Source organism: Heptranchias perlo, chromosome 1 (genome assembly GCF_035084215.1).
Source record: "Heptranchias perlo isolate sHepPer1 chromosome 1, sHepPer1.hap1, whole genome shotgun sequence".
NCBI lineage: Eukaryota > Metazoa > Chordata > Chondrichthyes > Hexanchiformes > Hexanchidae > Heptranchias > Heptranchias perlo.
The window spans coordinates 184,760,677-184,882,790 of NC_090325.1; the positions used below are offsets into that span (position 1 = coordinate 184,760,677).

At 43.9% G+C, this 122,114-nt stretch overlaps 1 protein-coding gene across 1 annotated transcript; it reads left to right on the top strand.

Annotated features, from left to right (window-relative positions):
• The first annotated feature begins 14,428 nt into the window (after positions 1-14,428).
• On the top strand, positions 14,429-121,406 carry LOC137329115 (chondroitin sulfate N-acetylgalactosaminyltransferase 1-like). The gene is made up of 9 exons (XM_067994392.1): positions 14,429-14,560; positions 36,330-36,396; positions 57,174-57,961; positions 84,242-84,458; positions 104,778-104,879; positions 107,557-107,735; positions 112,819-112,913; positions 113,731-113,812; positions 115,862-121,406. Exons 3-9 carry the CDS (start codon positions 57,319-57,321, stop codon positions 116,149-116,151), a joined length of 1,608 nt encoding a protein of 535 aa, XP_067850493.1. The 5' UTR covers positions 14,429-14,560; positions 36,330-36,396; positions 57,174-57,318; the 3' UTR covers positions 116,152-121,406.
• The last annotated feature ends 708 nt before the right edge of the window (positions 121,407-122,114 follow it).

The following is a 122,114-nucleotide window of genomic DNA, read 5'->3' on the forward strand; positions in this document are numbered from 1 at the left end:
TCAAACTGTAATTACACCAGTTTGCCAGTGGTAATGCTGCAGTGCCTCCACTGGCAGGAGGATGCTATTACAGTGTGATGAGTTTACATAGGCAGTTCCCATTATAAATGCAGACATAGGAAGTTATAATGACAGGAAGTGGATGCAGATGTAAGATATATTATTTTTAATATTTTTGTCTGATTATGCCTCTGTGAAGTTCTACATTAGCAGTCTATAAATGCAAATCATTGTTGTTGGCAGAATTTCCAATATAATTCCTGATCCAGGAAGACGTCAGATGGGGGCTAAGGTATCAAGTGCGCATCTGGTTGGTGGCTTGTGATGAGTGATTCAAACAAAGGAGGGACTGTAGATATTTTAGTTCCTCTGAATTAAAGGGAGAGTAAGAGCACCGTGGGAGCCCCGAGCACTGGACCACTAATATTTAGCCGCATGAAGGTTTAATTGGCTGCTGTGCCCCAGGGAGAGCCTGACCATAAGGTCCTGGTCATAGAACCCGACCAATCCCGTTCTCCCAGCCAGCTTCCAGGAATGCAAGGAACCACTCAAGCTGCTGGCCACCCAATTTCCTGTCTGCCCTTCCTTATATCTGCTTGCTACACTCATAGACGGGTAGTAGTGAATTATAAAACAGTTACATCATGTTTCAGCTCATGTCCCCACAAGATTATACAATTTTCTCGTAAATAATCTTTAAACACCTTATTATGCTTTGTAAACTTTTTAATCTGCATCACCCTCAGTGTTATGACTGAAAAAAATTAAAATACCCACCCAAGTAATTGTTCCAATCATTTCTCAAGGCTGAGAATCTGGGGCTGCAGAATCTATTGTGAATGCAAAACGCAGGTCCATAGTATTACAGGCAAACTCGTGATCTCGTGATACGAAAGATCACGGGGTCCAAGGTTCTTCTACTTTATGGCGAGATTCAGATTATTCTTGTGCCTGTTCGTATACCCTGGTTGAAAGAGCTTATAAATCATTCAGATCTTCAAACAACAAACCTACTGTTGTTACTAAGAAGTTGATTGGGAGAGTCTGTTGGCAGGCAAAGGGACGTCTGGTAAGTGGGAGGCCTTCAAAAGCGTGTTAACCAGGGTTCAGGGTAAGCACATTCCTTATAAAGTGCAAGGCTGGTAGAAGTAGGGAACCTTGGATGACTCGGGAGATTGAGGCACTAGTCAGAAAGAAGAAGGAGGCATATGACATGCATAGGCAGCTGGGATCAAGCGGATCCCTTGAAGAGTATAGTGATTGCCGGAGTAGAGTTAAGAGAGAAATCAGGAGGGCAAAAAGGGGACATGAGATTGCTTTGGCAGATAAGGCAAAGGTGAATCCAAAGAGCTTCTACAAATACATAAAGGGCAAAAGAGTAACTAGGGAGAGAGTAGGGCCTCTTAAGGATCAACAAGGTCATCTATGTGCGGAACCACAAGAGATGGGTGAGATCCTAAATTAATATTTCGCATCGGTATTTACGGTTGAGAAAGGCATGGATGTTAGGGAACTTGGGGAAATAAATAGTGATGTCTTGAGGAGTGTACATCTTACAGAGAGGGTGGTGCTGGAAGTCTTAACGCGCATCAAGGTAGATAAATCTCCGGGACCTGATGAAATGTATCCCAGGACGTTATGGGAGGTTAGGGAGGAAATTGCGGGTCCCCTAGCAGAGATATTTGAATCATCGACAGCTACAGGTGAGGTGCCTGAAGATTGGAGGGTAGCAAATGTTGTGCCTTTGTTTAAGAAGGGCGGCAGGGAAAAGCCTGGGAACTACAGACCGGTGAGCCTGACATCTGTAGTGGGTAAGTTGTTAGAGGGTATTCTGAGAGACAGGATCTACGGGCATTTGGAGAGGCAGGGACTGATTAGGAACAGTCAGCATGGTTTTGTGAGAGGAAAATCATGTCTCACAAATTTGATTGAGTTTTTTGAAGGGGTAACCAAGAAGATAGATGAGGGCTGTGCAGTAGACGTGGTCTACATGGACTTTAGCAAAGCCTTTGACAAGGTACCGCATGGTAGGTTGTTACATAAGGTTAGATCTCACGGGATCCAAGGTGAGGTAGCCAATTGGATACAAAATTGGATTGACGACAGAAGACAGGGTGGTTGTAGAGGGTTGTTTTTCAAATTGGAGGCCTGTGACCAGCGGTGTGACTCAGGGATCGGTGCTGGGTCCGCTGTTATTTGTTATTCATATTAATGATTTGGATGAGAATTTAGGAGGCATGGTTAATAAGTTTGCAGATGACACCAAGATTGGTGGCATTGTGGACAGTGAAGAAGGTTATCTAGGATTGCAACGGGATCTTGATAAATTGGGCCAGTGGGCCGATGAATGGCAGATGGAGTTTAATTTAGATAAATGTGAGGTGATGCATTTTGGTAGATCGAATCGGGCCAGGACCTACTCCGTTAATGGTAGGGCGTTGGGGAGAGTTATAGAACAAAGAGATCTAGGAGTACAGGTTCATAGCTCCTTGAAAGTGGAGTCACCGGTGGATAGGGTGGTGAAGAAGGCATTCAGCTTGCTTGGTTTCATTGGTCAGAACATTGAATACAGGAGTTGGGATGTCTTGTTGAAGTTGTACAAGACATTAGTTAGGCCACACTTGGAATACTGTGTACAGTTCTGGTCACCCTATTATAGAAAGGATATTATTAAACTAGAAAGAGTGCAGAAAAGATTTACTAGGATGCTACCGGGACTTGATGGTTTGACTTATAGGGAGAGGTTGGATAGACTGAGACTTTTTTCCCTGGAGAGTAGGAGGTTTAGGGGTGATCTTATAGAAGTCTATAAAATAATGAGGGGCATAGATAAGGTAGATAGTCATAATCTTTTCCCAAAGGTAGGGGAGTCTATAACGAGGGGGCATAGATTTAAGGTGAGAGGGGAGAGATACAAAAGGGTCCAGAGGGGCAATTTTTTCACTCAAAGGGTGGTGAGTATCTGGAACGAGCTGCCAGAGGCAATAGTAGAGGCGGGTGCAATTTTGTCTTTTAAAAAGCATTTGGACAGTTACATGGGTAAGATGGGTATAGAGGGATATGTGCCAAGTGCAGGCAACTGGGACTAGCTTAGTGGTATAAACTGGGCGACATGGACATGTTGGGCCGAAGGGCCTGTTTCCATGTTGTAAAAAGAAGAAAAAAAAAGAACTAAGGAGAAAGCTGATTTGCCTAGCGAAATGTAAGTGAATCTTTCAAGTTTTTGCTCTTCAGCGTTTCCTTGTTAGTAAGTATCTACTGGCGATGTCCCCCCCACTCCCCGATCAGATGGCCTCTTGCTGTCTGCACTCACTCCTGAACAATGACCACTTGGCTGAGATCCAAGATGGTTGTTGGCAGTAATAAAACTGTACCCAGCACAAATCAGTTCCTTCAGGGGAGGAGACCATTGGAAAAAAAAAGAGAAAAAATGGATGTGACTGGTTGAAAAGAGAGACTTTGGGAGGAATAAGGTAGTGAGAATGGAGAGATGGTGGATGAGCTGTGGTTTGAAGCAGGTGTTTGCATACAAAACCATGTGGAATCTTTCAATTACCTCTCACTTTCTGTCATGCAAATTCCTCAACAGACGGGACAAAACAAGTCTACAACTGGTAGCGGGTATGTGTGATGTTTAAGGTAGTGCCAGCGCAAAAATTCGACTGTGAAATGAGCTCCAGAGTTCAGAGCAATCAGTTAACGTCCCTTGAAACTATAAGCATGATCCTTTATCTATACAGTGTGAGGGCTTTTTAACTTGCGGAACCTGAGTGAAGGGCTAAGACCCACCATGTAGGACAACGCCAGGAATGAAAGGAGAGGCCCCTCAATGCATCATATTTTCAATGGGCTCTGGACAGCAGTTCTGGGGGAAAATGTCTGAAAAAGGGATGGCAGTTTTAGAGTATTCTGAAGCACGTTTGAAGGCTGCCCTTCCAAGTAATGTCTGCTGTAAATGTACAGGTCCACGTTATGTCATGGTGTCATTCCTAATGTAACAAGACACTGAGAAAATGACAAGCTATTTCTCAGAGTTCAAGGAAGTCATCTAGGAGAGAGCTCTTTTATATCAATTAGCTTAATACACGTACTCAGTCGCTGCCATTTAAAAAAAATAGTCTGATTCAATAAGACCTATAATATATATGGTAGCAATATATAAAGTCTATGCTGAGAGAATCTTTATGCATACTTTTCAAAAATCGCACAGAGGATATTCCTATAATTTATAACCTGAACCAAGAGTTTTGTATATTTTGAAGGGGCATTTCAATTTTAGTAATGGTTCTGTTGATCATTGATGTGCATTCTCTTACATGAGTCAAAAACACTGCGTACAGAACATTTTGATAACTGTGATAGGACTCCGAGTTAGAGGAATGTCTCACCATTGGAATTTTGGAACATAGGAACAGGAGTAAGCCATTCAGCCCCTCGAGCCTGTTCTGCCATTCAATTAGATCATGGCTGATCTGCATCTTAACTCTATCTACCCACCTTGGTTCCATATCCCTTAATACACTTACCTAACAAAAATCTATCAATCTCAATTTTGAAAATTTTCAATTGACCCCAGCCTCAACAGCTTTTTGGGAGAGAGAGCTCCAGATTTCCACTACCCTTTGTGTGAAGAAGTGCTTCCTGACATCACCCCTGAACTGCCCAGCTCTAATTTTAAGGTTATGGCCCCCTTGCTCTAGACTTCCCCAGTTGGGCAACTTTAATGGAGGTTCGCAGTCGTGTGAGAATTCTAGTTGTGGAATTTAGAGTGAGTTTGGGTCTGCTGAGTTTACCATCAAATCTTGTTTTTTTCCCTGAAAATTAATGGGCCGGAAAGCATAAATAAAAATTTAACATACCTTATTATAAAAAGCTAAGGAAATGGTTTAATTTACTGAAACTTACAGAAGTTAAAAGTAAAAAAAAAATTTAAATATTTTTTAATTAAAAATGTTTTTTTAATGATGAAAAAATAATTCAGATAAGAGTAATTTGACATTCCACATTTTTAAAATTTAATTTTTTGTTCTTTCGCAGTCATTAACAGTCACTGCGCTTTCAGAAAGTAATGTAGGGCTGGTATTTTCCAGGGTACGTGTAACATAGGTAATTGTAGCGTAGGTGGCCTTATAAGTCGTAACTGTCAAACCGCCGGCAAACCTATGCGAGCAAGTTCGCCATTTTGGGATTTTACTGCGCATTCGCGAACTCACACCATTGATTCGCCGGCTGTTAGAGATGACGCTGTTGCAACACGGCTTCCTCGGGTGAGTAATTTGTGGCCCCATTTTTTGTCGTAAGTGGAGGCTGGAGCAAGACACAGGTACGACCAGGAGTTAGAATTGTTTGGCAACTTCTTAATGAACAAAAATGCCAGATACCTGAGTCATATCAAGAGTATCTCACAAATATCCACACTCAGTAATGAGTTCACTTACTGCTATTTTTGCAGCTAATTTCCTTAAGTACCTATCAGGAAGGAAAAGCTACCAGTACCATTAACAAACCAGCCACCCACACAAATCCAACCAAACAAATTGCCCACATTTATAAAACGCTATCAATCACGAACTAGCAACTAGCATAAAACTAAACAAGTTGCTTTTTTTAAGAAACTACTTTAGATTGCCATTTTCCTCCTTTACACAGGTCAGTGTTAAAAACAACAATATTCCTTTCCTTGACAGTATTTCATAGCTAATTCATCTGATAGAATTAAGCCAGTGTCTCCCACGCTCTGCTGTTTAGGCTACTCTCAGTAGCACTTTTGTAAAATATATAACACATTTCCAAATTTGACTTTGGAGTTTAGCACGTTATGTTGTAGTATTTATATTTGCCTTATTAGAGCACTAACCAATTGTGAAGTCAGCCATACAGGTGATGACAGTCAGCGGTACTTGGAGGTGAGGCAGTGCAGTGTGTTGGTGCTGCTGTTTTAAAGAAATATTTGTTCTTGGGATGTGGGATGTGGGATGTGGCAAGGTCGGCATTCATTGCTCACCTCTAGTTGCCCTGAGAAGGACCTTCTCCATGAACCACTACAGTCACTGTGGTGATGGTGCTCCCACAGTGCTGTTAGCTAGGGAGTTCCAGGATATTAACCCAGTGATGATGAGGGATGGTGTATATATGTCCAAGTCCAGACAGTGTGCAACTTGGAGGGGAGTTTGGAGCTGACAGTGTTCGTATGATGTTGCTTCTCGTCTTACTTGGCAGTCGAGGTTGCAGGGGAGAGAGGTGCTGTCAAAGTAACTTGGTGAGTTGCTGCAGTGCATCCTGTAGATGTGCCACAGAGAAATCTGTTAGTTCTCACCTGTGATTTCCCACCTGATGACTTTCTGATCCCAATCTCGTAATCAGGAGACATGCCAAGCAGAGGCTGAGTTATGCTGTTGAAGTGCTTGGAAGTCATGATGTGGAGATGCCGGTGATGGACTGGGGTTGACAATTGTAAACAATTTTACAACACCAAGTTATAGTCCAGCAATTTTATTTTAAATTCACAAGCTTTCGGAGGCTTCCTCCTTCGTCAGGTAAACATTTACCTGACGAAGGAGGAAGCCTCCGAAAGCTTGTGAATTTAAAATAAAATTGCTGGACTATAACTTGGTGTTGTAAAATTGTTTACAGAAGTGCTTGGAGTAAGTTGTCTTTTAGGGAGGTAATCAGGCATGGTGCGGGGAGAGCAGAAATTCATTGTTTTTAATTGCTAGATTGCAGAAATGATATTCCACCATTTCATTCATGATGTGGATTCAGAACAGCTTTAAGAAATGGGTTTAGTGTGAGCAGCTGTTACATTAGGTCCTGACCTGACCAGTTCTGTGAATAAAGGTCAGTGTTTTACATGATGCAGGAAACCACCCTGGCTAACTTCAACACAAATGCATTTGGCTTCTGAAGGAAATCATTTCATCAATTCACTTCTGAGTTGGCTTATTAATCTTTCCTGATAGAAACAAGGTTGAGCAATTGGAAAGAACATGCATTGATACAGCACACTTTACATCCCCAGCATATCTCATAGCACTTCACTACCAATGAAGTACTTTGATGTGTAGTCGCTGTTGTAATGTAGGGAAACACGGAATCCAATTTGCCACACAGAGCAATTAAATCCAGATGATCTGTTTTAGTCATCGTTGGTTGAAGTTTAAATGTTGGCCAGGACACTGGCAGAATTCCCCAGCTCTTTTCAAATGGTGCTGTGGGGTTTTTTTACATCCACCTGGGCTTCGGTTTAAAGTATGATCCAAAAGACGGCACCTCTGACAGTGCAGCACTCCCTCAGTACTGTACTAGAGTATCAGACTAGATTAAGTGCTCAACCAATGGAGTGGGAAAGTGCTACCATTGAGCCAACTGACATCATTCCTTAGCATTTCCTTTGAGGAGCCTTTTTTCGTTATTATCAGTGATTAACCATACTGCTCGTGTTCCTCAGCCCTTCTTATCTCCAAGCCTGCATGAACAAAGTCATCTTCCAGACCATGTTAAGCGTGTGCTCTTTGGTTATTTTCAAACTGTACAACGACTGAAGGTCTGATAGTGCAGTAAAGTTTACAATAAATTTGCTATTTCACTGCACAGTGTCTAGTGGGTATTAATGGGCAGCTGCAACTGCGTCTTCAGACCCAAACAGGAACTGCGTATCCACAGTTGGAACAGTTTGGTTATTGCTGCAACTACCTTAGTAAATGTTACCATTAAATTGTAAATGAAAATCTCCATGGGGAGTTTTTAACTTCCTAAGACATTGCATGCCCATCTATCAACAGCTGTGTGTGAGAACTGAAGCTGTTTTGACAGCAGTGGGAATTCATCACCTGGTTCTGGTATATACTCACCAAAAACCTACAATTGTTTTGAGGGGGGGCAGGAAACAAAGTCCTTAATGTCACCTGGTACTGTCATGACTTTAAAAAAGATATGTATTACTTTTAAATTATTTTGCAAACATCATGCAAGAAATATTTCCCTTTACTGATGAGATAATTCCCCTTCTCCCTCCGTCCTTTGATGTATGCAAATCCAATCAGCCAAATTAAGACCAAACGCAAGGTCACAAACCGCTGGAAAGACTGCTGGCTCCATTGCCCTATGTGCTCAGGTTCTAAAAATCCTATCGGAGGAGAGAGCTGCTGTCCTAATTCCAACTGTCCCAGTCGACCAGTATTGTCCCTCTGCGTGAAAAGCAACAATGCAGCTATCCACAAGAAAGGATCCAGGTCCAACCCTGAAACTGCAGACTAACGCTGCTTCTGTAACTTGTGACTCAAGGGGCTCGATTTTTAAAATGGTGGTGGGATGGCAGTGGTGGTTGTGGGGGGGGGTCAATGGGCGCGCGGCAAACCCGGATAATAAAATCTTACCTTTCCCCATGCGATCACGAGGTAATTGATGCTCATTAATCTTGTTTCCGGGTTTCGCGCCCAGCAGCCAACCTGATTGACAGGCTGGCCGCCGACAGCAGCTGCATCGCTGAGGGGGATGGGGAGAAAGAGAGAGAGGGAGAGAGACGTCATCCAGTGCTGGAACAGAGTGTGTGGGGCACAAAGCTCGGGGGGAGGGACAAAGATTGGAGGGAGGGATAAAGATGAGGGGACACAAAGATGGGGGGGGCACATCGGACATCATCAAAGGTGGGGGGAGACATCAGGTGGTGAGACATCGGGGGGTGAGACACTGGTGAAGAGATACCGGGGGGTGAGATATCGGAGAGGGAGACAGCGGGAGGTGAGACATCGGGGGGGGGGGAGACATTGGAGAAGAGACATGGGTGGGGGGGAGCATCGGAGAAGAGACATCGGTGGGGGGGAACATCGGAGAAGAGACATCGAGGGGGGAGACATCGGATGCTGGAGCGGGGGTGGGGGTATGCAGGTGAGATCGTTTGAAAGGTAGGTTTATTTATTTTTTTAACTTTGTGAAATGTTATTTTAAATTTATTTAGTTTATTTTTGCCTGATCCGGTCCTTCACCACTGCTTTCACCAGGCGTGAATCGGAAGCTGGCTTTAATTGCTGGCGGGACTTCCGGATTCCAGAACCTCGGGCGCACACAGGTGCGGCTGTGTGAGACGCGGAAGTCGGCGGGTTGGAGCCGGGTTCCTTACCCGCTCTGGATTTTACCGATTTTCGCTGCCTCCCCCGCCCTGCCCCCAACGCACCCTGAGTTTCATTGGAAAATCGAGCCCATGAAAACCACAGTGAATAGAAACTGTTATAATATTTCAATTACTCTCTGGTCAACAAGTTGCTTCAGGGCAAGTTGATTCACTTGTGATGCTTTCAGTCTCATGGTCCAAAAATAGAATGGTTCTCTGAATCAATGGTTCTTCAGCATGAAACCAGAGCAGTAGTCTTTGATGTTCCTAGGCCTTGCTTTAGGGCAATTGATTTGTCATTGCTCAGATCTGTTTAGAAAGCAGCATTCTCATTGCCTGGCTATGGAAAATCGCATTTCTCAGGCGATGAATCACGCTACATGTGGCATGTGTAGAAATTTTGTGGAACTTTTCCTGGGGTGTTTTGCAGTGTCAAATCATTTGCTCCAAGTATGGTATTTCCAGCCTCAGTGAGAAGATGGATTGTCGTAGCACAGCTGACCAGCTGCTAAACTGGATACTTGACTTTATCAGAGAATACAAGCATCAGATCATGATCACCTCCTCATTGGAACGTCGATGCAGTTGTCACCCCTGCTGCACACCATCAGGATGAGTGATCACTAATGTGCTTTCAACTGTCCCCTGGATGCTCTGAATGCATCGGACCAGGTTGGATGCAAAACTGAGCTGGTTCTGGTAGGGAAACCAGTATCTGCCCAAAGTTGTATTTGCATCACTGTTAATTGCATGCAGGTACACTTTTGGATTCCGCGGAGCGATAATAGATGATGCTTGGAAGCACCTAACCAAGCGAATGGTGCATATCCAGGTTATCATTGATAAATGATTTACTGATGATGAGTTAGCTGCTCATATCCATATAGGTGTTCAGTCAATGCTAGTTTAACAGATGTTGAGCAGCTCTTTGGACAACCTGGCTCTTTGCTTTGGTTGTCATATCTGATTTATGTCAAAGCAAACAAGTGGCAAAAATGACTGAGATAGCTGGTTAGAAGGTAAGAATTCTGCCCCTAATGGCCATCATAGTGTTGGCAGGCTGAAGAGTAAATTCATCTCTGCTCCTTGGTTCGGTGCATTGCAAAGCCTTGCAGACCAGAAGACTCAATGAGGCTGGTCTACACCGTGCTGGAAACCCTGTGCAGCACCGGGGAGATGTGCTGGGAAGTCCGTCCTCCACAAGATTATGACTGGATCAATCCGGAAGAATTGCTGGTGCTTAATCCAGGCGTCCATTTTTGCCAGGAACTGACGGTCTCTGTCGATGTACCTCAATATTCTGCACAGGTCCAGAAACTCTCCTGGCTGTGGACTCTTCTGGACAATGGTAAATCAATGGCCATTTGGTACCCCAGTACAATTTCTCCTCACTGCTTCCAGCCAGTATCGGGCTGCTCATTGCAGTAGTTTCCATCTGGGACTTAACATACAAAAAAAAAATCCAGTTTTGGATCATCCAGTGCAATGCAAAGTCAGGCAACTAATAGCATGATGTGTGCTAATGATATTACTTCTGAAGCATTATGTGTGATATTACTTCTGAATCATCTGGACAATTCTTACCCTTGCCTCCCTCCCCCTCACTGCAAGTGTATGACCAAACTGTTATAGCCATTTATGGGGGAGCAGTGGACATAGAGAAAACTATGAAGGCACCATTAAAATATCATTAGTACTTGTGCACTAAAGATACTGAATGTAGCCGTACAAAAAAACATGAATTCTAAGATGGTGCAACATGACGCGCTGTGAAAAGGTGAGATACAGGTTCATCTCTGGAGTCTGCCACTCCACTGGGTTGCTGATCTCCATTGTGTTGAGCTCAGGTAGCATCGAGCAGAGGCTTTTTGTTTGCTCGTAGTGTGAGGAAAAATTAGAGGTTGGATTCTTGCTGCGGTACATTCTTACAAATCCTGCTGGCCAGCTCAAGAGCAATGTTGGCAGAGAACTCGGAGCAAGTGACCTGCCTGCTCTCTTGGCCACAGTTAGTCAATGCCCAGGGATCTGAGTTAGTGCAGGGAGAGGGTAACTGGAAGAAATATATAAAGAAGTATCAGTGATTTTAAAAAAAAGTGGTGACCAGACAAAGTGAGAAAATGAGAAGTTAAAGCAGTCACTATTTTTCAGTGTCGATGAGAAATGGACTGTTTTTTAGGGTTTATTTTTGAGTTGAACCCGCAGTACCAAAGTAACTTTAGTTCTTTTAAGATGTGTTTTATATTCGGTGTTTTAAAAAGGTTTTAGCTTCTCTAACTTTACACCTAAAATAAATGTTGTTGCCTTTAATAACAGTTTATTGTTTTGAGTTGTCGAAGCCAATCTCAGGAAATGTGAATACCTTTGATGTCAGCAGCTTTACTTCTGGGAAAGGCCAATAGCCAGACATCTGGTCGATGCATCTGTGATGACAGTACATGGGCCAATGGACCACATGTTACTTTAGTGTGCAGTTGTGGCAGTAAGAAAGAACAAACTTGCATTTATCTAGCGTCTTTCACGTTCTCGGGATGTCTTTACGGCCAATTAATTATTTTTGAATTGTAGCCACTGCTGTTAAGTAGGGAAATGCGGAGCAAGATCTCACAAGCAGCAAATGAAATGAAAGACCAATTGATCTGTTTTTGTTGATGGTTGAAGGAGAAATTTTTGCCAGGACACTGGGAGAACCTCCCTGCTCTTCTTTGAATTGTGCCATAGGATCTTATACATCCATCTGAGTAGTCAGACAGGACCTCAGTTTAAAGGCAGCACCTTTGACAGTGCAGCACTCCCTCAGTTCTGCACCAAAGTATCAACCCTTCTCCCAGAACCTTTTCTCTGTGGGCTCGCCTCTGGCTCAGGTACTGTTAACCCAGTTTGGCTTAGAATAAACATTTTCAGCTTCAACAAATAAAGGGAAGTGCACAGATATAGCTGTTTTATTTACATGGGTGGGCCAGGTGTAGCTCTTCTGAATCTCAGGACAACGTGCCATCTTTGTCCAGCTGTGCCAAATCATGTACACGACATGCCTCTTCATTCACATCACCTCAGGCACAGGATGTGAATGTCAGTGGGTGTGTATGGTTCTACCCCATATAATGCCTCCTTCTGAACAATAACTTGCATTTATATAGTGCCTTTAACGTAGTAAAACGTCACAAGGTGCTGCTCTATAGAGTCACTTGCCTTTATTGGACATCCTGTGCTTTTCTTACAATATGAATATACAATAACAGCCAGGTTGCTATGTGGGGTGGGTGGTTGCATTATATGTAGGCCGTATGTCACATTAATTTTGACTTGCCACACTATATTTGCATCATTTTGTGAACATTTTACTCAAGTTCAGTGCCACTGACTACTCCTACCTGTGGACCTTGTGTTCCTTATGCCTTTGCCTGCCTAATATAGGATAGCCAGACCCAGAGATCAGATAGAGCATCCGTCACAATGTGCACCGACTTACTTGAATGTCCCCATGTGATTCTCTCCATGTGTGGTATGCAGATTAAATATACACTCCATCAGACCAAGATTCAGGCTACGAGCCAATAGGTTATTTAACACACAACAGATAAATGAACAGAAATCAGTATATTTACAGCAAGCACACAATGCCATAATATACTAAAACTAGTGAGTGGTCTCAAGATGCTAATGATATTGCACCTGTAGGTGGTGCCGGAAGTGAAACATCTGATGACCAATTACAATAGAGTTCAGACGTAACGTTACATGACAGCTGCCCCGCAAACTCACAGGAATTACAGCCTTCAGTCTCCAGTGAAAATGATACCCCCACCACACCCACCTCCCCCCCTTCTACTGAGCAAGACTTTGGCCCACAATCCTCCCCCCCTCCCCCCAAGCAAGGCATCAGCCCTCAACACACCTCCCCATTGAGGAAGATTTTACCCCATCCTCACTGATCATGCTTTTTGGCTCTCCTCCCCCTCCCACTGAGGAATTTTTCAGATCTCAATTCCCCCCCTCCCCACTGAACAAGTTTGTGGCCTTCAACTCCCAACACAGAGCAGGTTTTTAGGCCCTCACTCCACCCCCCCCCCCCACATCCCTGGATGAACAAGATTTTTGCCCTCTTCCTGCTGATGAGCAAGATTTCAAAATCTCTCCCCTCACCCCCACCCCCTCTTGCTTGCTGCACATCCCGCTCCAAACCAGCCACTAGCGGCCAATTTCCTTCCCCCCCCCAACCCTCCAACCCTCCAATGTTCGCAGTTGTGCCTCACAGACAACCCCTACTCCACTTCAATTCCCCTTTTACATTAAACCCTCTCCCCTCGATTGTATTTCTCATCCACAGCAACCCCCCCTCCCCCAATTGTATTGCTCCTCTCCCGAAGGCTGGCTGTTCAATACCCCAATTCCCCTGATCTGAATTCCCCTTCCTCAACACTCTCCCCCTCCCTCCTTCTTCCTCTTGCCGTTTCCCTCACCCTTCCTCTCCCCTTCCCCCTCCTCTCCCACTGTTTTCTCTCTTCCCTCTTTTCCCCCCCTTCCTCTACCCCTCCCCTCCCCACTCCTTTCCCCCTCTACCCTTGTTCTTGGAAAAGCTGATATTTTCTCGGTGAGAATCATTCAGCAAATTATGCAACGGTCAATGAGTCTGGAATAACGAGTTTCTAATTGTTTTCCTTGGCTAAAAAGTTTAGCGAAACAGCACACGGGTAAGGAGTCAATCTGTTCTTAGTGGGTGTTTCTGCCAACATCACTAGTGAAGGAGTAATGGGAGAATGTTTATCAGATGTTTTGTTGATTGTTGTTCGGTCAGAATTACCAACCTAAAATCTTTAAGTTGTCCATTGAAGTGCAGATGCTGACATTTTTGTGTTTGATTTTTAGCCCTGGAAGGGACACGAGGTATCATTCAGTATACAGAAATAATCATTCTGCGTTTGTCCCCAGTGATGAGGGCTACAGAATGTGCCAAGTCGCAGCCAATTAGTTGAGTGACTCTGAAGCAAGCCTCTTGCTGCCTTTTGTTGGTTTTATCTCCCGTTCAACATCCGTCCTCTTCCTCACCAATTGACATATTAACAGCTCTTCAAAGCTGGGAAATGAGCTACTGTTTTAAACTGGTGACACTTTCAGTAGAGCTGCTTCACATTTCTTTAGTGATTTGTTTGTGTGTGTGTGTATTTCAGATGGGTAGAGTTTAAGGATAAATAATTTTTATAAGCTCCTGGAAGAGACTGAACTCGGGCTCTCCCATTGTGGGTGGGTCAATGCTGACGAAAGCTCTCATTGCGCTACCTCATGTAATAGGAAGCGCCCTCCTTTCAAACAGCAGCGACTAGAGAGGCTGCTCTAATATTCCGGCAGGCGATGTTAATGCTCTCTGGATTCTGTCGCACATTGTACGGGGGTTTTATTCAGTGTTTGCAAGATTCACACGGGGGGTTTATTTTTGAATAATTGCTCTACCAGGTAAGTGATCATTTTTTTTTACATAAAATATTACTATCTATAAAATGTTAATGATTTCAGGACTGCAGTAGAAATTTAACATCAAAAATATAACCAGGCTATTGTTAATTAGGAATGTTTATGGTTTAAGACATTTCCTATACATTTCCTTTGGTTCTCTTTAAACAATATTTGTGACTGAATAGCCACAATTTTTTTTTGCTGATTTGTGCCGCAACATGTTAGTGTGTCTGGAAAGGGGGAAGTGATTAACAAGACAATACCTTATTCCGTACATGTGTTGTACAGTAATTCACAGTAACGAGGCACCGTCTGATAACGCTGCTTGAATTCGCTGTACGTTTCAGTGTGAATGTTATTTGTACAACTCCGAGAAAGAGCAGAGTCTGATTTCAGTAGTTGGATATCAGACTTCTATCCACATTATTAAGGAACTCGCAACTTTCTGGTATGGCTCGAGGTTCTGTATTTTATAGGTTGACAGCACTCAGTCCGATATAGGTGTGTGTATGTGTACCGAGGAAAATATCAGGAAGTGCATTAAAGGTTAATAATTGGTTAAATGCACATACTGGTGATAACCGAACCTTTACACATGTTGAATAGAACTTAGACCACGACATAAACAGTGTGGTTAATTTAAGAGTCTGTATAAATGCAAATGAGTGCTGTTTTTTTTTTGGAAAGCGGGGAGGATATGAAATAGCGTCGTGTAGCATTTTAACGCACGATATTGTAGAATGGAGCCACACAGGACCACGCCAGGAACTCTGGTCGCTTAACTTAGAAGCTGAAGTCACAATGTGAACTGCGCGTCAAAAAACATCTTGCATCTTTGTATCTGTTTCATTACTGAGGAGGGTGGGGATGAATTATTTTTTTTTGGTTTTATACTGTTCTGTAACTGTTTTGCTATCACCTCTCCCCACATAGCTCCAGGCAACAGGGGCATGGGAGTGTGATGGACGTCTCATTGCCTTGCCATCTTTGCAATGCATCGTCCTATTTCTAACCTTCCGAGGTCTGCAGTGGTGTAAATGCTACAGACGCCGGTGTGAGCCGGGCTGTGTCACCACGTCTACACCTAGAAACGGACAAGGTGCCTAAACACGGAGGACACCAGAAGACGCTGGAAATACTCAGCAAGTTAGGCAGTTTCTATGGAGAAAGAAACAGAGTTAACGTTTCAGGTCGATGATCTTTCGTCAGAACTTCGTCGTTCTGACGCAGGGTCATCGACCTGAAACGTTAACTCTGTTTCTTTCTCCTCAGATGCTGCCTAACTTGCTGAGTATTTCCATCATTTTCTGTTTTTATTTCAGATTTCCAGCATCTGCAGTATTTTTATTTTGTTTCATCCTGTATGGCCAACTGATATAAGGTCCAGTCGAGACGTCGTACCTGGGATTTTCACCCTGTCTGGTACCAGTTCTAAGCCAGTGGTGCAAAAGTCCCACCCACTGGCTCCCAGGTTGTAATAGCCCTGCAAAATAGTATGGCTTGTATTCCAGAATTTACTGGAAGTCTGAGCTTGACCAATGCAAGATATAATCAACAATTAAAAAAGTGACTCTCTTCATTATTAGGTACTCAGTCATAACTATAATTTACATTGCAGGACGTGCTCAGTTTTACACAGTACTGGCTGCTTTCTCCGTAAAAATGAGTCAACTCTTTGAGTGGGCAGCACAAAAGCTTTTAATAACCTGCTTGCACAGAGCTGAACTAAGTGACCCAGGACATTGAATGCTGTAGTATTATCGTCACAAACAAAAACCTTCCACCAAAGTATTCTGAACCATTTCTTGAGTTGTAGGGAAATCCAACTGGTAAAGTTACACAAGAGCAATGCCACTAATAATAATCTTATGTCTGCATGCACTTCATCTCATCTGTATCCATTACAAATTCCTATGTCCACATTTATAATAGGAACTGCCTATGTAAACTTGTCACATTGTAATTACACCCTCTCTCAGTGGAGGTGGTGCAGCACCACCACTGGCAGGAAGGTGTAATTACAGTGTGGCAAGTTTACACAGGCAGTTCCCATTATAAATGTGTACATAAGGATTTATAATTGGAATCTAAAAAAAAGAACAGAACAAATGGCTTTAAAATGGGGACTAAATTATGTCTGCATGCCCTGGTGCAATTAGCTCCCTCCCTCTCTCCTTGCTTCACTTGAAGACTACATTAGGTCTCTACTCATTATATGCAACACCATGCGCAATCGACTTACAACAAAATAAAAAGCTAGGCTGAGAAAAACCCATTCCTTTTCTTTCATTTAGTCTAGGTGATGGTACAGAGGGACATCGCGACTGTATGTAGTTATGTATTTTGCTCAAAATCTATATTGGGTACATTTTCCCAAGATCCCACTCCCAGTGCACAGTCTTGCTCAACAGGAGCACGGATTGGATAATAGTGTGTGGAAGTCAGTGCAGCTGATTCATGGCACTCCAGTTTTCCAGTCCTTAATTGATTCTTGCTGGGTTATGGCTCCGGCAACCCTCTGGCACCTTGTAAGCTTATGCAGTGTGTCAGCAGACTATTCGATCATAGGGGAAATCATAGCGAAGCCGCATCCTGTTCTCATTTATCCAGATGTGCAGTTTCCAGCAGGGGTCACTGGATAGCAATTATGAACATCAACCCTTGCTGATCCCTCTCCCCCACCCATCCACCCCTAATCTTAAAACACTGAAGTCCATTGTATCATCTCTACTGATGCCCTGGAGGTAATTAGCAACTCAACACAGATAAGAGATTGACACTTGGTGCATTTACTCACTGAACCACTAGGGGGCACAATTTTCACTATTTGCAATACTTAACTGAATACTTAACTTTCCATAAATTAAATTCCTCTGACTTTCAAGGTCTCTAAATATTTACATTCACTTTTTGCCGTTTTCCCAGGCCCTTCGACGCTTCCCCCAAAGTACTTGTCTTGTTCTCTGATGGTTTGTTTAATGTTCTAGGAGAAGATTCTCTCCTTGATTTTTTCCAGATGGGAAGTCAGCAGCAAAGTTTTATCCCATCAACATTTAAATTGAGAAATATATTGTGGCTAAACACATTGGCCATTCACTCACGTGGGCCATTTCTATTGGTAAATAAGTTCCCTTGCAGCATTATCCAGAGTATCACAAGATAAGCTCATATGAGCAGGGTCATTCAGCCCATTTTAGCTTGTCCATCCAGAATAAAAATACTTCTCCCCCATCACATCATCAACCTCTCTCTTGAATTAATTTAAGGTTTTCACCTCCACTACCCTAAAGATCTTCCCAAGTATTCGCTTTTTGCATGAAGAAATTCTTCTCGATATCTGTCTCAAATTGTCTCTTACTCGATGCTGTTGTTCTAGTACACTGAGGTACCTTGATGTAGTGATCTGGATTTACCATTTAATACCTGGTGTCCCCTCTCAATCATCTCCTTTCCAGTTTCTCCAGGCTTTCCATGTCTTTAATGCTGGGGATCAGGCTTGTGGCCATGACCATAGATTGGAAGTTCTGTTTATGTCAGAGTGTCAGCTTGACTCGGTCAGTCCCATGCTCACCCCTGAGTGAGAAGGTTGTGGGTTCAAGCCCCACTCCAGTAACTTGAGCACAAACTCTGGGCTGATACTTCAGTGCAATACTGAGGTGAGGGAGTGCTGAACTGTCTGAGGTATCATTCTTTTGATGAGACATTAAGCCGAGGTCCTGTCTGCTGGCCGGGTGGATGTAAAAGATCCCATGACACTATTCGAAGAGCAGGGGAGTTGTCGTGCCCATGAAGAATAAAAACATTAACTGGCCATTGGTCTCATTGCTCTTTGTGGGAGCTTGCTGTGTGCAAATTGGGTGGCATTTTGCCTACAAAACCACAGAAGTATTTCATTAGCTGTGATGCGCTTTGGGATGTCCTGAGGATGTGAAAGGTGCTATATAAATGCAAGTTTGTTTTTCGTGTTTGGTGACTAAAGCTGAACACACATAGGAATTGCTGGACGGAAAAAACCCAAGGTCCATCTAGTTTGCCGCTACCATCCCAGTAGTTGCTCAGTAGTCAAGCTGCGGACTGTCGAACATCCACTGAGATGGAAGCAAATAGATGGAAACCCTGAAAGCCAGAAATATTTCACAAGTAGAATATTATGAACTTTATCAAAATGGTCTCCATTAAATTAATGTTGGACTTGAACAAAGTTTTAAGAAAAATTTTGCTGAATTCAGTAAAATGAGTACAATTTCTAAGGTTATGGTATATGACCAGTTCTGTTACATGGCACTTGTGTATATGTAGATTGAGGATCTTGTATAGATTTGTACTGTTTGATAGCTTGGTGCACTGAGGGTTGACATGGCTGGAAATTCTGTGGCTGTGGAGGTTGAGTCAGTCAGGGGAGCTTCATTGGGCACCACTGGATGTGGGTGAGGTTGATGGGGCCAGCTGTGCTCTCCCGGATTATCTGTTGATTCTCGGGTCTCAAATTGTTGTGGAAAATTATGGAGCACAACTACAGTCTATACAATAATCATAACATTGCTGCGAATCGTCTAAAAAATAAAACAAGGGGAGTGTATAAATTATTTTTTTAAGTCTGCTGATTTTGCGTCATCTAAACTGTTTCTCGACACTGCATGTGTCGAGCTACTGCAGTAAGCAGTTGGAAATTGGCCAAAAAAAATCAAGAAAAGAATGATTATATACACTAACCCGGGACAGAGATTGACAGTTTCCAGAAATAGTGCTGTAGCTGTCATACCTGTTAGAGTTGGCACCATTTGGTACTTGAAACATTTGTGTGTATGGGTTAAAGATATTTCTGAAACATCAGTGACAAAACCTTTGCTCTGGCAGAGGTCTGGGCGATGAGGTTAACCACTTGGAAGCTAGGTTTTCTGGTGCTTTTAGCTCACACTTCTCCAAAGAGGGCACATCGCAGATTCACTGGATTAATACTGGGGCTTAAAGGGTTAAATTATGAGGTCAGGTTGCATAAATGTGGCATGTATTCCCCTGAGTCTAGAAGGTTGATGTGTGATCTAATTTAGGTGTTTAAAATGATGAAGGGATTTGTAGTGGGGGGAGAGAGTTCCAGATTTCCATTACCCCTTTTGTGTGAAGAAGTGCTTCCTGATTTCCCACCCGAATGGCCTGGCTTAGCTTGCTCGTGGCTGGAGCAAGATGTTAGCAAGTGGAGGCGGTCGGCATTTCCACTGAAGGCATTTTGCCCTGGAACCAGGGAACGTAACACTCTGTGAGCTGCTGTCCTCTGCCTCTGGAGGTACATTCACCTCCTGGGTTTGATTACAGCACAGCTCCTGGTGATGTAGAAAACAAGCTGATCACTCTGCTTGTCACCGATTGTGGTACTGGTGGTGCATTCCACTCTCTGTTTACTTTCCTTAACTCCCTGAATGGCTCACCTGCTCCATCCTTCCTGCCCTGCTGATGCAAAACTATTTGCTTAGGCTCCATCATGCTCATCACTGTTTTAAATAGAATGCTCCCTTTTATGCGGGTCACTTGAGAACAAGATACTCCTTGTTCATTGCACAGGGTTAAGCCTGCTTTAGATTATTGCTATCTGTGGCCATTTAAAGTTGTGCTGGTTCCGGGGGAAAAAAAAATCCCTGCTCATGTTCGTTCCATTTTAAAATTCAGAATTAAAGTACATTATGCACTAGAAATTATCTTTGTCACACATTTATTTGACAGCTGACTAGTTTACCCAAGATTAATAGTTCCCACAAAAGCCTGTGTTTATACATTAGAAGCAGCAATCAGATTTGCCTGCCGGGGATAAGTCCTTTTCAGAAGTGATGTTTGGAATTAACTTCCTTTACTCAGATTACATAAGCACCTATCCTGTATTTTTTTCTCCCACTGTTTCCCGGATGAATGTCATCTGCATGTCTTTAGAAATCGTTATATCCTTAAACATTTGCCCTCCATACTGATTCCCACCTGCTTTTTTTTTTGCAAATCTGTTCAGAGTTTGGATTCCTGCTATACAGGACTCTCCACTTATTTATTTCCTCTGGTGGAGAAGTCCAGAACAAGGGGGCATAACCTTAAAATTAGAGCTAGGCCGTTCAGGGGTGATGTCAGGAATCACTTCTTCACATAAAGGGTAGTGGAAATCTGGAACTCTCTTCCCCCCCAAAAAAAATGTTGAGGCTGGGGGTCAATTGAAAATTTCAAAACTCAGATTGATAGATTTTTGTTAGGCAAGGGTATTAAGGGATATGGAACCAAGGGGGGTAAATAGAATTAAGATACAGATCAGTTATGACCTAATAGAACGGCGGAACAGGCTCGAGGAGCTGAATGACCTACTACTGTTCCTATGATCTTATGGGTGAGCAGCAGGATGATTATTACTGTTTTGTATTATTTTTCCAATTCAAATCTTAAATTTTGAGGTTGGGTGATTTATGTTCTTTTACTCTGTAGTTGGTGGGATCCCCCTGGTGCCAGGTACCGTTACCTAGCTGTGAGAGTGAACGGGTGACCCGCCCCCAGAATCTCCAGCTGGCCAGCAGCAAATCTGGGGTGAGCTCACTCTCTGACTCTCCTCCCTCCCCTAGTCTTGGCACGTCGCCTAAGTTTGGGCCGATAAACACTCACTCACTTCACTGTAAACCCTGCCCTGGGTTTTGCAGAGAAATGCAGCAAAGGGACCTTGAATTTTAACATCTTAAAAATTGTATTAACCTCAATTCCTGGGAGTGCCTTGCCATATACTGTAACCGACTCACATTAACCTCATTTCACGGACTGCGGCAGCTGGATAGTAGGACTTACTGTACGATGCAGGAAGCTCCACAGAAAGCAAAGGGATGGGGGAGATAAATGGAGTTACAACAAACATATGCTTCCTGCCACCACACTAACTGTTTGTTTCTTTAATGTTCTTTGCAAGTTGCCCAAATATAGAATGGTTGTAGCTCGTACAAAAGGGGCTGTGATATGAACCTGATTTCATTGGATTTAATTGTGCAGAGGTCTGGTCCCGGTGTTGGGTAATTCAGGTGGGTGTGCTGCTAAAGTGTTGACAGCAGATTTTTACCTTCAGCTGGATTATTCTCATATGAAGAAGGAAAATAAACTGCGGGATAATGCTGTTTTTTCTTAAGACAGCAACATTTCATTTCTAATCAGGAAGGGAAATTAATGGTGTACGGTCAAAGGCAGGCCCCTTAAAGGAGCCTCAGTGAAATCCCCAGTTCTGACTGTAATTTGAACTCAGTTCTCTTCAGTGGGCAGGTTTGGCTTCCTTTCAACCAAGGCATTATATGCAGTGCTTCTCCAAAGTGTTGTTCTCTGCCGTGCTGATGGGCTAATAGTCGTGGAAATGATAGCGACTGCGAACACTTCTGCAGTCTTGGTTGTACCAATCAGCCACAGGCACCGCCTCCTCCTGGCTGAAGTAGGGAACTTTGATGCAGTGTGGGTCAAAAAGGGTTAAAAGTACGCAGAAGAACTGAAGCAGAAGTTTGTTCTAACTCAATTTCTTGTCCCCTCCCACAACTAGCACCACCACTGGTTTTGGTAGAGTTGCTTCCATTATACATTAACTCACTCCATATGACAGCTGCAGTCCATGAAATGAGGTTGATATGAATTGCTTATATTATGTTATACGCTAAGTCATGCCCCACTCGTGCCACATTGCAGGCATTGTATCGTTTTACCAGCAGGGCATGAATTGACGTTATTACAAACTCTAATCCAGTTTGAGCTTTGAATTTTTAGGATTGTGCAGTGAAACCCAAGGCAGGGTTTGCAGAGAGTGATCATTGGCCCTGACTTTGGCAGGAGAGGAATGCTCAGCCTGTATTGGCACCAGCACACTGGAAGCCTTTGGTTGGCTGGCTCTTTTATTTTCCACAGCATTTGATTAGATCTGACAATGAGGTGAGAATTAATGGAAATATTGGGTGCCGTTGAGTTGGGGGAGGATGTAAAATTCTCTTCAGCTGACGCATATGGATACAGTTACAGGCCAATAAACTGCATTATAACTACATCGTGTTATTATTCATTAGGCTCCTGAAATGGAACGTGCCCCTAATTGCATACGCGTGTTTAAGGAAGAGGAAGAGTTCTGTGTGAGAGTATTGTACATTCAAACATTGTGCCAATTTTAGCACAGACTTAACAGTGAAGGCAGCCAGGGCAACTGAGTCTACATTTACTTTCAAACAAGTAAAACATTAACAGAAAATAGGAGGAGGGAAGCTGAAGAGGAAGCTTATCTGCATAGAATCATAAAATGTTACAGCCCAGAAACAGACCATTCGGCCCATCAAGTCTGCACTAGTAATTTTCTCCAAGAGCCATCTAGTCTAATCCCACTCTCCTGCTCATTTTCCATACCCTTTAATATCCCACCTATTACAATCCAACTTCTCTACCCATTAAAATTCCTCTTTTTTTGGCAGCTATCTAAATTGACACTGATGGTTCTATAATCTCAATATCCACCTCCTCTTGGCTTATGGTATCACTCTCACCTCTGTCAGAAGGTGCTGGGTTTAAAATCCCAGTACAAGACTGGAGCACATAGCCTCTGCTTAGGGACTGCTATATTGTCAGAGGTGCTGTCTTTTGGACAAGGGATTAAACCAGGACCCCATTTGCCTGTTCAGATGAGCACAAAAGATCCCATGGCACTATGGGAAGACAAACAGGGAGGTTTGTTCCATTGCATTCCTCCCTTAACTGACACCACCAAAACAGGTGCTGTTTGTGGGATCTTGCTTTGTGTAATTTGGTTGCTACTTTTGTTTTGAAAAAAAATTCAAAGTCATTTATTGGCTGTAAAGTGTTTTGAGATGTTCTAATGATATGAAAGTTGATATAAAAATGCAAATTATTTTTCTTTCTGTGAAGATTAAGTTCCTGTTCAATGTATTAGCCATTTTCTCATTCTCTACACAAGCTTGCCTCCTTCATCACTTAGCAATCCTACCCAATCTTTCACTATCCTCTTGCTACTATTGTGCCCATAGAAAGACTTTTTATTCCCATCCCTTTTGTCTTTTGCTAATTTCCACTCATACTTCCTGATTTTCCATTTTGTAGTTTGTGTCTTCTTTATATTTCTCCTGTCTTCATTACTTTTCCTGCAAGTGTTAATTTTTTTTTTAAAAAAGTGTGAAATTTGATCTCTTCTCCCTGTTCAAATATGGAACTCTAGCCTTTGATTCTGTCTGTCTGTCTCTCTCGCTCTCCCCTTACTGGAACATACTTAATTTTCAGCTATTCCACCTCCTGTTGAAATATTGGCCATTGCTGAGCCATGGTTCTATTTGCCAATTTTTCCTTCCACTTAATCTGGCTCAGGTCCCTTTTTAATCTCACTATAATTTGCTTCTCCCCTTCCTTGTCAAGTACCCTTGCCTCAAATTTTCTTTTTCCCTTTTCTATCTTTTGTAGTGGACCTAATTATACAGTGGTGACTGCTTCCTTACTTGTACTTGTCATTGCCCAGAGCTATTGCAAGTAGCACCTACCCCCACCAGAATCCTCTTCCCCCACCTCTGTTATTGCCCCCACTTTGCTGTCTCTGCCTCACCATTCCTCTTTAGCTGTGGAATGACCAGCTCCCTGCAACATGACCTCTACAGACCCTTCCTCCACCCACATAGTGCAGAATGCCTCTAATTCCACCCTCAAACTCAGTAACTTTGAGCAAGTCACCTGCAGATGCTTCTTTACACCTGTGGGTCTACTGGACACTCAAAGCTTCCAGAAACTCTAACAGAAGGGCTCCCCTATCCTGCTATAAATAAGTGGACTTAAATGGGTCAAAGTCAAATAATTGAAAGTACTTTCAAGCCAGCGACACTTCACTGCCAAACTCAGCTGCTTCCTCACTGTGCCTCTTGTCTCCACTTGTACAATCTACTTAAAGCCTCTCAAAATAATACTGTCAGCACAAACAAACAAACATCTAATTCGAGCCACTTTGAAAACAGCCAATCAATTTAAAATCACACCCAGCCACCAGTACTTTCACATCTAATTAATGGCAGGCTTGTCAATCAAACCAGTCGGTGTTTGCAAAAGAAAACCCCAGTTAACAGCTAACTAGTCCAAATTTGTGATGTAATACCTTCCACCTGGTCAAGCTCAGGCCAAACTCCTTATCCTCACTCAGCTGCCTCCCTACTCCACTGGTCTCTCGCTGTGTAATCTAATTTTTCCCCATTCTTTTGTCCTGTTACAATGATAAATAGCAGCAACTTGCATTTATTTAGTGCCTTTAATGTAGTAAAATGTCCCAAGGCACTTCACAGTATCGTCATCAGACAAAAATTGACCATGAACCACATAGGTGACCATAAAGCATAGTCAAAGAGGTAGGTTTTAAGGAGCATCTTAAAGGAGGAGGGAGAGGTCTAGGGAGGGAATTCCAGAGCTTAGAGCCTAGGCAGCTGAAGGCACGGCCGCTAATGGTCTAGCGATTAAAATCAGGGATGCGCAAGAGGCCTTAATTGGAGAAGCGCAGAGATCTTGTAGGGTTGGAGGAGATTATGGATAGGGAGGGGCGAAGCCATGGAGGGATTTGAAAACAAGGATGAGAATTTGAAAATGGAGGCATTGCTGGACCTAAACTTTATGAATAACATAAAGGAAGTGTTACTTTGTGCAGCAACAGTACAGTTGGAAGAGTTTCACCTTTAGCCCATTACTGGGTGGCATTGATTTTAATTTGTTGCCAGAGTGCTGGTACCTTGTATAAGGATGTGGACCAGATAGTGACTGTCTGCCTCAAGGGCGGAGGGAGCTATGAGCAGGATCTCTTTGGGATCAATTTGTCTCAAAGTGATTTTCCTGGCAATGGGATATTTGAAGCACCTTGGGATGTTTTTCTAGGCAGTATATAAATGCAAGTTGTTGTTGTTGAATCAATCCTCTGTGGCAGACTATAAGCAGGTCTCCAGAGCATTGTCAATGATAGACTAGCTAGCCTGATTTATTGATAGCACCTGTTTCTAGCAGTGAGAGTACTTCCCTTCAAGACAATGATCTAATTGGAAGAGTGGATGCGGCTGGATAATCAGTGGGAAGCTTATGAGCGCTGTGCTGCTTTAGCTGGCGTTTTCATTTGTTTTCGGGTTGTGTCGAAGACTGCATTTGTTGCCCATCCCTGATTACCTGAGAACGTGGTCGTCGGCCTTCTTGAACCGCTGAAGTCCTTGTGGTGATGGTGTTCCCTCATTGGTGTTAGGTCAGGAATTCCAGGATTCTGAGCCAGCGACGATGAAGGAAAGGCAATATATGTCCAAGCCAGGATAGCGTGTGACTTGGAGGTGATGGTGTCCTCATAACCGTGGGACATTTTTCTACGTTAATTGTGTTATATAAATGCAAGTTGTAATTGTTGCTGTATACACTGTTTCTGCGAAAAGAAAATGGAGATTGGGAACAGTATGTAAGAACTTGCATTTATATCGCATTTTCACATCCTCAGGTCATCCTAAAGCACTTCACAGCCAAGGAAATAATTTTGAAGTGTGGTCACTGTTGTTTTGCGGGCAAATGTGGCAGCCATTTTGTGCACAGCAAGGTCCAATAAGCAGCAATGAGATGAACGACCAGTTAATCTGTTTCTAGTGATGTTGGCCGAGAGATAAATGTTGACCAGGACACTGAGCGAATTCCCCCACTCCTCTTCAAACGGTGCCATTGGATCTTTTACGTCCACCTGAGGGGGCAGAAAGGGCCTCAGTTTCATCACTCTCCTCTGAACGGTGGCACCTCTGACAGTGCAGCACTCCCTCAGTACTGCAGCCTAGATTGTCTGCTCAGATCCTGGAGTGGGGCTTGAACCTACAATCTTCTGACCCAGAGGCGAGAGTCCTATCATTGAGCCAAGGCTCGCGCCTTAATTAAAGAAGGAGGATGAATTTCTCTATGACTAACTGTTTGCTTAGATTTTACAAAAATAAAATTAAAAATATAACAGGTGTGTTATATGTGTAACTCCAATATCTTCATTAAAGGTTGGTTTGAATCCCAAAGAGCTCTTGATCCTTAGCTCTCTGCTCTCAGAGGTACGTTCTAGTGATTTCTATATGGGAGGAGAGAATCATTAGCAGATGTCAGGCTGCAAAAAGAACTCTTAAAAATTTCTGAAAACCATTAAAACAGCTTTTAAGTGCTTAAAAACTCTGATTGGCAGGAAGTTAATTTTCTACTTTTTCTAAGAGCAGAGAAAGTGCCAGATGACATCCCTTAATGCAACGAGACCCTGGTCAGTCCTTTGCCTTCTAAAGGTTTACAGTAAAATAGAGTATCGTAAAACTGAAAAACTATGTCTGTTTGGCTCTGTTGTTGCTGCGGTCACCTCTCGGCCCGAAGCATGTGGGATCAAGTCCTCCTTCAGCACTTGAGTGCACAATCTTCACTGACCATGCAGTACTGGGGAGTGCAGTTTGCGAGAACTTGCTGTGTAGAAATTGGCTGCAGGTTTTCCTTCATTAAAAAATAATGGTGACTTCAAAATAATTAATCGCATGTGAAGTGCATTGAGACGGCTGAGAGATGTAACAAGGTGCTGTATAAATGCAAGTTTCTTCGTTCCTTTTCTGTACCTTGGACCGTGTGTGTTGGCAGCTACTTGCCTTTGTAAGTAACTGACCTGTTCCTTTTATTATTGAGGGACATTAATTATTGATGGTTTGTTGATTGATTTACAATGACTTATGCAGAATGCGCAGTAGCAACTTAGATTCGAGCACTGATCCTAATGACAGTGGAGCTGCCATTCAACTTAAATTGCAGCCATGGATACAAGGTGAAGTTCACTGGAGTTCAAGGTTGTCGAGTCAGGACACAGTTACTGACGTCCCACTTTGAAACATTTTCTGAAATCTATCCGCTGCCTGTAGCCATTGGCGCAGCTTTTTGCTGAAGATCCATCCTTTACAACTCACCAATACCAAACGTGGAGTCTAACTCTGTTGGGGGTAGAGTTTCCGCTTTGGCTGTGAGCTGAAAGCTTTCATTTTTTCCTGGGACTAGTCCACAAATTACCACATTTATTGAATTCAGTTTGGTGGGATTTGAACTCGTAACCTCTGGGTTACATCGAATTACGTAGAATCTACAGCACAGAAATAGGCTATTTGGCCCAACCTGTCTATACCAGTGTTTATACTCCACATGAACTTCCTCCCGCTCTAAATACCTCTTCTCACCCTGTCCCCGTATCCCTTTATTCCCTTCTCCCTCATATATGCATTAAGCTTCCCCTTAAATGCATCCATGATATCTGCTTCAACCGCTCCATGTGGCAACGAGTTCCACATTCTCACCACTATCTGTGTAAAGAAATTTCACTTAAATTCTTTATTTGATCTGTTAGTGGCTATCTTATATTCATGCCCCCTTGTTCTGAACTCGCCCACAAGTGGAAACAATTTCTCCACATCCGCCTTATCGCACCCCTTCATAATTTGAAAGACCTCTATCAGGTTTCCTCTTAGTCTTCTCTTTTCCAGATAAAAGAGTTCCAGCCTGCTCAATCTTTCCTGTTGGTTGCAGCCTCTCAGTTCTGATAACATCCTTGTGAATGCTTTCTGCACTTTCTCCAGTGTTTCAATATCTTTTTTTGTAGTATGGAGACCAGAACTGCACACAGTACTCCAAGTGTGGTCTAACTAAGGCTCTATACAGATTGAACATTACCTCCCTGCTTTTGTATTATTTTCCTCTAGAAATAAACCCTGGTACTTTATTTGCACTCTTTAGGGCCCTATCAACTTGTGTTGCTGCTTTTACCGAAATATGTATTCTATTTTCAGATCTCTCTCTTCCTCTACCCCGTTTAGTTTCTTATCTTTCAAGGAATCTGTGGCCTCTAACTGGGTTTGCTAGTCCAGTACCATAACCACCAGGCTACCATACCATTCTGTATTTTACACTATGTTTCTGAAAACTTAAAGTAAAATTGCTGTTTCATGCCGGATGTCTTTGCTAATAGCAACTGTCAATAGCTGGTTTTAAAAAAAAAAGGAAATTGGACTGCCTTTTGACAGCAGCGCTGGAAGAAATGACAAGGCAGTAGTGTCAGTGTGTAGATGTGGGAGGCAGTTAAGAGGATCCATTATAAAAACATCTCCTGCAGCATGTCAAATGAAGCAGACCTGGAAATGATCCAAGACTCTCGAATAACAGGGATGGGCGCTGAAGGGAACAACATGACAATGAAACCCTGCAAGCGACCTCATGCAGGGCAGGTCTTTTAAATTATGCAGCGTAATCTCCAAATGCAGCATTTAAAACCCTCGGCTGAGCTATTCAGTTGTTAGTTATAACCCTTTGGGTGCTGTTAATTTTCCACGTTGTTTCAAATGGTTTTCATTCCTTTTGTTGGTTTAATATGCTGGAGCATGTTACGTTCTTTGTATTACAGTCCTGCCTTCGACAGCAGGGTAGTAATATAAATGAGACAGTGCTTGTACCTTTTTGTCCTTGAACAGTTGGAGTTACAAGGCAGCAAAAACAGGGATCCCAATAACGTTGTTTTATATTCGCAACCTTGCCTCCAGGGGCCCCTCGGTGACCCACCAAAGAGCTTGTAGAGACGAAGGATAACCTGCAGCAACAAAACTGGTGCTCTTGGCAGTGCTTAATGCTATGTTGCAGTTTTGTTATATCTGTAGAAGTGATGGGATCCAACAATGTAAAAAAAACCATTGGAGAAGATGGGTGCCAGAAACACACAGTCATAAAAGTGACTTCTGAGCTGCTGTGTTTGAACAATCTTCACACGTACCAAGCCGGGCGTTGCTTTCGGTGCTCTGAATTTTCCCTGCAATGAGAACAGGGCAAGCTTAGAGGTCCAGCAGCCTTAACATATGTGGACTCGCACCCAATGGAAGGAGTCACATAGTGATAATGCACCATAAGCTGCTTCTTTGGAAGCTGTCACTGAAGACCTACAGCACTGGTAAATGCAGAGTGTATGTGCACACCACTAAAGGGCAACTTAATAATGTCAAGCAACAAAAAATGTGTTTGATCTGCACTTCGTAAGAGAAACCGATTTTGCCACATCACGATCTTGGACCTGGAGCGAACTTTTATCTTAGTGGTAGCATTCCCCCCTCTAAGCCAGAAGGTACAGGGTTCTAAACCCCACTCCAGATAGTCCCAGCAAGTGGGGACTGGCACTCTGGCTCTGAATTCTGGGTTGACATACCAGCTGATAGGGTGGTTAGTCCTATACAGTGGGAGGGTTTATGGGCTGTCACAACCTATACAGTGACCCCCCCCCCAATCACCCTATGCGTTGTGAGAGCCATTTAAACCCTCTCGCCATATAGGACTAACCACCCAATCAGTTGGTATAAAGATGGTTACGGCCATGTTATAGTACATGTTTACCTTTAGGTCTGGAGATCCACTGTCTTTTATACACCGTGCCCTCCTTTTATGTTGTGGAGATGCCGGTGATGGATTGGGGTGGACAAATGTAAGGAGTCTTACAACACCAGGTTATAGTCCAACAGCTTTATTTGAAATCACAAGCTTTCGGAGGCTTCCTCCTTCGTCAGGTGAGTGTGAGTGACTATATATGCTGTACTTTTATGGAATCCCACACTCACCTGACGAAGGAGGAAGCCTCCGAAAGCTTGTGATTTCAAATAAAGCTGTTGGACTATAACCTGGTGTTGTAAGACTCCTTACATTTCTCCTTTTATGTGACAATTTTGCCTTTAAAGCTAAGAGCAATGGGGTTTGGAACACAGTGGAAACTGCTTTCTGCAGTGCATTCACTCTCTCATCATGACATACGTACTGTACGCTACCTGCCGCACTCTTGCTGATATTCCTCTATCTCAGATGTTTTGCTTAAATCTTTTATGACTGTAACTTTACCTCATGCCCATATCTGACCTCTCTTCCCCAGTAAGATTCAAACCGTACCTTTGGACGTCTCTTTAAATTAAGTGCATTCTTTCAGATTTCCTGCTAGGTCTGCTTAACAGTCAGCTGTGGTTTGGTGGTAGCACTCTCGCCTCTCAGTCAGATGGCCATGGGTTCACGTCCCACTCCAGAGACTTGAGCACATAATCCAGGTTGACACTTCAGTGCAATACTGAGAGAGTGCTGCACTGTCGGAGGTGCCAGCTATAGGATGCGACGTTAAACTGAGGCCCTGTCTGCTCTCTCAGGTGGACGTAAATTATCTCACAGCAACATTGCTGTTTGTGGGATCTTGCTGTGCGCAAGTTGGCTGCGGTGGTTCCTACATTACAACAGTGACTGCACTTCAAAAGAACTTCATTGGTTGTAAAGTGCTTGGGACGTCCTGAGGTTGTGAAAGGCGCTATATAAATGCAAGGTCTTTCTTTTAATGGGCTTGTTTGATTGATGCGTAGACTGGACCAATACAGCTGTAGTTAGTCATCCAAGTACTCACACAGGCATCCAAGTGCAAGAAACATCAACCTGTAAGGAATAAGTACACTGAAAGCACATGTCTGTACAGTAGCCGCCATGTTTGTGATTGCGTCCTCAACCAGCGGCGAGTAATCTGCTCTTAGGTATTTGATAGAGCCATTCTTGAAGCAGCTGTCGATGTGTCGATTACAGGAAATGGGCAAAATGTCACACCATCTGCGCCACTGAGGTGCCTGGAATTGTTTATAAGCCACATGTTCCACTGACCATTTGTAAATAAGTCTATTAATATTCAGTAATGAGGATAATGCTCTGTTAAGTGTACAGTTATAGTCCGCACCCGTTCCTCAATATTAAAAAAAAGATTTGCAAGGCTGGTACCAGGACTGAGAGGTTATACCTATCAGGAAAGATTGCACATGCTTGGGACTCTTTTCTCTAGAAAAGAGAAGGCTGAGGGGTGACCTGATAGAGGTCTTTAAGACTATGAAAGGGTTTGATAGGGTAGACGTAGAGAAGATGTTTCCACTTGGGGGGGGTGGGGGGGGAGTCCAAAACTAGGGGCCATAAATATAAGATTGTAATTAATTAATTCAATAGGGAATTCAGGAGAAACTTCTTTACTCAGAGAGTGCTTAGAATGTGGAACTCACTACCACAAGGAGTAATTGAGATAAACAGCATAGATGCCTTTAAGGGGAAGCTAGATAAACACATGAGGGAGAAAGGAATAGAAGGATATGCTGATAGGGTTAGATGAAGAGGGGTGGGAGGAGGTTCTTGTGGGGCATTAACACTGGCATGGACCTGGTGGGTCGAATGGCCTGTTTCTGTGCTGCACCTTTTATGTAATTCTATGTAATACTCATCTGTTCATTGTTCATCCAAGTGTGCAATATCTCACTGGTACAAATGACACCTCCTCGTCTGTGAGGAATGCTGCAGATTCATCTCACTTTCTCGTCTTTCCCCATTCTGTTCCTCCTCACCTCCACTGCACATCTTTCCGCGCAGCCGATCTTGTGCCCCTCGACTTTTAATACTTACCTGGACGAACAATGGGCAGGCGAGTATTTTTTTTAATGTTACGAAACAAGTGTCTGAGCTACAAAATGTGCACGTGACAAGTTATTATTACTGAACATCAGCGGGCTGCCATACAGGTGGGTAGGAGTGAGTGCGGCTTTTAAACAATTATATGCAGTTAAGTGGCGTCGCTGCGTGTGAAATCCTGTTCTTTTGTTTGTTGGCTTTTATATTCAAAGCATTTTGAAAAGCAGTAGTCCTTCTCCCATGCATTGTTCTACAAGAGACTCATGAATTCACTTTAATTTTAATAGAAATGCTCACCTTGTATTATTAGTAAATTTAAGTTTAACACATAACAGATGCATATTAAAGATGTTTCACAATTTTCAACATTTCTTCTCACAAGTGTACAAATGGGACATTGAGGATGAGGGTGTGAGAGCGGCACACACTTATCAAACAGGGAAGTGCCAATATTTAGGGCTGTGGTACTAGTCTCCTATCAATTCGGTTTTTGTTTTAGTTACATTTTTCGGCTGATCAAGGCTATGGATGTTAATGCTGCGGAATCGTGTGATTACCACACAAGCTGCACTTCCCACACCCGCTACTCTGCGGTTTTCCTGAGTGAGATTAGGGATAGTTTTGTGTTGTGGTCCCATTTTCACTGAAAACTGGGTTAAGAGTGCCCACACGAGGTTCTTGCATCAGAGAGAAGAGGTCTTCGACCCACCATCCTGGGCTTCATTCCAAGCATGGCTTCGAGGTATCATAGTATCACAGTAGGTACAGCACAGGAGGAGGCCATTTGGTCCATCGTACCTGTGCCGGCTCTTTGGTAGAGCTATCCAATTAGTCCCACTCTCCTGCTGTTTCCCCATAGCCCTGTAAATTTTTCCCTTCAAGTATTTATCCAATTTCCTTTTGAAAGTTACTATTGAATCTGTTTTCAGGGAGTGCATTCCTGATCATTATAACTCGCTGCATATAAAAATGTTTCCTTTTGTTGCCTCTGGCCCTTTTGAAAGGACCCACTGTGCCATCTACTCTCCAATATCCTTACAATTTGTTTTTTACATTCTCCTTTGCCCCCAGTCTTTTATTTTAAATAAAAGGAGAATATTTTATTCTCTTCCCACCTGAACCCACTTTGAGGTGGCGACAGGTGACTGCACCTCGGTCCCTACCACTGCCGGTCTAGAGCCAGCAACCCATGGTTAGAAATAAATAGAATGGGTTGACTCACTAGCTCAGTTTCTATCCTTTCCCAATTTCCCAGCTGAGCCCTGGAATAGAAGGGGCCATAATCTGCTTCCATGTAGCTGAGTGTTGTAGGGTATGTGTTATGGCCTGTCCGAATTAGATTTCCTAATCAATGCCAATGTGCACTGAATTGAGAGCTGTTTAGTGTTCTGCTTGCACACCCATTGGGAACTGGATCAAAACTGTTCAAACTAATTTCACACGCAATGCTTCACAACTGGCAGAGAACTTTCATCCCATCAATCTGGGCTGAATTTAAATCCAGCAATGAAAAGACAATTTATTATTCCTTCTTATCTCCACCAGTGTTTTACTGTCCTGCTGTTTACAGGCTTGAGGGGCTGAATGGGCCACTCCTGTTCCTACTCCTCTCCTGAAGATGTTGACTACTTGCTGGGGCCCCTGACACTTTCTGCTGCCTCACCCAGAGACCATTCCTCATGTGTGAACCTAAGACAGTCAAGTGTCAGCCGGCTATTTGAGTGAGGGGGGCTGGGGGAACTAGTGCTCCTGATCCTGTTCCCACCCTACATCCACACACTCGTACCTTTAAGAGGGATCACTGGACAGTGATGAGGATCGGGGCCCCCGGCTGATTTCTTCTCTCTCCTCCCCCAGCCCAGGGATGCTGTGGCCAGTTGTATTGCCCTCTCACCTTCCTGACTGAGATTAGCTAACTCAACACACATCCACGTTCAATTTGGGGCCTTACTGCCTTTGTGGCTCAGCTACCCATTGCCAAAACACGCTGAGCCATTGGGGAAGATTAGCAGGTGATGTGCTTCTAAACCATTGCTGTTGCCCTCCTGCATTAGAGCAACACAAGCTATAACTAAAGAATAACAACCTGTTAATGCTATTGTAGAAGATAGCTGTACACTAATATGTGTGCTCTACTGATCTGAAGTACTTCTAATTGTAATAAAATTCAAACACCAAATGATCAATAAAGGAATGTTATGGGAGCTTTTTCTGGTCCTGTGCCCGAGTGCGCTGGCTCGCTTGGGTGGGTTCTGACCTGCCCGTTTTTCCGATGCTCACTTCACCCAGGCGATCCAGTGCAATCAGGCACAGACCCAAGAAAGTCTCCCCAATAGAGTGCCAATAGAACTTGGGCACTGAGGGCCAAATTTCAGAAACCACTTGTGACTGCAATTTGGACGCCCCTCGTCATTGCTTTCCAAAAGAAAGTGGTTTATAAATCAGTTCCAATACATATCACCAATGTGCTGCTCGCTGATCAGAACCATTTCTACATAAAAGTTCTTTGATTTCCTGCACGATATTCCTGAACAGGCCTGTTATTTATGTGGACTTCCAGAAGGCATTCGATAAGGTTCCACATAAGAGACTGCTTACAAAAATGAAAGCACATGGAATTAGAGGCAACCTATTGACATGGGTAGAGAAATGGTTAGGAGGTAAGAGACCGAGAGTGGGGATAATGTATTCCTATTGGCAGAGTGTGACTAGTGGATTCCCCCAGGGACCTGTACTGGGGTCTCAGCTTTTTGCTATATTTATAAATGACTTAGATGAAGGAATAGAGAGCCATATATCCAAGTTTGCTGACGACACCAAGTTAGGTGGCACAGTAAATAGTGTAGATGAGAGCAGAACGTTACAAAGGGACATTGATAGATTAAGTGAGTAGGCAAAACTGTGGCAGATGGAATTCAATGTGGGGAAATGTGAGGTCGTCCACTTTGGACCTCAGAAAGATAAATTAGAGTATTTTCTAAATGCCGAGAAGCTAGGAACTATGGAGGAGCAGAGAGATTTAGGGGTCCTAGTACAGAAATCGCTAAAAGCTAGTGGACAGGTACAAAAAAATAATGGCCTTTATCTCAAGGGGGCTGGAATACAATGGGGTGGAAGTAATGTTACAATTATATAAAGCTCTGGTTAGACCCCATTTAGAGTACTGCATTCACTTTGGGTACCACACCACACCTCACCTCAAGAAGGATATATTAGCCTTGGAGGGGGTGCAGCGCAGATTCACCAGACTGATACCGGAGCTAAAAGGGTTAAATTATGAGGACATTGCATGAACTAAGCTTGTAGTTTCTTGAGTATAGAAGATTAAGGGGTGACTTAATTGAGATGTTTGATGACTAAAGGAGTTGATAGGGTAGATAGACTCTGGGAGTCCAGAACAAGGGACATCTAGACACGAGGGGCATCAAGAGGTATGGGGAGAGAGCGGGAATATTGTATTGAGATAGCGAATCAGCCATGATCATATTGAATGGCAGAGCAGGCTCGAAGGGCCGAATGGCCTACTCCTGCTCCTAATTTCTATGTTTCTAACAAGGGGGCATAACCTTAAAATTAGAGCTGGGCTGTTCAAGGGTGATGTCAGGAAGCACTTCTTCACTCAAAGGGGAGTGGAAATCTGGAACTCTCTCCCCCCAAAAAGCTGTTGAGGCTGGGGGTCAATTGAAAATTTCAAAACTGAAATTGATAGATTTTTGTTAGGCAAGGTTATTAAGGATTACGGAAGCAAGGCGGGTAGATGGAGTTAAGATATAGATCAGCCATGATCTAATTGAATGGTTGAACGGGCACGAGGGGTCGAATGGCCTACTCCTGTTCCTATGTTTCTAACAGAGCATCTTGTATTTTTCTCCATCTGTGTCGCATGGGCTGTGATGGCAATGCAGCTCAGATCATCTGAGAGAGATGTCCAGCGGACTAACTGTGTAATTGAGACACACTGCGGCTTTTAGCAGGTCACTGTGCTGTGCTTCAGACAGGTGGCATGGGAGTTTCAAGGTGGTGGGCTGAATATCTGGGTTGAATGCTGGGCCAGAAACGGTGGTGGTTTGCGTACATACATAGAATAAGTTCCCTATTCCGTGAGTTACAAGTTCATGGAGCCCTTTTCCCTGGCCACATGTTTTGTGTAATGCAGACTTCTTCACAGTCTGCAGTTAGTTCATGGGACATGTGATGCAGGCTCTGTTCCAGATGTTTTAATGTATTACTTCATGCACATCATATGTGGTGGTTTTTTTTGTGCTTTATTATTTGGTCTTTCTGCTTTCAGTGTAGCTACCTGCCTTGAAGGGAATATCGCCAAGATTTGCACAAGTATTATTGTCCCTGGATTGCACGTAAGTACCATGAAATATGAAAGAGGTGTTGCTGAGGGAGTTGAAAGGTTGTTATGTTTTTCTGAATAGGTGCAAATCTGTTCTGTGGAAGGATGAATAATTCAGAGCCCCCGAAAGGTTGAGGTTCTGCTGTGTGCCTTGGAGTGCTCTGCAAATAGCAGTGTTAGGAAATCAAATTCATCTGCCTCAATTTCTGATAATATTTTGAAGGAGTGGGGAGAAGACTTGTTTGAACAAATTGTCGTTATCACAGTGCTGAGAAAGGAACTATTAAATCTCTCATTAATGAAATATCTTCATGCGTTTCCAAGGAGTGGTCAAACCTCCTGCCTCTCTTGTGATCCGCATTAGGAGAGAGAAAATTGAATAGCCACAGAATTCAGAACTCATCTCGGTGAAAATTGGATTGCTGTGCTGGGATTTCCCATGTTGGGGAAGGAGAGTGTGACAAATTCAAGAGAGACACCACAGACTCACAGGCAATGAATGTCTGGCTTCTGTTCAGTGAGAGCCACGGAATGTGGGAATCGCACCGTTGGACATCTGGGAAGAACAAGAACAAGGCACGATTGGTTGGATCTCTGAAGCTAGCTCGTAATTAGATACCAATTATAAATGTCGTTCTCACATTGCTGTTGGCTTGCGTTCATTTTCGCCCAATTAATTAACAGAAAGCAGCTTGAGAGCAGCTGCCATTTAGGAGCAGCTCATCGCTAAGTCCTAGTTTGGGTATCAAATGGTAGAAGGAGTAAGGCAGAACAGTCTGATTACAGATGGGGCTTGGGTTGGAGAATCCTACAAACATGGTGAACCTCATGACCTTCTGCATAATGCGACCTGCAAAAGGGAAGACCTCAGGGAAACTAGAACTGGGGCTGCGCGTTGAGCTCTGATGGAGTTTCCTGAGAGCTCGTGGAACACCGACCGTGCTCACAGCGAGCAAAGTGCAACCATTTATTGTACCATCATTTTTTTAAAAAAAACAACACTCATTCTGTTGAAGTCAATGAATGAGACAGTTTTCGGGGTTGTCGAGTGCACCGTGAGCAGAAAATTAAAATGACAAACTCCTTGGGCACTTCCACCATCCCCAGGCACCAGTGGGCTGAAATTGGGCCATGCATATTGGTGACAATTTGTATGAAATTGCTGAGCTGTTTTAACACAGCTGTTAACCTACTTAAAATAAAACGCTTAACATAGCAGACAAGAGAAGGCACAGAAACACACTAAGGCATTTGTTACTGACGTTGCACAGTGCGATGTCAATATTGTTTTCCCTCATCTTCATAAAAGTGGAAGTAATGCAATATTGTTATACACTCTCATTTATAAATTAGCCAACGCTGCTAACAGTCAGTTGGCGGATATACTATTTTATAATCACAGGACCGTTGTATTATGTAACACACAATGTGTTATATTATAACTGATCTCTTGGGATGATGCTCAGATTAAAAAAATGAAATCTTTAACTTTCCAACAGGGGCATTGGATTGTAATCATAATGTCCCCTCCCCAGCCCGGACATACTGCTGCCAAACTGAGATTGGCTAACTCGGCAGAGGTCAGGGACAAACCTGGGATCTTGAAGTTAATTGTAGCACCTCAAATGAGTGTCTGCTAACCCGGCAAAGACTGGGAGTTTAACGTGGAACTTCCTGGCCTAATACTACACTGGGCAGTGCCTTTATCTAATAGGCCAGCAGGGGAGCTTGAAATGCATTTGAACACATAACCAGGACTTCCACCGTGTCCAAGTGGGGGTCAGGTCACTGAAATTCCACAGGGGCTCTGCCAGCTTCCCACCGTAACCCTCAGGGAAACGACAGTTTCTCTGGGGGTCCTGTTGATCTTCCGCTGGAAGTTTGGCTGCAAGACCGGAGAAGCCCCAGCGTAATTGCAGCTCCAAATTCTTTAACAACCAATTACTCTGCCCATGTAAAGGTTGCCCTTATCACTGTTGTCTCAGTAAACCTAGGATGTGAACACAGACCAGTTATGCTGCTACCCTGTTCTTCTATTTCACCCTTACTTGATTCATTATAAGTCAGCACCAACTTTGCCTCCAGCTAGCACAAGAAAGTAGTTAGGGGGAAAAACTCGATAGGGCCTATTATTGGGCGTAGGTAGCATCATCCGCTATTAACCCGGGCCCAATGGCCCCTGCGTAGGCAGGGCGATAACTTCGTCTGGCCTCAGCACTCACTGTCAAACTGCGTTGAAATCCAGGCCTTTAACGTCAATTCAATGCAATTCACACTTTCCATCAGCAGGGGGAGCTCCACTCTCTTAAAGGGAGGCTGTCTCCTCAAATCTCTTAAAGTTAGCCAGTACCTGTTATTTGCTAAACATAACAGTCTGCTGTCTGCAAAGAGACTGAACGGCGATCAGACATCGCACACGTAAAACACAGATGCAGGTCCCGTCCCTATGTTTACACACTGATGAGTTATGTTAAACCATTGAATAAAGTTTGCGCACTACTAAATCCCACATCCTCCAATCTGCATGCCAGACCTCATTAATCTGCCAATCTGAGTTGGTGCCAGGCCTGAGAGAGTGCGGGCACCAAGGTTCTCTGATGATGCGACCTTGGTGCAAGAGGTGGACAGAAGGAGGGACATCCTATCTCCGCGATGGGGGGGAGGGGGCCAAGAGGCCCTCCAGACATATGGCCAAGAGGCAGTGGGGGACAAAGTCACTGCCAGGTGCAGAGCACCACGAACATGGATACAGGATGCAGGAAGAAGTTCAGTGCTTTGACACGAGTGGTGAAGGTGAGTGAGGTCAACTGTCAAGTGGCGTCTCCTACCAACTGCACCACTGCTCCTCGCACTACACCTCCATCACCCACATACCAACAAACTCTTTCCATCAGTACTCAACTCTTCCAATCAGATGCTTCCTCTTACACATTACCACAGTTGCAAGCTGCCCACCCACAACTCACAGGTCACACACAGGCAGCTATTCAACCATGACAGGCACATTACCCAGACACACGCCCTGCTTTCTTGTAGGAGAAGGTGGAAAATAACAGGAGGCAGCAAGTGGCAGTGGCATTTAGCCCCTCGAGCCTGTTCCGCCATTCAATGAAATCATGCTGGACCTGTGACCTAACCACATATACCCACCTTAACCCCATATCCCTTAGTACCCTTGGTTCACAGAAATCTATCGACCTCAGATTTAGAATTCACAATTGAGCTAGCATCAACTGGCGTTTGCAGAAGAGCATTTCAAACTTCTACCACCCTTTGCGTGTAGAAGCATTTCCTAACTTAACTCCTGTACGTCCTGGCTCTAAATGTTAGGCTATGTTCCCATGTCCTAGTATTCAAGTATAGGAGACCTCCAAAAACAGTTACAAATATATCGGCAGCCAGAAACAATAATCCAGCCACTAACCTGTAAATCCTGCATGGTCCCTTTAAATAGCACTGGTGGGGGTCCTCTAGACACTCAAGACACTCTAAAACAAATTCAGATGGTCATGGTTAAGACTTTTTTTATATTCGTTCATGGGATGTGGGCGTCGCTGGCGAGGCCGGCATTTATTGCCCATCCCTAATTGCCCTTGAGAAGGTGGTGGTGAGCCGCCTTCTTGAACCGCTGCAGTCTGTGTGGTGAAGGTTCTCCCACAGTGCTGTTAGGAAGGGAGTTCCAGGATTTTGACCCAGCGATGATGAAGGAACGGCAATATATTTCCAAGTCGGGATGGTGTGTGACTTGGAGGGGAACGTGCAGGTGGTGTTGTTCCCTTGTACCTGCTGCTCTTGTCCTTCTAGGTGGTAGAGGTCGTGGGTTTGGGAGGTGCTGTTGAAGAATCCTTGGCGAGTTGCTGCAGTGCATCCTGTGGATGGTACACACTGCAGCCACTGTGCTCCGGTGGTGAAGGGAATGAATGTTTAGGGTGGTGGATGGGGTGCCAATCAAGCGGGCTGCTTTGTCCTGGATGGTATCGAGCTTCTTGAGTGTTGTTGGAGCTGCACTCATTCAGGCAAGTGGAGAGTATTCCATCACACTCCTGACTTGTGCCTGGTAGATGGTGGAAAGTCGTTGGGGAGTCAGGAGGTGAGTCACTCGCCGCAGAATACCCAGCCTCTGACCTGCTCTTGTAGCTACAGTATTTATATGGCTGGTGCAGTTAAGTTTCTGGTCAATGGGTTGAGTGTTAAGTGCCAAAATGGTGTCTATCACTTTAAATCAGCGTTGCACACTGGTTGTATCCATTTTCTCCTTAATTTACAAGCTTCCGGCGTTCGGTATTTGCGCACGCGCTAACTCCTATACCAAGATGGTGTCCGGCACGTCATGCTGGAAACATGCGTGCGCAGCCAAGACGCCATCTTGGATGTTCAAGAGGCCGCGTAGTGCCGTGACAACAGGCGCTACACGGCCCAATTTAGCGCCCACTATCTTCTGATGACAGCAATCCTCTTTATTTTAAACATTCTGTGAATTAGGAAACATTTTTAAATTACTCTGCTTTTCTTCAGCTGTCAGCCTTGGCTCAGTTGGTAGCACGCTCACCTCTGAACCAGAAGGTCATAGGTTCATAGCCCCATTCCAGAGACTTAACCACATAATCTAGGCTGACACTTCAGTGCAGTACTGAGGGAGTGCCGCACTGTCAGAGGTATTGTCTTTCAGATGAGATGTTAAACTGAAGCCCATCTACCCTCTCAGGTGGATATAAAATATCCCATGGCACAATTTTAAGAAGAGCAGGGAAGTTTTCCCCCGTGTCCTGGCCAATATTTATCACTGAACCAGAAGATCTGGTTATTATCTCATTGCTGTTTGTGGAACCTTGCTGTGTCTAATTGGCTGCCGCATTTCCCTATGTTACAACAGTGACTACACTTCAAAAGTACTTTGGCTGCAAAATTCTTTGGGACGTCCTAAGGTTGTGAAAGCTACTATAATAATGCAAGTTCTTTCTTTCACTAGTTTTCAGAAATTTGCAGTATATCTGTTCTTAATATCTTTCGGCCTAAAAGTTGAAAATATTTTGGTCCCAAAGGACATGATTTCCCTCTCTTGAATTCCTCTTTCTGTTGCTCAAATGTGATTTTCCGGACCACTCCCATGCTCATCCAACCTATGAAAGTAGATGCCGTTAAACGTCTGGGAATGTTGTGATCTGAGCCTTTCTGGTTAACAGTCCAAGGCTGGACTACAAGAGCTAAAAAGGCCACAGGAATGTACTATTTAAACCATCCAGAAAATCAGAGAGGTTTACTGTTGGAGTGAAAGGCTTGTGGGCAGACATTAAGCTTTCCTTTCATTTGCTTGATATTGGTAACTGTCTCAGTAGTTGAAAATGAATTTTGTTTGTTTTGGCGACAGTTTTACAAGAAGTTGCAGGTTCCACATGTGAGCAGCTTGCAAGGGTTGCTGGGAGTTATTTCAATTAGGTGCCTATATATAAAAAAAAACCCTGAAAAGTTTTCTTTTGTTTTAAAATAAGACGCTGTGGTTCACATTCTATCGAAGGTTGCCTTCCATTTTTAAGTCTGTTTGTTCTGTGAGCTGCCCCTCACCTGAAGCAGTGCAAACTTCCGATGAAAATAACTTTTCCCAATCTGAACGGTTCACTCATGCTTTAAACGGAGAGCAAGGGCCTAATTTATTTGAAATGAGGTTGGCCCTTGATGCTGAGGCGATGAACACCTCATCAGCCACAACCCTTAACGGGCCTCACCATCAGCACTCGATTTCTCTGAGTGGGTCTGATGGGATGATCTCTATCTCTCATTGTCCCTGTTCAAAGAAAATAAATCCCATGGTAGTAAGACTACATTGCTGGCAAATTGGTTTCACATTAAGATTGTGAGGTAATTAATTTAGCAGCGTATGGTAGTGGAGAATGTGATATCCAGTTGTACCGACACTGTATATCTGGGCATTGTAAAATAATACAATTGAGTAGAGGCCAGGTTCAGGTGTACGTGCAGTCCAGCAATCTACTAAACGTGAACAGAGGGAGAAAAGTATCCTTCTCTTTAGAGCAGAGATGGTTAATAGAAGTGTTCAAAATTGTGAGGGGGTTTGATAGAGTAGATAGGGAGAAATTGTTTCCACTGGCAGGAGGGTCGGTAACCAAAAGACACAGATTTTAAATAATTGGCAAAAAAGTCAAAAAGGGAGATGAGAAATTTTTTTTACTTCGTGAGTTGTTATGATCTGGAATGCACTGCCTGAAAGGGTGGTGGAAGTTGATTCAACAGTCATTTTCAAAAGGGAATTGGACCTCTACTTATAAAGGAAACATTTGCAGGGCTATGGGGAAAGAACAGGCCAATTGGTAGCTCTGTCAGAGGGCCGGCATTGGCACATTGGGCCCGATGGCCTCCTTCTGTTGCTGGAATGTTCTATGATCCTATGAAATAAATCACGGAAAATAAAATCATGTCCCCCATCGCTGGGAAGTAACTAACTCACCCACAAACTTTTTGCGCTCTTCTGGGTGCCAACTTTCTTTCAGGGAGAGCTGTAAGAAGGGCAGCGATCGATCCCGGGGCTTCTCTGAGCTGTGAGAGCGGGGAAAGGATCTCTCTGTCCCCTCCACCAATCAGCTTGAAGCAAGCCATGCTGCGAGAGCCAGGAAGTGAAGCTCATTCACAAATCGCGCAGACTAAGAACCAGGAAGTGCCAGACAAGATTAGTAAATGTACTATAACACCAGATAGAGAAAGCGAATTAAAGAGAGGGTAAGATTAAAAGACTGGGATAAAAGAGACAGAAAGAAAAAGTTAAAATTTTTTTATTAATATTTTTTTTTAAGAAGTCCAAAAACTATTAAAATCAGGAGGAATGAGACCCCACGTTTGATACCCGGCTCTCAAACTTTTTAAACAACTCTCTGATGGCTAAGAAGCTCCTGCCAGCTGAATCCTGTTTTCATTTATTATGCGCGAGATTAACATGGCGGCAGGACAGGTTCCTAGCGCCAGATCAGAGCAGCCCTCAATTTTTCAGTCTATTTTAGCAAGTTCATGCTCCTCCGTTGATTACAATGGAGAGCCAGCTGGCGAGCCTTCAATCCACGGAGCATGTGTGGTCGCTGGAACTTGCTCTTCAATTTGCTCATTAATGACGGTGAGCACTGTTAGGCTCACTGTTATTTTACCAGCAATTTCCAGCCCAATATGGCCCCTCACAAGTTGAGATCTGAGTGTAGAGTTCAGTTCTGCCCAGTAGAATAAGCTAATCTTAGAAAGGAGCCATAATATTATTCTGCTTTGTTGTAGAGATAGTAACACTGAGAATGTGTTTGGGTGTTGTGACTGGAAGATAATCATGTTTCCCTCAATCTGCAGCGTTCTGAAGCTTACAGTTCAGCTCAAAAACTATTTTATTCTATTCTATTTCTGCTTTTACTTTCATTGCTCCATTATCAAATCCTTCCTCTTCGCGCTCCCCCTTTCTCTTCCCCAGATATCTTTGCAAAGAAGTTTGGGGACCTAATTGGTTCGTGGAACAATTCAAAAATGGGTGACAAAAGATATTTATTTTAATGCTTTAGAGATTACTTTTTATCTATACTTGGGATTTGGGCAATTCTGCCCTCTGTTCTAAATCTCTTACATTTAATCGTGTATCTATGGCCCCTCATTCTAGACCCCTCAACAAGTGGAAACAGTCTGATTTTATCTACCCTGTCCCACCCTTTCATAATTTTAAACACTTCTATCATATCGCCCTGTAATCTGTGTTGTTCTAACGAAAAAAGCCCAAAATCTTCAAGGTTTCAATGAAGAAAGCCCAAATTCTTCCTCATACCAGGCAGCATCCTAGTGAATCTACGCTGTACCCTCTCTAAAACCTCAGCATCCTTCCTAAAATGTGGAGCCCAATACAGTACTCTAACTGAGATCTTAAGATTTAATATAAATTTATCATTGCCTTTAGGCTTTTATATTCTATACCTGTTGTGATAAAACTTCCATTAGGTTTTAACAGCCTTATCAACTTGAGGTGCTGACTCCTGTTGGAGGGCTCCTGATGAGTGGTAATAACTCAGTCTCAGCTGTCACACAACAGACCTTGGTGCCTGCAGAACAAAACGTTCTTCACAAGGTCTGCTAATGGAGATAGCTCTTCATTCACCCCCAAGATTATTGAAGCAGTCTTTGCAACGGGATATTGTAGCACAAGGTGGTTTTGAAGAGTGATTGCTTTCCTGCTTTTAGCCCTGTCTTAGAAAGAGCTGGTATCATTGATGGACTGGAATTGAAGCTTAGAACATTGGAATCGCTGGGTGGGGAGAGTAGACAAACCCATTTGGAAAGCATTTTGTTCTAAGGTAATAAATTGCTCTGGTGGGAAAGGAAAAGCTGATTTTGTGAAGTTAATATCTGGCACCAAATAATTGGCATTGAATTTAAATTTTCAAAGCTCACTACAATTTATAAAAAGGACACCACGAGTTTAAGATGTGATATATTTAAACACTTGGTGGAACTGATTGCATAACACAGAGGGGTTAAAGTCATGAATAAAAAATGCTGGAAATATGCAACATCTGTGAAGGAAAAAGACAGTTAATGTTTCAGACTGAGACCCTTTGACAGAAATGATAAAGTCGCGAGTGAGTTATGTCTAGCCCAAGCCATGAATGGTATAAAGCATCGTTCCGTGAGCTGTGTGGTGTGTGGAATTTTTTCATCTTCAGTAGCTTTCTGTTTCTGAGCAGCACTTGTCCCACAGGTGCCCAAATAAGGGGGGAAGCAGTTCCTGTCTCTCTGTTGGTCAATTCTCCCCCGTGTTCTGACCAGGTGCAAATTTGGGTTTTGGATGGAAATCTGGATCCTGGTCAATACCCAATCTGGATTCTGGTTCAGCGCTCAATCTAGATATCAATGCCCAGTCTGATTTCTGGTTCAGTGCCCAGTCTGATTTCTGGTTCACTGCCCAGTCTGATTTCTGGTTCAGTGCCCAGTCCGATTTCTGGTTCAGTGCCCAGTCTGGATTCTGGTTCAAAGACCAATCTGGATTCTAGTCAACACATAATCTGGATTCTGGTCAGTGCTCAATCTGGATTCTGGTCAATGACCAGTCTGGATTCTGGTTTAATGTCCAATCTGGTGAATGATCACATTTTTATAACATTCACCTTATGTTAAACTGGGGCAGAAAAGCTTTTCTGCAATGTGTCAACTGCCAACGAAGCTAATCATTATGAACGCAACCAGTCCACTTTAGAATCAGTATTTCTGCACGTGTGGAATTTGAAAATAATGTAATATTGTTCTAAACATTGTGACGGTCTGAGTTCTTCCCATTGTTGAAGGTGTCATTGTTTCAAATAACTAGAATCATTGTTCTCACTGAGGAGAAGCATGGTGTTCAACCTGTCTATGGGTGGGGTAGTAGGACTTGGAGAAGAATGAGTTTAACCACATTTTCAGGTGGAAAAGGATGCAGGCCAAGAGTGAATTATCTTGCCTCATCTGGAGAGCAGGGTGTAAGGAGGTGTAGAGTCAACAGAGTGGGTATCTAGGAGATTGATGGCCTGTCTGCTGCGGATCTGCACATTTTTTGGAGGTGAAAAGGCCATTGTGATCAGAAGAAACTCTCTATATTCTCTATTTTTCACTCTTTGGCCTGTGACTTGTTTGACTGGCTGATAGCTATCCCATTGATGCACTGCCATTCTTTTTTTGGAAGACTTCACTGATGAGATCCAATCTCCATTCCCCTGATCAGGTGTCTGTGCAGCATGGGATCTGCAATGGATTTGCCCCATTATACAATCTCAACTGGTCGTGCTAATTCCTCTGTGCCTTGTGTGCAGAAGACAAATGATCACTGTTTGGTGAGTCAGGCACATTCATCGACGTGCTGGTCATTGCAATTTGATATGTTTGTGCAGAAGCATTCAGTGGTGTTGAGGATGCTCAATTTTGACGAGTGACAGCTTGGTTAAGTTAGTAATAAGTCAGAAGGTTGTGGGTTCAAGTCTCATTCCAGAGACTTGAGTACATAATCTAGACCAACACCTTAGTGCAGTACTGAGGGATGCTGCATCGTCAGAGGTGCTATCTTTTTGGATGACCCATGTCCACCAACATAAAAGGAGAATATGGATCATGGCCACATTAAATTGCGGCTTTATCTGCCCGTTCAAGTGGATGTAAAAGATCTCATGACACAACTTGAAGAGCAGGCAGTTCTTCCAGTGTCCTGGGCAATATTCGTCCTTCACCCAATGCTATCAAAAACATTGTATAGTCATTTAACTCCTTTACTATTTGTAGGATTTTGCTGTGTACAATTTAATACATCATAACAATTACTGCGCTGCAAAAGTCATTCACTGGATGTCTTGAGGATGCGATGAGGTACTGTATAAGTGCTAGTTATCTCCTTTAGTGGATATGACGGATATTCCAGCTACATATGTGTAGAGAAAAAATATGGCCGAGGAGGAAATTTGTCCAGCTGCACAATCTTACCATCCTCACAGACATACACACTTATACACAATAAATAATAGTTTAGATTAAACAATATCTCTCTTGATTGTATTGTGTTCTTTGCAAATGTTGTGACTCAGTGTTCTTAATAGAGAAACTGAAGATGATAAAATTATCTGAATCTGTTGCAGTATCCACCCGTGGAACTCTACCGGTCCACCTCCTATATCACCTCCTTATAAAGTCAGCTTTAACTTTACAACCTTCTTAACGCCTTTGAACCAGTGAAACAGCTACATGTGACCTACCAGGCTTGCTAGTTGTGCAAACTGCATTTGATGTATATGTGCCTGCAATGAATCTCTTCTGCATTTGGGATTTGAGGGTTGTCATTGTTCACAAATGGATCACTTTGGCTGTGATCTCCTCAGCTAACAGTCATTTCTCTGTTCATGAAATAAAATGCTGGAAACATATAACGGGTCTGTCAGCAGCTGAAAGAGAAAAATATACGTGAACATTTTGGGTGAAATCCGTCAATCGGAAAGAGCTGCTGTGTATTTTCAGCATCTCATAATTTTATGTCAGACTTCCAGCTTTCACGGATATTTTGTTTGTTTCTCCTCCTCTGTATACTTGGGTCTTCAGCCAGATTTCAATATTTTACACACAGCCTTTTGTGTAGAAATTTCACATCAGTGATCGCCAGGCAGCGATTTTCCCTTGCGCTGGACGGGTATCGAAGGCTGGGGAGCACGGAAGTGGAACGTCTACCCTGGAATTTCCAGACGGGCCTTCCTTGGGGTCAAATGAGTCATGTTTGCCTGGTTAACAGCAGCTAATGTGCCTTCTTCTGATTGCACATTTTTGGCCTTATGGCAGAAAACTTCTGCAATTAGATATTTTGGTGTTGTGCTGGATGATCTAGAGTTCCTCCCTCTGAGACCTGTGCATCTACCCCACCTATGAGATGGAAGATTCTGGCCTAAATGTTGGCAGAATATTTATTTGAAGAATGCAATAGAAACAAAATCACCATAAAATGCAATTTGAAGCTGTAGGTTAGAGTTCGTACAGTCCAGCACAAACTATGGGGGGATAAAAAAATCACTTGACAATTGACTCAGCTGGAGGTGTCATTCACTCCTGTAGGATGGAGTGGAAGGCAAGATCCAAGTGGGAGAAATGAGCTTGCAATAAAGTGTGCACCTCATTTCATAGTAAAACTTTTTAATTTTGGGAGATGACTCAAAGCCAATTGGTCTTGCTTGCATTTCTTTCAGGATTCGATCCCAATCCCTTCTCAGTGAATTTTCCTGGTACATTTTGCTGCTGCAAATAAAATGTCTGGAGCCCTTGTGAATTGAGGAAACCGTGAAAACCAGCTGAGCATTTTAAAGCACTAACTCAGAAAGTTAGCCATGGCAGTGACCAAAATGATGGCGGACTTTTTCATTGCACCATTCATTTGTTTGTTGTAGGAGCCCTTTTTGATGCGGAGCTGGCAATTCTATCTCCATTCTATCAAGTAGCAGTTATTAATACTGACATCTGGATTTATTGTACTGATGCAAGGACCACCAAGGTGTGGGTTTGAGTCCACAGTTCCCCACATGTTGTGAATCTGTCACTCCAGGCTGGCCTCATGCACACCCCAGTGGCTTGGTGCTCACTGACCCTACAAGAGGCCTAGCAGCCGATTCACTTCTTGCCCTCTCCAGTGTACGATACAAGGGGAGTTAAAGAAGGATGTGAGTCGGAGCTCACATTAACTTCTAATTTAGAGTGAAGATATAACTATAAATCAAACCTTTATTGGGTTATTTGATTCACCTCCATTGAGAATCTTACAACAAAACCAGTATCGTTTAATTACGGTTTACACGACTTTTTTAAAAATATAATTCACAAATCGTAAAGACACTGGGGGAAGAAATTGGATAAGGGCTGTTTTTGGGCATGGGTAGTGTGATGCGCTTTTACCCCACGCCCAATGACCCCTGCGCAGGCAGGACGCACCTGCAATCAGCGTTCCCTTCCAGACCTTGCACGTGGAATCAATGCAATTCGCACTTTCCACCACCATGGGGAGCTGAATCTCTTAAAGGGAGGATGTTTCTTAGAAATCTCTTAAAGGGAGCTGGTACCTGTTATTTGCTGAAAATAACAGTTTACTGTCTGAATGGAGATCAGACATCGCACACGTAGAACACAGATGCAGGTCCCATCCTATGTTTACACACTGATGAGTCATGTTAAAACATTGAATAAAGGTTGCGCACTACTAAATCCCACATCCTCCAATCTGCACGCCAGCCCTCACCAATCTGCTGATCTGAGTTGGTACCAGGCCTGCGAGAGTGCATGCATCAAAGTTCTCTGCTGATGCTGAGAGACCTTGGTGTAAGAGGTGCACAGAAGGAGGGACATCCTATATCTGCAGGAGTGGGGTGGGGGGCAGTGGGAGGCAGCGGGGGACAAAGTCAATGCCAGGCGCACAGCATCATGAATATGGATGCAGTGCAGGAAGAAGTTCAATGCTTTGACATGAGTAGTCAAGGTGAGTGAGTTCAACTGTCAAGTGGCGTCTCCTACCAACTGCACCACACACTACACCCCCCATCACCCACATACCAACAAACTCTTTTCATCAGTACTCAACTCTTCCAACCTTACGCTCCCTATCACCCTTACACATTATTACTGTTGCAAGCCGCCCAACCACAACTCACAGGCCACACAAACCTGGCAGCTATTCAACCACGACAGGCACATCACCCAGACACACATCCCGCTTTCTTGCAGGAAAAGGTGGTGCATATCAGGGGGCAGCAAGTGGCAGTGGCATTTAGCCCCTCGAGCCTGTTCCGCCGTTCAATGAGATCATGGTGGACCTGTGACCTAACTCCATATACCCGTCCTAGCCCCATATCCCTTAATACCCTTGGTTCACAGAAATATATCAATCTCAGATTTAACATTCACAAGTGAGCTAGCATCAACTGCCATCTGCAGAAAGTGTTCCAAACGTCTCCCACCCTTTGCGTGTAGAAGCATTTCCTAACTTCATTCCTGCACGTCCTAGCTCTAAATGTTAGGCTGTGTCCACTAGTCCTAGTATTCAAGTCTAAATGGTTCTAAACGTCTCAGCAGCCAGAAGTAATAATCTAGCCACTAACCTGTAAATTCTGCATGGTCCCTTTAAATAGCGCTGGTGAGGGGTCCTCCAGGCACTCTAAGACACGTTCAGGTGGTCGGGGTTAAGACTGTGCGTTGAGTTGAGCGTTAAGTCCCAAAATGGTGTCTATCACTTTAAATTAGCATTGCACACTGATTGAAGCCATTTTCTCCCTACTTTACATGATTCCAGTGTTCGTTATCTGCACCTGCGCTAACTCCTATACCAAGATGGCATCCGGCATTCGTCACGCTGGAAACATGCGTGCGCATCCAAGACACCGTCTTGGATGTCAGAGAGGCCGTGTAGCGCCGAAACAATTGGGCACTACACGGCCCAATTTAGCGCCCACTGTGTATGGAGCATTGTTTAGAAAACGTTTATAGGCTTTTCCCCATTTTTAATGAGGCTCTGAAAGCTAATCAATGGGATTTAGTTTCTCTATTACCTTGGACTTTGGTTGAGTAATGGTTTTAAAGTGTCTCACGGGCAGTTACAATCTGTGGCTCAGAAAGAAGTCTTGTCTTGTTATAGACGGCAATACCCACATTTTCCATTTTCTTTGACAACAGAATAGGTAATTATAGATTTTTATTGTTCTCTAGGAATTGTAGAACCTCGTTAGATTATTGGTCTTGGTAACTATATCAGTGCATATTTATGATAATGCTCCTACACTTTCCCTTATTTAATAGTCTCTTTGCAAAATACACCATCCCCAGCCAAGAAAGCACACATACCCAGAACTCAAGCCTGTCCTATTCTATGACTGGGAATGAGAAGCTATGCCTTACCAGCCTGGGTGAGTCCCCCATTTTCCTTCTCTCCCCATTGGGAAATGCAGGCCCTCCATTAGTTGCTTTCACATGATATGAATAAGATCTTGAATTTGACATGGAGAGTCGTGAGTATGGCCCCACGTTCTACCAACCTGTAGCTCAGCATGTTGGAGTTCCAGTGTCCTGTATCACCATGCCTCCATTCTCCGTTTCTCTTTTTTTTGAAAATCCTCCTTTCCAATCTTAAGTTTGTCTGCCTTATGTAGATACCTCAAATATTGGCAACCTAAAGCAATTCAATCATTTAGTGGCCGTGGAGGTAGAGGTTTATGTTATTACTGCAAACAATGCTTTAGTTTAATTTTTCCAAGTAATTTTGGGATACGAGGACCTTCCACTTTGTGCAAATGACTGTTGCCCTTTGTTCTAACCTGTATTCTTTGACCCAAGAAACTACCGAGATAAATATTGCCAATCGAGAGCTGCTGTTATATACTGTTGTAAAAGTTACTGAGTGGCTGTCAGCAGTCTAGAAAGACCCAGGGGGATTGTGTTTTATGAAATAAATAATCAGTACTGTTTTGCTTTGCATCTGGTATTCAGATTTCCACTGGGGCAGACTCGAACGTGACTGGCATCGCAATGTTAGAGCTTTAATTTAAAACACTGACTGAAACAACAATGACCAAGCTGATAATGGTTTTGGTCTTCAGTACATGCTCAAAAGATTTTGCATTCACAATATTTATCAGGAAAAGTGGCGCTCCTCCATACATTGTATGAGACACGATCTGTGCACTGCATTGAGTGATGCATTATGATTGTAGTTTCCTGATGCAGAGGTTATATTTTGCAATAAGATATAAGGAAATGATAATACCAGTGGCGGACCTCCCCAAAGCAGTACACAGCCAAGGAAGTACTTTTGAATTGTTGTAATGTAAGGAAACATGGCAGCCAATTTGCGCACAGCAAGGTCCCACAAACAACAAAGAGGTAAATGACAGATAATCTGTTTTAGTAATGTTGTTTGCGGGATAAATGTTTGCCAGGATACCGGGGAGAACTCCCTGCTCTTCTTCAAATAGTACAGTGGGATCTTTTGCGTCCACCTGAGAGGGCAGATGGGGCTTCGGTTTAAAGCCTCATCTGAAAGACGGCCCCTCTGATAGTGCAGCACTCCTTCAGTACTGCACTGAAGAGTCAGCCTAGATTATGTGCTCAAGTTTCTTGAGTGGGACTTGGAACCACACACCTTCTGACTCAGAGGCGAGAATGCTACCCACTGAGCCAAAGCTGACACTAATATTTCATGTTAACTTTTTAAAAAAACTTTTTTATGCACGTATTTATGGAGACGTTTGTTAGTTGCTTCACTGATTCTGAGATGTGCCCGTTCTGTTCATGTTTAGTCTGGAATTAACTAATGTACAGAAATATTGTGGAGGAGATGTTGTTATAGAAATTATAGTGGGGCTGAGGAGATATATATTAGGAAGAAGAAAGGTTTCACTTGAGGCACTATTTTCCTTTTGTTACCTAATGAAGGTACAGACCAGGGAGCAGAGCGAATGTGCTTGCATGTGGTGTTCTGTAATTGCTATGATAGGCACAGTAGGTGCTCGTGAGAAGTAGTGCAGCTGAAAAATAAATCCACATGTGGTTGATAGTGAGGAGGAAAGCTGTAGACTGCAGGAAGATATCAATGGACTGGTCAGATGGACAGAAAAGTGGCAAATGGAATTCAATCCGGAGAAGTGTGAGGTAATGCATTTGGGGAGGGCAAACAAGGCAAGGGAATACATAATAATAATAAAGGGAATACATAATAAATGGGAGGATGCTGAGAAGTGCAGAGGAACAGAGGAACCTTGGAGTGCATGTCCACAGTTCCCTGAAGGTAGCAAGACAGGTAGATAAGGTGGTTAAGGAGGCTTACGGGATACTTTCCTTTATTAGCCGAGTCATAGAATATAAGATCTGTATAAAACACTAGTTAGGTCACAGCTGGAGTACTGCGTACAGTTCTGGTCACCACATTACAGGAAAGATATGATTGCACTGGAGAGGGTACAGAGGAGATTTATGAGGATGTTGCCAGGACTGGAGAATTTTAGCTATGAGGAAAGATTGGATAGGCTGGGGTTGTTTTCTTTGGAGCAGAGGAGGCTGAGGGGAGATTTAATTGAGGTGTATAAAATTATAAGGGGCCTAAGATAGAGTGGATAGGAAGGACCTATTTCCCTTAGCAGAGAGGTCAATAACCAGAGGGCATAGATTTAAATTAATTAGTAGAAGGATTAGAGGGGATTTGAGGAGAAATTTTTTCACCCAGAGGGTGTTGGGGGTCTGGAACTCTGCCTAAAAGGATGGTAGAGGCAGAAACCCTCATCGCATTTAAGAAGTACTTGGATATGCACTTGAAGTGCCGTAACCTACAAGGCTATGGACCAAGAGCTGGAAAGTGGGATTAGGCTGGATAGCTTTTTTTCGGCTGGCACAGACACAATGGGCTGAATGGCCTCCAGTGCCGTAAATTTCTATGATTCCAAGTGGGTCACTTATAATAAGTCTATTCTTAGTTCAGAGTTTTTTATTTGAAATTATTGGATAGTTCAATTTTCTTAGCGCAAAAAATAAATGAGAAGTGAGTAAACTGTATCGAAAGTCTACGATTTGGCATGCAAGTGTCGGACTTCCTGTAAATTTTGCACTTCCCATAAATGTAGCACTTTCTGTAAGTGTCGAACTTGCAATGTCACACTTCAGGTGTCACCTCCCAGTTTAGCATGTCCTCTAACACACCATGAGTAACCTCACAAGAGATCGGCTAGTATGTTATAACAAATATCATGCCTTGTGCATATTATAAATAATTGCTGCTTTGTGCATGTTCCATTACAAATAATTCCTGAAGGAAGGAAGATAATGAAATGAAACAATTACAGAACAACACAGTGCGTAGGTGTATAATTTAAATAACTGCGGACATCAATGTAAGTGGATGAGAAAATAGCTGCTGCTGTTAATTTTTTGAAATTGTCTCATGTAATGAAAATTTTTAATTGTGGGACTTTAATATTTTTGAATACACATTGGTCTGTTTTTCCAATATGTTTTGATCATTTGCTTATTGCTGAGAATTTTGAGTTATTTATCATTTTCTTTTAAAATTCTTGAGTTGCCCGATGCAGTGACAAAGGCTCCTTAAATCACAATGGCCCCGATGTTTACGGGGAGGATGTGTGGGAGGCCAAAAATGGCTGAAGAAACCCAGCAAGGCTGGGGATGCAGAGGTCCTGCTGAATTTAATGGCAGGACGTCATTAACATTTTTTTGTTCCATTTCCCGCCTAGCTGCCGGCCAAATGGACAGAAGGGAACATCAGCGGCAGGAGGCCGCAGCCGAGACCCTTGGGGACGGTCCACGACAATCGGGAGGGGGAAGAGAGGTCATGATCGGGAAGGGGAGAGAGGCGGCCAAGTGGGAGGGGGGAGAGAGGCGACAATCGGGGGTGGGGGGGAGAGAGGCAGTAATCAGGAGGGAGTAGAGAAGCTGGCAGTTGGGAATTGGGGAAGAGAGACGGCAAACGGGAGGGGAGAGAGGGGTTGGCAATCAGGAGGGGGGAGAGGGGCAGCAATCGGGAATGGGAGAAGAGAGGCGGCAATCAGGAGGGGAGAGAGAAGTTGGCAATCGGGAGGGCTGCTGAGGTGGGGGGGGGAAGCTGTCAATTAGGGCTGGAGGAGGCCGAAGGCTTCCTTGAGGGGCCTGGGGGGGAGCACTCCTGCTCCTCCTGGCATGCTAGGAGTATTGAAAAGGGTGCTTGCCTCCTCCCTTTCACTGCCAAGTTTCCCGACCCCTGGGAAATTCGTGTAGCAAGTCAATTTTAAATCAGGCTCCCAATTGCACTGTGGGAGTCCGATTTAAATATGTTAATTAACCGTTCCGCCTCTCCACAGCGGGACACTCGGACATCCTGATATCTGCCGCTGTAAAAAAGAAAGGCGGCGGACATGTGCACGGCATGTTAGGGGCTTATTCCCCGTATTTAACTCTTTAATTCCCCCCCCCCTCCCGACCCTCTCTTGCCACTCGTGGGGTAGGGTTAATATCGTGGTCAGTGTTGCTGACGAATTTTGAAAACTTTTTGCCAAACAGTGCATGATGATTTATCACTAAAGAATGGCCCTCTCTGTACATGACTGAAAACAACTGCGAACTTAGTCCTAAATTCTCCCTCAGATTTTCTCCCTTATTCCGTTGTCCAGTGGAAGTGTGGAAGGGTTCCAAAAGACCACTTCTGAACCTGAAAACAAACATTGGTCAGCCATTCTGCAATGGGGGACAGTCACAGTCAAGACAAATTCCCATATGAAGATAGGTCCTCTATCAGCCAGGGGTATGGAGCAGGGGCCTTGTCCAATTTCCCAATATCTCCCTCTCCCAGTTCTAGGCTGCAGAAACTGAGGTCAGTTATAGTGGCCCAGGAAATGTGATGGGCCTTCTGGAACCTCGTTCTGCCCCTAATGTGGTTCCCCCCGTGTCAGAGGAGGCATGACTGGGGGTGGGGGAGGGGCAGGGATTTTGGGCTGAGCTGTGGTTGGATACGAGCTGCATCAGAGATACGTATATCATGCAAATGGATCCCTTGTCGGATTTGCCTGCTCTGCCCTCATCTCGTCCAAAGGAAATGTGTGCAGATCCTCTGACATTAGGAAGGAGTCTTCACACAAAGGGTAGTGGAAATCAGGAACTCGCTCTCCCAAAGGCGATGGATGCTGGGGATCAATTAAAATTTTCAAACATGAGACCGATAGATTTTTATTAGGTAAGGGCATCGAGGGATATGGAATATGGCCAGGTAAATGGAATCAAAATACAGATCAGCCACAATCTAATTGAATGGTGGAACAGGTTTGAGGGGCCGAATGGCCTACTCCTAAAATCTGCACATTTTATTCATTACAACTTTTGCCAAGATTAGAAACCCAAATTTTGAGGGAAACAACAGGAGCCATTACTTGGATCAGCCTGTAGCAGTTCACTGCTGCGTCACTGACCTTTGGCCTCTCAACACCATGGATGTTTAGACCAGCCTGATGGTTCTTTGCAGCTTCAGCCAGGGTGAATTGGCAGAATAATTCTAGGATGTTGCATACTGCACAGTATCCTCCAATGAAATAAGCATACATGTGCTTGCCAAAGAACAACTGCAAGAAAACAGGCCCCAGGAAGAGGATGGGGGAGAGGGAGAGGTGGGGAGGGGGGACATGATAGCCCTGCAACATATCAACCAGTGCTTGGTGGCACAGGTGCAATGAACGCTCAATGGCGACCTGTTCACAGTGACCCAAATGCTGGGTCATTTAATGTTGACAGAGTCACCAGGTCAGTCAGCTCCTTTTGACATTAAAAACTTTAAAAAAAAATCTCAGACCATTAGGTTTCCTTAGAACGTTTTAAAATTTGCCCTTGCAAATATTTGGAGTTATACTGCAGCCGGTATGAAGCTGGGAGTGGTGTCAGGATAGTTCCTCCTGGTGCTATTGAGGTGTGGAATGAGCGGACTAACTGGCTAAAGAGAAAATAGAACTACCTGTACAAAGGTTTGCAGAGGAAAATACACTCGTTTTTGTTGATAGGTGGTTCCTAAGTACTGCAGGCAACACTTCTCAACATGTCTGAAGGTTACAAAATCAGAACCTGAGCACAGTGTCGCCCACACTGAGGACATTTCAGTCCCGTTCATCTTAATCCTCTATAGCTGTTCCCACATCCATTACCCAGATAAACGCATTAGAAAGATCAAACCGAGAAAAGTACCTGACATGAAGGCTTTAAAAAAAACCCTCAGCAATCATTTACACAACTTTAATACACAGCTTTAACCTTGTCTCTTCAGGCCTGCTGTATGTATGGGAAGCTTTATCTTGGTTATATTACTCCTCTTTCTTAATGATTAGCTATTATATATTATAACACTTTGAGCTCCATGTGACATCCAGCGCAGATTCACCAGAATGATACCGGGGCATGAATTATGAGGACAGCTTGCATAAACTTGGTTTGCGTTCCTCTGAGTTTCGAAGGTTGAGGGGTGAACTAATCGAGGTGTTTAAAATGATAAAGGGATTTGATAGGGTAGATACAGAGAAACTATTTCCTTTGCTGGGGGAATGGGGTGGAGTTTATAAAGTAGGAGGATTTCAAAATCAATTATTCTGGGGCACAATGAGCCAGTAAGAAGTTAGTACTCGTTAAAGTTCTGGTGGATATATGATGTAAAAAATGCACTGTTTTTTAGAGAAGAGAATAGAATGCATTGTTTTCTAATGGAGGAAATGTTTGATTTGTGCTGTAGGTGCTGATTAGTTTCTGTGTTTGTCCTTCCAGCTTGTCATCCGGTGCCTGTCAGAAGACAACCCCAATCTGAAATGAGAAGATTTACAAGGTCGGAACCATTTGGTTCAGAGACTGATGGTGTTGCTGGCGAATCATTCTGGACTGATTAACTGGAGTGGAACTCCAGAAAGACCAGATGTGGGTAAGAATGATGCGAAGAGGAATGCCAACCTGGATTTGGCGGCTAGCTATGGTATTGGTCCTCCTGTGCTGCATAGTTTCCTTGTTGTACATGTTGGCATGCACTCCGAAAGTGGAAGATGGCCAGCCCATATTGCCTCGGGTCAATGGCCCAACTGGAAAGGACAACTTTCAAGTATTACTCGAGGAGCGTGAGGAGCAACACCGTAATTATATCAACAGTTTAAAGAAACAAATTGCACAACTGAAGGAGGAACTGCAGGAGAGGAGTGAGCAGCTCAAAGCTGTACAGGATCGTTATGGTGACTCACTGGGAGCTAATTTTGACCGGAGCAGTCCGGAGAAAACTCAAGCAGATCTGCTAGAATTTCTGCACTCTCAGATAGACAAAGCAGAGGTCCATTCTGCCGTCAAATTGCCAACGGAATATGCAGTGATACCATTCGAGAGCTTCACTCTGCAAAAGGTGTACCAGCTGGAAATGGGCCTGACGCGGCACCCTGAGGAGAAACCAGTCCGAAAGGACAAACGGGATGAATTGGTGGAAGCTATTGAGTTTGCATTAGAAATTTTGAACACCCCTGAAGATGAAGGAGCAACAAACCATCGCATGCATGCTGCTGCTGACTTTGTTGAAGGTCAGTTTGTAATACTTGAAATTCTACCAAACAGTTGATTTTCTCTTTAAGATTGCAGGGTCCAAGGGACTCTGAGGTACAATGGGATATATAGCGCATTGTCCTTCCAACTCATGGACCTGGGTTCGAATCCACCCAGACGGATGGGATGAAAATCTCCTCTTTCTGTTGGTTTTAAGGATCCTTTGTGATATGAATTTAGGTAGTCTTGATCTAGTTCTTAGTGGTTTGTTGGCCCACAGCATAAAACTGCTCGTAATTTGGTATTAAACTGGAAATCTCCATCATAAAAGACTTCAATAATTTCGGAAATGGAGATGTCACTTTTATGTAGTAATAGATGCTTTTCTGAAGTTGAGACATTTTTGGGTAGAGTAGAGGGAGCTTTATTATGTGTTTGACTTGAGAGTGCTTGATGCTGAATTAGGAAAATATTTCATATCATAACAGTAACATAACTTGTTAACACATTAAAAACACAGTATCCATTTCTGTAGAGTCTTTTACAGGCTTGTACTGTGTATAAGTGTTTCACTTGCTTCCAGTCATGCATCGGCCATCATACTTAGGATGCCACACTTTGGCGCATGGCGCATTATTATATATGCTGCACGACAGCATCACCATTGGTGAGAGAGTGTAATTACAGTGTGACAAATTTACATAGGGAGTTACCATTATAAATGCAGACATGGGAATTTATGATGGGAATAAATAAAAATAAGGACAAAATGTATGACTTTAAAAAGGTGACTGAATTACATCTGTATATCCTGGTCAAATTATTCCTAGCTCTCTAACCCTGCTTTACCTGAAGAATACACTTTATCTTGATTACCCATATGCAACACCTTGAGAAATATATGTGTGTGTTCTGGTTTGCATCTAATGCACTTGTTGCACGTAAATATTTCTGTGTCACTCTTAAATTGACTCAAATTTCACGTTCATAAATCCCAACTAAACAAGTAGGAAATGTATTAATCAAAAGTGGTGCAAAATGGGAATTAAAACTACCAATCAAGCATTGCTAAGGACATATGAAAACTACCAATTACAATCAGGAGCAGGTAAACGCTACCCATAACACAACAGCAAGGAGAAAAACCAAAACCAATCAAATATATTTTTTGAAAATCCGTTCAGGTGCCATCTTGTTTTCTCGGTAAAAGTTGCTGCCTTTGTCCTCGAAATAAGGTTTCTAAATTAATAAAGTTTTATAAATCTTCGGTCTTATTAAAAAATAAGGAGATTTAGCAGCTACAATAAAGCAACAGAGATTTAGGGTGGATTCTTCTATTTGTTTTAGGAGCTGGGACTGTCTGAGAATTCTCCGAAGAGGCGCTATTGCCCTTTGAAGTAATTTAAATTCATTGTTCCCTTTGGCACTTAATAATTTACTCCTTTATTTTAGTGGATAAATGAGCTGTAATTTTTATCTGCCAATTAGTACATTTTGGAATGAGAAAAAAACACACTACTGAAAATGTTCATCTTAACAGCACTTACTTAAAGGTTATGCCCAGTAAGATAGCATCAGCTGCGTTGTACATTACCAATTGCTAATTCAAAGGTCAATGCAGCAAATCTTTTCCAAAGAGACTCTTACTGCCTTAATATATTCGCTGATGAATTACGCTCCAAATTAGAGTACACTTCTGTCACTCTTGAGTGCTTTTTCAATATTGGAAATAGCCCCGAGATTGGCCAGAAGATGGATGGAGATTGGATACAGAGCCCTTCCCTTTACCTTGGCTAATCATAAATGTTTTCAGTTTAGGATAACGAGCAAGATGGGTTAATGTTCAATATTTCAGGCCCCTTCAGATAAAATGCCGGCAAACAAGATGTACAAAAAAAATAGGAAAAGGATTACAGTAGTTGATAGTCTCTGGAGTGAACATGTAGGGTTCTAACATACTGAGCAGATGAGATAGCACCGTAATCCACAGGAGTGAAACTGAAATGGTGCAGCTACATCATCCCAAACCTCGAGAGGATTTCCTGCTTTACAGCACACTCCAGAGTATGTTCTGTATAATCAATCTACAGCTATCTCTATAATATATTAAAAGTATTTCATATGGCACACACATTTTGTAAATGTAGCCTTTACTTCCTGCAAGATTATTCTGTCCCACCTTGTAACCCTTCTGTCGCTCTTAATCATAGTCAAATTTATTATAATCAGCCCAAGTTTATTCTAACTAGGCAAATTTGTTCTGCCATATCTGATTGTGTCATTCTCCCCGTGTGATTGACTCCTTGCCCTTCTCCTCCCAACTCTGACCTTTACATTCCAAGAGTTGCAGCAGACCTTGGAGAAGTTCAAATAATCTAAAAGAATGAAGCAGCTCTGAGCCAGGTATAAATGTTGAAACTTCTTAAATAATGGATTCTTCCAATTAGGATTATTTACACTTTGTATGAACTGCACTCGCTCTTTCTTATAGATTCAAAACATTATTAAAATGCTGCATGTTCCAGCTTCTTTTCTTCAAGAACATATTGGTTACATGATGTCTCCCAGCAACTTAATCGACCTGTCAATCAAACAGGGCCAGGTTAAAATCATACAATGTTACAGGATAGAAGGTGCCCATTGTGCCTGTACCCAGCTATACAATTAGTGCCACTGCCCTGGGGTCTTGCCCTGTAGCCCTGCAGTTTTTTTCCTTTTCAAGTGCTGCAAGGTTCTCATCTGCAAACAAAGATTGATATCTAAGTGGACCCATCATTCATTTCAAGAATGCAGAGGAATTGCATTTTCTGGTGTTCGAGAACACCATCCTACCTTCTATTGTTTGGATACAATATCCTTTTCTTGTACAAACTCTCTGACTTACAGCGAGCAGCACAATGCGAGATTCACTAGCAATAATATTAAATATGGTATGTAGTTTTGTCACATTTCATGTGTCACATTTCCACTGTCACACCTTGTGTACAAATTTTGTATTTTTGTATATCCAAATTTCTAGTTGGCTGGTTGATACGTAAACTTGTTCCAGTGTAATGCACATTATTTCTAGCTGATTGTCTGTTATGCAGCGCCAAACTAGGCATAAATGTGGGAAAGTTGGTCCTTTTTGTTAACGTTTATTTTAACTTTGTTACTGTCTGCTTCAACTTTTGACCTGTGGTATCAGGGCTGAGGAGTTGAGCCGGGGTCAGTCACATGGCAAAGAATGACCCCATCAGATATGGCAGAATAAATTTGGGCCTATGCAAATTTATTAATTGTGACATGATTTTACTAATTGTAATTTGGTCATATACTTCACGTGTAGCAAGGAGAGGGCGAGCCAAACAATTCATTCAAAAAAAACCTTTAATGAGAAAAATTGTCTCGGCCATTTTTGACTCTCTGCCTGGCAAATACTAATGACATAAGGCCAGATTTTAACCCTGCCCATCCGATAAGAATGGGGCGGGTGGTTAAAATGGCGGCTATGCACTTTCCAGAGCGTTCCCGACACGCTCCTGTCCGCCGCCATTTTAACTGGGTGGTTTTTGGGTTCAGGAAAGGCGCCCGCCACAGGCAGGTGGGGGGAGGGGGCCACATGAATATATTAAAGTCAGGATCCTTTGACGCAATTAGGACCAAGACACGATTTGAACTGGAGATCGCACGGATCACGCATAGAGCAGGACCCGCCAGTGAAACCTGGCAGCATACAGGAGCGGGGTCACAAAAGACCATGGAAGATCAGTCATTTTAATATTTTTTTTCTGGTTTACTTGTTGGCCGGGAGGGTTAGTGGAGGGAGTGGACAGATTGTTTGCTCAACTGGTCCTAAAAAAAAAAGGCAAAATGCATCTAAAAGGAGGGAAGAAGGCAGCAGTGACAGCCTGGGAATTTCTATCAAATGACTGCTCGAGAGTGGCCTTGGAGCCATAGTTAGTGGTTGGAGGAAGAATTGAGGAGAATAGAAATGGCAGGACCAGTTTTCACTACAAAAGGGCATCTGTGCCCTTTTCATGTCCAGAGTAGTATTGGTAACAGCTGTGGAGAATGTTTTTGGTCCAGGTATCAGTGCCTTCCTCTGGTGGGAGGGTCCAGAACAAGGCGGCATAACCTTAAAATTAGAGCTAGGCCATTCGGGGGGTGATGTCAGAAAGCACTTACTTCACACAAAGGGTAGTGGAAATCTGGAACTCTCTCCCCCAAGTAGCTGTTAAGGCTGCGAGTCAATCGAAAATTTCACTACTGAGATTGATAAATTTTTGTTAGGCAAGGGTATTAAGGGTTATGGAACCAAGGCGGGTAGATGGAGTTAAGATACAGATAAGCCATGATCTAATTGAATGGCAGAACAGGCTCGAGGGGCTGAATGGCCTACTCCTGTTCCTATGTTCCTGGTTACAAAAGCAGCAATTTAGATCTAAAAAAGAAGTGGAGCTCCCGACTCCCCCCAAATCCTCCTTTGCTTTGCAGTGCCCTAGAAGAATAAGCATTCTCTGGCCAAATGTGGGGACTAGCAGCCTCCAACCCTCGGCCAACGCTGCTCTTGAATCAGCCGACAGGAAGTTCATGACATCTGCTCACTATCTCCCTCTGATGGCACCACTAAGTCCAAGAACCAACCATGTGAGAAAATCGCAGGTATATGAAGCCGGTTCCTACCAGCTCATGGCACAGTGCCACCACACCAGCAGAATGAAGCCATTTCACTTGAGTGTCTATTTTTGTTCTACTTAGCACAGACACTTCAGTTAGAAGTCAAAGCTTCATAACAGCTAGGCTGTATGTAGGGCACTGACTGAATGCTTTTACTTGAATAACTCATTGTGCAGCCTGTGCCAATATTCTCTTCAGCTGATATTGATCGACAAAGATTAAAGCTAGGGAGAACTTATGCATCGTTCAATAAACTAACTGTTTTGCCAGTACTGCCCAGAGGTTTTAGGTTCTGCTCTCCCACTGATATTTAACAAACACTCTTATAATCATAGCATCTTACAGCACAGAAGGAGGCCATTCAGCCCAACGTGCCTGTGCCCGCTGTTTGAAAGAGGTATCCAACTAGTCCTATTCCCCTGCTCTTTCCCCATAGTCCTGCAAATTCTTCTTTTTCAAGTGACTATGCAATTCCCTTTTGAAAGTTACTATTGAATTTGAAATGGTTCTGTAAAAGAGGGGATATTAATGAGAAGACTTCCTCTTAAGCTGATCATTTTTATAATCCAATTGCTGCTATTGAGCAAACACTGTTAAGGGAAATAAATTGTTCTCTTTTAGCCGTGTTACACGATTGGAGTTAAGGATAAAGGTCGTATTATCTACTTCAAGAGCGATGTGGAGAATGTGATGATAGGATGATTGTAAACAATTTTACAACACCAAGTTATAGTCCAGCAATTTTATTTTAAATTCACAAGCTTTCGGAGATTTTCTCCTTCCTCAGGCAAATGTTTCAAGAGCTCCTTGAAGCCTACGCATTTATACATATTGAACAATACATGGTGTTTACAGATTGCCCCTGCAACTGCCCGTTGCCAAGGCAATCACCGTGTTCAGACAGAGAGGTGTCACCTGCAGAACCCCCTCTCTGTCTGAACACGGTGATTGCCTTGGCAACGGGCAGTTGCAGGGGCAATCTGTAAACACCATGTATTGTTCAATATGTATAAATGCGTAGGCTTCAAGGAGCTCTTGAAACATTTGCCTGAGGAAGGAGAAAATCTCCGAAAGCTTGTGAATTTAAAATAAAATTGCTGGACTATAACTTGGTGTTGTAAAATTGTTTACAATTGTCAACCCCAGTCCATCACCGGCATCTCCACATGATGATAGGATGGGCATAGATGCACCATTGATATATTGATAACATCATTGTAATGTAAATGTACCTGGAGAGAGTGCAGTCATTTATTACATTACCACACTCTCTTCAGGTGCAGACACCAGAACAGCCTTGAGGAAATTTGGGTGCAGTGCTGTTCAGGAGCAGAATGGGAGAAAAGGATTTGTGCCAATTTTGCCTCATGTCATCAGGCGTTTGGGAGCTGGGCTGAAGAAAATTGACCCCACGCAGAGTTATGTAATGGCAGAAAACTGTGTGCAATTATGTGAGTCTAGACAGTGAGCATGGGTGTAGACTATTCAACCACAGAAGGGTAGAGGAGAGACTGGACATCACAAGCCAAGCCTGGCCATGACCTTACCTAATGTCCACAGATATGCACTTCCAGCAGGGGTTAGCAGGAGCAGGAACCCTAGACGCTCCCTAAGAAGTGCCACTACTGCTCCCCCAGCTGAGATCAGTTCACAAGTTTAATGAAAATGGCACGGTTTCCTTTCCCATCAAGTATGCTGTATAAAAAGTGCCTTTTTTTATTACATTCCTCTCCCTATGAGAAACCTTTTGTACTGTTCCCAAAGACAGCCTTCGAGACTGAGAGCGTCTCGTGTAGTTGGACCTGGTGTGAACCTTTCTCTCTATTTTCATTGGCAGTGCTTGTATTTCTAGGACAGGCTGTTGAACACTGAGAGTTTCAGGAATCCACCAAATACGTCTCAAGTTATGTTAATTGACACGATTTGAACAGTAATCACTCCCTCCCCTCCACCCACCCCCTCTCCTTTTGAGGTAATTGACTCTTTTAGAGATTTTTTAAAATCAGCTTCCTTGGTTCCAAGACCGTTCAGTGAGCTTACCGCAGTTCGCACATTCCTGCCAATGTCTTTCAAGTGAAAACGCCCGAAAAGGATGACGTTTCTCATGTTCATTTTAGTAAAAAGGTCAGGATGAATGCAAAATGGGGTTTCACCCCAGCATGTCTAATGATTCGTTATGAAGACAGAAGCCCCCGCGGTTGCTGGAGACGATCCAAAGCCACCTTGGGGACTATTACGAAAGCTGTTTAAAGACATCCTACAGAGAAGGAGCTTACACTGTTCCTATTCAATGTTTGGGGGATAGGGTCCGGATTTCACGACCGACCAGAAGCCATGTTAGCAGGTGATCCACTCGACTTGGAGCTAGCCTGGGGCTGAATCCTGCCCTTGTTCTGCTTCACCACAGCAAAGCTGTAGGAATCCAGAAGACAAATACCTGCTTCAATCCATTTATGCAGCCACAGCAGACGAATGAAGAATGTCCATATTATCTATGTGTCATATTGCTTCAAATACACAGGCAACATATTTGCAATTATCACTCCTTATTTTAAAAGTATTACCTTGCACAGATGCACCATACTCCCTAAAATATTAGAGGTCAGTATTGTGGATGGTAAGTCTCTCGTGATATTGACAGAATTTTACATACATACTGACTGGACCAGAAAACTCTCTCATGTACTCTACAATTGGATTAGTTCTGTGATCTCTTCCCCACATCCCTCCCCTCCGCCTTAATCAAGGGTGACAGCATGAATGGTGCTTCGAACAAGGTCAAAGCTTTCACCTTGATGATTTGATAATGGCCAGTTAACCGTTTCCTCTGTGACCTAACAGACAGCCCTCTTTCTAGATGAAGCCTTAGGAAAACTCATTCTATCTTCCCAGAGTATCTGTCCATTGCGTTTGGCATAGAGGTTCTTATTCAGATGGTCCAAGTGAACTGACAGTCATTTTTCTGGGAGTTCCATGGAGCTGGTCACAACGCAAGCATGGCTCTAAACTTAGGACCTAAGCTCTGGAATCCTTCCCTAAACCTCTTTGACTCTGCACACCTCTCTCTCCTCCTTTAAGACACCCCTTAAAACCTGCTGCTTCGACCAAGCTTTTGGTCACCTGTCCTAACATCTTTGGTTTGGTGTCAATTTATGTCTGATTACGCTCCTATGAAGTGCCTTGGGACGTTTTACTACTTTGGAGGCGCTATTTAAATGCAAATTGTTGTTGACCAGACTGAGCGAACTATTTCCTTATAGCCCACTGCACGTGTGCAGACTGTTCCTTGCAATATATTTGTAATTCATCATGAAATACAAATCCAATGCTATTTTTAAAAATTAAACTCACACAGTGCAATATTTTATGCACAAATGGTTGGGTTGTACACCTGAATAGGGTGCATCCTGTCTGTGTATCAAGGTTTGAAAACCCCTCAAGCCCCCACTGAGCCATGCTCTACCTTAAAACATCCTGCTCCAAGAAAATGTTGCAAGGTTTTATCAGAGCCAAGATATTTTTTTAAACAAGTGTTTCTGTCTACGAATTCCATGTGCCGTAAATGTCTGGCGAAAAGTGCGGAGGATCTGGTGAATTCCCAGATCTTGCCCAACCTCCTTCTAAGATGTGCATGAGACTGACAGCATGAGTCACCCCATTCTCTCATTTTCCCTCACATCCATTTATCACCTGAAAGGAAGAAAGACTCACATCGCCTTTCACGGCCTCAGGATGTACCAAAGCACTTTACAGCCACTGAAATACTTTTCGAAGTGTAGTCAATGTCGTAATGTAGGAAACGTGGCAGCCAAGTTCCGCACAGCAAGGTCCCACAAACAGCAATGAGATAATGACCACATAATCTGTTTTAGTGATGTTAGTTGAGGGATAAATATTGGCCAGGACATCGGGGAGAACTCCCCTGCTCTTCTTCGAAATAATGCCATGGGATCGTTCATGTCCACCTCAGAGGGCAGACTGCGCCTCGGTTTAACGTCTCATCTGCAGGATGGCACCTCCAACAGTGCAGCACTCCCTCAGTACTGCATTGGAGTGTCAGCCTAGATTTTATGCTTAGGTCTCTGGAGTGATTATGTTACTGGACTTCCTGGAAGTCTAGTGTACTGTTCATGTGAAAAAATTCTTCCTGACCTCAAGTCCTAAATCGAAGTTTCACAGTTTGAACTTTCTAGAATCCAGGCTTACTTTGAAGTAACGCCGCAGATTCACTTTAGAGTATTTAATATATTGGGCACTTCTATAAAGTCCCTCTTGGCCACCTTCTATCAAGTCCAAACATCTCTAGTTTCAGTATTCTTCGCTCGCTTTTCTGTCCTCAGACACTGGGACTTTCACCAAACCAGTTGTGAAATATAATCTTGATTTTATCGTGATGATTCGTGGCCAGAAACAAAAAAAAAGAGGAATTTGTTGAAAGTATTGTACAGCTTTTTAAATCCTATCTAATTTTAACAATTTTTTTTTAAACGGGCCTTTTAAATGTGAATACAAGGACCTGTTGTCCCTTAGTTTTGGGCCAGATTATTTCAGCTCCAGCAAAAGAAGGAGCTGAACCATGTCTGGTTTTGATGAGATCTTATGCGAAGGAAATGTCAACCAAATAATGTTAATCTGCTAAATATTGGTTGGCTTTTCCTTCCCAAGTTGCTGAGCATTAAATTCCCAGTGGCCACGTGTCTGGAGATGACAGATTGGGTACACATGGACAGTTTCATTTGCCTCATTCTATTTGGCACCTCTAAAACTGCAAAGCTGAAACTTTCAGGATGATGAAGCTGTGCGCACAGATTGCAACTAAGAGCGGAGGGCTCAGTCGGTGAACGCAAAACCCTGCTGCTTCTGGGCAGGTTTCTCAATAGTTTTCTAAGCGAACCTATTTTTTTTTGAGTTGGAAACTCACCCGCTGTTACAGAAATGAGGGCCCCGGGCTATTTTAACTCCCAGGCCTCGTTAACATGCGGCCGGTCCACGGTCGAGAAGCAGAGGAACGTCGCGGGGCCTGGAGGCCGCCCGTCGACATAAGGTAAGCGGCGAGATCGGGTTCCTGCTCCTCCTGGCCCTGCAAAGGAGAGAGAAAAACGTTATCTTTTTTGGCCTCTTTGGGGACTGGTCCTCTTCCGACCAGGTTACGGTGGCGGGAAAGCGGCTTCCCCGCCCAGGCCTGAGTTAAAATTGCAGTCGGGTCCCGATGACATCATGGGGACTTGACAAACAGATGTAAAGAAGGACCCTGCCGTTTTTGGGCAGGTGTCTGTGCCGCCTGCTCATCTGTGCAGGTTAAAATTGCGGAGGGCAGTGATCCTGGCAGCTTTCCGGCGGGTAAGTGACCTGGCCAATTTGAACCGCCCACCCGCCCGGTTTCCATGGGAACGGTAGGGTTAAAATCGCCCCCAATTGTATTAGTTCAAAAATAGCAATTTGGAGACAGTTTACAAAGGGCTTAACAGACAAGCTAGTCAGATGAGAAACCCTTAAAAAAAAACAAATACTTTTCAGAGAGAAATGAGAGATGAGTCCACCATGGCGAACTAACAGAAATCAAAAGCTGCAGGATTTATGTTGACTCTATCGTAGGGCGGGAGCAGGCTTGTGTGGAGCATAAACACCGGCATAGACCAGTTGGGCCGAGTGGCCTGTTTCTGTGCTGCAATTTCTATGTAATTCTATGTACCTAGAGTTGCTCTCTGCCTTCACGTCTCATTGTCAGACCAACACTAAACTCAGGAAAAAGCAGCACGCCTATAACATTTAGCCCCAGGATTCTCCTTTGATCTAAAAGCAGGTTCCTTACAGGTAATTCTCAGCAGTGTATGGTTTGAGGTTTACACCAATCCAACAGGGTAATGAGCTGGCAGTCTATGGCAGGAACCAATCATTCAAATAGTAACAACTGGTAGGACTAGTGTCAGTCATAGACTAGTGATCTAATGGAGGTATATAAAATTGTTAAGGGTGTGGAGAAAATTAATCCAGAATACTACTTTGAAGTAAACTGCAGGAGTTGAACATGGGGACACAGGTTCAAACTAGAAGCCTTAAACTCTCCAGTCCTCTGATTCTGGCTGCTTATGCTTAACCCCTTCCCTTCGCTCCACCATTGGTGGCCATATCTTCACCTATCTAGATCCCTCTGGAATACCCTCCCTAAACTCCACTATCCCTCCACTTCCCTCCTCTTCTTCTACGACACTTCTTTAAAACCCACTTCTTTTCCCTCCAATCTCTTCTTTGGCTCGGCGTCCATTATTTTTGCCCTACGCCTCTGTGACGTGCTTTGGGATTTTTTCTCTGTTCAGTGTACTATATAAATGCAAGTTGTTGTGTCTATGGGCTGGACCCCATGCTCGTTAGTTAATTAGCGTTAATTTGATGGTGGAGCCGAGGAATAAGTAGCTGTTGTGCCATTCTGCCTGGAATTGTACTTCGAGGTGATGCGTGAACGCTGAAACAATGTCAGCATTTTTCAAATGACGCTTCTCAGGAAGATTAGCTTCTTTATAATACTGCTGCAGCAGTATGTTTCAAACCACTCCATCCAAGGACAGGAACTAATTTCAAAGCCGCTGTTGTAATTTCACTGCATAAATTTACTAAGAATACCCTGAACTTTGTGACTCAAATAATATGTAGAAAGGATCAGTGCACAGAGTTGACTTTTGCAGAACATTTGAGCAAGCAGCAACTCGTAATCTCTTTTAAAACCTTTCTGAATTTGTAAAGCAACTGCATTGTGGACGCAAATCAAATCAATGCGAATTTCTCTCCTACGCTCCCTTCTGTACACAGCAACACATTAAACAGGATTGAAGTTAACCACTGACGCAAATTGGCTGACTTCTCAGCAGTGAGGGGTCAACCCGAGTCAATTCAACTACCTCTTACCACTTTAATGCTGTTCCGTCTCCAGCTTCGTGTGAAGCCCTGCTTGTTTTTGTCAGCTCTCTGCCCCCCCCCCCGTATCCATGGAATGGCAGGACGATTTGTGCTTGTGATTCCTCACACGACGCTTTCTGCATCGCGGGCCACGGCAGCGGCGATGGAAATTCATCACGTGCCTCTCCTTGAAACCAACTAAAGAATGACATTGGCCAGCTTCTCACCTGGAGGATGGGCAGATGGATCTAAAGAGGAAAAGTAGCAAGCGGGGGGCAATACATTTAAAAAAAAACACATTCTTGGGATTATGGGCATTGCTGGCAAGGCCGTTATTTATTGCCCATCTCTAGTTGCTCTGAGAAGATAATGCTGGGTTTGTTAGGCCACTTCAGAGGGCTATATTAAGAGTCAACCATATTGGTGTGGGAGACTCTGAGTCGTATATAGGCCAGACTGGGTAAAGGTGGCAGGTTTCTTTCCCTAAGGGACATTAGAGATCCAGTTGGGTTAATTTAATAATAACGCAGCTTCATGGTCACTTTTACTGATAGCGGCTTTTTAATTTCCAGATTTTTAAAAATTGAATTCAAATTGGGATTTGAACTCTAGATTACTAGTCCAGTAACATAACCACGACACTACCATACTCCTATATTGTAAATGAAGCAAGACACAATTCTGAAAATTATAAGTAGTTAGAATATAATGCAAAGGGAAAGTTAAATTTTTCATTAATTTTTGAAGGCTTCTGATTTGAAATTTTTGATCTAGGACCAAAACGCTGAAAAAAACAAACAGCAACCAAGTTCCCATTTAGGTAGCACTGATCGAACGAGTCTTGTTGTAAATATCTAACCTATTTTATCATAGAAATTCTACCATTTTTAAATAGTATATGTGTTTTGTGTGTGCTTTGCGTGTGCGCTGTGTTTGTGCACGTGTGTGCACATGTGTTTGTGTCGGTGTGCGCGTGTAAGTGTGTTATGTGTTTGTGTGCATTGGAATAAAAGCCCTCCCTCCCATATCTTGGAAATGTTAAAAAAAACAAAATTCCTGTGTTGTAAGAGATATTTGTAGTTTTCACATCAAAGGATAGAATTCCCTTTTGTTGGGGTAGTGGGTAAGGGGGGTGGGTGGGGGCAGGATAGTGGTGCAATTCCATCGGATGGAGCCTTAATTTGGGGCAGGACCCAGATCGGCCCGTTTTCTACTCCCTGCAACTTCTCCAAGCAAATTACCCTCTGACGGGGCAGGGCTGGTCTTAGGCCCAACCCATTACATCGCAGACTAGCTTTGGGGTGTGTCTGGTAGCATTGCGCTCAGCTCCGCCCCTGAATATCCCAAATCCCAAGGATGGGCTATTAGGACAGTCCTGTCCGAACGCACTTTTGCCCCCCTGCTGAGACCCAGCACTTTCATAGAATCATAGAAAATAGGAGCAAGAGTAGGCCATTCGGCCCTTCGGACCCGCTCTGCCATTCAAAATGATCATGGCTGATCGTCTAACTCAGTACCCTGTTCCCGCTTTTTCCCCATATCCCTTAAGAAATATATCTATCTCCTTCTTGAATATATTTAATGACTTGGCCTCCACTGCCTTCTGTGGTAGAGAATTCCACAGGTTCACCACCCTCTGAGTGAAGAAATTTCTCCTCATCTTGGTTCTAAATGGCATACCCCGTATCCTGAGACTGTGACCCCTGGTTATAGATTCCCCATCCATCGGGAACATCCTCCCTGCATCTAGTCTGTCTAGTCCTGTTAGAATTTTATATGTTTCAATGAGATCACCTCTCATTCTTCTAAACTCTAGTGAATATAGGCCTAGTCGATCCAATCTCTCCTCATACGTCAGTCCTGCCATCCCAGGAATCAGTCTGGTAAACCTTCGTTGCACTCCCTCCATGGCAAGGACATCCCTCCTCAGATAAGGAGACCAAAACTGCACACAATACTCCAGATGTGGTCTCACCAAGGCCCTGTACAACTGCAGTAAGACATCCCTGCTCCTGTACTCAAATCCTCTTGCAATGAACGCCAACATACCATTCGCCTTCCTAACTGCTGCAACTGAATGCTCGCTTTCAGCGACTGGTGTACAAGGACACCCAGGTCTCGTTGAGTCTCCTCCTCAGCTGACGTTAACCGTGGGGGCGTCAGTATGGACAACGACCTAAGTAATATGTTAGAGGATTAACGCTGCCTTGTTAATGGGATTGCAGAGCATCCTTGGAGCTCTGTATAGTTTACCTTCAGCAGTACTGTCTTAATGAAGGCTGCCTAATTCAGATGGATATTTTCACACACACAGGAGGGTTTGCAAAGATCATGCCTTGCGGCTCCATGTAATTAACTACCTTTGTGCTGTCCTGTAATTTCTAGGGCCTAATTGCATCATCTATCCTCCACCTCTAATAAAACTTCTTTCAGTAACTGCAGTGCAGCTAATGGATAACAAAATCAGCCCCTACAGCTCCAGCTATATTGTCCACAGTGCGACTGATGGGAGATTGACGTATGAGACGTCTCAGGCAATTGCCTTATTAATAATAGTCTATTGATCGGCTCTTCCAACCTCTGCCAACAACTGGCAGTCGCAACTAATGAGATTAGTTCAGATTTTTAAGTTGGTGAATTCTGCGAGTCTGGATGGTTCTAATGCACATTGGAGATATTCTGTTTCTCGGTAGATTAAACCAAACTCGACGTACGATCGAGATGCAGATGGTGAGTGGGGGTGGGGGGAGGAGACATAGAATTCAGCTGCAAACGTCAAGCTGCCATTGCAAGTGCTGGGGTATAATATCAGGCAACATGTACAACGGTGTTTTAAAGCTGCTTCAGAGCTGCTTTTGTGAAACCGCGCAGGAGTTGTACCAGCGACAGAATAGAAATTGAATTAAAGAGAAAAGAAAGACGTGCATTTATATAGCGCCTTTCACGACCTCAGAGCGTTCCACAGCGCTTTACAACCAATGAAGTATTTTTGAAGTGTAGTCACTGTTGTAATGTAGGAAACGCGGCAGCTAATTTGTGCGCAGCAAGATCCCACAAATAGCAATGAGATAATGACCGGATCATTTGGGGTTTTTTTAAGTGATGTTGATTGAGGGCTAAATATTGGCCAGGATCCTGGGGAGAACTCCTCTGCTATTCTTCGAAATAGTGCCTTTGGATCTTTTAGGTCCACCTGAGAGGGCAGACAGGGCCTCAGTTTAACGTCTTATCTGAAAGGCAGCACCTACGGACGCCTACCGAGGGGACTTCGACCCCTAAATCCCTCTGCTCCTCCACAGTTCCAAGTTTCTCACCATTTAGAAAATACTCTGATCTTTCTCAAGTCCAAAGTAGATGACCTCACATTTCCCCACACTGCACTCCATCTGAAGCAGTTTTACCCACTCACTTAATCTATCAATGTCCCTTTGCAACTTTCTGCTCCCATTTACACAATTTTCTGTGCCATCTAACTTAGTGTCATGAGAAAACTTGGATATACAGCTCTGTATTCCTTCATCCAAGTCATTGAAAAATATAAAGTGGGTGATTTTAGGACGTGAATGCGGGTGCGTTGGGGGTCCGAAAATCACGCAAATCCTGTTCGGGTTTGGAAGCCGGCTCCAACCCGCCGGCTTCTGAGTTTCCCAGGGACCCACCTGTGTGCGCGCGGGCGACCCGAAACCGGAAGTCCCGCCGGCAATTAAAGCCGGCGGGATGACGGTTAAAGAGCCAAATGTACCTCATTGAGGTACTTAAGGCATGTTACCTGTGACAGATTAAGGGATCAGAAAGATTTTTAATTCCCTGGGCGGCTTGCCCACCATTTCTGATTCACGCCTTTGAAACCTGTTCCGATGTCCGACATCTCCCGCTCCGATGTCCCCCTCTTCACCCTCCCGATGTCCCCCTCTTCACCCTCCCGATGTCCCCCTCTTCACCCTCCCGATGTCCCCCTCTTCACCCTCCAGATGTCCCCCCAATCTTCCCCCTCTCCCCTCCCCCCCCCTCGATAGAATCATAGAAAATTTACGGCACAGAAGGAGGCCATTCATTCCATCGTGTCCGCACCGGCTGAGAAACGAGCCACCCAGCCTAATCCTACTTTCCCGCTTTTGGTCCGTAGCCCGTAGGTCACGGCTCTTCAGGTGCACATCCAGGTATTTTTTAAATGAGTTGAGGGTTTCTGCCTCTACCACCCTCTCAGACAGTGAGTTCCAGATCCCCACCATCCTCTGGGTGAAAACATTTTTCCTCATTTCCGCTCTAATCCTTCTACCAATCACTTTAAATCTATGCCCCCCTGGTTATTGACCCCTCCGCTAAGGGAAATAGGTCCTTCCTATCCACTCTATCTAGGCCCCTCATAATTTTGTACACCTCAATTAAATCACCCCTCAGCCTCCTCTGTTCCAAGGAAAACAACCCCAGCCTATCCAATCTGTCATCACAGCTAAAATTCTCCGGAACGGAAGACCGGGGTGGGGTGGGGTGGGGGAGGGAATGGAAGATCCGGCACTGGACTGGAAGATCGGAGTGGGGGGGGGGGTGGGGGAGAGGGGAAGATCGGGGGGGTGGGGGTGGTGGGAGAGGGGAACCTATCATTCAGGCTAGCTGCCGGGAGTGAAACCCTGAGAGGACGTTAACCACTATCGATCAACGTGCGATCGCGTCGGAAACGGTAAGTTTGGTTCATGCGGGTTTACCATGCACCCAATCGCCCCGCTCCCCCCACTGCCATCCCGCCTCCCCGCTAATATCGGGGCCAAAGAATCAGGCTGTTTCCCCTGACTGGATAGTCTAGAACCAGAGGTCATTGTCTCAAGGTAAGGGGTCTTTGGAATTCTCTACCCCAAAGGGCTGTGGATGCTCAGTCATTGAGTATATTCAAGACTGAGATCGATGGATATTTGGACACTAAGGCAGTCAAGGGATCTGGGGATAGGTTGAGAAAGAAGATCAGCCAAGATCTTATTGAATGGCGGAGCAGGCTCGAGGGGCCGTATGGCCTACTCCTGCTCCTATTTCTTATGTTCTTATAATGAAAAGCTGAAGCTCCAGTACAGATCCCCGGAGTCGCCACTAGTCACATCCTGCCATTATTATTAGTCCAGGCCTCTGAATTCCATTCATTAACATAACCATTATATTATCCTACCCCCACTGTGATTGCATGTAAGGGTCTCATAATGGGATAAAACACTAATGTATCCTTATCAGTTGTTCCCCATGTGTTTTATACAAATTAAAACAGTCACTCTTCTGAAACAATGTATGAAAAATTGTTCTGTAGCCAGTAGTTTCTATTTGAGATTTACGCACTAGACAGCTTGATTTATCAAACGATATAGTTAGTGGAACAATTTATGCTGCTTATCTGCAGCAAAAGGGATCATTAGCATTTGTTCAGGAGACAGCTAGATCTGTTAACTAAGTAATGTTACAGTGCAGCAATAGTTCACTCCCCCTTTGACAATTATTGCTGCTGGGTAATCGGGATAACTGTCATGCTGATTCTCTCTTTCCTCTAGTTTTTTTACCTTTACTTTTCCCTCAACGGAGGGAGCACTTTATGCTTTGCCACCATTCCACAGCAGCAGGTCTTTGACACCTCATCATTGCAGTGGCCATTCTTGGACAGTGAGCATCAGTGTGCCCCCTCAACGTCCTCGTCTCCTGTCCTCAAACACACACTTCCCGAAGGGCTTGCTATATAGATATCAAGAACGCTGACTGGACTTCTTTTTCCAACCCTACTCCAGTTGTAAAAAGAAAGAACTTGAACATCTACACCACCTTCCATGACACCCCAAAGAGCTTTACAGCCAATGGAATATTTTTGAAGTGTAGCCACTCTTGTATGTGGGAAACGCAGCAGCCAAATTGCACACAGCAAGGTCCCCCAAACAGCAATGAGATAATGACCAGTTAATCTGTTTTTAGTGATGTTGGTTGAGGGATAAATGTTGCCCAGGGTGAACTCACCTGCTCTCCTTCAAACAATAGCATGGGATCTTTTACATCCACCTGAAAGGACAGGCCCGCCTCGCTTTAACTTCCCATCCGAAAGACGGCATCTCTGACAGTGCAACACTCCCTCAGTGCTGCACTGAAGTGTCAGCCTAGATTATGTGCTCAAGTCTCTGGAGTGGAGCTTGAACCTGCAACTATTCTGACTCTGAAGTGAGAGTGCTACCACTGAGCCATGGCTAACAGTTGTACTGCCCTCAATGTCAGTGGAATTAGCTGGAACAGCTCCAGTGTACTGTACTGTTTTGATTGTAAATTTTAAAGGACAGAAAAAAATCCTCCATCTGTTTATTAAGGTCAAAATCTGCTGGGGTTACATTGGTAGAGGGTGAAATGATCTAAAAGTGTTTTACATTGATCTTCAGCCACTGATTTCTGGGGCCCGGGTATCCGACAGCCAGTAACCAGGAAAAAGTCAAACTGCCAGAATCTGTTAGTCCGGTGGCCAGGAAGACTCATTTTCCACTTGGTCTGAGTGCCCAGTGCCAGACCTAACTCTGGCCACTCAAAGTGGCTGCAATGTGATTTTAGAATGCCCCCAGCTGATGGAATCATAGACCACCATATTCATGGCATTGTGATCTTACTCATTTCATTCCACTAGGTATTTTGTGCATCCTCGTCTGTCATGAGACTACAATTGCTTTTGTGACGTGTGTTGATCATTCCATAATGTAGTTTTGTTGCATAAGCGCAGTGGCCAATTTGTCACGGCTGGTCTGGTTCAGTAGGAGACTGGCAGCATGAGTCCAGTATTCCTTCACTGTGCAGCCTCGATCCTGGAATCCGGCCCCTCATATAGTGTGGCCTAAATAAGTGGACTGGCCAGAAAGCATACGGCAAGTTCACAATAATTCCTGAAGTCCAGCTGTTTTTCCAGCTGCTGTGGGATCCACCTCACCATGTTCAGGGGGCAGTTTCCCGAAGATTGGCACTCTGAGGCATTATTGGAGAACTGCATCTTGAAGTGTCATAAATCAGGGCAGAGCAAAGAAATTGCATTTAATCTGCTGTTCATGTTAAGAGTGCAAACTAGGTTTTACTGTCAGTGGTGCAGAACACCGGGAACACTTGCATACAAGAGGCAAACGTGTATACACACAGGACATTGTGAATGCTTGTAAACAAGAGGAAAACATATATACACACACAGGACATTGGAAAATCTTATACACAAGAGGGATCAATGTACACACATGGGACATTGGGAAATATACACAAGAGGAAAAAATATATACACAAAGGACATTGGGAAACCTTGTATACAAGATGAAAAAATATATACACCCATTGGGAATGCTTATATAAAAGAGGAAAACATATACACAGGACATTGAGAAATCCTGTAAACAAGCGGAAAAATATATACATACAGTCAGGCTTCCAGATCCTGATTACTGTTTTCCAAAATCCTCTCATATGTTCCTGTGTTGTTTTAAACAGTTTCCTGTATACTTTTCCAATATACTGTCAAAAACTAAATGTGGATTAAAAAAAGATGGAAGCATTGGGCTATTTGCTAAATAGTAAATAGTTATTGTTACAATTCATTTATAATGGGAAAAACACCAGGCCACTGGATCATGCGCAAACCTTTGCTACTGAGCTGGAGTGCTTGTGACTGCTGTGGGGGGATGTCAGGACCTAGATAGCTCTCATATCTGGGAGTCCTGTATTATTAGGTGCTGATAGCATGCTTTGGGATACGAACATATTAATGTCTGAAATTCCTCCTTCTGCTATTTTAGCAGAGATGTTAACCATTTAAAACGAATGGGTTAATGATTCAATCAAATTAGCGAGGAGAGGAATTTCAAATAAATGCATTAAACATTCAGAAGTTGGAATCCCACGACATAATGTCACAACAATGGTGTAGAGGTGTATCTTTGTACAATGTCCGGGCGATAGTTTAGGGGTGTATCTTTGTACAATGTCAGGGCGATGGTGTAAGAGGTGTATCTTTGTACAGTCAAGGTGATAGTGTAGAGGTGTAGCTTTGTACAGTCAGGGCGATAGTGTAGAGGTATATCTTTGTACAGTCAAGGCGATAGTGTAGAGGTATATCTTTGTACAGTCAAGGCGATAGTGTAGAGGTATATCTTTGTACAGTCAAGGCGATAGTGTAGAGGTATATCTTTGTACAGTCAAGGCGATAGTGTAGAGGTATATCTGTACAGTCAGGGCGATAGTGTAGAGGTATATCTTTGTACAGTCAGGGCGATAGTGTGGAGGTATATCTTTGTACAGTCAAGGCGATAGTGTAGAGGTGTAGCTTTGTACAGTCAAGGCGATAGTGTAGAGATGTATTGTTGTACAGTGCATGTTCTCCATGGTTTTGATATGTGTTGTTGAAGTCTGATTATGTTAGCACAGTAATCAGACAACAGATTAAATCATTAGTAGTCATCAACATTGACAATAAGAACTCCAACATAAAACTTAAAGCTGCATCGCAGGTCAAGAATTCTTGTGAGATAGGAAAGCTTTTTTAAAATATTGGCTTTAATTACTTTGTAGAGCATTAGCAGCAGGCTGAGAGATTTTAGAGCCCCACTCACGAGCTGCTGTGAATAGTGGTCATATTGCCACATTAAGATCTTTCATCTTTATGATTTATTACTGCCTTTGGCAGCAGTTATCCAACAGTATCTTTGATGCCAGTTTTGCAATTTGTTCTAATATTGGCTGCAGGGTGCACTTAAAAAAAAAAATTAACTGAGTGTGGGGAAAGCATCTTAATAGACCTTTTGGCATCAAGGAAACCTCAATCTATAAAAATATAGAGCAGTCCTTCTCCGATATTATTTACTTTCCATTCAAACCTTAATCCAGAACCTGCATGGTGCCAAATTTTAGACAGTTGGGGATTTTCAAAAAAGGTGTGTTTATTTTGCATCAACATTATGTAAAATACAAAACTGAAAAGCAGGATCTTGCCTTTCTGCCCCACACTTGAAAGCAGTGTACGTGTCTGGGATTTACGATGGGATACGTCAGTCTTGTGGAATTTTCAGCAAACTCCTACACCAGGCACTTCGATGCTCTCTAAACGACTGGTTTGCTTTCACATCCATCTCTTGAGTTGAAGGTGCTTTATCTTCGATTGCTGTCTCATTTTTGTTCTCTCTCCTTTGATTATATTTTGCCCGCAGAAACTTGTGTGCCTGGGAGTTGGCTGCCTGCAATGATTCGATTTGATCTATAATTTTGCCGGTGAATAAGCTTATTTCAGTGGAGATTAAATTTAAGTGTAGCTGTTGAAAAAACCCAGCCCACCCACCTTCCCTTAAACTTACCACTATTTCTCAGTGGTTAAGTATTTGGAAAATCGAGCACTGGGACATTTTTCTTAGTATGTTTTGTTTATAATCTATACTTCCGCACTACAACAGGTTTTTTTTAGTGAAGCTACAATCGAAAGCCAAAAATGGCCACTCGACCCCTCGGGAGCTGATTTGCTGTGGGTGGTCCGGAAGAGGTGATGTGCAGAATGTTCCTTCATCTGGATTCCTCTGCTCTTCTCAGCCACATCCAGTGAATGAAATGAAAGGAGAAATAGCTGAAAGACATGGTTCCTGCCAGAACCAGAGGTCCAGGGGGTTAGAAACAGAGCCTCAAAGGTAGAAATCCAGTATTAGTATTAGTACTGCCCGATCGATGTTTGTAAGGCAGAAAACAAAGGGTAGAAGTAAATGGAAGCATCTCAGGCTGGAAAGATGTGGTGGGTTGTGTTCCACAAGGGTCTGTGTTGGAGCCGCCCTTATGGCTATGATACACATAAATGATCTGGACTTAAGAATTGAGGGAACAAGATTGAAATTTACCGATAACACCAAATTAGGGACATAACAAATTGTGACCACTGCAGGAGGACCTGGATATACTTGCAGGATGGGCAGAGAGCTGGCAGGTGCTGTTCAATATAGAAAAACATGAAGTAATACTGTATGGAAGTAAGAATAGGCGAAGGAAATATACTTTAAACTTTAAAGTTTTAAATGGATTAAAGGAGCAGAGGGCCTTTTGGCGATTCTTCCTCCATCTTTCTTGCCCTGATATCCCAGTACAGACTGGCTAGACTCTAAGTTCTGCCTACATCCAAGCCTCAGTGAGGAGTGGGATGTGAACATGGGCCTCCTACTCACCCCGTTACTAACGGTCTTTGTGATTTCTTAACTCGTACAAAATGCTGTAACTGTAACTTGCAACTTTCGAGAACCGTAAGGCCTACGTTGCTGTGCTGTTGATATGAGCCACATAATGACCGCACACACAAACATTCAGCAGACTGAAATCACGACCCTTTGCAAATTTGCTACACACGTTTTTTTTCTGGGATATCCTGCTTCCTTTTGTCTCTGAAACATCTGCCGGACATACGCAGGTTCTGAAATTCTCCAGTTCTTTTAGTGCGGTGAATTCCTTGATTGTTTTACCTCAGAACCAAGAAAATCCAATTGTTTTCCTTGGATCTTCTCCACTTGCGAGCTCAGACATCAGTGTTCCTTCCGTCATCTTTGACTCCCATCCACCAGTTCCTAGTTTCAACAAACGTGGTTACACAAAGGGGTTAGTTACTGTTTTAAGAACTGGCAAATACATTACGCCACAGGATGAAAACGGGCCAGCACAGATTTTTGTGGCTTAGAGGGAGAATTTTGGTAGACACCCCTCTCCCCCCTTACCCGATCTTAAATTAAAAAAAAAATTACTGGCAAATCTTTCCCAATATTGGTCAAACGTTGTCTTTAGTCTGGAGCATAGTTGTCATGTTTACCTGCTACTCTGGTTTGTCTCTTTAGGGCTACGGCTCTGGCTGGACAAATCCAGGTAATTGGAACTACTTGCAAATTGCTGAGGTCAATTAGAGGGGTAGTTGTGTCTGCTTGCAAATTTCAGGCTCCAGGTCAAGGGTCGAGGACGTCTCTTTTTTTTGATATCTATAAGAAAGTGTGTTATCTGGTATGTGACAGACACCTGCGAGACACCAGACTTTTATTTATTTACTTCACTCCTGTGCCATTGCTCTCGATAAGTTGGAGGATATGGTTTTTCTCGTCTGTCTCTGTCAAATTAGTGTTGCTGTTTATCTATATGCATTTCTCCTGCTGTCTCTCCCTATCTCTTTGTCTCTCCTCTTGTCTTTTCTGCTCATCTCTGCATTTCTCTTTTTTTCTGCTTTTCCCTTCTTTCTTTCCATTCAGCTGGAAGATGCTGTGGGTGTGGTGGGGAAAAGCAGCTGCCATGGAATACAAGCTGCATTTTGTGGTGGCTGGTGCAGGGTCAATATGGTAGTTCCCATCCTATCTGCTTTACTTCTTCGCCCCACATTATTGCCCCCTCCCCCTATTCCTTCCCCTTTGCACTAATCTCTTGTCCTGTATCCTCCCTTTCCTCCCGCTCACCCCTTTTTCTCCCCTCCTCCATTTCCACCTCTCACCCCTTCCTGTCCCCTCAGCGACATTCGCCTCCCTCTCACTACCTTTCTCCTCATCATCCTTCCCTTTACCTCCTCACCCTCCTACTCCCTCCTTGCCTCCCAGTCCGACCCCAAATCCAGTTGCCGAGCACCAAATGGGGAAACCAGCAATTTGTTTTTTTTTATATAGCTCTATAATGCTGGGAAACCAGAGAAGAGGACAAAGCTGGGTGGGGATGCAAGATTAGCCAAGGATGGGCTGAAGGACGGTGAGTGGGTGGGTGATCATCACCAGCAGGCAGATTGCTAGAAACTCGCAGCATTCAGTAACTGGCTTTGCTTCTTTTGTTTTTAATTGTTTTGCATGTGTAACAAAGTGTAATGTCCAAGGTTAGCTGACATATTATTAATATATATTTATCTCTAATGCATTAAAAACTTTATATCGGCATGTACTTCCTGTCTACAAAACCTTATTTCCTGTTATGTTTTTGTACACACTTTTCTGTCAACTTTTTCCTATTATGAATTCCTGTGCCCACATTTATAGTATCACAAAATAATATTGGCATCAAAATAGTATCAGCACCAAAATGGCAGCAGAGTCCGAATGACATCATAGGACCCCAGTTGTCTGCGTGTGTCTGTGTGTGTAATGAGACACTTTCAGTAAAAGTGTCTGTCTGCGTGTGTGTGTCCGTGTATGTGTTGGGATACTTTCAATAAAAGTGTGTCTATCCTTGGTCCCCTCCTATTTCTCCCTTGGTGACAGCATCCGAAAACACAACGTCAGGTTCCATAGGTACGCTGACGATACCCAACATCTCTCTCGAGCCCTCTACTGTCTCTCATTTGTCACACTGCTTGTCCGTCATCCAGTACTGGATGAGCAAAAGTTTCCTCCAACTAAATATTGGGAGGACTGAAGCCGTTGTCTTCGGTCCCCGCCACAAACTCTGTTCCCTAGACACGGACTCCATCCCTCTCAGGGTCAAATAGGTCACCAAGGTTGCGCACTGCCTGAGACTGAACCAGACCGTTCGCAACCTTGGTGACCTATTTGACCCTGAGATGAGCTCCCGACCATATCACCAAGACCGCCTACTTCCACCTCCATAACATCGCCCGTCTCCACCCCTGCCTCAGCTCATCTGCTGCTAAACCCTCTTCCATGCCTTTGTTACCTCTAAACCCGACTATTCTAATGCTATCCTGGCCGGCCTCCCTTCTTCCACCCTCCATAAACTTGAGCTCATCCAAAACTCTGATGCCCGTATCCTAACTCGCACTAAGTCCCGTTCACCCATCACCCCTGTGCTTGCTGACCTACATTGGGTCCCAGTCCGGGAACATCTCGATTTTAAAATTCTCATCCTTGTTTTCAAATCCCTCCATGGCCTCCCCCTTCCCTATCTCTGTAACCTCCTTCAGCCCTACAACTTTCCGCGATCTCTACACTTCTCCAATTCTTGCCTCTTGCGCATTCCCGACATTAATCGTTCCACCATTGGTGGCCGTGCCTTCAGCTGCCTAGGCCCTAAGCTCTGGAATTCCCTCCCTTAACCTCTCCGCCTCTCTACCTCTTTCTCATCCTTTTAAGACACTCCTTAAAAGCTACCTAGGGTGGTAGAAGTTTGGAACTCTCTTCCGCAGAAGGCAGTTGATGCTAGCTCAATTGTTAATTTTAAATCTGAGATTGAAAGATTTCTGTTAACCAAGGGTATTAAGGGATATGGGGCTAAGGCGGGTATATGGAGTTAGGTCACAGATCAGCCATGATCTCATTGAATGGCGGAACAGGCTCGAGGGGCTAAATGGCCCACTACTGTTCCTATGTTACCTCTTTGACCAAGCTTTTCATCACCTGTCTTAATATCTCCTTATGTGGCTTGGTGTCAAATTTTGTTTGAAGCGCCTTGGGATATTTTACTACGTTAAAGGCGCTATATAAATGCAAGTTGTTGTTGTTGTGTACACCATCATTTTGTAGCCATTATTCTGGTTTGTAAGAGGCTGCTGTCTGTAACTAGAGTGCGTAGACGACAAAAAAAAACAAATAGAGGTCGTGGTGCAGTGGGAGGGGATCCAATGCCTGAAGGATCAGAATGTAGTGTAGGTCCTCCAGTCCCGTGCTGCTGGGAGCACACGTCAGGTGCAGTGATACAACACTTGCGCCCATTCTCCAATCTGTGCTCCCTTCACGCACAGCTCCCTGCTCAGACCAGGGGATCAGTGAATTTATTCTTAGATATCGATTCATATTGCATTAGAACCTTGTTACGCTCCTGACGCTCGTGACTGATCCCCTGGTCCCCTGATGTGATTTCCTGGTGTTTTCCGGTATTAAGATGGAAGCTGATATTCGTGTTTCCAAACTGCAGACAGAGACTTTCTTACTAGCCTTTGGAAATTGCGAATTGGATTTTAGTTTCTGAAACGTTGCAGATACCCAACTTTGACCAATATAAGACCTGGGGCGGGGGGGGGGAGAGTTTCTGCTTCCCGAGATTTCACCATTTGTCCTTGAAACCGATTGCATTCTGATGTGGTTCAACTCATGATTAGTACTGCACAGGGACCTGTCACTTCCATTACTTCCGACCAAAGGGAAACAGCCACTGGAATCATTCTTTCCATCCAGATGTCTTGTCAAGCATTCAGCAATTGTGCTGCAAACTTGGCATGTCGTATCAGAGGGGCTGACTCATCTGTCACGCAGAATGATAACGTGTCGCACAGTGGTGTTTTTAGCACTTCTAATTTACTGACGTCTCTTCGCTTTAAAGCAGTTTACAACAGGGTCTGTGTTTGTCACTTTGTATGCTGCACAGTGCAGTGCTGTGGAACGTAGGAACAGGATTGGGCCATTCAGCCTGCTGAGCCTTTTCCGCCATTCAATTTGATCATGGCCGATCTGTATCTTCACTCCATCTACCCACCTTGGTTCCATAACCCTTAATATCCTTGCCTAACAAAAATCTATCAATCTCAGTTTTCAATTGACTCCCAGCCTCAACAGCTTTTTGGGGGAGAGACGTCCAGATTTCCACTACCCTTTGTGTGAAGAAGTGCTTCCTGACATCCCCCCCTGAATGGCCTAGCTCTAATTTTAACATTTTGCCTCCTTGTTCTGGACTCCCCCACCAGAGGAAATCGCGCCAGAGGTTCGCAACTCATCGCACTGCTCGTGATCATTGCAGCTGAAAATCTCAGGGAGTGTTTTCTGCGGGGCTGCAGTGCACTTTTCTCTGTCGAGTCCCATTGCTGTCGTGCCTTGGTATCAATTGTTTTCAATTTGCTGTCGTTTCTGCAGGTATTTACCGCACAGAGAAGGATAAAGGCACTTTATACGAGCTGACTTTCAAAGGGGACCGAGCCCGTGAGTTCAAACGCCTAGTTTTATTTCGTCCCTTTGGCCCCATCATGAAAGTGAAGAAGGAAAAAGTGGACACGTCCAATATGCTGATTAATATCATAATGCCTCTGGCAAAGAGAGCTGATAAATTCCGACAATTTATGCACAATTTCAGGTAAATTATTGTTTGTCTTTTCAATTTGAAGAACTATTTTAGTTAAAATCTATTCAAATAATATATGTGGTTTGCTCATCTCACCTCCAAAATGCATGACTAATGAAAAGGGGCTAACGTCCACTATTGTTAGTTCACTGGTTAATGTGTTGCCTTTCTGCCAGAACCATTTTAATATGGTTGCTAACCTAGTTAAAATAAGCTGGTTAATGACTTCATGAAAATAGCTATGGTAGGGATGTCAACTGGTTCACTAGGAATAGCTAACAGTGGGAGTTAAATCCCAATGTGTTCAGACTTACACCTGTGTTTCTGTTTTTGGTTTTGGTTCTTAAACTGGCTGTGGATTGAAGGACGTACACTTAAAGGAACAGATCATTTTAGCAAGCAAACATCACAATCCTGCCCACAGTTCCCCAAATAGAGGGAGAGAGCCTTGGAGCAGCCTCCTCTCTCTTCAGTCAGCCTCAGACTTACCTTCTGAAGGTTTCAGTCTCAAGTCTTCTTTCTGATCTCCGGGTTGTTTCTGCCCCTTTAAAGCCCTTTGCTGCCTCTTCTGATGCTGCAGCACTGTCGTCTGCCCTCTCAGGTTGACATAAAAGATCCCATGGCACTATTTCAAAGAAGAGCAGGAGAGTTTTCCCCGGTGCCCTCAAACAAGTTCACTAAAAAAACAGATTACCTGGTCATTATCACATTGCTGTTTGTAGGATCTTGCTGTGTGCAAATTGGCTGGTGCGTTTCCTACAATACAACAGCGACTACACTTCAAAAATTACTTCATTGGCTGTGAAGTGCTTTGGGACGTCCTGAGGTTGTGAAAGGCAATATATAAATACGACTTTTTCTTTCTGTCGGGATTCTGCTCTTTGCATTGGCGGGCTCCCTCTTGATGGGAGGGGAATGGGTCTGGGTTAGGATGGACACTAAGGGGAGAGCAAAAGTATCAGACACTGAAACTCTACCCTGAAGAGGAGAATTCCTCCTCTCTCCCCCCTCCCCCCGGATGGCCCAATTCATTTGAGAACAGCAGGATATATTTCTTAGCGACCCCCACCCAGGGGGCAAAGGACAAAGGGGACAAATAGCCAAAGGCAGATTTGAGAAGATACATTGAATGAGATGGACTGAGAGCGAGCATGACCTCCGTAAGATTGAATCGGTCAGGATCAGTGGAGCTCGTGACCAGAAAAGTGTTATTTAACCCGCAGACATGGACAGTGTGGCAAATTTTTAATTATTGTCATTGTTACGAAAAGGGACACTGAATGAAGTCAAAGTACAGTGAGATTTACTGCTCATTCACCTAACAACTGTAAAATAAACCAGCTTATTGATTTACACTTGGGCCCCGTCTCACTCTAGCATGAATTAGTGCACTTTTGGGAAGATTGAAGCAATGCGTGCGCGATTCCTGTATCCACTTCATGTATCAGGGACTTTCACTGTTACGCTTCCCTGGTTCACGCTATCTATCGTATGACTAGATACTGGTAAAGGTCAAGTCCTGCTCCTAAGGAGACTGGGATCTGCTTGCGGGAGACGGGGGGGGACACTGATCCCGAGGGAATATCTCGAGTAGATCCAAAATTTGTAACCGTAACTTTACGGGAAAGTAGAATGGATTGTAATTGGAGGGCACGGTCGCTTTGTGGTTATGGCACTGGACTAGAGGTCCACCAGACCTGGAGGTCGTGAGTTTAAATCCCATCATGGCAAGTTGTGAAATTGAACTTGAAAAATGTGGTGATTGGTGGGCTGGCAATGAAATAAAAACCCACCTGGTTCACTAATATCCTTTAGGGAAGGGAACCTGCCACCATTACCTGCTCTGGCCTACATGTGACTCCAGTCCCACAATACGTGATTGTCATTTAATGCCCTCAGGGCATCTAAGGAGCGATACAGATGCCAACATCTCAAGATTTAATTTTTTTTTTTTTAGGTAGCTCTAAATGTATCCCGAGCCGCCCAATATTTCATATCCACTATAGTACATATATTTACAGGGCTGTTTGTACGGCCCTGTACACACGTTCTGATTCAGCAGCTAAACAGCAGAACAGATGGAACTATGGTACCATAAACCAAAGGGGTCTTGCTGGAGTCCCTCTGCTCCCTGACGCCTGTGTCAGTGCCATTGTCTGATTTTAGAACCCTTTACAAGCCTGTGCCTGATTTCCTTCTGCATCCACTGAGTTTCGCAAAAACTTGGCAGAAAGAGAAGAAAGCAAAATGAATCCAGCCTGCTGTTTTTTTTCTCTTGCCCATGTGAAAATGGTCATTTATTGCCCATCTTTAATTACCCTGGGAAGGCAATGGTGGGCCACCTTCTTCAACCGCTGCTGTCCGTAATTCTTTGTAGCGGTTTGGTACAACTGAGTGGCTTGCTAGGCCACTTCAGAGAGCAATTATGAGTCAACCATGTTGGTGTGGGGCTGGAGTCACATATAGGCCAAACCGGGTAAGGACGTTAGTGAATCAGTTGGGTTTTTACAACAATCTAATAGCTTCATGATCATTTTTACTGATACTAACTTTTTATTTTAAATTCTAAAATTCATGGTGGAATTTGAACTCGCATTCTTCTGGATTACTAGTCCAGTAACATAACCACTACACTACCGTACTCAAGGCTATAATGTTAGTGTTCAACCCTTTACTCAATTAAATAAATACAGCAACTGTTAGCAAACACTTAGCAGGTTAGGCAGCATCTGTGGAGAGAGAAATAGAGTTAACGTTTCAGGTCGATGACCTTTCATCAGGACCTTTACTCAAAGAGTTAGATCTGACTTAAAGCAGAATCCTGCAGAAGACTTAAGTTTTTTCTTCAAACTGTCTCTATAAAACACAAATGTAAGGAATCTTACAACACCAGGTTATAGTCCAACTGTTTTATTTGAAAATCACAAGCTTTCGGAGGCTTTCTCCTTCGTCAGGTGAGTGTGGGATTCGGATTCCATGGAAGGTTGCCGCCATGGAAGGCGGCAACCTTCCATGGAATCCAAATCCCACACTCACCTGACGAAGGTGAAAGCCTCCGAAAGCTTGTGATTTTCAAATAAAACATTTGGACTATAACCTGGTGTTGTAAGATTCCTTACATTTGTCAACCCCAGTCCATCACCGGCATCTCCACATCATAAAACACATAGCATTGCATCAACGAGGTGGGATCTGGTAAATGAGGCACAGATCAAACAAGTCTCTTGGACCCTCCGATTGTCTTACACGCCTGCGATACTCGCCGGTTTAAATGTTCTACACAGTTCTGTGCTTGTTTTGGGTTGAGTTTGAGGCACTTCCACGGATGGCACTGCCGAGTATAAATGAAGAGGCATTGGTTGCACTGCAGGAAACAAGTCACTTCTGTGTTTGGTGAATGTAAATGGCCGGAGGCAGCAGCACAGCCTGTACTTTGTAGGGCCTGCAACCGAGAAACTTAATGTGAAGATTGTGATATTAAACAAATTAAAGGGTTAAATTACGAGGTCAGGTTGCATAAACTTGGTTTCTTATCCCTTGAGTTTAGAAGGCTGAGCGGGTGATCTAATCGAAGTGTTTAAAATGATAAAGGGATTCGATAGGGTAGATGGAGAGAAATTATTTCCTCTGGTGGGGAATCCAGAACAATGGGTCACAATCTTAAAATTAGATGTGGAGATGCCGGTGATGGACTGAGGTGGACAAATGTAAGGAATCTTACAACACCAGGTTATAGTCCAACAATTTTATTTTAAAATCACAAGCTTTCGGAGATTATCTCCTTCGTCAGGCGAGGAGGAGATAATCTCCTGACGAAGGAGATAATCTCCGAAAGCTTGTGATTTTAAAATAAAATTGTTGGACTATAACCTGGTGTTGTAAGATTCCTTACATTAAAATTAGAGCTAAGCCAATTAGGAGTGAAATCAGGAAGCATTTTTTCACACATAGGGTAGTGGAAATCTGGAATTCTCTTCCCCCAAAAAGCTGTAGATGCTAGGACAATTGAAATTTTCAAGACTGTGGTTAACAGATTTTGTTAGGTTAGGGTATCCAGGGATATGGAGCAAAGATGGCTAAATGGAGTTGAGGTGCAGATCAGCCATGATCCGATTGAATGGCGGAAAAGGCTCGAGTGGCTGAATGGTCTACTCCTGTTCCTGTGTTCCAACTGAGCGGGCACAACCTTGCCCACAGTCAGTTGTTTCTTAGTTGCCCTTCAGTGCTCTGAATTCTGTCTAAATGGGACAGATTCCAGAGCGCAAGGAGCCAACATTATAGAACTGCTTCAAGTAACTGCAGTTCTGCAATGTAAGTGGCTTGCTTCCTGGTTGTTCTCATGTTACGTTTGGCTTTGCTGAGCGTTAGTTTATTTAATTGTCACTACAAGGAGCAAGCCAACTCCCAGCACTTTCCATGATCAGCTCGCTCAGATTTTTGGTCTAATTGTTTGGGAGCAATATTTTTATGCTCTAGCCTGGACGTTTTATTACACTATTTACAGGCATTAAACACTCAATGAATTATGTCTCTTATCTATTAATCAATGCCAAGATTTACTTATTTTAGTCATTTTTTTTTCTGCTGTGAGTCAAAGTTTACAAGCTGTTTACAAGATTTTATAGAAAATAACCAAGATGTCACTGATACCTAAAAAAAATATTTTAAGTTTATTTTTACATCAGTAAACAATGAGACTTTTTCCTGCTTGAAAGCACTGTGACTAAGGATTATAATTTCTTTGTGTTTTCTCTACTAAATGAAAAATAAAGTGTATGCAATAGAGCCAAGTCATAAATAAAGCCTGTAAATAATTTATAAGAAATATTTAATTCTCCCAGGCTGGGTTTTGCTAGAGGTAGGTTTTATTCTCCTATGGGCCGATAATTAATCCTGACTGAAATTAGTTTCTGGAGCTTGGCTGTGATCAGGTTGTTTTGCTGAGAATGTCGCACTCTGCAGAACGATAGGATGGTTCCCCGCACCTCCCTCAGTCTCCCCCCTCCCCGCCTCAGTCTCTCACTGAAATAGTGATGCCAGCCATGCCAGGCTGTGCCATGTTTGATGCAGAGAATCTTGTTCTGTAGGGGACTGCAGGCTGAGCTGATGACAGATGGTTCCCATGTGGACTGTTAGCCTTATTGCAAGCGGATGCTTCATGAAGCCTCATGTACAATGACTGGAAGGGAAATGAGAGAAAGCCCAGCGTGTCACCTGCACACAGAGAGCAGCTTCATTGTCAGGGAGCTGGAGCCGACATATGGGTGTTTTGGAGGACAGTGTTCAATTTGTTGCATGTTGTGACCTGCAGATGTTCATTTGGTTTGTTTCCAGTGTCTGGAGATTATGTGTCATTTTCTTTTTGTTTAAAAGAATTAAAGAAAGACTTGCATTGATATAGTGCCTTTCATGACCTCAGGACATCCCAAAGCATTTCACAACCAATTAAGTACTTTTGAAGTGAAGTCACTGTTGAAATGTTGGAAACGGTGCAGCCAATTTGCACACAGCAAGATCCCACAAACAGCAATGACCAGATAATCTATTTTAGTGATATTGGTTGAGGGAGAAGTGGAGAACTCTGCTGCTTTTCTTCAAAATAGCGTCATGAAATCTTTTATGTCCACCTGAGAGGGAAGGCAGGGCCTCGGTTTAACATCTCATCCAAAAGGCAGTGCAGCACCAGCCTGGATTATGTGTTTTGGAGTGGGATTCGAACCCACAACTGTTCTGATGTAGCAGCAAGAGTGCTACCAACTGAGCCATGGCTGCAATTACGAGTTCTTGGCTCTTTTGTCTATGAATCATGCTGACACATTTTCTGGCATCAAGGTTTGCTATGAACAGCTTGTACTCCTTTTGAAAGCAGGAGCTGCTCTCCGTTTCAGGGGATCTGATAGGGGTCAGTAGTTGCTGTAACGGCCTGTAAAGTGGGAGGTGTGCCCCGTGACGTTGCGATGGAGAAGTTCTGCTGAGCCCATCATGTTGGGTACAGTCTTGGTGTGTCCATAAATTCTCAATTGTGTGCAAAATTCTCCCAGGCTCCTCCCAGGAAGGGAGAGGTTTCATACAGCAGAGCAGGGAGGACGTAACTGCAAACTGTTGGTGTGATGCTCAGTTGACTTTTGAGTTTCCACACATGTTCCTGACATTTTCTTCTTTGAAACAAAAATAAAGAGCCCCCTTCACCTTGTGCTGGTGGAAAGGTCGTTGTGTGTCTGGTTTGTGACTAGTTGAAAGGATGCCATATCTTCATTACGTAAAGGTGAAGAGTTTGAGTCGGAACATGAAGTCAATGTTGAAGGCGACAACACTGCAGCTTTGTTTCTTGTTAGTTTTCTCTTTATCTTTAAACTTTGCCCTCCTCCCTCCCCCTCACAGCATTAAGTTACTGACAGAATCGATGACTCAGAAACTTGAATCAGTTTTAAAACTGGATCAGGCGCTCTCAATTTTGGATGAGGTCAAAGTTGCGACTGGCCTGGGTTGCAGTCGTAAGAATAAGTACAGATGAGAGAGGCCACTCAGCCCATCTAAATCATCCCTCCATAGAAACCCATAGGCCTAGAAATTCAGGCCCACCCATTCTTGGGGGCAGAAGGAGCTATCTCTGTGCCTAAATGGTGAGGTCCAAGGTGTCCCTAGGGCCTCATTTCCGTTGAGCCGACGAGCTGTGGAGAGCAACAGGCAGGGATTGGAGATCGGGGGGGGAGCGGGGAATGGCAGCAATCTAAGTGGGGGAGCGATGGCCGGCAGTGGCCCACTTTCTTTGAATGTGGGGTCGGGAGGGGCACTCCGGCTTCTCCTGGCTCCATGTTCAGGTAAGTATATTTTAAAAACTTACCTTGTTGGTTGCCGTGTGCAGCGGTCCCTTTAAGAATCACCTGTTAGGCCGCATGTAGACCTGGTTTTCCTGAGTGCTGCCTCGGAGCAAACCAATCTTGCAGTGGGGGCCTCAAACAGGCGTTAGGCCCCTTAGTTGCATCAGCAAAGTGTCTCATGCTTGATTCAGGTGTGGGCACGGCACGCCGATTATTTGGCCTTTATCAATATGGTGGGTGCCACACTTCTGTCTCGTGATAAGCACGCGCTTCCTGCCCGCCATGTTGGAAGCTGAGGAGGCCGGTTAGCGCCCGAAAAACACTCGTTGCGTGGCCGAATTTCTAGGCCATGATCTCCCCCATCACAGCATCCATCCAGCTCTCCAGAGCTTTTGACTCCACTACCTGCCGAGAGTTCCAGCTATTAAGCACGCACTACTCCCGGACTGCTTGCTGACATCGATCCTGAATTGGCCTCTGTTCATCTGACTGACAGATGAGAAATGAGTTCCAACTCTTCAGTGTGCTTTAACTCCACAGTTGACTTTTTTTCGAGTGAGGCCTGAAATGACTCATCGGGCAGCTGTTCCGTTAGTCTGTTCATCCCTGTTTATAAGTGAAGAATTCGCTTAGAGCTCTTTCCTCAGTCTAGCTCATTTCTCTTGTTATTTGAACGCGATTTATAAAGAGGAACAAAGTTTAGAATATTATGTAAATAGTAATAGACTGGAGGGCAGGTGTGAGGTTACAAGTGGGACAACATGAGTGTCATTATGGTGACATAAGGACCGTACATTACAGGTAAGGAGCCCAGAGACACAAAAACAGAAAAGCTAAAGGGAAAACAGTGATAAATTCTGAGAGGGCAATAACAAAAAAATTGGGAGAGTGAGGGATTGGAGACTGAGGGACTGGAGAGTGAGGGGGGAGTGAAAGAAAGAAAGAGTATGGGGAGAGGGGACAGAGGAAGAGAGGGCAGGGAGAGAAGAGAACAGAGAGAGAGAAAGTGAAAGATACAGAAAGAGAGAGGTATGGGAGAGAGAAAGAGATGGCATGGAGAGAAGAGAACAGAGAGAAAGTGAAAGATACAGAAATAGAGAGATGGGTGAGAAAAAGAAAGAGGAGAGAGAGAAAGAGATGGCAGGGAGAGACGAGAACAAAGAGAAAGTGAAAGATACAGAAAGAGAGAGATGGGTGAGAAAAAGAAAGAGGGGAGAGAGAAAGAGATGGCAGGGAGAGACGAGAACAAAGTGAAAGATGAAGTGAAAGAGAGACAGAAAGAGAGAAAAGAGTCAAAGAGAAAGAGAAGTTGGAGAGATGGAAACCGGCACTGTGTGGTAGTGCTGAGTGCCAGCGCAGTAATGTTTAGAGCTGTATTGTGGGGATGAACACACATTGGAACTTTCCTCCACTCAGTCCCCAACCTTAGCCAGACTGAGCAGAGAGATGTTGAGGGGGAGGCTGCAGCCCCCTCATGCAAAAGGGAGGAAAGAGCAGAAGGGGTGGGTTATACCTGGGAGCACTCGTGTGTCTTCTGGGATCAGGTCTGATGATCTGGGAGCAGTCTGGCTGCACAGCTTGGGGACAGAGTCACCTGGGCCAGGCAGACTGGGATAAATTATTTTTAAAAAATATGTAAACAGAAAGTATCAAAAAAAACCAGAACAGGATAAAAGTTTTAAAAAAGGAAATGATTGGAGAGAGACATGACAGTGGGAAGGATAAATAATGAGAAATTGAGTCAAAGAAAGGGAAAGGTAAGAGAACAAGTGAGCTGCAGGAAGGAACACTGAGGACAAAGATTATGATAAATTAACTTTTTTTTGGTCATTACGAGCTCGCCGGCTCGATGGAAATGAAGCCCAAGGCCCAATATCAGGGGCTCCTCGGGCCTCACCATTCAAGCACAGGAATCGCTCCCTGCGTGCCCAATAATAGATGTGCCCGAATTTCTCGGTCCATGTGTTTCTATGGAGGGATGATGTGGCGACGGGACTGACAATCCACTGACTCACGTCCCACTCAGTTCTTTATTCTGGCTTTTCAGTGACTCTCTCAGCCGTACCTTTGCCTCGGTCCAGTTGAAGTACTATCAGAGCTTCCCTTTCTTTCTCCTTTGCTGCATTCATCTCTTGTGTGACCAGAAAGTTCTAGAGGGACTGAGAAGTTGTAAGTCATTGCAGGTTTTATTTTTGGATCAGATAGATATCCGGTATGCACGGAAACCCAGCACTGAGTAAATGAGTCTCCAAGCTGAGGAATCCATACATATAGAATAGGTGGAATTTCCGTTTGCCCAATCTGGACTGCACATTCTCACCTCATAGAAGTCCATAGAGTTTAGATGAAGATTAGGAAAAGCCGAGGCTTAGGTCCTTACCCGGTATTCACAGGGTACTGCTAGAGATTAACCAGCTAAATGCACCAGTATAGAGCATGCTGTCAGCTGTGGCTCAGTGGGTAGCACTCCCACCTCTGAGTCAGAAGACTGTGGGTTCAAGCCCCATTCTAGAGGCTTGAGCACATAACCCAGTCTGATACTCCAGTGCAATACTGAGGGAGTGCTGCACTGTCGAAGGTGTCAAACTGTGGCCTTGTCTGCCCTCTTAGATGGATGTAAAAGATCCTAGGGCACTACTTGAAGAAAGAATAGGGGTGTTCTTCCCAGTGTCCTGGCTGATATTTATCTCTTGACCAACATCACTATAACAGATTGATTATATGGTTATAATCTCATTGCTATTTGTGGGACCTTGCTGGGTGCAAATTGTCTGCTGCGTTTCCTACATTATAACAGTGACTACACTTCAAAAGTACTTAATTGACTTGGGGTGACATGAAAGGTGCTTATATATAGATGCAATAAGTTATTATTGAATCTGCTTTCAGCACCCTTTCAGACAGTGCATTCCAGATCATAACAACTGGCTGGGCAAAACAAATTCTCCTCCTCTCCCCTCTGGTTCTTTTGCCAATCACCTTAAATCTGTGTCCTCTGGTTATTGACCTTCCTGCCAGTGGAAAGAGTTTCTCCTTATTTACTGTATCAAAACCCTTTGTATTCCATTTATCTCATTGCTGTTTGTGGGACTTTGCTGTGCTCAAATTGCCTGCTGCGTTTCCCTACATTAGAACAGTGACTACACTTCAAAAGTACTTCATTGGCATAAAGTGCTTTGGGCCATCCTGAGGTCAGGACAAGCACTATATAAATGCAAGTTCTTTCTTTCTTTCTTACTTTCCTTCCTTCCTCAGTTTATTTCATCAGCACCTGTGTGTTGAGGACTCCACAGGTCAAAGCTGTGCCTGTCAGGAAGTTAAAGCTGGCTCAGTGCCCGTCACCATTAACAAACAACCATTGCATGTTAACTCTGGCTGGATTAATGAGATACTAAAGAAACTGATCTTTCTTCTCTAACCTCAAGCGCTTGTCAATGCTCGATCAATGTAGTTGATTTAGCAGCTGACTGAGTTAATCAGCAGACTGATCTTACTGAAGACCTAATACGGGTTTTAAGAACCGAGCCAGTTTTACATTTGTTTCTGTTCTTTCCCTTTTGCCCCACACTACTGGTCTCTGATTACATACCGCTCAATACTGTACATTCACTCTCACTTTTTTTATTCGTTCATGGGATGTGGGCGTCGCTGGCGAGGCCAGCATTTATTGCCCATCCCTAATTGCCCTTGAGAAGGTGGTGGTGAGCCGCCTTCTTGAACCGCTGCAGTCCGTGTGGTGAAGGTTCTCCCACAGTGCTGTTAGGAAGGGAGTGCTAGGATTTTGACCCAGCGACGACGAAGGAACGGCGATATATTTCCAAGTCTATTTACAATATATATCAATGACTTGGATGAAGGAACAGAGTGTCTTGTGGCCAAATTTCCTGATGATACAAAGATAGGTGGAAAAGCAAGTTGTGATGAGGACACAAAGTTTCTGCAAAGGGATATTGACAGGTTAAGCGAATGGGCAAAAATTTGGCAGATGGAATATAATGTGGGAAAATGTGAAGTCATCCACTTTGGGAGGAAAAATAAAAAAGCAAAATATTATTTGAATGGAGAAATACTACAAAATGCTGCGACACAGAGGGATCTGGGTGTCCTAGTACATGAAACACAAAAAGTCAACATACAGGTGCAGCAGGTAATCCGGAAGGCAAACGGAATATTGGCCTTTATTTCTAGGGGGATGGAGTATAAAAGCAGGGAAGTCATGCTACAACTGTACAGGGTGCTGGTGAGACCACACCTGGAGTATTGTATACAGTTCTGGTGCCCTTATTTAAGGAAGGACATACTTGCATTGGCGGCAGTTCAGAGAAGGTTCAGTAGGTTGATTCCGGGTAAGGAAGGGTTGTCTTATGAGGAAAGATTGAGCAGGTTGGGTCTATACTCATTGGAGTTTGGAAGAATGAGAGGAGATCTTATTGAAACATACAAGATTCTGAGAGGATTCGATAGGGTAGATGCTGAGAGGATGTTACCCCTCATGGGGGAATCTAAAACTAGGGGGCATAGTCTCAGAATAAAGGGGCGCCCGTTTAAGACGGAAATTAGGAGGAATTTCTTCTCCCAGAGGGTCGTGAATCTTTGGAATTCCTTACCCCAAAAAGCCGTGGAGGCTGAGTCATTGAATACATTCAAGGCTGAGTTAGACAAATTTTTGATCAGCAAGGGAGTCAAAGGATATGGGGAAAGGGTGGGAAAGTGGAGTTGAGGTAAAAATCAGATCAGCCATGATCTTATTAAATGGCGGAGCAGGCTCGAGGGGCTGAATGGCCTACTCCTGCTCCTATCTCTTATGGTCTTATTAAGTCGGGATGGTGTTTGACTTGGAGGGGAATGTGCAGGTGGTGTTGTTCCCATGTGCCTGCTGCCCTTGTCCTTCTAGGTGGTAGAGGTCGCGGGTTTGGGAGGTGCTGTCGAAGGAGCCTTGGCGAGTTGCAGCAGTGCATCCTGTAGATGGTACACACTGCAACCACTGTGCGCCGATGGTGAAGGGAGTGAATGTTTAGGGTGGTGAATGGGGTGCCAATCAAGTGGGCCGTTTTGTCCTGGATGGTGTCGAGCTTCTTGAGTGTTGTTGGAGCTGCACTCATCCAAGCAAGTGGAGAGTATTCCATCACACTCCTGACTTGCGCCTTGTAGATAGTGGAAAGGCTTTGGGGAGTCAGGAGGTGAGTCAGGAGGCAATTAGGGATGGGCAATAAATGCTGGCCTCGCCAGCGGCGCCCACATCCCGTGAACGAATAAAAAAAAGTAATTCGCTGCAGAATACCCAGCCTCTGACCTGCTCTTGTAGCCACAGTATTTAAGAGGTTGAGTCAGTTGAATCCAAGAGATTGAGTCAGTCCTAATACAAAACCAGCAAGAGAATTGATTCGAGTAGTCAGAACCAACTTCAGGCCTCCAATTCATTGTTTGATGCATTTCCTTATGACCTCCCACTCGGGGTTTTGGCACATCTGCTGATGCCTCACCTAAAGCCTCCGGTACCCTTCGTTCCTCAGAGTCCCCCTTCTGGCCATCTAATGTGGCCCTGTAAAACAGAGAGGTTAAGGGAGATGCGGTTAATTTGCTGGTCTGTCCCAGCCTGCTTCATGCCCTAAACCAATCCCTTACCTCTGTGAGTAATAAACCAATGTCAGAGTGTGGCAGAGGCTGGAGGAACTTCATGCCTCAAATTGCCTTTGCTGAGTCTCTTTGTTGCTAAGAGAGTTAGAGCAGGAGGGTGGAGTGCTGTTTTCCAACGAGCCCTGTCAATATCCAATGAGAATGTCAACAACTCCCCCCTGCCCCCCATCGGGTATTTTCTTGGGTCATTTTTTCCTCCCTTTTCCCCACATTTTTTCATCCATCTGCCCTGACACATTGCATTAAAGAGGGTAGAAGCACCCTGTCTGCATCATATTACTGGCCAGCACGAGGCACTAGAGATCTCCCAGGAGTGCCTCTCTCTCGCACCTGCCTTCCCTCATGCAGGGAGATTCGTCGGTCTTTGACTGGTGCCTCCTGCTTAACCTGGCTCAGATCAGGAACTAAACTGGACTGCAAACTGCACCCATCCCCGCTGTGTGGTACTGAGAGCTGATGTGTGACACTCAGTGTCACCCCCCCCATTGTGATGGTGTCCTGTTTTGGGATATTTTAAAATTTAATTTCTTGAAGGGGAGACATTCTGATCGATATGAACAAATTCTAAAATCTACATTTATTTAGTGGAAGTAAACTTGTTCTTGTGCACAGATTTTCCTTTCAGTATTTACACTTTTTTTGCTGCAGCAGTCAACCTGTAAACTTTCAGTCGCAAGGCAATATCCCACCCCGCCCGAGTATTAACCTTGTCGGTCGCAGTGACCCTTGTTTACAGTATATGCTGTGAGTCTCATATGAGATCAGACAAGAAAGGTTAAAAGCCAACCTCAAAAATGGTGCTGACCTCATAAAACCAGGGGCTGCCACGCGGGACACTGCGACTGAAATGTCTTAAGTTACAGCTCAGTATCAGCAATTAAAGGTATCCGGGCCTACCGTTCCCAGGCTGGCTGAATACTCCCCTGTAACATCACTGGTATATACTTTACTGCACTGCTTACGTTAGACAGGCAGGAATATAAACATAGCTTCTTGATGATTGCGGCTCCTTTAACGTGGGAGACGGTGATTCTTTGGCTGTTGCAGAAAGAAAAAATAGAAGTAAAGAAGAATAAATATGCAAGTGGGCCAAATTAGTTCCAAATGGCTGGGGTGATGTTCGTGCAGCCTTGAGATGCTATACATCCTGAAAGCTTATGATCAGCTCCTGACTAGATGTATACACCCCCAACCTCATTTTAAAGCGGCCATAACTCTCTTTTTCTCTCTCTCTCTCTCTCCTCGTAAGTCTTGTACCTTGGATATTAATTCAAGTACATTGTGAAGGGCAATGCCATTTTTTTTGTGCCTTCTGTCAGAATGAAATGACTTTGCCTTCGCACAGCACTCCATCTTAGCGACCCAGCTTAAACTGACAGAACCTATCTATCTCGACACAGGCGTTTGAGTAATGAAGTGCCCGAGGACTCAAACTCGTGACCTTTAGGATGGGAGTGCAGCACTTGACCTAAGTGTGTATCCACACGGTTAAACATGTTTATAAAATATGTCATACAGATTACAACCATTCAGTCTCTGTGTGTTGTGACCCACTGTTATCTGGTTGGCAGACTTGGTCATTCTCATTGTTAAGTCTTGCTATTTTTCACCACCTTAATTAGTTCCTGTTAAAGATCATTTTATCGATTTCTCACTATAAAATCCAGGATTTTTTTTCCCGAAAGGTGGATGAGTAAAGGCTTATTTTTTCCCCCAAAATTTGAAGGATAAAAACAAGCTTCCTGTTGTTTTCTTACCGAAAAATTGGCCCCAGAGATGCATTTATAACCAGTTCATAAACCATAAAGTGGGCTCCAGATGTGGAGTGAAGTATTTGAGTCACATTTACAGTGTAATGGGCAATGAGCCCTAGAACACCCATTATCTTGATGATCGTTACACTGTAAATATTAAAGCTCGCCGCAAAGCCCCCACACTATGACCTCATCCAACAAGACATCAGCAAGTTGGTATATGGTTCACTGCAGGCGAGCCAGTGCAGGGTTTGCACTGATTATAATAGCATGTCATGATTCTAACAGCTGCCTCCACTCTGACTGACGCAATGTGGATATCCCATTTAGGAATGAAGAGGCAGCTGCCAGGAACCATGTGTGGGTTCTCCCCAAACCTACACCCATTCCATCCAATTTCTTTTGCGATGCTGAACAGGAATGGAACAGCCACGATTTGAAAGTCCCAAAATGTACTAAAACTTAGCGCCTTTTACAAGTGTGCTGCTTCACTGACTTTTTACTTTACAAGGAATTGATCATCGCTTTTATGATTTGTCCAATAGAGTCAAAAATGTCAAATAAAACTCATTGCCTTCAAATTATTGTCGCTACATTGGCTCCCGGTCCGGCAAGGCCTCGATTTTAAAATTCTCATCCTTGTTTTCAAATCCCTCCATGGCCTCGCCCCTCCCTATCTCTGTAACCTCCTCCAGCCCTGCAACCCTCCTCCGTGCTCCTCCAATTCTTCCCTCTTGCACATCCCTGATTTTCTTCACTCCTCCATTGGTGGCCGTGCCTTCAGCTGCTAGGCCCTAAGCTCTGGAATTCCCTCCCTCACTTAACCTTTCCGTCTCTCTCTCTACCTCTCTCACCTTCTATAAGACGCTCCTTAGAATCTACCTTTTTGACCAAGCTTTTGGTTACCTGCCCTAATATCCCCTTATGTGTCTCGGTGTCAAATTTTGTTTGATAATCTTTGTTTGATAAAATTATGAAGTGCCTTGGGATGTTCCACTACTTTAAAGGCGCTATATAAATGCACGTTGTTGTTGTTTCAGTTGAGAAGCAAAGCTTTAATTTGGGGCCTTGTTAGTTCTGAATGTTTCATTCGGAAATTTGAACTGAAGCAGCTCTGCCTGCACTTCAGTAACTAGGCATAGATATCCTGTCAGCGTTCAGAGGGTTAACAGAAGGCTTAATCTACTTAGTTATTTAATTACTTACAGACATCATGTGGAGGGCGTTAGATATTTGTACACATTTCTCTTTCTGTTCAAAGAGGGTTGAAGGCAAAATTGGAGACTGTGTCTGTAGAGGGATTTAATGTCACTAATGCTGATCGATGGAGGAAGGAGTTATAGGATGAGACAAATTTACCTCTGTCAGGTTTGACGAGGCTTCACCAGTCAGGGTAAAGTTACCCCTGGGGCATGTTTTACAAGTCACCGAGCTTGGCTTCTAACTTGTCACTCATCACCAGAGATATAAAGGTCCGCTGTCACGGTGGCAAAATGTGTTGCAGAGCGTGCAGGAATGAATAAAAAGCTCTTTAGGTCCCACTTCGTCATTTAGCTTCCGGCTACTTTCAGCTCTTTCTAGTTGATGGCACTAAGCTCGCGAAAGCACCTTATCACCTGTGAAATGCTTTCTGTTTTAGCTCGCACAGAACCTCTGTGCTACTTGAAGGAATTGCACCCATGTGAGGGCCGTTCACGAACCGAGCATGTGGCCATTCCGTGTCACAGCTAACTGCTTCACGGGCCCTGACATTAACGGGGAGCCCCGGGAGGCCGAAATCGGCCGAAGAACCCCGCAAGACGGGGGAACGTGGAAGCCCTGCCAGTGCCTTTGATAACTGCTCAATGCTTCCGATACCTGCCATCGTTGTCAATAACCCACCATCACACTCAATAACCTGCCAGTGCTCTTGATAACTCGCCAGTGCTCTCCATAAATAACCAGCCGTTGCCCTCGATAACCCATCATCATTCTCGATAACCTGCTATTGTTCTCCATAACCCGCCAGCGCCCTCGATAACCCGCCAGCGCCCTCGATAACCCGCCAGCGCCCTCGATAACCCGCCAGCGCCCTCGATAACCCGCCAGCGCCCTCGATAACCCGCCAGAGCTCTCGATAACCCGCCAGCGCCCTCGATAACCCGCCAGCGCCTTCGACAACCTGCCAGCATCCTCCATAACCCGCCAGCGCCCTCAATAACCCGCCAGCACCCTCGATAACCCGCCAGGACCCTCGATAACCCGCCAGCGCCCTCGATAACCCGCCAGCGCCCTCGATAACCCGCCAGCGCCCTCGATAACTCGCCAGGGCCCTCGATAACCCGCCAGCGCCCTCGATAACCCGCCAGGACCCTCGATAACTCGCCAGAGCTCTCGATAACCCGCCAGCGCCCTCGATAACCCGCCAGGACCCTCGATAACCCGCCAGCGCCCTCGATAACCCGCCAGCGCCCTCGATAACCCGCCAGAGCTCTCGATAACCCGCCAGCGCCCTCGATAACCCGCCAGCGCCCTCGATAACCCGCCAGCGCCCTCGATAACCCGCCAGCACCTTCGACAACCCGCCAGCGCCCTCGATAACCCGCCAGCGCCCTCGATAACCCGCCAGTGTTCACTGCCTCAGCTCACGTGAAGAATGGTCGCATGGGTGAGGTATCGGAGGAACATAGGATCAGGAGTAGGCCATTCTGCCCCTTGAGCCTGTTTCCCCCATTCAGATAAATCATGGTTGATCTGTATCTCAACTCCATTTACCCACCTTTGATCCATATCCCTTGATACCCTTACCCAACAAAAATCTATCGATCTCACTCTTGAAAATTTCAATTGACCCCCCAATATCCGCAACCTTTGCGGCAGAAAATTCCAGATTTCCACTGCCCTTTGTGTGAAGAAGTGCTTTCTGATTTCACTCCTAAATGGCCTGGCTCTAATTTTAAGATTGTGCCCCCTTGTTCTGGATTCCTCCATTCGAGGATCGAACCCCTTTTATCATTTTAAATACCTCAATTAGTTCACCCCCTCAACCTTCTAAACTCAAGGGAATACAAGCCACGTTTATGCAACCTGTCTTCAGAATTTAACCCTTTAAAGCTGGCAGTACAAATGGATCGGACCCCAGAAAGGAGTCGATGCCTTTGGGAGAGGTGCAGCCCCCCTTCCTGAAAAATTAAATTAAGAAGATGTGATTTTTTTTGTACTTCAGTTGATTGTTATTTGAATATTTGGCTTTAAACAGTGAGGGACTGCTGAACTCGAGAGTCCATTCTTCTCTCTTTTCTGCCCTATTTGAAGGGGGTACATGATATTGTGAGTTGCAGTGGCCACTCTTTGGGTAAGAAGCTGTCAATCACTGGCGGAGAGAGGAATTCCGTTCTGCTGTCCTCTCTCCCCATGGTCTCTCATCAACACTCTGTCCCTCTCTCTATCTCATTCCCTCTCCTTCTCTCGCTCCCCACTTTCTCACCTTCTCTCCACCTCTCTGTCTCTACTTCTCTCCCCCTCGCTCCTTCCCATCTTCTCTCTCTTTTCTCCCCTCACCCTAGTATCGTTCTCCCAGTTCCTTGCAGACTTTGTGGAGATTTCTTTTGAATCTGTGAAATTAGTTCTTGACTAATTGCCCCATGGCACCAAATGAGAAAATAATTCTCTGTCCAAGGGAAGGGAAGAGTGCTAACCAAGGGACATTTATGGTATCGTCACAGAAATAGTTTATTCATGGGCTGGTTTGATACCCATCAATTTACTCGTGCCCTAATTGAAAAGCTTGTTTTTGCAACATGTCCTCACATCTCAGGTTATCTGAGAGGAAATGAATTAGTTCTTGGTGAAATGAAATTAATCACATACCTGTCAACATGTCTAACTGTGGGTCACCTACCTACACTGTCAAAGTGTGAGGCTCGGTTAAAGCTCCACCATTTCAATCCATTAGTTCTGAAACCAGCCTCCACAGAAAATACTTAAAAGGCAACATCTAATCTAGAGCATGAATGGGGCTGTCTTTTAGACTGGTTCTACTAACTACATGAAAGAGAAAATGATATTTATCACAATGCATATCTTGGGTTAGTCTTGATCCCTTTGAGCTGCTTTCACCTGGGGCCTGATGCAGTCTGGAGAGATTGTATTCGGTTTTCTATCCAGTGACGCGATATCTCTTTACCACGTAAATATTTCCCCATCCTTTTCTGTCACTTTTCCCACTTCACCTTTTACAAACGTCATTTAACTGGAAACTCACTTTTGGTGGTAATTCGAGTGGATCCGATGGCCATTTCCTTCCTTGGTTTAGAAATATATTGTTTGATTTCTTGGCTATTTGGATTAAGTAATATTATTCATGTTTTTAGTTAAGATTTTACAGCATGAGTCACTTTAAAATAAATTGTATGATTTTTCGAGTAATAAGAACAGAAAATGATGGGAATACACAGCCCATTGTGGCAGATGTAAAGGTAGGTTAACATCCCATAAATGAGCACACTTATTGCCCAGATTCTGGTTCAGATGAAGGATCTAGATCCAAAACATTCTCTTGTCCCCTTTCCTTTCAGCCGCTGACAGACCTGATAGATATTTCCATCATTTTCTGTTTTTACTTTGGACTTAGTAACATAGCCACAGTTTCAGGCAGGAGCAGATCGTCGGCCACTCCAGCCCACCTATCCACAGTGTTCCCTCGGTCCATTCCTAATAACCCTGTGCCCTATTTGTTGACAAGAACCTGTCTCGTTCCTTCTTGAAACCCATTAAGGTTTCTTGTTCCACTGCCTGTGCCGGTAATCTGTTCCGCATTCTTATCAGCCATTTATTAAACAAGTTCCTCCTGCCTTTCCTATTTTCTTTTGTTGTCCTTAATTTGTAGATATGACCCTTTTGTGTTTCAATTCTGTACATGGCAGAAAAGCTTAATTGGATCCATTTTATCCAGACCGTTCATAATTTTAAACCCTTCTATCCTATCCCCATTCAATCTTGTCTGTTTAAGAGGTCGTCAATCTTCCCCAATACGTCATTCCCTTAAATTCTGGGATCAACCGTGTGGCCTTTCTCTGTGTCCCCTCCAGTAAATGAATATCCTTCTCCATACCCTCTCCAATAACTGAATATCCGTGTCCAGTATCTGGGCAGTGCCACTTGTCTGTCTTCAAAGCACATCATGAGATGCATTTGACGTGGCAAGTGTGAAGGGGGCAGAACATTGCACCACACACAGTGCTGCTTGTGTTGTGAAATATGATGTGGATGAATTTTTGCCACAACGCAAACGCAGTGGAATTTACTCCATAGCGAAGGTGACTGAGAAACCCACGGACTTGTACAGAATCCAGCTTCCTGTAATCAAGGCCACACGTGCAGCCTGCCTGGATCTGTAACCCGCTCTGCATCTCAAACAGGACAGGTTTTAAAATAAGCCATGATTTGTTTTGATAGAATTATGGTAAGTATTCAGAGACTTATTCAAGCTATATAAAAAAAACTACTCTTTCAAGCATGGGCTTCTGATAGAAAGATTTGCAATTAGACAGTGCCTCTCATGACATCCCAAAGCACTTTACAGCCAATCAAATACTTAAGTGTAGTCACTGTTGTAATGTAGGAAACGTAGCAGCCAATTTGCACATAGAAAGGTCCCACTAACAGCAATGCAATAATGACCAGATAATCTGTTTTTTTTGAGTGAAGTTGTTTGAAGGATCAATATTGGGCAGGTCACCAGGGAGACTTCCCCTGTTCTTCCAATAGTGCCATGGGATCTTTTATGACTACCTGAGAGGGCAGACGAGGCCTCGGTTTATCATCTCATCCGAAAGACAGCACCTCCTTCAGTACGGCACTGGAGTGTCAGCCTAGGTTATGTGCACAAGTCCCTAGAGTGAGACTCGAACCCACAACCGTCTGACTCAGAGGCAAGAGAGCTACCAACTGAGCCAGATGCTGACATGTGACAACTTCATTTAGATTGAGTTGCATATTTTCCCAGGGTGAAGAAGATTTAATTTTTAGTATTGAACATTTTGAACTTGTTTTTTTTATATTTCCCATGCAGCAGGGTGATTACAAGCTCTGGCATGTTTGAACTGAAAGTGACTTCTATTTCTGTACTTGTCTTGCAGGGAGGTGTGTATTCGACTGGACGGCAGAGTTCATCTCACCGTGGTTTATTTTGGGAGGGAACAAATGACTGAAGTAAAAGCCATACTTGAAAATATGTCCAGGTGAGCGCGGTCTGTCGGAGGGTTAAGCACTTGTTACAATCCTTGTGACGCATCACCCCACGGTGGAACAGCCTGCGGCCGTTAACTGTTGAGAGGCTGAACGCATGGAGAATGCCCACTTGGGCAAGTCACTGTAGCACGGCTGGCACTTGTGCAAATATACCCAGCAAGGGGTCATTCCACGTTCAGGAGCGGTGACGAAGGGGATTGGAGTAAAGTAACAGAGAAAGGAGGAGAGTTTTTTAAAAATGCATCAGCTGGCACAGGTTTTTTTTCAGTAAGAAATAGACCCAGGTTATTTAAAAATTCCTGCACACTTTATACAGTGGGGAGATCTATATATACATAGAGCCAGTATTTGCTGGAGTGAGGCATCACGTGGCATGCCCTGTTATTTGGCCTTGTTCGTGCATGTTTAGGTTATAACATTTTTTGCCCACAAAGTTGCTGGAAGTGCGAGCTGATAACGGTGCAGTGAGGGAAACAGGACATGTGGGATCTTGATGATCAACAGGACAAACAGTGTATCTCCTTAAACAATGAGATTAAAGGATTAAGAAATAAACAGAGGAGGAGGGTGGATTAGAGAGGGTGAATTTAGCTACATCATTAAATAAATTTAGAACAGAAATAGACAGTTTCCTAGAAGTAAAGGGAATTAGGGGTTACGGGGAGCGGGCAGGAAATTGGACATGAATTTAGATTTGAGGTTAGGATCAGATCAGCCATGATCTTATTGAATGGCGGAGCAGGCTCGAGGGGCCGATTGGCCTACTCCTGCTCCTATTTCTTATGTTCTTATGTAAATCCGGTTAATAAAGAGAGAGAAAGAAACAGTGGATTAAGAGAGAGAGAAAAAAGAGACAGAAAGGAAAAGTTAAAAAAAAATGTAAAAATTTAAAATTTGACATTTTTAAAATCTCCTAAAATAATTCACAACCTGAAGGAATGAGACTCCACACTTAGAATTGTTTACTTTCTGGGCCAGAGAGGTTGATTGGCAGTCATTAACAATTATCACATTGTTAAAAGCTGTTAATTACAAGACTTAACTTTCTGTGGTGAGTTTAATGGGCAATTAATGAGCAAATGCAGCAACTTCATGACAACCACAGGGTTAAGTGCGAGATGCCATTTTTGCGAGGAGGAGCGGCACAAATCGGCCAGCAACTTGTGGCGATTCGCAATTCACAGAGTATCCCTTCCTCGCTACAAGTTTCTGGCTGATTTGCGCATTAATAATTGTGTGTGTTGTTCACACGCTGTTATTTTTTCAGCAAGATCTGGCCCATAATGTCTATACACACACAGGCCATGCTAGCTCCTTTTCATGTTCAATGAAATCAAACCCAGTCTTGCTGCAGTTCCAAGTCACAAGATGATCTCAGTGCTCATGACAGCCATAGCTGGCAAAAAAAAAGAAACTGAATAAAGCCCAAGGCTGGAAATTTCCTCTAAGCTGCTCCACCAACTGTACCAGGCATCTCTGCACATTACAGAGCACTGCCTCACTGTACCAGGGTCTCTGCACATTACACAGGACTGCCTCACTGTAACAGGCGTCTCTGCACATTACACAGGACTGCCTCACTGTAACAGGCGTCTCTGCACATTACACAGGACTGCCTCACTGTACAAGGCGTCTCTGCACATTACACAGGACTGGCTCACTGTATGTGTTCCAGTAGTTTGAGGAGTTTTATTTGGCACCCACTAGTTGTACCCTAATAATGTCAGTGAGGAAGAGGCTAATTAGCACCATTGCCTCTTTGCCTGCTCCAGTGATGCATCTTTCTCACTTGCTCCCAGGTTCAAGCCCACGGATTGAATTCATCTTGCCAACAGCTGAGAACTGAGTGAGAGAGTCCATGAATATTGTCCCGTGGCACAGTCCCTGAGTGACAGCTGCAACCTTTCCTTAATCCTTACATCTTAGTTTTACCCCAACACAGGTTTAAAAAACAGCTGTGAATTCTCATTGACACTGATGGAAAATTCCTACAACATCTGGGGAGCAAAGTGTGTTCATGAATCTGCTCCTGTGATCTGTGTGTACAAGTAGGCATTATGTTGAACTACATTTAATTTTTTCAGAAACAATGGGGAGAGATGGAGAAAGACTAAGTCTGAAGAAACTGTTCCGTGTGCACATAATGTTCTTATAAATTTGTTTTTGGGATGTGGGCGTCGCTGGCAAGACGCCCATCCCTCATTGCCCTGAGAAGGTGGCGGTGGGCCTTCTCCTTGGACCACTGTCCTTGTGATGATGGTGCTCCCACAGTGCTGTTAGGTAGGAAACTCCAGGATATTGACCAGTGACGATGAAGGAATGGCGATATATGGCCAAGTCAGGGTGGTGTGTGCCTTGGAGGGGAACGTGGATGTGATGATGGTCCCACTTCATTACTGCTATTGTCCTTGGTGGTTAAAGTGTTTTGAATTTTTGGCAAAACTCTTTTCCTTTTCCCTTCTCCCCTACAAATAGCCTAAACCTAACATCCCTGCCACATTTCATCCTTTCTTTGTCATTCAAATAAGATGTGATTCACACGTACCAGTGATGTCCTCTTGATATTTAGGAAAGGTAAACTGCTGAACTTTGGTGCAGAAATGACACTAGTATCGAAAAAAAGTAATAATTCTGGAGTAAAATTTTCACCTGTCTTTTCTAACATAGAGAAGCAAACTACAAGAACTACACCTTCATTCCCTTGGAAGAGGATTTCTCTCGTGGGAAAGGCCTGGATGTGGGCGCTCGAGCTTGGAAGGGAAACAACGTCCTGCTCTTTTTCTGCGATGTGGATATATACTTCACAGCAGAGTTTCTCAACACGTGCAGACTGAATGCCCAGCCAGGTATCACACTGATTACACAAGAAAGAAAGAAAGAACTTGCATTTATATAGCCCCTTTCATGATCTTAGGACGTCCAATGAAATACTTTTTGAAGTGTAGTCACCATTGTAATGTAGGAAACACAGCAGCCAATTTGCACACAGCAAGGTCCCACAAACAGCAATGTGATAATGACCGGATCATCTGTATTTTTAGTGATGTTGGTTGAGGGATCAATATTGGCAAGGTCACCAGGGAGAACTCCCCTGCTCTTCTTCGAAATAGTGCCGTGGGATCTTTTACGTTCACCTGAGAGGGCAGACAGGGCCTCAGTTTAGCGCCTCATCCGAAATACGGCACCTTTGACAGTGCAGCACTCCCTCGGTACTGCAGTGGAGTGTCAGCCTGGATTATGGGCGCAAGTCTCTGGAGTGGGACTTGAACCCACAACCTTCTGACTTAGAGACAAGAGAGCTACAACTGAGCCAAGAGTAGACCAGTAACAGAACTTACTACATCCAGAGGCATAGGCAGCATTTGTCAAACTGTACACACTCCTGCCAATTGCTGCACCCGCCCTTGCACCCTACCACACTTGATTGACCTTGGTGAGTTGCTGCAGTGCGTCCTATAGAGAGTACATAAAGTGCCGATGCTGGAGGGGATGAATATTCAGTCCAGTGGCAGGGGCGTTAATCAAGCAAACTGCTGAGTCCTGGATGGTGTTTGAGTTTCTTGAGTTGTTGTGGCTGCACCCAATCTTATAGATTGTAGCGAGGGTTTAACAGGTCAGGAGGTGAGTCACTCGTCACAGGGTACCCTGCCTCTGCCCTGCTCTTGTAGCCACAGTGTTGATGTGGCTGGTCCATTTCAGCGTCTGGCCATTGAAAATTTCAAATAACGCAAGGTCTAAGACTCAAATTATTCAGCAACTTGCAATTTCCACGTAACACAGGACGCATCTGCACAATTACAGCACTTCCTGTCAATCTGTCAGACCGGGCAAAACAATCGCCAATTCCAAAGGTTCAGACTGATCCCCACAAATCCTACCCGCATTACTGCTAAAGAAACTGCAGCAGCTCCCTTCTCACCTTCCTGCTTGCCGTTTGCAACAACAGCTTGCAGTTACATAGCAGAAATGAGAGGTGTGACGGTGAGTCTGTCGTCTCCATCGCCAGCTGATTGCACAGTGGATTTGAGTGATAGATGTACAAGACTACATCGCTGGATTCTGCTCAGTGTACCCACACATCTAAAAGTCAGCCGTGGCGGAATGGATAATCTGATTGCTACACGTTGAATTTTTTTTTTAAACTTCTTAAATATTACTATATAATCAGCAGGCTAAAAATCTTTGTGATCCTATCACCAGTACCAACTCAGCAATAATGTCCCTTTAATTAAGAGTTCAGTTTTCTCTATTTTTGTATGTACACATATCTTAATTTTGGGAGGTGAACCTGTTGTCCTCTGATGGATTCCATCCCACTTCTTTGGATATTTCATTGAAGGCTGGATCCTCTGACACAACCCGCAACGCTCAGAATCCCCGGCTAGTCTGACGAGCAGACAGCAGTGAGATAAAAAGACGTTAATAAAAATCAATTGAACACTTTACTGCTTCAGTACTCTGGCCTGTTCTTCTGATCATCTTTAGAAATGGCAGCCAAGATATTGAAATGTAAATGTTTGCAACAGATTCCAAAACTGGGCCAACACACAGGTCACCAAGCTTTGTCCAAAGGCAATAAAAGGCTGCTTTCATTCCCCATGCTGATTAATCATTGGAACCCAGGCGCTGAGCTTATTGACAGGGCTGGTTTGTGGCAGACTTTAGTTATTTCCTGGCTTCATCTACACACCCAGATGTCAGGAAATTCCAGAGAAGTAAGGTTAGTTATTTTGTAGGGCCTTCATTCTATGAATGATGACATCCTTCGCACACTGGAGGAACTTGTCCAATCTTGATTGATTCTGGGAGTTCACATTTGTTGTTGTTGTTGTTGTGACTCCGTTGGACTGCCCCCCTGCCCCCCCCATGCCCCCGCCCTCTTTAAAGGCCCAGGATCTTGCAACTCATCTTGACCTGCACTGACTTAAAATAACTTCATGAAAGCTCTTTAAACATAAAACTTTAACAACCCAGCAAGACCTGAAAAGGTTGATAGAGAGGGAATGAAGAATGATGAAGATCCTACAAGGTAAGGAATCCCTCATAGCAGCCATGCTAAAATGGTATCAGATTAAGAGGAGGGAGACCCTAGCTGTGGGGGAAAACCTTGGGTGATGGCCAAATTTAAACAGTGTCTGGTAACTTTGTTACCTCGCAGGCACCATTGACGGAAACCTGACTCAGAAGCCTAGGAAGTAGCCATGGGATGAGTCGGGTGGCCCTTAACCAGATCTCTGGGGCACTTGGCAGCTAAGTGATAATGAGGAAGAACACAAAGCAATAGCCATTCCACTACATGATTCATCGGCGAGTTATCGAATGCCTTCTTTCCATATGACACAAATAACTGCCGGGACTTCCCAAGTTCCCAAAATCAATATGCTTTATCCGCATTGACATGGTGACGCTTATGATCCTTATCCAATTGACGGGGAGGTGATTAAAAAAAAAAGGTACAAGAATCTCATTAGCTGTGAGGTCGCCTTGGTGAGAAGCCCCGGCTGAGTCCGCGAACTACTGTATAATTCTGCCAAGATCACGCCCAGAGCCTCCATCTCTGCGTGTGCACATAAACTGCTTAATTTTTCAATCTCTCCTCCTTGTTTTCCTCTTTTGCTTATATCTCTTGCCTGTTTTGCTCTCCTATCTGCTCCGACATCTCATTTTTTACCTTCCCCTGCCATATTAGTGTAAACCTTTCTCCACAGAACTATTACTCTCTTAGTGAGGCCTTGTTCGGGTGAAGCCCGTCCATCCTGTACTCTAGTCCCAGGACTACTCCCAGTGTCCCAGGAATATGAACCCTTTCCTTGTACATCTAGGGGGTTAAATTCGAGAATCCGGATGCAGGGGTCGTGGTTAACCCGCGCCCAGTCATTCCGATGCAGGCAGCATGTGAGATTCGTGCTGCCTGCTCACTTACCTGATTTCAGCGTGAGCAGCCAGGCCTAGCTGCGTTGTTCAGTGACTTCTCACCAGCGGGGGGGGGGGGGGGGGGCTAGATATCGCGTCAGTGGCTCGCACCTCTTGAAGGCAGCCGGCATCTCTTAAAGGCAGTCTGCACCTCTTATGTGCAAAAAACAAGATAGGGGTCCACACAGAGTCTGAATGGAGATCAGACATCACACACATAAAACACAGATGCAGGTCCCGTCCCTATGTTTGCAAACTGTTGAGTTATGTTAAAACATTTATTTAAAGGTTGAGCACTCCTAAATCCCACATCCTCCAATCTGCACACCAGACCTCACCAATCTGCTGATCTGAATTTGTACCAGGCCTGCGAGAGTGCGTGCACCAAGGTTCTCTGATGATACACGAGAGGCCTTGGTGCAAGAGGTGGACAGAAGGAGGAGCATCCTATATCCACAGTTGGGGAGGGGGGGGGGTGCGCAAGAGGCCCTCTAGACATATGCTGCTGAGGTAGTGGGAGGCAGTAGGGGACGAAGTCAATGCCAGGAGCACAGCACCACGAACATGGATGCAGTGCAGAAAGAAGTTCAGTGCTTTGACACGAGTGGTCAAGGTGAGCGAGGTCAACTGTCAAGTGGCATCTCCTACCAACTGCACCACTAGCCGCATCCACTGCTCCTCGCACTGCACCCCCCATCACCCACATACCAACAAACTCTTTCCATCAGTTCTCAACTTTTCCAATCAGATGCTTCCTCTCACCCTCACACATTACCACTGTACCAAGCCGCACACCCACAACTCACAGGTCTCACACACACTGGCAGCTATTCAACCATGACAGGCACATCACCCAAACATCCTACAGGACACTCACCGACACACGTCCCGCTTTCTTGCAGGAGAAGGTGGTGCATAACAGGAGGCAGCAAGTGGCAGTGGCATTTAGCTCCTCGAGCCTGTTCCGCCATTCAATGATATCATGGCTGATCTGTGACCTAACTCCATATACCCACCTTAGCCCCATATCCCTAATACCCTTAGTTAACAAAAATCTATCAACCTCAGATTTAAAATTCATAATTGAGCTAGCCTCAACTGCCGTTTGCAGAAGAGAGTTCCAAACTTTTCCCACCCTTTGTGTGTGGAAGCGTTTCCTAACTTCACTCCTGCAAGTCCTGGCTCTAAATTTTAGGCTATGTCCCCTAGTCCTAGTATTCAAGTATAGGAGACCGCCAAAAACAGGTAAAAATGCATTGGCAGCCAGAAGCAATAATCCAGCAACTAACCTGTAAATCCTGCATGGTCCCTTTAAATAGCGCTGGTGGGGGGGTCCTCCAGGCTGTCTAAGACATGTTCAGGTGTTCATGGTTAAGACAGTGCGTTGGCTGGAGCGTTGAGTGCCAAAATGGTATCTATCCCTTTAAATCAGCATTGCACACTGATCTAACGCATATTCTCCTTGCTTTACATGATACCAGTGTTCATTATCTGCGTGTGCGCAAATGCCTTTACCAAGATGGCGTCCGGCGCACGTCATGCTAGAAGCGCATTCTGGACACCATTTTGGGACCTTAGGAGGCCACGTAGCACCTAAAAAAACGGGTGCCTTGCGGCCGAATTTATAGCCCCATCTCTCCAGCCGGGCGTTTACCCGTTTTCTCTTGCTATTTCTATGCTGACTACTGTTATCAGAAATAATCCTGAGATTTTTACCCTTGAGCTCTTGCTCTTTGATCTGTTTCCTGATCCCCGAAGCTGCATTAATTCTGTTCCTTCCTATACCATTGGTTTCAACTTTTGGCTGTTCCGTTCCCTCTCCCAAATCTTTTTGCACCCACTCCATTATATCCTTTTCCCTGGCACCTGGAAGGCAACATGCCATTTGGGAGTCTGTGCTACAGCTACTAAAGTACAAAAGAGTGATTCTCTTCCAATCAAGGAAACTGCAGCACTCTTTAGCCGCCCCGTGTGGGCCTTTGTTACGCGTTTTAAAATTTTCTTTCTGTTTTGCAGGAAAAAAGGTTTTCTACCCTGTCCTCTTCAGTCAGTACAATCCTGCCATCATTTATGGTCATCACGACTATGTTCCACCCATTGAACAGCAGCTGGTAAGTGTATTTCAGCGTACAGTCCATGACTACAGAACTCTGTAGGAAAATGGCCCTTTTGGAGAAACCATTAACACAGACTACAGTGTACCTGTCTCCCAAACATATGGCCATGAGTTTGAATTCCAGGGCTGCTGGTCACTTGAGCCCAGCCATGTACTGTAAGATCTCTTGGTGTCCTCCTTACTGTGGTCTGGGAAAGTGTGGGCTCTTCATTTCTCAACACCAGTAATGCACCACAGCCAACAGCAGAGAGATGCAGCCATAGTGCAGCAAGCCAAACGTGTCACCGTTGAAAAGGTTTCCCTCTTCCCTTTTCGCAGGCACTCGGCAGGATCTCATCCAAGTGTACGAGTCTGGGCAATATGACCACGGGGGGGGGAAGTCATCAGAGCTGATCCTGTTCTCCCCTGATGTTCACACGTATACTTTCCAGCAGGGATCACTAGAATGCGATTAGGAGCAGGAACGTTGGCTGAATCTTCTCCTCACTAGTTCGTAGGTGCTGAGGGCCCACTCTATTCTCAGCTGAGATCAGCTACCTCAGCACAGACCGAAGTTCACACCTTCCTGGTGTAGTTAGTTCATTACAGAACATGGCTCAGCCATTAAAGGAGACAGCTGTGCAACTTTTTATTAGTTTTTACAGCATGTGTTAATGACATCTAGTGGCGTTCAAGAACTGGAATGCTTTTACAAGTATAAGTAAAATGACAAGATTTAAATTTATGGCACTGTGAAGGGGAGAAAGGTAAAAAGAGGCTTTTGAAAAATCTGATGTTACTACAGTTAACTTGGACTTTTTGTTTTGTCAAAGGCAATTAAAAAGGATTCAGGATTCTGGAGGGATTTTGGCTTTGGAATGACTTGTCAGTATAGATCAGATTTCATCAATATAGGTAAGTGTACATACAAAAGGACTTTCTTTCAGGAGAGACTGTTTACTAGAGACTTGTTCTTCAGCCAGTAGCAAGGCTGCCACCTACTGCACCTTTGCCATACTGAAGGATATAATCTGGAGAGGCTGGTGCTGCGATAACAGGATCTTGTGAGGTTCACAAGATTATACTGATCCTCATTATTATCCAGTCACAACATGTCGAGAAGTTTGGTTTCCGAGTATTAAGGAATGTATTCCATGTTGGAAAAGGATGTCAGTGGAATTTGCTTTCAAATCCTACATCCTTGTATCTGACCCATTTAGTCCACAGATATTTATGGAGCCAACATATGGGGAAAACATGTTGGTCTCTCTCCTACCTATTTTCAACCTTCCCTAACAGCTCACAGTAGTAAACAATTTTACAACACCAAGTTATAGTCCAACGATTTTATTTTTAATCCCACAAGCTTTCGGGGGCTCTCCCCTTCCTCAGGCGGTGTGGAAATGACAATTTCGAATCGAAATTGTCACTTCCACACCGCCTGAGGAAGGGGAAAGCCCCCGAAAGCTTGTGGGATTAAAAATAAAATCGTTGGACTATAACTTGGTGTTGTAAAATTGTTTACAATTGTTAACCCCAGTCCATCACCGGCATCTCCACATCATAGCTCACAGTAGCACATTGCAGTTTTCCCACTATTTATGTTGTCCATTAAAAACAAAAAGAAATAACTTGCATTTATATAGCACCTTTCATGACCTCAGAAGGTCCCATAGCGCTTTACAGTAAATTAAGTACTTTTGAAGTGTAGTCACTGTTGTTATGTAGGAAACAAAGCAGCCAATTTGCACACAAGATCCCACAAACAGCAATGTGATAATGACTAGATAGTATGTTTTAGTGGTGTTGGTTGACTGATATTGGCCAGGCATCAGGATAACTCCCCTGCTCTTCTTCGAATAGTGTCATAGGATCTTATACATCCACCTGAGGGGACAGACAGGGCCCCAGTTTAACGTCTTAACCAAATGACAGCACCTCCCACAGTGTAGCACTCCCTCAGTACTGCACTGAAGTGCCAGCCTAGGTTATGTGCTCAAGACTCTGGAGTGGGAATTGAACCCACGACCTTCTGACTCTGAGGTTAAGTGCTACCACTGAGCCACGGCTGATACTAAACTATATGGGATGCATTGTAGAAAAGTGAGATTTAAATAAGAGGCATAGTGGGATCGGTGTGCACATTGGATTATCCCCCTTAAATTTGACATTTAAAGAAACTCACTTTCTTCAACCAGTTCTTAGGCTGTGACCGATCGAAGTGTTGGGGAAGGGGGAAGCGTTGCACGAGGATGTCGGCCAGTCACGGGGAGGGTGAGCACCAGGAAGATTTGAGAATGAAGCCCATACACCCCCAAGTATGAGTATGGACCATGACTTGAGCATGTACTAGAACTCCAATTTGGTTTCAGACAAATGTGGTTGATCAACTCAGACCCCTCATTCCCCCCACTCCCACCACATTCAATTTTGGGCACTGAACCTCAGGAAAGATTTTTTGGCTTTGGAAGGGGAACAACACAGATTCACCAGAATTATTACCAGGGTTAAATGGTTAAGGACAGGATGCTTATTGTATTCCCTAGAGTTTAGAAGGTTATGGGTGATTTTATCGAGGTTCAGGAGTAAAATCAGGTAACACTTTTTTTACACAAAGTGTTGTGGCAATCTGGAATTCTCTTTCCCAAAAGGCTGTGGATGCTGGATTAATTGAAAATTTCAAGACTGAGATTGATAAACTTTTGTTAGGTAAGGGATACGGATTAAATAATTGAATGATGGAACAGGCTTGAGGGGCTGAATGGCCTATCAAGTAATGTTCTTTTGACGTAGTTGCCATTAATATTTACACATCGCTGCCCCTTACATTTTAATGGCTTCTTCGCCCTTGTCATAGCCTAGCTCTTAACTTTTATATGGGGGTGGGGGTCTTTGTTAGCCACCAAAACCTCTCCTTTCATTTGATCAGAAATGTTTGAACGTCTAAAATGTCTGTTCTTCCAGGTGGTTTTGACTTGGACATAAAAGGATGGGGAGGGGAGGACGTCCACCTCTACCGCAAGTACCTCCACAGTGACCTGATAGTGATTCGAACGCCGGTCCGCGGACTATTCCACCTCTGGCACGAGAAGCGGTGTGTGGATGAACTGACCACCGAACAGTATCGAATGTGCATGCAGTCCAAAGCCATGAACGAGGCCTCGCACGCCCAGCTGGGAATGCTGGTCTTCAGGCACGAGATCGAAGCACATCTACGTAAACAGCGACACAAGACCAGCGTGAGAAAACCTTGAGAGAGAGAGAGAGAAGCACACGCCGCATTGGCTTTATCATCGGGAACCTGACACGGGCGGAGAAAACCCATCACGGAAACAAGTTGTTTGCGAACCGTTTACTGTAACGAGGACCGAGAACGCCTTTGGACTTCTCTGCGACGCTGCAATACATATTGTGTCCCTGCAGCCTAAGGGAAAGTCACAAAAGTGCGACAGGTGGGATTTATGGATTGGAATGTCCACAGCTTCAAGGTCGATCAGAGGTTAATACAGACAAGTTCAGCTGCTGATATGAGACAGTAAGCTGGATGGTGGCTCTTCAGATTACCGAAAATTACAGCACAGCAATGTTTGTGTGTGTGTGTGTGTGTGTGTGTGTAGTATTTATATATTCTCGTTAAAAGCATGACTGCTTTTGTTGAGGATTTACTCTGAAAAGTGATTCAACAGTTCGGGATCCAAAGCAGTCACTTAAGCCAATCAAGAATCACATGGTAGATATGGAGAAGGAAGTCCATTTGGTCCATCCTAGCTCATTCATCCAGAACTGCCACCACTGCCTCCACTACGCTACTCAGAAGTCCATTCCATGTGTTGATCACTCCTAAATTTGTCTTTACTAGTTTTAACCTGTGACCCCATGTCCTTTTGTCACTTTTTCTATTCTGTTTGCTATCTTATACACCTCCATAAAATCACCTATCATGACCTCCTTTCAAGGCTGAAGAGCGCAAGTTTATTAAAGCTTTCTTCCTAACTCAGTCTTCTGACAATAGGGATGAGTCTCAAGGCTCTTCTCTGCATCACCTTCAGCAGTTGAATGTCTCCCTGTGTCTCGGTGACCAGAACTAGACACATTAGTCAAGGTGGAGTCTGACTAGTGCACTGTAGAAGAAAGACTTGCATTTATAAAGCGCCTTACCATATCTCTGTGAGTCTCCCAAAGTGTTTGATGGACGATGATTTACTTTGAAGTGCAGATTGTTATGGAGGAAAGGTGTCAGCCATTTTGCTGGCATAGAAATTTCACAAAACAGTGATGAGATGAATGAGCACCTAATCTGTTTTTGGTGGTGTTGGCTGAGGGAGGAATGTTGGCTTAGGCATTGGAAGATGTCTTTGTTTTTCTTCAAAGATTTGAAGAGTTTACGAATGGCTTCCTCTGACTTGCGCTCGACTGTTTAGGCTGCATAATTCAGCATTGTTGTTTGCTGCTCCACAGTGATTGGACCAGTTAAGCACCCAGTCTACTACAACCCCCAGATCGCTTATCAACCTCAACCGTGGTCATTTTGACACCACTCATCAAGTGCTTGCATTGCCCATTTTTTTCTTCCTATGTGCAATATTCCTTATTAAATTTCATCTGCTGCCATTTGCATATTTTATTGAGCCCATTTTGTAGGTTTCTGGCTGTCTCCTCAGATAAAAGTAGAAGGATTGTTTGATTTGCTACCTGTCAAAAGTTGCAACAAAATATCAAAGTGTTGAGTGTAAACCAAAAGTGTGTATTTAGTGAAAGTATCGAAAGGCCCAGCAGATCCTAGGCCGTGCGAACTCTGTGCTCCCAAAGACTCAGCTGAAAGAACGCAATCTGTGAACCTATTCTCACAATTACAGGGCACGTTGGGGCTATTTTCAGTCCAAAATATTCCGTGTGGATTAACGATTCCGAAACTGCTCTTCAAATCTTCAATTGCACTTTTGTTTGTTTGGTTTATGACTTCTAGCACCCTGCTATGTATAAAGTGGAAGCCTTACTAACAAAACTGTCCTGCAGTGCAGTGAGGCCATGGATAAACTATACAGTACTGAACAGTGTACATTTCTGCCTTAGAGTAGTTTCTCAATCAATAATGTGCAATCTCCAGCATACATCTTTTTAACTGTATCTGCACTATCCGGTTACATCATAAACTAAACCTTTTGTTTTTGCTGTTGTACAATCGATACAGATGCAGGAATTAGATGAATAAAAAACAGGAATCCACAGTATCAGCAGTTTGCTTACTACTGGAACCATGACATTTATTCTGGAGGTTAGCCAGTTTGGGATGCATTCAACCATTTTCTGTTGATGTGTTTGTTCTAAGTCATGACAGTGAGTGATCTGGGCAAGAGGAGTGTTCTCGACTACCTCGGTCCCACGTTACAACTGTCCTGAGACAGACTGGGAAGGTTACTGGTACCCACAAAGTGTTTTTTTTATTATTCATTCTCGGGATGTGGGCATTTATTGACCATTCCTAGTTGCCCTCGAGAAGGTGGTGGTGGTGGTGGGCTACCTTCTTGAACCGCTACAGTCCATGTGGTGAAGGTGCTCCCTAAGTGCTGATAGATAGGGAATTTCAGGCTTTTGATCCAGCGACGCTGAAGGAACAGCGATATATGTCTAAGTCAGGATGGTGTGTGACTTGGAGGTGATGGTATTCCTATGCACCTGCTACCCTTGTCATTCTAGCTGGTGAAGGTCACGGGTTTTGGAGGGGCTGCCGAAGAAGCCTTGGCGAGTACATTTAAGAGTTTGCTTCAATCAGGACAGTTTAAAAAAAACATTGATGTAGCTACAGTTGAAGTTAGAGTTTCTGAAGTATTTGAGGTTAAGACAGAAAATGTCTGAAAAGGCAAAGCAGATTGATGGACATTTGAAAGAAAATGTTTCTAGTACACTTCAGCTTTTTCTGATTTTTGTTTCAGGTGTCCAGCATTCTTGGCTCCTCTTTTCTTTACATGTTTGAAGCTATGCCAATAAGCTTATAGTAGTCAGTGGCAGTGTGATATTTGGTTAACCAATATCTTACAGGTATTTTGTATTTCTAAAGCTACTGAGAGACCAATGGTCCATCGAAATACAGTGACTACTAGGGTATCAACAGGCAATCAATCAGAAGTCACTCACCACCCTGAACATACAGCTCACATTCACCAACAGCACCAATGGCTGAACGAAATGAGGTTTGAGATTTGCAGGAAAAACAAAGCCTTAAGGAGAGAAACTTTTCCTTAGGAACAAATATTTACCAGGACCATAATACTTGTGTTGTTCTCATTCTCAGGAGAAGGGGGAAAAAAAAAGCAAATTAAGTTACCAAAGGCTGTGTGACTGAAACCAGATCTCATTAAATCTAGTTTGCACTTTACAATTGTAATTTCAATGTTTGTGAAAAATTAGAGCCTTGTACTCTTCCAGGTAACTATCACAGTGGGATTGGTATCTCCGATTTCTAAAAGGTGTGAACCGGATCGTCAGCAATAGTGATTTCCATGGAAACTCCTAATGAAGTGTGGTTTCCATCTGTTCCCTTTAAGCCCTCATCGTAACTGTGCCAACACCCCAGGTAAGCAGGCACACGCAACCACAATGCTTTTCCTGACCCACGGTCAGTGCTGCCCATGGATTGACTCCATTAATCACAATGACGAGGGCAAGCAGACTCATAGCTTTTTCCTTTCCCTCCAGAATGAGCTGCTCCATGGTAGTGGGGAGAGGGAGAGGGGAAGAGGAGGGAAAGACAGAAACATACTTTCCCCTCTTCAGTAAGATTGGAATCTGATAAACTTGATATCCAGGGTATTTTTTTTATATATTAAATGAATTTTGTAAAATACCCTGGACCAAACATGTTAATAGTTAAGATCTATGCAGTATTTATACAGTAATGTAATCTGTTGATTTATCAGGTTTGTGGATTGCTGTCAATATTTTTGAAATGTTTAAAGCTTAAGTGTTAAAAGTGTCGTGTTTACATGAACTGGATTTTATAAATGCTTAAACTTAGGGCTGGGCATTCTCAAGTAAATGACGTACCTAGATTACACACTATTGATCAAATGCTCACTTCGAGTCCAGTGCATTCCGATATACTTGGATCATACATTCCTGTCAACTTAGAAAAGTCATAGAATCATACAAAACAGAAAGAGGCCATTCGGCCCATCATGCCTGTGTGAAAGAGATATCCAGTTAGTTCCACTCCCTTGCTCTTTCCCCATATCCCTGCAACTTTTTCCTTTTCAATTATATATCCAATTTCCTTTTGAAAGTTACTAATGGAATCTGCTTCCACTACCCTTTCAGGCAGCGCATTCCAGATCATAACAACTCACTGCATAAAAAAAATTCTCCTCATCTCCGCTGGTTCTTTTGCCAATTTATTTTAAATCTGTGTCCTTTGGCTAGACCATCTTGCCAATGGAAACAGTTTCTCCCTATCTACTCTATCAAAACCCTTTATAGTTCACACTCAAGTAATAAGCCTAGTTTCAGTTTACAGTGACACTTGAAAGCTTGCTTAAGGCAAAGACACAGGAATCTGAATCTGGATTTGTTCAAGATAATGCACTCAGGTGTTAAGTCCATAACATGAATCATGTGAGTGAGACTGAAGCATCTCAATGTCATGCCAATGTGACCCACCCAGAGTGCATTATAAGGTATATAAATCAAACTATTTGTTGAGTGTTTTTTTGTTGTTGCTGCTATGTTTGTGTGCAGTTGCCTCCTCAACCCCATGACTGAATGAGAAGTGCCATTGCACCATGTGATTCAACTGCAGTAAGACTGGAATGTCTTTGTGGCCTGAAGAATACTACAGCTTCTATACTTTGCTTCTGATATCCTCAATTATCTGAACCTTATGCTTGTTTTTATAAATTGACGAATTCCATCAATGAAAGTGATTTATATTACAACCAGTCAATATCTACAGGCCACATCAAAGACTTATGGGATTTGTCAGATGGGATGCCTGGAATTATTATTTATTTGAAATATGGGCAATGGAAGAAAGTTACTTTTATAAACCCTCACCTTGTGCTTTAAATTTAGCATCAACATTATGCTGTTAATTTTCACGATTGGAAACTAAACTATTTATGGATGGGTGAAAACTGGTTGAGCTTTAAATAAAATGGGAATGTTTCTAGGTGAAAAATAAATCGTACACAAAAACTTTCCTTCACGGTGCTGTGTTTGACCAGTGGTGCTGTTAAGCTTGGATAATATTTAACTGGATACAGAAATTCATGGATCAGAGAACAGATGCCCAGCCCTATCGAAATCCATTGTAGAAGGTTTTGCTTGTGGGAGTTGTAAAGTTTCATTTTTTTGCTGTTCTGTAGATTTCAATGTATTTACTTTTTAAAATGTGGATAATTTAAGTCGCTGTAAAATACTGTACAGTAACTGAATTCAGGTAAGCTTAAAATTGTGCTTTTTGGGGTCTTGTTTTGTAAATGCTGAACAAAAGAACAAGTTTCATAATAAATGTACAAACCCTGTCTCTGTGTTGGAGTTGGCTTTTACAACTGCTAGAAATGGCATTTTCGTTCAAAACAACGTTTTCTTATACTGTCAGAGGGAACATTTCCACCTACCTCTCTCCACCCTTTCCAGGTGTTACTGGGCCAGGAACCAGGGAGATTTTTTCAGCTGATCTATTTTCTAGTGCCGCTCCTGTCCAAATGGGGGGGGGGGGGGGGGGGTGGGTGAACGGTAATGATCATGTGACATCGTATGTGTCATGTTTCCCGTCATTAGCGCCTCAGTAACACCGGCCTTAACTCACACCTGTTCATTGTTGCTAGATGATGGCAAATCAGGAATAGTTTTAAAGGAGAGAGGGCCAACCAGTATAAATACCCTTAGTTCTGGAATCAAGCTGCGTTAGTAAAGGCTGCAACACGGTGAATGTTGCAGATACTGCTTGGCCCTTTAAATTGCTGCAGGCATTGGAATTCTACAGCATATTTTCACCTCTCCTAACAACCAGGTGGGAATACCAGCAGGAGCCCACCGAAAATATTTAAATTGAGCACACCCCTGGATCAGGGCCGAGTCCATCAGACAGCTGGGAATTCTGCTGGCCTGACTTGATGCAGTGATTGCATCACAGAGGAAAGTCTAGATCTGAGCTTCTACAGATAATCTCCCTAAAGTAGTGCATACAGGCCATGGGAGAGAGAGTGGCCAGCTATTTATC

Excerpts from the sequence above, each read along its gene's own strand:
- LOC137329115 (XM_067994392.1), top strand. The coding sequence starts at position 57,319 with ATGTGGGTAAGAATGATGCGAAGAGGAATGCCAACCTGGATTTGGCGG. Across the intron at positions 57,962-84,241 it reads TGCTGCTGACTTTGTTGAAG|GTATTTACCGCACAGAGAAG; the intron begins GTCAGTTTGTAA and ends TCGTTTCTGCAG. Across the intron at positions 104,880-107,556 it reads ATACTTGAAAATATGTCCAG|AGAAGCAAACTACAAGAACT; the intron begins GTGAGCGCGGTC and ends TTTCTAACATAG.